General features: G+C 33.9%; 2 protein-coding genes and 2 long non-coding RNA genes across 13 annotated transcripts; 1 reads left to right on the top strand and 3 right to left on the bottom strand.

The window, feature by feature from the left end:
* Positions 1–13,446: 13,446 nt before the first annotated feature.
* Positions 13,447–58,043, bottom strand: LOC127844884 (transcription elongation regulator 1-like). Of its 6 annotated transcripts, none has more exons than XM_052375420.1 (22): positions 57,907–58,036; positions 57,060–57,091; positions 56,782–56,886; positions 54,945–55,100; positions 47,800–47,961; positions 47,001–47,162; positions 45,373–45,534; positions 38,717–38,875; positions 37,909–38,058; positions 37,065–37,226; positions 35,284–35,368; positions 29,296–29,378; positions 28,962–29,073; positions 24,564–24,681; positions 24,339–24,426; positions 23,966–24,065; positions 21,686–21,810; positions 17,333–17,449; positions 17,119–17,229; positions 16,307–16,429; positions 15,004–15,225; positions 13,447–14,239 (listed from the first exon to the last, which is right to left on the bottom strand). In XM_052375420.1, coding segments are annotated over exons 1-22 (2,688 nt in total). In that variant the 5' UTR covers positions 57,908–58,036; the 3' UTR covers positions 13,447–14,086. The 6 variants fall into 6 exon arrangements, with proteins under 6 accessions (XP_052231380.1, XP_052231381.1, XP_052231383.1 ...); XM_052375423.1 differs by having other exon boundaries at positions 14,014–14,239; positions 15,004–15,056; positions 17,119–17,177; positions 57,907–58,043; XM_052375422.1 differs by having other exon boundaries at positions 14,147–14,239; positions 15,004–15,056; positions 57,907–58,043.
* Positions 58,044–58,809: 766 nt separating this feature from the next.
* LOC127844891 (uncharacterized) lies at positions 58,810–61,112 on the top strand. Its single transcript, XR_008032937.1, has 2 exons — positions 58,810–59,474; positions 60,764–61,112. It is a non-coding gene; the product is annotated as an uncharacterized LOC127844891 (long non-coding RNA).
* Positions 61,113–69,544: 8,432 nt separating this feature from the next.
* Positions 69,545–101,590, bottom strand: LOC127844887 (mucolipin-3-like). Of its 5 annotated transcripts, none has more exons than XM_052375434.1 (20): positions 101,435–101,590; positions 100,427–100,464; positions 99,535–99,569; positions 97,441–97,590; positions 95,482–95,631; positions 94,701–94,865; positions 93,526–93,561; positions 91,984–92,145; positions 89,666–89,762; positions 82,794–82,888; positions 81,559–81,670; positions 81,204–81,321; positions 80,985–81,072; positions 80,625–80,724; positions 79,236–79,366; positions 72,985–73,101; positions 72,717–72,827; positions 72,064–72,186; positions 70,881–71,102; positions 69,545–70,502 (listed from the first exon to the last, which is right to left on the bottom strand). In XM_052375434.1, exons 2-20 carry the CDS (start codon positions 100,461–100,463, stop codon positions 70,338–70,340), a joined length of 2,214 nt encoding a protein of 737 aa, XP_052231394.1. In that variant the 5' UTR covers position 100,464; positions 101,435–101,590; the 3' UTR covers positions 69,545–70,337. The 5 variants fall into 5 exon arrangements, with proteins under 5 accessions (XP_052231394.1, XP_052231395.1, XP_052231396.1 ...); XM_052375435.1 differs by having other exon boundaries at positions 94,701–94,862; XM_052375436.1 differs by lacking the exon at positions 95,482–95,631.
* An 8,743-nt stretch (positions 101,591–110,333) lies between these two features.
* LOC127844894 (uncharacterized) lies at positions 110,334–114,119 on the bottom strand. The gene is made up of 2 exons (XR_008032944.1): positions 112,088–114,119; positions 110,334–111,945 (listed from the first exon to the last, which is right to left on the bottom strand). It is a non-coding gene; the product is annotated as an uncharacterized LOC127844894 (long non-coding RNA).
* Positions 114,120–115,324: the final 1,205 nt, after the last annotated feature.

The raw sequence follows: 115,324 nt of genomic DNA, 5'->3' as shown, positions 1-115,324 counted from the left end.
AGACGACTGAGGTCTTAAAGTGCCCGTTGTGAAGTTTATAGTACTCTGAAGTATGTCGCATGCAAAAAAAATATTCGTAGGCAAGAGCAGAGCGGACTGACAGAACTAGCGATACCAGTGTGTTAATACCTAAATAACGGATCCGCTCATGCATGCTCAGGTGAGCACACACCTAATGAAAAAATTCAGTCGAGACAACAAATGGTGGCCTTTGTACAATACTACCATTTAACCTGATCATATATATCAGCATATTTACGATTAACTTATTAGTAAACTGTTAACTAGATCATGTATATATCTTTGTGATATATACTATGGACGCCGGGCGAATATCTTGCGGTGTTCTATAAATTGTGCGCAGCCGGTACAATTAGTGATTTTTGTCATGTCATGTAAACTATTTACCTTTAGTATTAATACCTGACGATAATTGCGCATTCAACGTGTCACTATCCTCGAAAAGCTTGTTACGATTACCTCTTACAAGCACTTCAAGGTGTACATACAAGCTGAATACCAATATTTAATTTCATTTGCACATTTGAAATTATTAATGCATCGAGCTTGTTTCGCCCTTTGGCAGGACAAATGAACGTCTGGATTGGCAAGGTCGATGGACTTAGCAAACAATAAATCACTGCGGGTAGACTCGACCTGTCGCACACAAGTCTTACACCTTCAATTTAATCGCATGCTTATTTCAATACGGTGAACGATCACATGTGCACTTTGCTAATTTACTTGTACATGTGCTAGATTTGCTTTTCACGAAATGCACTTGGTTTGCTCAAAGCTTCCAATACCTAAAATCACATTTGAGTGCATTGAGTGCGTCAGCCAATGTCAACATTTTCACTAAAATATATTGACAGTAGCATTCTCAGTTTTATTGTTTGTGCCGTTTGCCTAAGTAGTTGATCAAGCCTGGGACTTCCTGAACGATTTGTACTTATTCTGGACCATTAGCTTTTTGAACAAATTCATTGTCGCTTGATTTAATTATATGCGTGTTTAAACTAGGTATCTGCTTAAACTAGATATCTGGGATCATCTTCATGCATTTTGGAATTAATTGCCATTTTGCGTATGGACAATAAAATACGGAACAAAAACGAACATTTCTTCAAGATAAATCATTTGGAAAATAATCAACGCAAAACCGTCATTAATCGCGCAAATGTGCAATTATCAAATGTAGACGTAAACTTATGAAGCCCGGAAAATACACATGTCAGCTTTATCTAGCTGACTGCAAGCGTGCTCGAATAAAGTTTCATTACGGGTTGAACTAGAAAGATATTTACCGTCGGGCATATGGCATTCTTTAGCCCAATGTGAATACTAAGTTTCATATTATCTTAAGTTACTAATTGATACTGTATTTTGTTTTGTTTTTTCTTGTTAAAGTGACCCCACACATCTTAATAAAATCTTGCAAAATTTCCACATTATACTTCATCATTATTTAAATTTTATCCAAGTATCTTTGACGTCTCCTGTGGTAAAACTGGTAGGGGAATACACATTGAATACCGTAGAAAAACAACTGTTTAATCTCTTTGGTCAAGTAACATGAAAGTCAAATTATAAAAAATGGTTTCACCGTTGTTCCTCGCACACGCGTTCCTGTAACATTCATGGATATAATTGTATGTTTCATTTCAATTTGTTTGCGGCGAATCGTGTATGAAAATACAAGCATTCTCGTTATGTTTACAACCATTATTTGTAATTATCAAAGTGTTAATTTTGCAAATTTATCACGAAATAATGTTTAGCGGAATATAAAGCGTAAATCTCTAATCTTCGTAGCTTCATGAAACATAACTTCTTTATAATTCATAATATGTTACCGAAGCGGTCATGAGGAGAACTTATTTGAACACAAATACTCTAATTGATGCGTTCGGACGTCGGAGATGAAGAAGATAGTAGAAATCGTTCAGTTGCTGTACTTCGCCTAGATCTGGTATCAGAACGGTATCGGTATGTTTTAAAGTTCGCTGTTGATTTGATAATTATAACGTGTGATATCGTCACATGCGTCTTCCGTATTAAATTATCTATATTTAACAATACGATATTGTGAGGATAACCACTATTTAAGGAAATCATTGTGTAAATACAGACCACGTGTTCAGAACGAACGACATGTTTATCATCGCTTACAGATTGCTAAAGGCCACCAAACGCTCGGTTAAATCTCGCATTAGCGTTTCAGTTTCCGATTTAAAAACATTCAACAGATTTTATTAATTTCTTAAGATAATTATGTAAACTCTTAAGCAATCAATCGACCTTAAGATGATTAAGGAACATATATGCGAAATATGGTACAGACATTATATGTTTTCAAAGGGCTGGTTATTTTCTACCTGACTCATCCTGACTTCTTTTGTTGTCGCCGATTCGATTGAAAGATACTATTAAGTCATTTAATTGTCGACTACTGAAGTCTACTCATTTGGTCGAAAGTAAGAAACAGAATAAACACAGCAACATTTTATTGGAATTTGAACTTCATCAACGTGAACAACATTATTATCGACATATTAACTCATTATCGTCATCATTGTATCATCATCGTCGTGATACTCAATCTCATTAATACTCATCCTCATTGGCCCTCTACTCATAATCATATTATCAACACCTTACTAAAGATTCTTTTTTTTATCCATATACATTTTACATTTATATGATGAAAAAGACTCGATTACCCAAGTGTTAGAAAACTATGCATTTTTTTAGAACAGAGAGATTGGACCTTAATGTTTCTCGAATTGTAGAAAAGAAATACAAAAAAAATGACCTACTCTACTTTGTGTGTTTTCAAATCAATAACGGAAATGCTCCAATAATATTTAACCCAGCTACTTGCTTGAGCAACACAGGAGTGTTTGGTATCCATTTGGGCAATGACACTTGGCTATATGAAGTATAAGAGTTCCAGTGTCAAATTTGACCGTAAATTTTGATATTGGTAATTTATTTAAAGTTATTAAAATTAATATTTGCATAATGATATGATCCATATTCCTAATCAAACAAAAACAAAACAATAATTTTGATAATATGTTACTAATATAATTTATTGATCCCGTGTGTAAGAGCGCAAAGTTGTGACCACTCTTGTGTCTGTCTTAGCTTAGTTTTTGTTCTTTTACTGCCAAAAGTCGTTTCGATCTGAAATACTTTTAAAATTTCGTTTGCATGTATGTGATAGCAATACTTTTAGCTGGACTAAGCACTGAATAGTTCCACCTATATTAATCACCCAAATGTTGGTATCTGGTAAACATGCACAATTTCTATTTATTTGTTTCCACGACAGGTATTCAATTGAATCTCCTTACATGTATTTTGGGTGAGGTCACTGATCAAGTTTCATCAATCTTACATGCAAGTCAGCAGAATTATGTTCCTTTGTACCAATAAACAAATAAAACGGAGTTGCATTTTTGGCTAGTTGGGTGAGGGTCAAATAACTCTTGCTAAAATAATATATGAAATTGGCAGTTTATAAATTTAAATAGGATGAAGCTCCTGTGCGGAAATTTCAAGTGTAGATTGTTAACATGCAGATCTAGCGAGGGATTACATTTTTGGCCAGCAGGGTTTAGGTTACTGTTAACAAACACGAAATAAATGTCCAGTCAATAACTTAAGTTTGAATTGTATGAGTAGGCAGCTTGTTTGCAAACTTTGATTGCATAATAAATTTAAGTCAGCTGATTTAATTGGTAAAAATGTTAAAATCTTAATTGTTGGCATTTTCAAATTTCTTGTTCATATATTTTTTCAACAATTAATTTACATATTCTTAATAGCAACTGAAGGTATTCAGTTTCAAATTTGTCATTTTGGTTATCATATTATTTGACTGAAAGTAAAAGTTCATCCTACGTGCATCATACTACCAAAATGTTTGTTCTTACATTCCTCCCATATGTTATTGTTAGCAAGATTTCTGCTTGTTTTTCTACCTGAAATGTTAATGTGCATGAATAATTAGCATTCTATGTAGTTAATATATCAAAATGCAAATAATTATTTGTTCATGTATCAAAAAAGTTCAAATTAATATGTTTTTACATACCAAGTATGTATTAAATTGTTAAAACAACAATACTGTGTTTGGTTTGGATTTTGAATATATGTAGGCCATATCTATAGTTAGTAACATGCCATTTGTACAAAAAAAAATATTTAATTATTAGCCAAAAATGGATTATTTTAATTAAAAGAAAACTTCTTGTTCCAAATATTTAACACCAATTGTATACATATACATGTGTTTGGTGCACTTCCTTTTTGATCGTCCGGAGTCTTCCGCTTTGGGGATGTACTTGCACATTTTGATGACGCTGAAGATTCTGTTTATGAAGAATGTCAGATATCTTTTAACAAAAATACATTATTATAAATACTGTGTAAATAGATTACTGTTCACGACATTATGTTACTCCTCTCGAAACATGCTTGTCCACAATTTGGATCGAACCAGGAACCACCCTGTAACAGTGCTTATACTCAACCTCATCGCTATAAAGGCTAGGTCATACATCGTGGCATTACATGAACGCATTATAGCTCACCCAAAGTACGCTCGAAAAATTCTTCTTTACTGAGAGAAACGTGTAGACAGATGCGTGTCTCCACACGAGAAATATGAGTTGGCGATTTAGCAGTATTACCATAGACATGTACCCTTTTAATAACTCCTGCAGGCTAGATTATATGTCTGACTTTTGAGTACCCAGTGGTAATACGCATCGAAACCAACAATGATTGTTTAAGGAAGACCCATGAATGGAAACGTTCGCGTATCGTCAAGTGAATTGATTATCGCGAAAACCCAATAGCTTTTGCGCACTTGCGCATGTTCAATATTTGCTTCAATAACCCGTATATCACCCAGATGGAGCTCGAAAACAACTTTTCCTGACATAATTATGTATATTTATATATATATATATATATATATATATATATATATATATATATATATATTATTTATTAATAGACGAATACAAGATTTCTGTGGATATTTACCGGGCTGATCAATGCCAAGCGTGGATTATTCGTTGCAGAATTGAAATTTGAACCCATGTATGGTTTGACAAATACAACGGTTCAAGGTTACCCAACATATTCTTATGACGTCATGAAAGACTTGGGGCACGAGAACGTCTCTGCTATCATGCACAAGTATGACTTTTAATAAAAGAATGTAACTTTGTAGTTTAATATTATTTCATACAAATACAAATACATAGCATTTATATAGCACAAAAATTATTTACATATTCTATTTCGCTTCACAATTACATATTCGGCATTAAGACCAAGACTTGTTAACAATATATATTTATGTTCAAGAACGTTAACCAATCAGAATTTACTATTTTAGTTAGTAAAAATGCAGACTTCATATTAATCCTACAAGTACACTTATTGTTTGTAAAATTGTCAAAAGATATGTGTTTTCAGCCTTGATCTAAAACTGGCTTCAGATTGACAAGCCTTAATATACTCATGTAGATTGTAAGCCATTTTGGACCGACGACGGCGAGAGATCTGTCAGCTAATTGTGTTCGTCGTCTAGGGATGTAGATGTTTTTTTGTCATTGTGTGACCTTAATTTGTAATGTCCTCGAGCAGGTACAAACAATTATCTTGTGTAAACTGGAGCTGTTCAATTGGTTACCCGAAATACAACAACTAAAACTTTAAACATCACCCTGGCCTCTGCTGGGAGTAAGTGTAACTTTTTGAGGAGATCAGTGATAGGTTCGTCAAAAGAAGCGTTCAAGACTACTTTTGCGGCATGATTTTGCACTCGCTGTAGCTTCTTGATTTGGTAAGTGGGAACTTCCGTAAAAAGACCATTGTAAAAGGTCATTCATGAACATTCATTTGATAATTGAAAAAATAATATTTTATTTGAATTCTTCCTACTATTAGTTTTTTAATTATCATAAAAAACAATTGTAAACAGTTATTATTTTCACCTAAACGAATCGATATCGATATATATATATATACATAAAGATATATATGTTCACAATATTGTTTAAAACTAGTTTACACATCATCAATATTGTATACTTTATGCAATAAAACCTGGTCTCTAGTTGTTACTGAACTGATATATGCATATGATATATATTTTATAGTTGTATTTTACATTTGATAATGTTTTACAAGTTATGTGATGTCTCCGAAATGGTGTTATTTTGTCATTTGAGTTCATATATTTACAACGTGATGAGCTTTTGTGATGGCCTTGTGTCCGTCATGCGTCGTCAACATTTGAACACTCCAGAGGTTTTTATATTACCAAAACTTGGTCAGAACATTTGTACAAATAATATCTCGACCGAGATAAAAACTGGGTGACGTAGGTTATAAACTTAGGTCACTGGGGTAAATTAAAAAGCAAACTTGTGAATGCTCTATTTGCAATAGTAATTGGCATATCTTACTTAATCGTAGAACACTTTACCCAACGACGTCCAGCCGAAGTTCGAAACTGCGTCCCGTTAGAACTAGATCACTCGTTAAAATTTTAAAAAGCGTTTGAAGGATCTATAGCCCACATGTTTATACAATTCTCATGAAACTTGGTCATAACAATAAGCCCAAATATATCTCGGCAAAGTTCGGAACTTGTTAACGTGGGTCAAACACTTGGTCACTAGATCAAAGTCCAGAAAAAAAGCTTGTGAATAATCTAGAAGCAACCTGTAGTGTCCATGTTCATGAATAGACACAGATTTTAATTAATTAAGAAAGAGAATAATTGAACAGATTTAAAAAGTCTTTACCTTAAAAAAACAACACAACACATTATTTCAGCAAGTAAATGCAAACATATAAAATTAAAACGGAACGGACAAAGAAATACACTTATTAATAATAACGCTGTAAGTGTTACGGCTTCAACAACATATGATTCATACAAATGAACATTAATTTGTTTATTTCCTAACCGTGCTTTTACGCAGGTTAATTTCATACAAAGTCTAACATACATTTGCAAATCAATTTAATTGAAGAGTCTGAAGCCAGGCAGCAGATTGGACTGAATGAAGTAATCATTCAAAGAATATGAAAGTAATCCTGAAATTGCTTATAAACTATTGTTGACCGGTCTATTTTTGTAATCGATCCTAGCCTAGATCTACATTTTTGTGTCGAAATTAATGTCCGCAACAACCAAACGACTTTCTCTACCAATGACGACATATCCGCCCATCCACACATAAGGCGTGATAGCCGACTCTGAGTAAGAATGCTCTGGGAGCGAAATATCTTTTATGAAATGAACCCGATTCCAAAATTGAACTCGCTCATAATGAAGTTGGAACTATTTTCCGTTTTATCAAAGTTAACCACTTCTAGTATAAAGGCAGACGCCTGTTGAGCAAAAAATTGGATCAACGGCTAAGTTTCCATTTACATTTAATGTCATTTTACTTTTGGTTCCATTCAAGGCTTTGGCTGATATATCTAATTTACAATTCAAGTCTCTCAGTATATGTTCTTTCAGGGGAAAGACCATTCTCCATCAATCTTTCACATACAATCTCTTCCACCAGATTTGGTAGGATTTGTTTTGTTTAAGTATTATATTGAGAAAAGTAGTTTAATTTTCTTTTATATTTTGAAAATGAAACGTGTATAAGTTTAGTTGCATGATAATGCTGTTTTACCTAAATAAAAAAAGTAAACATAACGGAAAACGTATTGTACCAAGTGGCTAGGCTATCATTACGTGGTTGGTAATGAAGGTAGGGATTTGATCCAGCTATGATGATTCAAGTCAAATCTCTGCGAGAAGGTGGGAGAAATACATGCTGCCTGTTTCCGTATCTCACAACACTCTCCAACATACTTCTATTGGAATGCACTTCAATGGGAAATTGTTCAACGTTATGTTTCTGGTTGCTTATAGTGGACTGTATTTCCAGTTTTTTTTTTACATTCGAGCTCTTCGAGAACGCTTGATTCAAGCTGTGAAAAAACGTTCTAAAAATGTTCTTTTTGAGTTACTGTGCTCTTATGTCATCTTGAATGTTGGTCAGCTTGTGCTCTTGGATTTCCTCATGTTTTAACAGTGTTTAGCACTCTTCTCAAAAGTAATTAGAGAATTATTGCAGTCGGACAGATCTCCATTTTCAAGTTCATTTGAAAAAAAGACGACGGCGCTTATACGTAAATTAGATGCATAGTTTTCCAGAAAAGTTCATACGCAAACGAAATTCAAAATACTTCAATAGTGCGGTGTAGTACCTTATCACAAACGTGCATCGGTCGATCAATATAACTGCACACACGCTCATTTTGGCACCAAAATCTCTGGTATTCCTCGACTTATGAATATCATTTGAATTCCTTTCTACGCGAGTAAAACATAGGATAGTATTACATGTTTCTATGGAACTTTTTAGAATTCTTTAGTTCAAGATTTATTCTTTTCTTGCATACGAACATTGTCTCAAATAGTTTCTTTTTATATTGCTGAAAATGATACTTACAATGGCAACCCTTAACCGTTTTAATGATATACACAATTTTTGTGAAGAAAATTTTGCGGTATGACGCAGCTTTTTAAAAGTGGTATAGACCATTTCTTTCTTGGTCGACATTTGAGGAGCTTTGAAACGACAAAGTACGAATTATATAATTAAAGTCTCGTATTTGGTGAAGGTAAATATCATCCGATACTTTGTTCTTTGTGTATACGGCGCGCATGAGTTCTGAAAGAAAAATGATACAGACATTACAAAGTGGCCTTCGGGCATAGGCCATTCGGCGACGAAACCGTATAGATTTCCCTAAAATGCGCAAAAGCATTAAGCCCATTTTCTTAGGTTAGTAGGGTGTTTTCATACACTTTGTATCGCACTCATCTCTGGTTTCACACAACCTGCACAAGGTGTGGTGGGAAACGCCGGGGATGGCTTCCTCTCCGTGTTGTAGGCTTCTGAGTCTCTCCAACTAAAAACACGTGAGAAAGCATCGCATACAGAGTTATTAACTTATAGATTATGCTGGCCGCAAACAGCTACCGTAATAACTCCAAGTTTTCCGATAGGTTCATTGTTTTATTGTTGTTTTTTTGTGTCCGAGCATTAAGATACTACAACATTTTTACAAACATGTCCAAAATGAAGAGATTTACTTAAAATATACCCAATGCACTGGATGTTCCTATATTACTGTGCATAACGTCATCTATGCATAATTGCATATGTACGTCTATACCGTTTAGAAAGAATTACTTAAGGATATGTTTGCAATATATTGAAAATAATTTTACAATGTTTAACTTTGTTTTATCGAAAGTTGTACTTTGACCATAGAGTACGATAATAAGCATAGACTCTTTTAAGTATTTTTAATTTGCACCCAACAATTTCGATTTTGTTTTATTTAAAACAAGTTTGGCGCAGTAAATTATTTGCTTCTTTGTAACACTTTAAGCATAAACAGATAGATGCAGATAATTTAATTGTGAATTTACTGTAATGCGCGAAACACTTGCCTTCACAAGCAATCGAAATTAACATGTTTGATACTAGTTTACACCAAACAATTTTCCTGAAGTGATACACATCAACAATCGCGAAAGCATGCAACATAAGTTGTTGTTTCAGTACTATAATCCCGGAATAAATTATCGAACGGGGTAATTGTCTATTACCTTTGTACATACTTTTTAACACAAATAACGCAAATATATATATAACGATCCAGTGCCTTCTCACTTTATGACCGTTATAAGGTTGAAAACCAAATATCATTCAACACAAATACATTAACATCTTATGAAATACCAACTGTCCGAAATTTTTAGTAATCTATTATTCGGTTTCAGAACAATTCGAGTAACATAAAACAATAAACATAGTTTTGCCTAAAACGAGGGTGTCTGAAAACTTAATTCGGCCACAAACTTAGATTAATGCGGTATTTTGTAATGTACAATTACAATATTAAGTAAACGGATTATAGACATGATACTCTCTGATTGAGATGTCATTGATTTTAAAATGTGATCCATTGGTGCATTATCACAGTCGATGAAACCGTTTCCAACTTAGGATGGTCCCAAAGTGGACTGTTAAATTGCGATAATAGTTATACACATTTCATTATCGGTAATGTCTTTCGTTATTTCCTGTTTATGCCAGTCGGACAAGCCACTCCGTCGCTAAAAGTTGTGCATCGAAGTTTGAAACACAAAGTCTATCATATAAAAACGGAAAAAACAATTGAACATTTAGAAAAAAAACAACAAAGCCATACTTTAATTCCGACTTACGTCCCGAAAGTTCCCACAAAATGTAGATTATTTGTGAAATAAGGTATAAGTGTTGGCAAAAAAGTCTTCCAATCCGTATCACCCGGCAACAAAAGCTTAACGAATCGTCAAAAGATTGAATGCTCTTTCATCCCATTTTGTTTTCCCTGATTATTATTTTGATATATTGATCTTTTCAATAACTTCGAAAAATATCGAAACAGGAATGCGCAAACCCATAGCCTGATGTAATATTTCAAGTCCAAGTAGATAAGGATAGTTTTTTTACACACTCTTTCAAGAATATCGCATAATGTTCGAAAAGTATGCAGCGAGTGGATGCTACAAAAGGATGTGTGTTGTTTACTGATGAAAATACCCGATTTTCCCTTTGTATCTCACATACTATGTGGAGCTTTTATCCGAAATAATTATTATGAAGCACATTGGGACTCGACTTTAACTTCTTACTTATATGTTTTATAGTAAATACAATACGACATACACTGAAACACATTTTATGAAGGTAATACATGCTTATTGGCGAAATTTCCCTACTTATGTTGGCTTGAAATTATTATATTAGCTCATTAAATAATATACAATAAATACAATATATATTTTTTTAATTGTATAGACATATTTTGCTTTTAAAAGTAATATTCAACGTACATTACACAAAAAATAATTACGTACATAAAATGAAGGGCTATGCAAAAAGTGTTAATGAAATGTGGTTATGACAATCACGCAATCACGGGAGGTAATTACTAAGGGAGATCTGCTCGTTTTGGAAAAATGAATATATTATATTAAAAAGAATTCAATATTATAAGTAGTTATTTAATGGTTGGTTAATACATCTTTCTCAATTTTATGAATGTACAGTAAAATATTCATTATTATAAATATAAAAGTTTTCATCGAAGACACTGTTAGTGGGCGCGGAAATCAGTAGTAGCAGTTAAGTCGTTATGAAGGTAGTAAACATGAAGTAGTGCAAGGTTAACAAAATGTCAAAGTCTGTACATGTACTTACTTGAATTCCACTTGACGAACATTGAACTTTTCTTGATATTGTGAAGATACAAATTATGACAAACTCTAAAACATCTGAGAACAAATTGTAATCTCAAAAGTTGTAAATCATTTTTTTCTGACTTGATTAATGACCAAGTTGTTTAAAAAACATGACCCAAATTTTTACTTGACCTATATTGTGTCAAGATAAAGAGTCTGAAAAAGTTTTATCCTGAATAAGTTATACATTTGACTTCTAAAAAGGTAACAAAGTTTTTTACTGAGATGAAGTGATTTATATGTTTTGTTGCACACTTAATCCAGATTAAAACTTCATAAAGATGTTGTCATGACAAACATAATAATTAAGTTTTATTAATATTGAGTCCTAAATGCGGCTCCTTGATTGGTAACAAGGTTTCTCTACGAACTGAACTGGATTGTTTTTGGACAACGGTGACCAAAATTCAAACCTGGCCTACTTATTGTCAAGATAAACAACCTGAACAGGTTTCATTAAGATTGGGTCATACATATGACCTTTAGAGAGGTAGAAAGATGTTTTCTTCTTGTATTTGACCAATTACCATAGGTTGTTTGACGCATGTTCACCAGATCCTGACTTGGCCTTGATATTGTCAACATTAATATTATTGATTAGTTATACAATTATATAAAGATTGAGTCGTGGTGGTGACACTCTTTTTAAGATTAGACCTGGTCACCTACGGTTTGGACGCACGTGACCCAGATTCGATCTTGACTTAATTTTTGTCAAAATAAAAGTTCTGATAAACTTTCAAGATTGAGGTATATAAAGGTCGCCCTGGCTTAGTGGATATGGCGTTCGCCATGCTTAACGGAACTTACGGATTTGATCTACTTCCTGAGAGCGTTCTTTGGATCCCCCCCCCCCCCCCCTAAAAATATCCAGTTCTGGTTCTACACAGAGCTGAGAGCGTCGCAGTTATACAAAGTCTTTTGATGCAATCGCGCACAAATGCGGTCCAGACTGGAAACAGGCTAAGGATTGACGATAACAAGTTTTTGTCTCAAATTTGAAGCGGTGACTTAGTATTTAGACGCATGGTGCCCATATTCCAACTTATCGAGATGAACATTTTACCAAGTTCCAGCAATATTAATCATTATTGTTGCTTCTAGAGTGATCAGAATGTGTTTCTAACAGTTGATCCGGAGATTTTAGACAATCATGATTCAGATTCAAACTAGGCTTAGTTATATTGAATATAAACATTGTAATCAAGTTGCATCAAATTAGATGAAAATTGGGGCCTGCTAGAGTAGCAATAAGTGAAACGTTGACGACGCACAACACACGACGCACGACGGCGGACATAGTTTGTTTTATACTTGACCAGTTACTACAGTTTCAACACAACTAACAGGGGTTTAAAACGTGGCTGCTAACAGAAACCGCGATACACTAACACTTAACACTATTATTATTAAAATGATAAATTTGCTTAGTTTACCATCTTTAAGAACAAAGTTGTTGTGCCTTGCTAGGACATGTCATCATTCACCAGGACCACAATGGAAATACGAGAATTCCCATTCCCTTTTTTGTGCTATCCTGGGTATGTGAGTACTTGCCCTGGTAAACTATGATAGTAATTAATATATGATTCACCAATTATACATTTTTAACAAATGATATAAAAAGAAGCAATAATTATGTATTTTTAACTAAATAATTGCTATCAAATTGCTTTTAAGCTCGAGTCTTTTAGCTGATCTGTGATATTTACATGTGTATTTCATGATATTTTTTTAATTATGTTGTGTACCATGCCATATGTATTTTATATACTGAAATAAATCTGTCCGTCTGTCTATCTGTCTGTCTGTCTGTCTGTCTTTCTGTCTGTCTGTCTGTCTGTCTGTCTGTCTGTCTGTCTGTCTGTCTGTCTGTCTGTCTGTCTGTCTGTCTGTCTGTCTGTCTGTCTGTCTGTCTGTCTGTCTGTCTGTCTGTCTGTCTGTCTGTCTGTCTGTCTGTCTGTCTGTCTGTCTGTCTGTCTGTCTGTCTGTCTGTCTAAATGTTGTCAACCTTCCTGAAGCAGTTCACACTACAAAGCAAACCACATCAATAACATGTTATTATTATTACGAAGTTAATGCAAATTTATCTTGAAATGGTTAAAATGTTTGCATTATAATACCTTTTATAAGTTAATGAATTTAAAACTTCATTAAGGACACACTCGATTACAAATGAATTGATTTGCAAAATCATAGTTTTTATGAAAGCGCAAAACATGCGCTTGATTACACTTAATTCCCCTTTCATCTCTACATAGAACAGATGCATTCGAAATGATTTTGCATACGATGTAATTGTTAAATAAACTGATAGATATGTTCATGAAGACTATCACATATCGGTATTAAGTTTTAATGTACTAGTATTTTAACTGTTGTTAGTATCACATACTGATAAAATTACGGGTACAAGTCAACCATTTGAAACGATGAGTATTATTTGGACGAATATGCAATCAAGAATAAAACAAATCAAACATTGGAATGACAACAATAAACAGAAAGGTAGCCAAGCATGTTTTGATATATGAAATTAATATTTTCGTATTATTTCTTATTACAGTAATCCATAATACGATGCGGAATTAGTTATGAATAAACTATGGATAAGGTCAGAGGATGTAAGCATTATTAGTTTATAAATCACAATACATTAATTCATTTCTCGTATATAACCACACATTGTCATTATGTCTCAAAACAACTATTGCAACAGCACGATTTATAACGCTCGCCATACCACCATATATGGAATCTTTCTGGACGTTTTTGAACCTCTTCTCCGTTCAAAAAGCAAAACATTGATACGGTTTCACCGTCTTCATCATCTTTTTGGTCAATCTGACAAAATAAGAAATCAATCAGTTTGAAATAAGATCTATACTACATTCATTGGTTTATTGATAATGAAAAACATTGGCTCAATGTTATAAAGAATGAACACGTGCACACGCCGATCGACACGACACACTAAGAAACTTGCTTCATAACTAAGTTATTAAGCAACACTAATGTTCATGTGTTATGCAAACACTTTATTAGAGAATGTGCATAAAATGACCATGCAAACATACTTTCAATTTAGTCATTTTATTTCTGGATCAAACAAACGTTTTCCAAGATTTGCACATCTTATTAATAATATTATAAGAATATGGAAAATCGGGAAAAGTTACAGGAGAGAAATTCTTATGTACACGTCCAGTATTTTATTACAGGCAAGTGGCCAATTTTATATACAATACAGGTCACTGCTTAAAATACGACATAAAACATAAAATCGAGTAGAGATGGATTCACCGCATTGGAATGTTCTACGCAAAGAATTGGGTGTTAAACCCGATTGAAAGACATACATAGCTCACACTTCACCAACAATCAATCATAAAACACACGGGTTTAAATACCAATTAACCTCATTGCAGCCTTTTTCAAATTAAAAAGCAATGACGGAGAAAACTAATTCGATTAAATTGCAATTTCATTACTCAACAAACCAACATAAATACGACTTTTTGAGAACACTCTACTGTTTTGGTCCGGTATTTCTCAGTTTTCATACCATATATTCTATTTATTAAAACGTTTTTTAGTCAATACTTAACCTCATTAACTGTTGTGTAGGATGTGTTGATCAGAGCAATGATGAGGTTCAGTGCTAAAAGAGTGAACAGGATAACGAAACTGTAGATGACGATAATAACGCTGAGCTTCAAATAGATTTCACTCCCAGCATTCTCGTAGTGTACAGACGTAACCGTGCCAAGTATGTCGTCCCCATACATCAGTGAAAATAACGATATGGCGGCAAGGCTTTTTGTTTCAAACTGTGTAATAATTACAGTATTAAAAGTATAACGAATAATAATTCTAGCTGTATAACATACTATTCACAGTTCTGCTACTACTTTATGTATATATTTTCAAGCGATACTACCTTTAAAGGTTCATTTAAATTACAATTTTAAGTGGCCGTATTAGGATTCTATAATAACTTCACTGGAAACATGTCAATGGCATGCAAATCAATTTCCATGATTCCTAATCAGTCAATGAAATGGTTAAGAAATATAAATAAATGCAAACATGCTGTGTAATATGAACTATAGTAAGAAACAGATTCGTGATCTGAAAAATGGTGTTGACCTGTTATAATGTTCGGACAAAATGCAATTACAAGGATTCTTTGTCAATCATAAAAAGCTTGATAAGTGTACACACTTGATGGCAAACATCATACAAATATCATATTATTGCAAATAAATTTAAAACTAGACTTATGTTTAATGTTCAATACTTTAAGAAAATATTTAAAATTAACCATGCTTCATGGTATAAAAAACGTCATCTTTTAACATGATAAGCCCTAATCATAGTCAAATTGGCCATAGTTAAGCAACAGTTTCAAAATCATTTTATTAGGGTCAACATTGATTCATTTTTTAAATGGCACATATGGGATGTTTAGAGCAACAATAACCATTGTGGGATCACCGTAACTTATGGTAAAAAAAAAGTCAATGTCGGATAAAACAAACACAGTTTATCGTGTTTGACTAAGACTTATAATGGTCAAACTTAAGGGTTTAATCTCAGCGGGTATACGAAGCGGGATAAAGTCAACCATACAACGCTATAATTCGGTAATCTGCACGATATTTTAATTAATTATAAATATGGTAAACGTGAACTAGTTCTGTTGTTTTGCAAATGTCAATATAAACATCATAATGTTCAAACACAACTGTGAATTAAATATGTTAATGCAGACACAAATAAAACAACAGAAATCCAGAATATAAGTTTAGCGACAATTCGTGTTGTTCAAAACAGCAATTGCAGGGTAAACCCTACATAAACATCTTATTATCGAAGTATCACCTACTGGGCTACTTATGAGTACAATACCTTTGGGTGATAAACTCCGAGCGTCGCAAAGGCACAGGCCCAGTAGCCAATAGATAGAGTCCCGGTGCATAAAACAAATGCCAGAATGCTTGACTTTGCGTAGTAAATGGTATGAAACAGAAGCTGTAAACATAACATACATAGAGAGAATTAGGTTGAACTAAACATGTAACAACTGCGACTTCTCCTAATATTGATTTGTTAACATAAGTATATCTTACACCTATTGCAGGTTAAACAGATACATGACATACATTCAATTTTTGAAAAGCTTGTTTTACAATATTACTGCATGGAAACGGCTTTCATTCCTTGGTAAACTTAGTACGTGTTCGCAATAATAAAATAATTATTTTAAACAATGCCAGAAACAGTGATGTCGTTCAGGCATTTCGTGATTTTATCATATGAATAGGATACCGATTTAATAAAATTAACCATTTCAACATTATCATATTCATGTTCAATGAAAATAAAGCGATTTACCTTTGTGTACAGCATATATATGAACTGTTATCTATTGAATACCACTGCATGATTATCAAAAAACATGTATTGACATGTAGAACTCTTAAATATTAAATAATTCAAACACATTAAATTTTGTATTTACACTAACAAAACGATAATACAAATTTTTAATATTCTTTTAACATCTATTTTATCGTCCTTTCTTTTAATTTTATATTTCTCGGAAATACTTCTATATTGATCGTATTATTACGACTATTCAGAGCTATGTTATGTCAGTGATTAAAACCGTGTTGTACATAAATATACTTATTGTACATTAACTTTACTCTTGATTTTACCGAGAATTTCCTGTTGATTTTCCAATACCGCATGGCGCCCATCCAACAAAGCAGACAACCTATGCCAGAGAAGAAAGCAATTTCATCAAATGACCGAAGTTTCATTTCGCCCTAAAAGCACAGAGAAAACATGATCTATAAAGTTGCAGAGCATAAATTCTTGTCGGTATTGAAACAACACCTAACTCCTTTACTATGGGGGATGTATTATTACCCGTTCGTTGTTTTCCTTATGAAGCGTTATCTGTCCATACAAAATGAAGATATCTCCAATAATCGACACCAAAGACCACCAACGCATAAGATGGGAGCCGAAGTTTTTTATATTCGCCTGAAAAAAAGAACAACAAAATCATAAATATTTACACTCAAAACATGTATATGATCACTGTTTAAGAATATTTTTCACAATAACAGAATAAAAATAAAAATAAATATTAATATATTCAAATGGAAAACAAATCTGTTCGATCTCTGTTGGTACATGTACACTTTAAACAACGAATCTATAATATAATTTATAAAAACAATACAAGTAAATTAAAATAAGAGCAGGCGCAAATTTTGTCCACTTAAAAACGTTTTGATGAATACATTCTTGGAGTCCAACTATGTACTGTATCTATCGTGGGATAAAGAAATTGAAAATTGAGTGTCTCGTATATGCGAAACCAACAGCGATATAGGGAGCGAATTACCAATTGAGCAATGTCTGACGCCACAAGAACGCCATTGATGAGTTATTTTCGTCCGGGGTATCTTTGCCTATCCATTTGCCGATGAATTGTTAATGGCATCGGTTTAAGTGCCATGGGCACCTTAAATACGTACTTTAATGTGTGTTTTGTTTTATTAATTTACAGTTAATGTACAAATCAGTTTTGATTTGATCAGACCTCAACTATATTTGTCTGCGCAGCCCATTATTCTAATGACGCCATATGGCATTTCTCGACAGTCAAGTGCTTCCTTTTAAGATGCTCAAGACGGGTTTAAACTCGCTCTTTTATTATAAGTTGCAAATAATGAAAACAAAGGGAAAAACTCGCATAATTATTCAACTGCTTATTTGAGTTGTACTGAGTTTTATTTAAAACAAGGTAATTCGACAATAAATTGTGCCACGTTGACCGATTAAAACGACTGTACTTTGATAAAGCCACGGCGGTGCAATAAGGTCAACATATTATAAGCTGAACCCACACAATGCAATCTATAAAGTATTCAATAATTAGCAAAATGTCAGTTTGGTGATATATAAACTCTGTATTTGTTCCGTTTGTTTTGAGTTTGGTCATACAAAATGATATGGTCAACACCTGTTATAACAATGTTACGAATTAATTATATTAGCCACTAATCATGGACGACACTTTATGCCTGTTTGTAATTGTTCGTTTAAACGAGGTCTCTTCTAAACGAAAATTCAGGGTAGACGTTCAACGTAATCAATGATAAGCCTGTACGGACATGAATTAATCACAGTTTGTTCCACAACGCGGCTCATTTTAAAGAATAGAAGATGACAGTTTGTTTAGTAATATATAATTTTATGTATATTATGGAATGAAAATATACAACACATACAATTATCACTAATGGTTTGGAATCGATTTTACCATATTAAAATCGAATCGAAAATGTGTGTACAGTCGAATTGCCAGCATGTATATCATGCATGTACGATGTGAATCTAAATTTAGTTTTACTGATCATTTTAATTTCCTGCAACGATATCTTTTCATACGACAGACGAACACTAACTCCGATCCTAATAAAAAGTCGAATAATTCGGTTATTGTAGAAAACATGTACGAAATATCTTCGGCACAATCGGCTCGGGGTGCATCATTTTTCTTTGCTGCATTTTATGACATTCGTCATGTATAATTTGTCTTGCCTATTTTGTGTTATTGTAACATATTTTATCAATATATTATAATTTAACACATATAACAACCGTATAATCTCGCTATAATGTATTGGCAAAATTCTTTCGAATGACGAATAGACCCATCGAAACCCTGACTATATCAACCCAGAGAGCATAATTTTACTTTCATTGAAATAATCTTCAATTACGCGACAATTGACAATCCCCGAAACATTTAACAGGTGCATGGTACCTAGCTAGTGGCTAAGTATCAAAGCTTGGGGTCTAAAACGAAATTTGCCTACATTATCATTAAATACGAATACGAATGCTTTTTAGTGACTATTATATAACTGTGTTGGTTCCTTTTTTTTTGGGACACTTTTCTATATTACAAAAAGGATTTCAATCAAGTTCTTACATGTAACGTTGTTTTAAAACTCTTTTGACAAGTTTACAGTCATCTGGATATATCTCTCTTTCTCTATCATATTATTTTTAGCAGATACTAAGTATTTGAGTTGTACTCCAGTATTTTACTATTCTATAATTATGAGTTACTGCTATTGTGTCATAAACTGTCTGAAAAGAAACCTCAACTTAGTTTCTCTCCCAGTCCAGTTACTTATAAGTTTATCTTATTGTAATAGCGGAGGTAATTTTGTTTACGTTAAAGGATTGGCATCGTTACGTGGTCAGTCTGGACGAGGAAATCATCTTCCAAACAATTCACGTGCACAAAATATTCCATTTCGTGCAGTCTCCAAAATGGCCATGTGGGAAGTCGAATAAACGGCAAAACATATTTTCTAAGAGTTCGGACATAACAAACCACTGAAAATGTTAGCCTACAGGAAAAAAAAACTGTAAGGACATGTGGATGCTCGACAGAAGACTACCATTTAATTCTTTCCATAGGATTCCAAGAGTCGTGGCAAGTAAATGATGGTCGTTCTAGTTTGAGACACCGAGGCAACATCGATTCCGATTCAACTCATGGGTACTATGGTACTATAATAATATTAATGTAATATTTATTTCCCATGTCCATATGTTCTAGAATGTGTCAGTAAAAGACAAATATATTGTATAACATAGGAGGGATGATCTTGGAACTGTCGCATAAATAGATTTCCTACTTCGATAAGGAGGGTTTTCTTGACCGGCATTGAGTAGCTGAACTAGGTGATACTGTCTCATAAATAGGCAAAAAAAGAAACGTATCAGTATTTGATATTTTATAACAAGAACGTGGCAATAAAAATAGACATGTAGTGTACACGGTGCCTATACCACGTGACTTTTTCGGATCTGTGTTGGGAGAATAAAGCGCGAGCCAGCTAACATTTTTAAGAATCTCTTTTTGAATATTTTACCATTTTCATTGGGATAAAATGGAGAGCCCGCTCATTCTATAGGTATCATGATCTTTTTAAACAAATAAGTATTTGTTTTAGTTAAGTGCAGCCGCGCGTTTGTACGGTTAGAAAATTGTCGGATCAGTGTGGGGATTTCAAATTACAAACGCGCGGTTGCACTTTACTGATAAAATAGTTATTTAAAAAAAAAGATAATGATACCTATAGAAAACTCTCACGAATGAGCGGGCTCTCCACTAAATCCCATTAAAAATGGTGAAATATTTAAAAAAGACATCATTAAAAAATTTAACTGGATCGCGCTTTATTCCCCCAACACAGATCTTAAAAAGTCACGTGGTATAGGCATCGTGGTGTATCAGATCTAAGATATTGGAAAGTGAAATATTTATTTGCATTAAGATTTATAAGATTTGCTTTTATTTTGCCCTTGTCTGGTTGCCTACACAAATCACGTTTCGTCAGCGCTGGAGTTGCTTTTCTTTGTGACGGATTAGGATACAAAAATATGTGTACTTCCTCCTCCATCTTCATTCTTTGGTACCTCTGCTTGTCAACATTTTATCTATCAATCTCAACATCACACCCTGGGCCCCCTTCCTGCTTACTATCTAAGCAAAACAGTTAGACACACAAATCGAGACAAGTTCTCCATGTGCACTAAAATGGACACATATACACCAAACAATCTATTAATGTGGCACCCATTAGTATGTTAGTTTTATAACCTGAGCTTAAGTTAAGTGGGCTGAAGTTATTAAAGAGGCCTTAGGATATTGTCTTGTTATTAGACTTATTAGAGCACTTCAGCATACAGTACAAAGTGTTTACAACAAGTCTAACTTTCATTTCTAATTGTCTAAAGGTACCAATCAAAAACCACCAATTTGGCAACGCCCGCCAGCACGTCCGCACGTCCGCCATACCCCATTATTTTAGCCAGATTTTCAACTTAATTTTGTTTAAAACCTGTTCAAAAATCCATATGTAAACAACAGAACAACAAGCGTGTCGTTAGCATCGTCGAGTGTTATTTTGTCTTTGAATATTATCAGAAAGTATGGAACCGTTGGTGCATCAATTCATTTACACCTTTAAATGGTTTTAGGTTTATAACATAAATAAATACCGCTGACTCGACGTTGTTCTGTCTTAAAAGCTGTGTTCGTTCGCACATCTGGTCATATGAGATTTTATTTTCATATTACGTCAATATAACAGTAGTTGTATGTGTTACAAATTTCATTTTAAAGATTAGTGAATAGACCCGACATGCATTCTGAATGGAATATAATACTTCAAAATAAATACATACCGTGCCACAATACTTGCAAAACATGATTAATCCAGTAAAAACACTCAGTCCGTCAAGAACACACGTGACGCCGACAACAACAAGAACAGGGAAGTACAGACTGTTATCGTCACACATCGCCGCATCTGAAAGGAAAACATGGACACTTTACGAGATTCCCCAACCATGAAAAGAAAACATCATAAGACACGAATTCAGTATTTGATAAAATACGCAAGTTTTAAACAAATAACAAGTGTGTGAAACTCCTTTTTTTCCTAATCCCTGCTAATGTCATCATTATCCCATGTTCTCAAGTGAAACTCGCCCACTTAATTTTCATAAAAACGATTTACTGCTTAATCCATTATTTTATTTTATTTTCTAACAATAATTAGTATTAAAATCGATTTTCTATATTGCCAATAGTATTGATAACACTTCTTATTGAAGCGGATTGAATAAATTAAATTAATTAGTTGGCCAATAACAAATAGATAAGATGTTCGGCAGATTTTTCGAACCTTAAATTCGTAAAAAAATCGTAACATGAAATAAAAGTATGTTTGATCAAGTCAACAGTTTTTTTAAATATTGATTCTAGTAAATGACACATGGTGCAAATTGGCTGCTGTCGGGTCTTTTCCTAAACGAAAATGTCATTTTATGTAGTTCTGAAACAACCAATTACTTTTTTGCAGATTTATTTTGCTCAGCGACCATTTCGTCTGACTATAAAATATTAGCCAAATGTTTCCTACGTGTTAAAGGGGCCGTCTAACAGATTTTGCCATGTATCGAAGCTTGTCATTAAATGCTTTATATGCCTAGACCTCTCGACCATCCATGCTCATGCTTAGAGCGGATGTATTTTTTACCTATATAAGGACAACAACAGAACTTTCCAAATTATTCAATCGTTTCGCGTTGCACGACGCTTTATACTTTTCAGGTTTTCAAATCGTCAAAAGATGCATATAAAAGATATTTAAGAGCATGGTAAATGGTCAGTATTACTATTTCCTCAAAAATATCATAACTAAAACGAAAATTTGCGAATCTGAAACAACTTCTTTTAATTTACCAAAACGTTAAACGGCCCTTTTAAATTAGGCAAGTGGTTTGTCTGTCTTAATCGAATAAAAATGCATAATGGACCAAACTATGAACTTTGAAAGTACACACAAATTATGAGATCGAACTACATATTAAATTATAAGATTTTCCTAAAATAAATAGTTAATGTAATAGATTAACACTGAGAAATAACCATCAATATTTGGAAACAAGAGTTAGAACTCTTGATCACTTCCGACAAAATCAAAGTTTAAAATAAAAACATAGCAAAACCTAATAAGATGTGCTCTTGTGAAATTCACTTCCTCCAAAGAAGATCTATCTATCAAGGTTTTAGTGTTCCATGTTTGCAACAAATGGCGGGCACAAATTAACTTAAAGTAAATAAATAAACAAAGGACACACCTCTGACAATAAGAAAGCAAGAGTTATAGCTCTCGCTCACTGGATATCCTCGTCATTACCTACCTTGTCGATAACTCTTACAGTTTACAAGATCTGCTCCGGATAAAATATCAAATTAATGAACGAAAGCTAATAACTAAAAGAACATAATGATGGCTATTATGCCTTTGCCCATGGCGCAAATGGGATTGTTGTATACCTTTAGGTGCCTCTTTTTTGTTTTTGAGGTATGCATCGGACACCAGATACAATTAAAATAAAACAGAAAAGAAAAATAAATCCTTCAACATATAAGTAAGAGTTATGGCGGCTCTTCTGCAGTATACATCCTCTCAATCACATCAGCCTACTTTTTTAAGTTTAAATTTTATCACTCTTATAGTTTTCAAATATTATCCGGAAAATGTAAGGGCGCAATATTACAACGGACAATAACTCTAAACATGATATAGAAAGTGTTGCGAGTGTTGAGCACTGCATCGCACACTCCCTAAATAAGACCCACCTATCTATTTAGTTTCAAAATGATACCTCATTCCGTTTTGTAAGATATGTTCTGGACCAAATTTTAGTACAACTATTACACATGGCTCTTACGCTGACGAAACGCGAAAAAAACAGACATGTGAATGAGTGTTATTTAATAAACGCACTTATACATTTAGGTTTACTTTGTTTAAGTCATTAGCGTACACGAACTACATGCCAATTTATGTTTGCCATTTCATGTAACTTCTATATCGACTTCTATATATTTATCGACGCTTTATTTTCGACGGAGTCATCTACTTTCTGCATCCATGACTATTTAATAATTACCAGTTGCGTTGATATTCATCCGTTGACAAGCAGCTGTTGTCGTGGTAGTTTGGAGTTCAATGTCCACTTCACCGTTGAAGTCTATATCGCTGTACTCAATCTAATAAGGAAGTCAGAATAATATGATAAGCGCATGGCCGATTTGAATTACTAGTATGCGAAAACAATATCACCGTTAATAATTGTAAATGCTTTTATCAGCGTTTGGTGATAGAACCCATCACATAAACATAATCTGCTGTTACTTAAAGACTTTCTGCATGGTTTGGTTAAATACAAGAGCGCAATGAGTTGTAAACTTCTTTATTCAGCATTATTCGAGATTAAATGATAATCAAATATTTATTTAGGATTTAGTACAACGTTAGCTTACATTTATCTGAATCCGTAGACATAGGAAGGCACCTTTTCTTAGAACACGAAACGAATGCAATGACGCAGTCAAAGTTACATCAAGGGTGCTGCAAATGTGAATTACGAGTTAAGATGTATAAACAGGGGACACTGAGCAAAATGCATGTATATGAAAAAACTTTTAAACAAAAAATGGCTCGTTTAAAATATATTTAAGCAGATTTTTTTTATTAAGTACACGTACTTGTCAAATACGTCCGTTAAGTTGTAATGTTCCAGCTCTCTCAAAACATCGTATTTGTACACTGCATGCCCGTTCTTAGTATCGTTTGTCAGACCGTATTTTGGTTCAAAGCCCAATGCTGTAAATATAGGTTTTATTTCAAAATGCACTAGACTTGAAGCCCATGAGTACACATACATATAACAATGTAGTCAACAGTGGTCAATTACATACAGGCATATACATATATGATTTTTTAGTAATATAAATTAAGATTTAACAATAAAAGGAATTTGCAACTCTAAAGACATGCATATTGAAATTAAACAGCTATTTTAAACAGATGTATATATTTATAACAGTGTTTACCGTTACAAACTAATTTAAGGTAAGTATATAATATGCATATTGTAGAGTCGTATCTTATTTAAATATAATGGAATGCTCTAAGAAAGTGTATACATAAAGCGTTTAATGCTATGACTACAAACAGACAGTAGTATATGGATAGAAACTATTGATAATATAATTCTGTTAAAGTTTAGCTGCTTTAAAAATAAATGTTGCAAGATTTTTAATATATAAACTGTTAATGAATTAGCTTTTGGTGAGAATGCTTTCAAATGCATTGGAACGTCGTTTCCAAGAATTTCACAGTTAGCACGATCCAGTTGATTACAGGTCCGAAGCACTATATGTTTTGTAATGTGCTGTCAGGAGTAGTTTGCGTACTGATGGTACTTCTAGGAATAAAAAAAGCATATATTAATAAGACTATTCGTGAGCCTCTGTCTTCTTTGCTTCTGATTACATTCGCAGCCTGGATCAAGGCTCTGACATCAGCTGTGTAGTTTGTACCAGTTGGAGTTGACTCTGCCTACCACTGTACATCTGGATATTACACGCACGCTCCAGTTCCAAATCTCTTAAGTTTATTTGTTGATGACCCGTCTGTGAAGGCCCTTATTGATGCTTCCTGGCGGAACCTTTCGTCGAGCATGGTCAATGTAAAGGCGTTCTTGCTCGCGTAAATGTTCAAGTCTTTTGGTTGATGATATGGGGTTTGCCGCTCATATGGTTATGTTTCTTTGTGTTATTTCCAAGGGGCGGATCGTCAGTACGGTTCAACGATTATATTTGTTGGCCGTTGATTCTGATGCTCATTCAGCATGCATTTATCTACTCCAACGCCGCTCACTGTTCTGTATTTTAGGTGATCCTCTATGACCATTGCGTACTTGATATGCTTCAAATTTTACATTTCCTACGTTGTTTAGTAGAGGAATGTCTTGTTTCATGTCTCTTATTTGCGTGGATATTACTGCACCGGAGTTGTTGCGTAAACGCTAGTTCTCGACTAAGCATTATCATGGAATTTGAGCCGTACAAAAAGTGAGGTCTTCCACTGCCTTAATACAAGTGATTGAGATCTTTGAATTGGCTCCTCACTGTTGCCCTCAGCTTATTTGGGATGTTACATTGTTTTCATTCTTGAATTTTCTCTACGTTCTGTTCCTTATGTATGCCTGTCATACTATTTTTTTTAGATATTGCCCTGAAGTAAGTCTGTCTTTTTTCATACTGGATCGAGGTGTTGTTTATGATCAGGTTATAAGACAGAAAAAGGTTTCTGAAAATTTCTTCTTTTTGATGATTGCACACCAGTTGGCAGCCCAAGCTGAGATCTTTTCGAGAGCCAACTGCTTTCTGTATGTGGCGGTTGGTGCTTATTGTTCTGTGCATAGGAGCAACGGGTTATCTGCATACTGGACTGCGTGTACTTGTAAAGTATTTCTGATACGATGTCTTTGATGAAGAGTATTAACAAGGAGTAGGCTAACCTTCTTCTTGTCGGATCCCTTAGCGCAGCTGTACAGTCTGCCCACAAACACCGTCTACCGTGGCACGAACTCTCCGAACGATACGGTACGACTTGGTTCATCGGTACACGTTGCACTTTATACCAGCGCAGCTATACAATCTGCCCACATACATCGTCTACCGTGGCACGAACTCTCCGTTTGTTACGGTACGACTTGGTCCATCGGTACACGTTGCACTTTATACCACTAAAGAGAAGCATCATAAGGGGCGCGTCCATCCACACTGTAATCGAAAACTCTCTATAGATCTATGAAAACATAAACGGTCCCATTTTGGACATGGGATGGATCCTCTATAACCTCGGCAATGTGTGTTGTCTTTTCTTTCTTATCTATTGTATCCTCTCAAATCGGCTGGCTCTGGCGCTCTTTTTCCAGTTGCAATAGCTTGCGCTATTTTGTAATACGTCCATGTTCTTGCAGATTTAGCTAGCAAGTTTGAGTGGTCTGTAGCTCACGAGTTTCAACTTGTTCCGTACGTTCTTTGTGACAGAAATGAATCTGGCTCCTTTCCAGCACTAGCGTACTTGGTCCTGCACCCAGCTGACATTGACGATGTTCAACAGCTTCTGGAGGGCTGTGATGCCGAAGTGTTGGATTATTTCATTGGTGATTTTGGATAGCGTGATGATTTCTTTTCTCCGTTTGTCAGCTGTCTTCATTTCTTCTGTGTGATGTGTTATCATGGCTTCATGTGCATTTTTATAATTGCTGGTAATATCTGTTCCTACCTGCTGGACCTCTTTCTCTACAGCAATTCGTCATGAAGTTTTACTTTTCTTTAAGTTTGCGAGAGCTAAAGCATGTTCGGCCGCTCTAGCAAACAAGGGTATTCTTTCTTCTTCTTCATGTTACGCGTGTATGGTTTTGTAAAGATTTAAAAGCTTTGTGTTGTTTCGTTCTATTTTAAATGTTGAAGTCTTTTCTCCCTAGCAGTTTTTGTCTTGGGAGTTTATGTTTTTTGATGCGATAAGTATCAGTCTCCTAGCTTCTTGAGTCGGTTGGCCGTGCGCATTCCATTTATTCGTGCGTCTAGTATGGATTGTATTTCTTTCTTAAATCTCAAGGTATTGTTTCCCTTGTGAATTGTGTTACTAGGTGTTTATTGCAGCCTCGCACTATGGTGTTGATTTTTTATTTTTTCTGTGAGTATGTGATATTATGTAAGTTCGTTGTTCAGGATGCTAAAGGCATACGAATATATCAAGCGTTTAATGTGTTTAGCATAAAAGTCAATAATTGTTGACACAATACATTTATTCTGCAAGTTTTGACCGCCTCTGACTTTCGAAATCGATATATAAATTGTTTTTATTTTCGTTCGCACAATATTTCTTGGAGCAAAAAGCCGTTGAAAAACTTACCAATTTGTTTAAACCAATTGAAATAGCTGTTTATAATTGTGTTACGTTTTACATTTATGTTTGCTATCAATACAAATTAAGTTAAGCGGCATATACCATGCGAACATAACATGGCTTTTTATAATACCACCGCGTTGGTATCGGCCTGATATAATATTGCATGATATATATTTGTATATTACTTCAACAGGAAGTTCGTATATTAGTCGATGATAGGAGGTAGGTCATATTACTCAGAATAAACTATAAAATAATTATTTAAGTCAAATCGAATAAGATTCAACAAAACAAACAATCTGATACCAAGATGTAATATATTTTAAACACAAAATGCAACACAAACAGCAAGAACATGTTTAAAATATAAAGAGCAAGTTCTCATGACGTCATTATAAAAAAGTCAAACTACAAAAATCATATTCTTTCCCGCTAAAAATGCAGCTTTTCAGCGATTTTTTTCATAATTTCTTTAAAATTGGGGACGTAGAGGTATGATAAAAGAATAGGCAGAAACATGTTATTCTCTATACATCATTTACCTTTATTTAAGCGTTTACGAAGTTTTATCACTTCTAAACAATTTAATGGACACCATCAACTGTAAAATCAAGTTTTGGCGCAATTGCGAACATTTGGAAACGGTATATGCATATGTTCAACCTTCTTTTATAATTTTAAGTGTCCAATGAAACAAGTTTCGTGCGTCTGATAAATTAATTAGATAAGAGTGCTTGGATCCACTCCGGCTCCACACATACCGCAACCTTAGGAGCGGAAAGACCTCATTACTTTCGAAATACAGACATATCCCTTCACTTTGTTTCAAGGTATGCCTTGCAAACGGAAATTTTAGTATAAATAGTTATTGTCAGCACAAAAACCCTTGATTAAAGTAATGTGGTTTATAGTTTAATTCCCCGAATATTTAACTTACCGTGTTACTCCCATCAACATAAAATAACAACTATTCTGCAAAACTAAGATAACTTAAGAATATAGAACTATATACAATAAATACGATAACTACTTTAGAGTGTTAATGTCCAATTAGGGCGTTACAAAGTTACATTTATTTTGTAAATTAATCAGAACGCAGAAAATTAGTCACTAGATAAATGATGAAGTTTAAAAGTCTTTGTAAACTCCAGTTTTGTTAAATGATAAAAACTTACATTTTATTTCTACAGTGGATTCCGAACTTGCGATGTATCTAAAGCTCATATCTATTTGGTCGATGGAAAGTATCTTGAAATTACCCGTAGCTTGATATTCCATATTGTAGTACTGCAATAAAATATGAATACTAAACATCACGTCAATTACTCAATTTTGACAAATGCATGCATGAGAGGCGTACACTGCAGATAATCATCAAATGTTTAATGACAAAACTTAACAAACACCGATTTATTTCTTAGGCGTATGTTTCAATCTGAAAATGAAATATAATCAATGTGGTATCACAGTACATGCCTTTTGCTCCTAATAAATTAAAAAAGTATTTACCCCTTCGACTGCGAAGTTTATTCTGTCAATGAAATCATCTACCTTATAAACCGCAAAGGGGCCGTTCGACGGTGTTTCGTACTCTAAAATAAAATATGTATTTAAACAGAAATTTCTTTTAACGACAATCGGTAATGAATTTAAAACGCATGTGGTATATTTAAGACTGAAATAAAAACGATCAAAATGATCGGATACATAGAAGACTTATTTATATGAAGTAATTTGCAGTGAAATCTTCACTATTACAAACAAATTTAATAACATCGTTTCGAGAATTTGACAGAAAAGTTCTATTGCAAATTATGCATTATAAAATTCAACCAAAATTCAATAAAAGTCAATAAGCTACGTACAGTTATATAATTTATCGTCCCTTTTTATTGAATAACTTGGGCGTATAATTGTTCGCCGATTAATGCTTGTGTAATAGCACAATGTTACATCGCGATTTTTATAATTATTAAAAAATTATTTTACGAGATACAAGCAGATCATGACGTTAAACACAAGTTGTAGCGATAAATAGAACTTAAAAAGTTACAATAAGCTTTATCCATTTGCAATGTTTATTCGCCTATGTATAACAAAACAATACTAAAACTTACAAATGTATAGTAAAAGGCAAAAAAAAAGAAACAAGTTTATACTACTAGCAAGCGATCGTGAGTCAGTCGTCATGCAACCAAAATCACATAAATTTGAGGGTTTGTAAATCGCATTGCAGTAAAAATCGTGTTTTCGGAATAATTCTCCTCATATATTCATACTGGAATTCTCTGAGTTTGGTATCTTTTGTAAGCAAAGGAGGTTTAACATAGATATTCTTCAAAATTATCTTTGTTAAATAGTGTTTCCCATTTGATAATGGACTTTACAGTGGCCGGACTATTTAATATGATCAATTTGGAGTAAATAAATGTGCAGATTTTGTTTGTTTATCAGTGAAATTAGGTATTCAGGTGTATGATAACTGATAATTTCTGTTTTCAGCTTTCAAATGTAATTGGTTGCTTTAAATTTGTGTATAATATTTGAGAAATTTGGTATATTCTAAATATGTTCTAAATAGGCTAGTCTAGAAATCTCGAGCTCTATAGTCATACATATGTTCAATAAGTTCAACCTCTGTCATGCCATTTGTTTGTAAAACAGTACACCAGTGTGTTTTTTTATATGTGAATCATTCCAAATTATTTCTGTTCCTATATTGTCTGTATTCCTTGTGATATTTAGTTTAGCGCAATAACTTTGAATTTGGTTTTCACAATGAAACAGTTTCCATAGTTGTCTTAAAAATAACTGTAAGGAGCCGTCAGTTTTGATTCAGGCTGGAATATAAAACATTCGATCCAACTTGCCGTTAAACCGTCCATAAAACTTTCTATGTCAATCATTTTGAGTCCAACTCGTCCGTAATCCTGTATTATTATTTGTTGTTTGATTTTATCCGGTTTCATATTCCTAAGACATTTGAATGTTTTTATTATAAGTTCGTTGATTATACTTTTGTTCGGGCCTTGTAGGGCTGTAAGGAGATATATGATGTTTGGTATAGCAAACAATTCAAGAACAGTAATTTTTCACGTTGAAGAAAGTTGCCGTTTATTCCATTTGTGCAAACAGTTGTTGAGATTTTGTTATTTATTTGAAATAGTGTATTCCGTAGTAGCAGTTGTTGTATTATACTGTTTGTTTTATTCCCCGCGATGTTGCTTGTTCGCAATTCCAATATTTTACATTCGTGTGAGTTCATGAATGTAACTGAGCATAACTGAGCATTTGCTGGTGTTCAGTTTAAAAGGGAGTATGCACGATTGCTATGTCAACAAGTGATTCTTGCAATCTTAAACCAGCATATGCATATGGCCTAGGAATGCTAAATAACATCAATTAACAATCTGTATATGGTACTAGAAATCAAGTATTGTTTACTTCAGTAAATTGGCTGGTTAAAGCCGATGCCGACACTTAAACTCGTATTTGTTAGGAAACAAAAATGTGTATTTGTGTCGTATGAACGAATCTGCACTAAAACTAAATTAAGATTCACATCAGACATGCATGAAAAACATGCTGGCGATTTTGACTGAACAGACATTTTCGATTTCAAAATTAAATATTAGGCTTATTTCGCTTCGCATTTTTCAACACATGTTCTTCTTAACTTTTATTTTAATTTATATTTAAATATATATATGTATATAATAAGTATTTTACACATTGAATATACATTCATAAATATTTGACAAAATCGTGCATATCCCCTTTAATCCTGATAGGGTGGACAAATTATTTAAGTTTCTGATGATATGTTCAAATAACTGTTGGCTTCTAAGTGAAAAACATGCATAATCTTCATATAGTGTTATTTCTTTCTTGTTTTCAGGTCATGTTGTCTCAAAACGAATAAACTGTAACACAAAGATATTGTAGGATGCCTAACAGAGTTTCAGTTCCCAATCTGCTCAGTTGGAATAGCAAGAGCATTTTAATCCGGGAATTTGTATGCAAATTGGATTTCAATCCCGAAATTAGATGATACATTTATTGGATACAGTTATGAATCTATTGTGATAGTTATTATGCCTATACCTCTTATTTAGGAAGGTCAACTGTAAGTACACTGGCCACTGACAGTTATTACCTATAGACCGTAACGCAAGGGTAAGATTGCCCATTAACACTGAGTAGTTTAAATGACCGTATTGAAGTAATTAATATACAGTAACTTTTTAAAATGGAGTAAAATCACAACCAAACCATGAACACAAAAAATAAATAAAATATGGACTTTCAAAAAGAATGTTAAGGCACACTCATGATTGCATAAGCAATAGCCTAAACGTAGATTGAACCATTCTCTTACGGCCTTGATAATAATTAGAAGACGAATTAATGGAAACACAAAAGAGGATTAACCAGTTAACAAAAACCCTGTATATTGTGATTTAAGTAAAGGTATCCTAAATGTAAAATTTGTAATGTGTATACAACATATACACATAGAATCGCTTTACTTCACTGAAAAAGTGTAAGTTAAGAATAATTGTAAAGGACTTGTTTGCACAGCTTTGAACCAATATCTACAACATTGGAACACTGTGCATTCCGAAACGAAATTAAAAAAACCCAGCTGTTTACAATTCAGTTTTTATTGACTTTTACTTTCACCAGGCACTGTCTTGATAATTTACTGGGTGTTTATGTTCAAGTTATTGTGTTTAAACTTTATTAATCACAGAATATTTTGACTTAACAAGAGCACCGCTCAAAGGGTGCTAACGCTCGGCTGCGAGTGCAGTTTTGAATAAATGAAAGCTTGTCATAATTTTTTTTAGATGTTACAGTGACCTTGATCTTTGACCTAGTGCCCCAAATATGGATGTGGCGTGTATAACTCATCAAAGTTCATAGTAAAGAATTGAATTCAAAGTTGTGGGTGTAAGCACTTTGATTTTAGAGCCAATGTAAAGGTTTTAGCACGGCGGACGGCGAACGCCGGACGCCAGACGGCGGACGACGAGCTGGCTATGACAAAACCTCGGATTTTTCCGAAAACAGGCGAGCTAAAAAATATCAAAGACGTGCATCAACATATAACTTTCTACGACAGGACGTTATCAATTGTGAAATCGGAAGTAAGCATCTGACAACTTTCAAGACGTTATTTTACCTAAGACCGCGGCTAATTTTTCTCATTGGACACACGTTTTTGCAGAAGACCTCAAAACGATGTCGCTTACTAAAAAGGAGTAGCCAATAAAATTAAGTATTTATTGCTAACAGGTAATTGAGTATTTTGTTTTATTGGCAAACGTACTCCTCTCGCCATGCCAATATCAATGCCAGAATCTCGCGAGCAGGTATCAAGAATGTAGTTTCATCTTATTTCGTCCAATTTTTATCTGGCCATAACAAATCATTGATTCCGAGTAAAAGCCCGTTTAGAATTTACAAAAAACTATTACAGTCATGTGAAATGCTGAATCATTATGAAGTATTCAATGTATGAAGTTAGATAATGCCGAACATGGGATATTAAATGACAGCAATTGATAGCGTGTGAGTGTTAGTCCGCATCTCATATGCTATTGCAAGCGAGACCGTAATATAAGGTAAGTATGTAAGAAGTTTCATTTCAAAAGCTGATTATTTGACTGAGTTCGAAAATAAAATGTTTTCATAAATATTTCTTCAACGACGATTTTGACACCATTTACTTTGTATGCAATCCCGAGCAAGGTTTTAAAATAAAGGGTAGATGTTTGAGGTTTTATTGAATAGCTAAGTATTCTTTATTTGGCTATTGTTATTGAGGTAAAGTCTTTGTTCTGTATTCAATATTGGTGTTGAAAACTTAATGTGTTCTTAAGTGATTTAACCGAAATATTTTTGCTTCTGTTAACATGATCTTGACATTGACTATCACCATTTTATTGAAATCCGTGGTGAGGTCTATGTATGAAGTGTTGTTACAGACGCTCAAACATTGTTAAGTAATTAACCTGTTACGATTTCTGTATATCTACTAATCATGACCATGAACCCATCCTCCATATAAACACGCAGTGTAGGTCTTGATATAGTGTTTTTATGTAAATACACACTGATATTAGGTTTCAAAGTTTTTGAGAGGATTGTTTATATGGTTATTAACAGTGAAATCGATATTGTCCACAAGTGTAGTCCCACATGAGTAATACAAGATTATTATTTAACTATTTTATGACAATATGTATTTGTTTGCCTGATTTATATAACACAAACGAGTGTTCTTTATCAGCATATATATTATAAGAAGTGACATTGATCTCATGTATGTCAAATACAATCCTATGAAGGTACGCATACTAATAACGTATATGTTAATGGCGTTTCATTAACATATCTAAATGAAAAAAAAACAAAAACATTTTCAATCATTTTCTACGGTGAACTTGATTAACCAACTCAATATGAGTTATGTTAATAGAGTGTATGTATATTAAACGATGTACATGCATTTTTTTAATCTGTGGTTTTACAGGAGTAGATGTTAAGTCGCTGAAATCATTTTGTCGAAACCACGCTTACCGATGGTAAGATTGTTATCCAAAGTTACCCATTTGAGAAATAATTTTAAATACCTATATAGCATTTTATATAATAACAGGCAACTTAGCCTTGAAATTGCATACACAATTGTTTTGTTAACCTTTTAGAAATATTTAAGATCTAGTTACCTACATATTTAGAGCAAATGGACGTACGAATATTTTTGATAGAGGGTCAATCAACGATTGCTTATTTATGATTGGTGAAAATATCTTTAGCGGTGTTTTGTTTGCATGAAAAGGTTGACGCACGACGGCCAATCCTCAACATGAGCACTTACTGCTAATATGAATAAAAATGCATCGCCATAGGTGAACCGAGCGAAACCATATTATGATTATTTTAGTAAATGGATTATCTATCCGATGAAGATAACAATAGGTCATCATTTTTCTAGATACAGCTCTTTAAAAAAAACAACTTCATATTCACATACAGTATATACATGTGACTTCCTAGTTTATTGCATGCGCGGGTTTCACAGAGTTTGTTTATGAATATTATCATGTTTGTGTTATTCATTAGCATCTTTTTTCAGCAAATAAAGAAGACTTTGTGTCAATAGCAGTTCACATCTTTCTGGTGTTTTTATTACGCCAACATTACATACCAAAAGTCATATTTTTAATACATATTGAACACATGCATTATAATTATGCGACCGAATAATACACAATCTGTATTTTACGGAGTCTTCCAGATCGTTGGTTAGAAAACCACAGTTCGATTTCGATTTCATTTTCTAAACATACGCAAATTTTAAAACACAATATATCTCTTATTTGTTATTTTTATTTAAGTATTTATTTTTTACTCAAAACGGCTTATGACATACAACCACAGATATGCATTAAGGCTGCAATAAGTTTGAAATCTTACTTAAATACCAACCTTTCAGCAAATTGTGCTTGAGGGCCAGCTGACCATGTGTTATGGCATCGCTTAATTGCTCACGACATCCCCCAAATGTAACTACCTGAAATAAAAATCCCTTACATTGACGTTTAGGAAAAGCAGTACTAAAGTATGACACGGATTGTTATGGAGACTGAAACATTGTTTAATTATATTTTTAGATATAACGTCTATCTTATTATATGTAAAGCAATCAAAATTTAAACATTCTTTGCAGCATCATTTGATAGTGTTACCGAGTAATTTAATATACTTTTTTTAAGTTAAGCACCAATAGAATGATACTTTTCTAAATATCTTGACCAATGTTATCAACAACTTTCAAAATTCTTAAGAAGATTGTTGGATAAATTAATGTTTGTCACTTTATATTTTCTAATCAATACAAAGGTACATGTAAGGGTACTCTTTCCTATGCATACTGTGTTGGGGATTATTAAATAACACATCGTTATTAAGATCAAAATTCAATGCGAAAACTGTTTTTTTCAGTTATTGGTAAAGTTTTGGAATACATTCAATGTATCTTTGCATACTGTCCGCGACAATTATCGCGTCAAACAAATGTGCAATCCATAGCAAAGCATTGATTTCAGTTTTTAAATACAAATTCAAACAACAATATCTCAATACATTATTTAGGGAAAAACGTATTCACTTTTTAGTAATAGCAACATAGACCTTGAATTTAAATAAAACACCTAAAAGTCTTAGTGAGGCATTTTACTAGTGAGCGAAACTTTATTTTCGCCTATCATAATAACGAACGACACGCAACGCACATGAACGTTCGGCTTTCTAAATTGCAATCCACATATCACAGAAACACCTTCGATCAAGAATTCCGAAAGAATTCATGTGTCAAGTATAATGAAAAACCTGGTGGGCAGAATTATTTTTATTATTAGACGGAATACTTATATAGCATGTTAATGGGTAGTATATGCTTACAACACAATAGCATATTATTTGAGAGACAGTACGTTGAGTGAATACTACCTCCACATAAACACAGATGTAGAATATTGTCATAAATGATAAGATATTGATATTGGAAGTTGCGATTCTTTTGGTTCCCGCGTAACATTCCGTCTAATTAACATTATCAGTTGTGCAAAGTTTAATAAAATTACAATAATTTTCAAGAAGAGGTTCGAAGGACAGCATTTCATCAACATCGTCGCAGCCATGTCGATGGTTCGCAAGAAAATAGTCCGCACTACTTCTCCTTTCGAAAAAGAAAATAAAGATCCGATCGACATACTCAAAACATTCTGAATATTTCCGTCAAGACACAAACTGCTGCAGCTAGGCAGTAAACGCACTCAAGAGCGCCCCAATATGATTTTGGCTTTGGAGCAACCGATCAAACAAATCAGTAGGAATTATTAAAATAACGACCGTCATTTAAATTGTATACATACAGTTACGTTGCTCGATTTATGCAATATGTACACCGTTTATGCATTGTAAATGTCAACAATTCAACAACACCAGTAAGCTATCCCAGCGTATTTATACGAATACCGTTTTCTTATATACAGTCTGTATGGGACTCGAACTATGATTCTCGGGATACTAGTTCTTCACTTTATCAACTGATCTTTGGTGTCCATTATAATAGGAGTGTATAACCCTTCAATGTTGCTATGCTTAAAACCGAAATTAAACGTTATTGAAATTATTTTTTCAAAGTACATATAATACTCACACACACAGGTTATTACGACCCGGTGTGAACACTGTGCAATCATTACCATATTCATTTTGAACTCGTTGAAGCATTCCTCCCGAAGTGCGTCTTCTTGCTCGTCAAGGAATTGTTTTTTCGACTTGAGAACTTCCTTTGCAATTTGCCACGATGAATTTCTTTCGATTCCCGGAGTATCATGGAGTAATTTCTTAAATGGTAGACTTTTCTGGAAAAAAGAGATTTTTTTTCATCAATTACAGATGAAGACAAATAATTAAATACATATATACCCTAATTCACCTAATTTGACTAAGAGTAATGTTATCTTGAAACTGTTTCTTTCATTGAGCTATATTTGATTGCGATAAATACCCCTTTGCCACAGATGAGGAGTTCTGATATCAGAGATGTATTTTTAAGTTTGGTAAATTTGTTTGTACACAAACACGAACAGTCAAATATGGGTTAAGTTTGTTGTTTTTTTCCGAAATACTGCATGGCAAAGTTGTAAAAGGGCCAATCTCTAATTTGTTTAAAAAGCTAATGTAGTTTTGAAGTTTACTTGAAAGTATGCTGTTTGAAGATGCAATTCTAACAGCGATCTTCCAACTCATATAGGTGTATTACTAACTTTTAACAATTCATGATAAGTTTTTTAAAGAAATATCTCCAGATTTGAATTTCAAGAGCGGACTTTTCCTATTTGAAAATAAAGCTGTATTTTCAACAGTGATGTGTACTATTAAATTACAATAAAAATTAATGTTAATTAATGACAGTTTTTATATTACTGAAGATAAACAGGACCGAAGATACAAATTAACACACTTGAGAGTGTCACAATACATACTTGGCTTTAAATAAATCTGAATCAGAATCAAAAGGATTTAGCGTTCGTACGCCCATACTTTGAACTCGTGAAACCACTTTTTCTCATCTGCGACGTCTCCCGAGGCCACGTATCGTTGGTCCCCCTCTATGGCTTTCTTTGCTTCTTCCCACGAAGAACTGCGAACACCTGGAGTGTCGCGGAGTAATTGCATAAAGTCATGACGTTTCTGAAATTTAGCATTCATAAACCACTTAAATAACATACTCAGAAAAGATCCAATACTCAAATACGCGCAAAACATTTTTTTACAATACATCATTATGTTTTTAAGATCTGCCAACTTAAAAACAATGAAAAAAGCACAATTTTATCTTGTAGAAACTGTTTATGTACCAGAGTTGTATTTGACGTGGATTAACAATCCCGAAAACCACTTTAAACACAGATGTCAAGGTATGACGGGTACAGTTAAACTTTGGTTTTCCAAGTTATATGATAAATTAGACAGCGATACGGGGTACCTGTACGCAGTGGCGAAATGTGTCACATAGTTGGCTTTTAATAAAGTATTTCTTTTAAAGAGTTTTACATAAGACAAACCGTTCCATATATTTGAATAATTGTGACCAGTAATGTAAAACGTCTTTTCATTTATAAAAATGGTAAGTGAACAAGTCTTTTCTGGACAATACAAGCTGCATTTTAAGCGAGGATAGGTACTATTTTTATTTATAATGCATTGAATTGTCATGTCTTTTTATTTGCTTGAAAACAATTGCTAAAAGAACAAATCAACAGACTCAGTATTTTTTCAATTAACATTTTTATTTTGATGCTATCGAGTTAACTAAGTGAGATTTAATTGTAGTTTTGTCTATACTTACAAGAGGCTTTTTGAACTCGATAAATAACTTCTCGAAAAGTGCGACATCTGCCGCAGCCTTAAATTGGTCTAACTGGAGAGCTTCCCGTGTGACATCCCAGGACGACTGGCTGTGAATCCAAGGGGTTTCACGAAGTAATTGCATAAAGTCCTGACGAATCTAAAATTGATCATTCGTAATATAACCAAGTGCTTATTAAGGACGTACGCGGCAGTTGAGTTTCGCGCAAATTTGTTTTTACTGTAAGACCGGTGGCGCAATATGTGTATGCTGTTTTGTATAGTCGTAAAAAACGGGACGTATCTCAAATGAGAGACTAATATCAAGAAATAAAGTATGATGTAGCAGTAAAAATTGATAAACAATGTGTAGCCCCTATACTACACAACACGAAACAACCATCATCCCTTAGACAACACAGACCTTTATTATCGAGGGATTGTAAAGGCAAGCATGAGTCTAGTATCGAAAAAAAGTCGATACACCCATACAATCGAACATCTTTGTGTCGCAAGTAATACTTGTTTAAAACAGATAGCTTTCCTTATAATTAAGTTAGTTGGTATTCAATCATCCTATGTTTGAAACATGTCATCAAAGTTTATTTCATTACATAACAATTATATTCAAAATCTTTACATACATTTAATGTTATGCTTAAAAAACAAATCGGAACACTTTTGTCATTTAAATTTCTCATACAACAGGTTAAGATATCAACTTCCACGAAGTGTTGTTTGAGATCATCTCCTACAAAGAATACCTAATGAATTAAAAGCATTTATCCACGACGTCTGGACAATGTGCGGGTGGGGTTTCATCTCGCCGCACGTGCTATTATTCACATATATGCGAATATTAATGATTTTTGTTCGCATTTTTTTTTCTCTCAGACCAAATTGATTAGAAAAAAGCATTTTGTTTATTTGTGGTTAGCAATTAATTAAAGGATACGTTAAATGTTTCTTTTTTTGTTTTAAAACGTTGAAGTTCTTAAGACTTGACATGCAACCACGTGTACATGTAGCATACGGGAACTTGATACGGCTCGTATTCTGGAATTGGAAACACCATTAAGTGCATTTTTAGTTGTGATTAACTGTATTAGAACTTAGGATGTATTATTTTCCTGCCACTTTTGTTTGAATTGTAATTGTGAACAAACGAACCTAGTGACCAAGATTTTTATCTCTGTTTTGTTTTTGTTGATAACCCATGAATTTGTTGGGATGTTTGGATGAAATCTATTTTCGGGAAGGTATTTAAAGGTGAAATTGAGAATTTTTATTTTTTTTATTTTTATCCCAAAATGTACCAGTTGTTGATATTCATTTGATGTTTGAAATCAATTATAAATGATAGTTATAGATATACACGGTGAATTATGTTATTTGCAACAATTTTCTCACTTGTGTGTGCAATTCAATCTTTTAAGGCATATTTGTGAGGGGTAACCGCACGTTAAAATAATCTTATTATTAAAGGCCCAATACAAAATAACAACACCCGTCACATCAGTCACACACAATTTTTATTTCATTTTTCTAACAAATAAAAAAACTATCAAACATATTCTATATGTCAAAAATATAATGTAAACTTCCGCCCACGTCTTGCAAATGCATTCAGTGCTTTAGAAAATGCGTGCCAATGTAGATTAAAAAAAATGTAAGTATTATTACATAATAGTTAAAGATTAATAGATAAAAAACTGTCATAGATAACGAAGTTCGTGTAGGTAGTGACTGAGTGTTTAACATGTACGTCACAATAGCCTTCTGTAATATCTCTTTTCACGTGCAAACATATTTGAAGTATCTAAACAAATATCATAAAAATGCTATATTTGTATTGGATTGTGTTTGTATCGTTCATGAACTGTAGACATAAAAATGTTGGCATGCATATGTTCATAGCAATTTCAATAATCTGTTACTGCTTATAAATATATTTATGGATACACATGGAATGCCGTGAATTAGTCACATCATGCCAAGAATTAAAACGAATTCCGTTGATATGTCCGTTAAAGTATATTTTGTAGGTCTTGTTTTAAGTTAGATACGTAATATACCTTAATATAATGATCTCGATACACATTATTAATAATGTGTGTGTTTCATTTAAATTTAAATCTACATTTGCATTAACAAACAGCAAAACATTGATCAAGTCATGCAAAGAATTACAACTAAATAACGTTGATAAGCCCCTTTACATGTATTCTATACATTTGTTTTTTTTCGATTTGCTTCCCCGGTGCTGTATAATTCTTATTTTACCGATTTTGCTACACATAATTTGTGTTTTCATTTAGATTTAAATCTACTTTTGCATTGGCATATCGAAAAAAATTGGCAAAGCCATGTTTAGAATTACTAGAAATATCGCCGATATGCCCCTTTAAATGAATGATATACATCTTGTTTTCAGTCTGATGCTCTATTAACCTTCGTTTACTGATCTTGCTACACATAATGTATGATTTCATTTACAGTTTAGTCTGCTTTTTCATTGGCAAACAGCAACACATGTTCTTGTTTGTGTTTTGACCTGATGTTTTTTTAATTGTCTTTTACTTCATGCAGTGAAACTGCAGCTGTGAACAAACGACCCTGGTGTCCTATGTTTTTCTTTTTATATTTTTATTAAGTTATAACTCATTAAACATTTGGGTAATTTTGGACAATATCTAGATTCAGAAAAACATTTTCAAATAAAAATGACTTTGATGTATTTGATTAATTTTCATGTGTGAAAATATGTGTTTTTTTGTGTTTTTTTTAAATTGATTAAACACATAAATCAATCGATTCATGTTTAAAATAATAATTTGAGTAAAATTAAATAAGTATTATGTATTTTGTGAAAAAACTGAGGCTGTTTTTAACAGTTTTCTCATTAATTTACTCAAGTTTTAATATAATTACCTTATTGGTGAATTGTTCTTATGCTGAACTATGCTTATTGTTCAAGTGCGAATAAAAATTAACAAGACTGGTGAACCCTCATTTTTATTTTATTTTTCTATTCACAACAGATGGTTGAACCTATATACAAAAAATTATCATATTCTAGATATAGCAAAAATTTCATTAAAAGTGCAGCATACGCCCTTAAAACCCTATTCTGAAATACTTGCAGAACTATATTTTCTTATTTACAATACATCATTATGTTTAAAAGATCTCCAACGTTAAAACAATACATAAAGTAAACATGACAATGATATCACGAGGAAACTTTTTCTATACCAGAGCACTCTTTTGCGTTGATTAATATTGTCAGGATAGAACCCATGTGTTTGTTATTTAATGTAAATTATGGGGCCTCATTTCACGGAGCTGTTCATTTGTCTAGTTATGTAAGTTTTTAGAGTTTCCCTTTTTTTTCTGTATAATACGGGTTTGAAGCAAGTTTTGTTAGGCGCATTATTCAGTGTGGTGGAAAATACATTCTTAGCCAAAACACGATTTAATACGTTTAGTTTTAATAAACTAAGATTTTCATATTTTTGTAAATTGTTATGTTTTTCTGCAAAGTAAGACTTACGGGCCTCACTAATTCACGCTTGTATTTGTACAATATCAGGTGATGTGTAAATGATCAATTCATGTCAATTTGATTGGTCAGTTTGAAAATCTGTTCAGTTCGAGTTCATGAAAAGCACGTTTCTCGCTTTGGCGGTAAACATACGGTATTTGGGTAAGTGATTTTTTTCCATTACATATTTGATACTCTTTTTTTTCTAGGCTTGACATTAATTGTTGATTTCATTTGAATGTTGCTATTTATGCTTATAGGAATAAAGTAAATTGTTGTTTGAACTTAGAAATTCAAGTTTGCATTTTTTACAATTAAACGCCGAAGTCGTGTTTCATTTTTAAAATATTTGCCAGAACGGAAACTTACATAAACCTGTGTAATTGTTTGCTTTTGTACATAATCCTAGGTATGCTAGGCATGTATAATAATGACTTCGTAAATGTCTCTAACATTATTTTGTGTAGACGCTTTATGTATCAGTTGATTTAACAAACCATTAAGAGTTTGATTTACTTGAATAATACACATAATGGGTGAGTATTACATATAAAATTCACATGTTAGTTGGTGAATAGTATTATATGTGCAACTCTTTGGCACACAGTGTTTTTTACTATATGCATTCAAGCGAGCAGCAATAATTTATCAGAAACTTGTGCATTTATGGAAGTAAACAAGTTTGTGATAGCCTTATAGGGCATTGTACCATATATATTTATATTGTATGACTGTAAGTCAGTCGTTAATTACAATGTCGTCAACGCACCGATAGCGTTACGCCGGTGCTACGTGAGCATCTGCAAGTCTATAGGGCTTCATACTCGTCGACATGACCTACGACACCTCGTTATTAGGCGGCGATACTGGGAACCGTTTGCACCGGTCACGGTGATACGTCACCAATACGGTCTTCTTCCGGGCACAATCTGCTCGGCGTTTGACAACGTTCTACTTCCGGGCATAGTCCGCACGGGGTTTGGCAACGTTCTACTTCCGGGCATAGTCTGCTCGGCGTTTTGCAACTTTTATTTCCGTGCATGGTCTGCTCCGCGTTTGATAGAACACTACTACCGGGCTTGATACAGCTCGGAGTTTGCTACTTCGCAGAACACTACTTCCGGCTCGGGTCATTGACGGCTGGACATAAGTTCGGGTCGTTACTCTCACTACTACTCTACCACTACATCTACCATTCGACTACTTCATTTACAGTTCGACTACCTCATCTACAGAAAAGATATTGCATAAATAGTGGACTTTAACTTTTAAATGGCAATTAACGCTCGAGTGGTCATTGTCGGCTCGGGTACTTCTTACATGTACCCCGGGAACTCATAAGTATACTTACATGTACCCCGGGTACGGTAAATATACTTAAACGTACCCGGGAATTTTAACGCTAAATTGATCGTTGTCGGCTATTTTTTGAAATTAATTTTGTTCACATTAATAACTATTTTCTGTTAAAAAGCCTCTTTATCATCGAAACTCATACTCAAAAAGCATGCAGTTTTTTAATGGAGAAGTTTGTTTAAGATAAACAATATCGCTTTACAGTAATCGGTAGCGCGTATTACGACATCGGATTTTGGGCGAGAATACAACCCGTGTACAGTCTAATATCGCACGGGTACGTTTAAGTATATTTACCGTACCCGGGGTACATGTAAGTAAACTTAAGAGTACCCGGGATACATGTAAGTAATACCCGAGTCGACAATGACAATGACAAATCGAGCGCCATTAACTTTGATACTTTGTTGTTTCTTTTCATTGGCAAATATTGTAAATAATTTTTATTTTATTTTATTTTGTTAATCAATTTATTTATTGGTCACGATTGTTTGTTTCTGGTTCTGGAGTGGTTATTATTAAACATTTAGAGTGGACAGGTCCTGTTCGGGCAAGGTTGTTTTTTTAAGCGGAAATGGGTTCCATTGCATTATAAAATGGATTACAATTTGTGTAAACATTGAAAATCATTACTTATATTACAACATAATACGGTGGCATAGAGATGACATTTACTCCTCTTTTTTTAAATTACACTCCTCTTTTTTCTATCTCGTGGCCACGACTTAGCAACTCGTGGCCACGAGTTAGCTATGTCGTGGCCACGAGATAGAAAAAAGAGGAGTGCGAAACTAAATAAAAGAGGAGTGCAATTAAAAAAAGAGCGGTGCAGTAAATAAAGGAAGGGTGCATTAAACAAAAGAGGAGAGAATTTCGAGATCCATAGATCCCGACTTAGCTAACTCGTGGCGACGAGTTAGTCATCCAATCAAATACTATCTTGTTCCCTCAAATTAATCAGCCAATGAAAACGTCTTGAAGGCAAGGCTCTGATATAACATAACATACTACTATTAGTACTACTATTACTACTACTTCGACTGCTGGTGTTGTTGTTGCTACTACTACTTCGACTGCTGCTGTTGTTGTTGCTTCTACTACTACTACTACTACTACTACTACTACTTCTACCACTACTAATACTACTATTACTACTATCGCTACTGCTGTTACTGCTCCTCCTCCTTCTCCTCCTCCTCCTCCTCCTACTACTAGTGCTACTGCTGCTGTTGCTAGAAGTAGTAGTAGTAGTAGTAGTAGTAGTAGTAGTAGTAGTAGTAGTAGTAGTAGTCGTCGTCGTCGTCGTAGTAGTCGTAGTCGTCGTCGTCGTCCGTCGGTCGTCCATCGGTCATCCATCGTCCGTCCTCCGGTCGTGGTCCGTCGGTCGTCCGTCGGTCGTCCGTCGGTCGTCCGTCGGTCGTCCGTCCTCCGGTCGTGGTCCGTCGGTCGTCCATGCGGCGTCGTCCGTCGGTCGTCAGTCGGTCGTCCCTCATCCAAACATTGGTCGTCCGTTGGTCGTCCATCAGTCGTCCCTCGGTCGGCCGTCGGTCTTCGTCCGTCCGTCTTCGTCCATTGTCCGTCGGTCGGTCGTCCGATAGAAAAGAGAGGATTGCAATTTAAAAAAAAGAGGAGTGAATGTCACCTCTATGCCACCGAAACATAACGCTAACGCATTGAAAGTGTCTAAATAAACATGTTTTCTCTTGTTGTTATAGTCAACATAATAGATACTAAATTGTAGTAAAGCCAATACTTACAAGATCCTGTCTGACCTCGATAAACCACTTCTCTGCAAGTTTGTCGTCCCCCACGGCTTGAAATCGTGGGTCTCGCTTTAGGGAGTCCTTTGTGTCTTGCCACGAATAGTGGTTGCTTACCCACGACGTTTCGCGAAGTAATTGCATAAAGTCCTCACGAATCTGAAATTTAGCATTCGGAATCAAATAATTTACTAATTAAGACCCTAAGCTGAAATACTTGCAGAACTGTTTTTATGTTTACAATACACAATTTTATTATATACCTGTTTAATGCTTTTAACAAAATACAGGTTGTATCAATCGTTGAAATAAAAAATCCCGTATTACGCTACTCGCTGTTTCCAATTGCGTATTACCATACAAGCCGGACTACTTCGACCCATTTATAACGTCACATTACACGCACCGAAAATAGAAATATTTGACATTACGAAATATATTACGTAGTACATCGTGTGACGTCATTTCTGTGACAAAACACAATAGTTTTGTCTAAACTCTGTAAGGACATGTAGGACGTGGTGTTTTTTAGCAGTAAACTATTTTGGAGTGTGTGTTTATCATGTATAAATGTATATTTCGATAGGGATACAATAAAATAGTGTGGTTTAAACTAAGTTTCGATAAAGACATGGGAGATGGAAGTTGAAATGCATATCGTTTAAACGTTTTTGTTATAAAAATCGGATTTAAGTTGTCAACTGAATTGTTATAAAAATTGGATTAACGATGGCATTAAGGTAAGCGTGTCGGAAACCTGTGTTTTCCCGGTTCGAATGTTTACACGTTAATTTACATAAACTGTATTCCTACGCGTCTTAAATAAACTATGGCGTACCGTTTTGGTCATTGTTTTGTCAGTTTTGTTAAAGTAAAAAATACATTTGTTGACTGTTTTCGTTAGTTAATGTATATAATAAAAGGAATATTACGCTAGTCAATTGTTCCAAGAGTTTGTATCACTCTCGTGGCTTGTGCTATTTCGCATCACACTCGAGGCTCCGCCTCTCGTGTGATACGTCATCACACAAGCCACTCGAGTGATACAAACTCTTGGAACAATTGACTAGCGTAATATTCCGTATATATTTTACAAGATTTGCCAAGTTAAAAAAATACAAAACATGACCATGTCAATGACATCACGAGGAAACTTTCTATACCAGAGCTATCTTTTTCGTTGATGAATACCTATAAAAACGACAATACACATCGATTTTGGAAGTGTGATAATCAGTAATGCATTTTGACATTTGTTTTCAATGCGATGTAGGTTCTTGTACGCAAGGACGAACAATCCCACATGGTGGGAGTTTGAGCAAGCTTATTATTAGTTCATGCTCAGATGATAATTTGAGACAAGTTAATGTCAAAATCCTTCAAAATTATTAAAACATTAAGAGTGGACAGGTCCTGTTTCGGCAATGCTGTATTTAAAGCGGAAATGGATACAATTACATTTTAAAATGCCATTCATTGAAGTGGATTACAGTTTGTGTTATCACTGAAATCATCACTTATATTACAAATTTACGCATTGGAAAGTGTCTAAATAAACATTTTTTTCTCTTGCTGTTATCGAGTCAACATAATAGATACTAAACAGTAGTAACGCAAATACTTACAAGGTTCTGTCTGAACTCGTTAAACCACTCCTCTGAAAGTTTGTCGTCCCCCACGGCTCGAAATCGTGGGTCCCACTTTAGGGAGTCCTTCGTGACTCGCCACGATACATGGCTGCTAACCCACGATGTTTCGCGAAGTAATTGCATAAAGTCCTCACGAATCTGAAATTGAGCATTCGGAATCAAATCTATTGCTAATAAAGACACTTAACTGAAATACGTGCAGAGCTATGTGTCCATATTTACAACACATCATTATATTTCAAAAGATCTGCCAAGTTAAATACAAAAAGTGACCATAACGATGACATCACGAGGAAACTTGTTTTATATCAGAGCTATCTTTTGCGTTGATAATTCCTACACAAACGGCTGTAAACCTTGATTTAGAAGTGTGATAATTCGGGATGCATTTTGACTTTTGTTTTCAAAGCCGTGTGGGTTCTTTAACGCTATGACAAACAATATCGCATAGTTGGAGTTTCAGTACCGTTAAGCCATATAATTAGTTCATGCTCAGATGATAACTTTGGACAAGTAATGTCAAAATCCTTCAAAACAATAAAAACTTTAAGAGTGGACAGGTTCTGTTTCGGCAATTTTGTATTGAAAGCGAAAATAGGTACCATAACATTATAAAATGTCATTCATTGAAATGGATTACAGTTTTTGTTAGCACTGAAAATGACCACTTATATTTCAAGTTAACGCATTTGAAAGTGTCTTAATAATTTTTCTTTCTCTTGATGTTACCTAGTAAACATAATATATACTAAACAGTTGTAATGCCAATACTTACAAGAACCTGTCTGAACTCGTTAAACCAATCCTCTGAAAGTGCGTCGTCTCCCACAGCCTGAAATCGTGGGTCCTCCTTGAAGGAATCCTTTGTGTCTTCCCACGATGAGTGGCTACTTACACATGAGGTTTCGCGAAGTAATTGCATAAAGTCCTGACGTTTCTGAATAATAACATTAGTAAACCGATTCAATAAATTACTAATAAATAAATATACTAAAATGCATACACACACTTGTTTGTTATTTATATGATATAAATGTATTTTTGAAGAAGTAAAGAAAAACTGATCAAGAAAATAATAGCTAATTAACATCATCTCAAATCGCGTTTGCACAGATGTAAAGCAATGATCAAGGATGCTTTTTTAATTGTGATGTTCATTCATATCGCAATATGGGTTCTTGTACGCAAAAAATGAACCTACCGTGTCATATAGATAAATGTTAACATCCAATTTATAGAGCAGATTCGTGCTATGTTCTAAAGTAAAAACAAATGCAGTTTGAACTTTTCCTTCTGGTATTAAGTTGGCCTTGGAGTAATCCTTGTGATTCTTTCATGCTAGACATCCACTGAACAGTTTACACAATATTAGGTTGTTAAAACGTTGTATTAACATCGTGGATTATTTTTAATAACCTATTTTTTTAAAGGTGTATACAACGTAAAAGAGTATGTTTCAAATAGCATTGTTGAAAATGTCCATACTATGTAACATATTTTATTCTTTCTGGCCACAAGAACGTAAACAAGCCCGCGCTTTAAATAAAGTCAGAAGGTTTCTATTAGTATTGAACCAATTTTCAAACCACCATGTAAAGTTACTGCATGAACAATATCGTATTTTGTTCACAAACTGCAAACTCAAATTTGTCAATCATAAATTGACGTACTATGTGTTGAATAAATGTCTTTAAATCGCACATAACGTTATAAATGTTGCTGCTAACGATGGCGAACGTAGGCTTGACACTTTTATTATTCAGAGAAAAAACTGCACACAAAGTGCGCCCTGATCACACAAATATATATGTGTCTATTTGTCAAATATAAAATATTGCGATGTGTGGGTTATAAATAAAGTCTGTCGTGTGTTAAATACAAGCGGCGCATACGAAAAACAACTATGTGCAGGTACATTAGTATGCATATTTCAACTATTTTTATTGTTACTGACAAATCGTTTTTGTTAGTTTATGTCAATTTTCATATATCATGTATGACAAAATGTGTTTGAATGTTTTGCACATATCTTGCAATTTGACTTTGATTTTTCCAAATTGATTTGTAACATCGGATTTTCAATGAGTACCTTTGCTGCGCGAAAATTCAACGCGATAATGAGTGCGCTATTTGAGCTATACATGAATGCATTCTCTCGCGGCAAGTTTTAATCATAATTTGGTTTTTACTCATTTGATATAAGAATCATTTCAACATTATTCCTTGACATATTATTCACAGCGTATGTTAAATTTCGAATGAACGAAGTTCAGGAAATAAAGTCTGGGACATAAATTGTGTGACAGTGCTTTTTGTTCGGTTAATATTAATGATTTCTCGCTAAGGTCAAATTTGTTTTATACATTAAGTGTTTCGCAATCGAAAAACTAAAGTGACACTAATGAAAACATGTATAAGTCTTGTCGACCTTTGATTATGTTATTTATTTACAGTCCTTTATTAAATGAAAGTATATGATCGTTGTGTACATGTTTATTTACTGATGAAATAATAGACAATTTTCTTATTAATTAATAAACATCGATAATAATTAATAATGTATTTGATTACAAAACAATACTAATCGACAGTTAAGTCAATAGAAAATAATCTTTCATTAATCAAACATAAATACATAGTCATATTTGTTTAAGAACGTGTACCTGACGTTATATGCTAGCAAGATATATATGTATATTTTTTACAATAAAAAATGTCGAGATGTTGCTCTTTGTATTGTTTTGACAGATGTATTTTAGTAATGAATATTATCGAACTTAAACAAGCAATTTAAGACATATCTATTTTTCTCATACTGAATCGCCTTATTTTGATTGTAATAATGTCAAACATATTCATGTAGAGTTTATGTAAAATGTTTTTCGGAAGTTTGACCCGGTGATCAAGTTAATTAGCTTACTCGAATAAAATTTGAACAAGTCCTAGTTATTGTCTTTCGACCCAGTTTTATTAACATTGAATACAATAAATTGAGATTTTAGAGCGCTAACAAGGTTTCACATATAGTTTGACCCTCTAAGTCCAGATTTTAATAACTTTGAATATTTAGACCAAGTGTTACCAACATGAGTCATGCATGTAGATTCTACAGTGGAAATAAGATGTTCTTATGAATTGGCCTGTGGCCAAGTAAATGATTTCAATTGACTCTTATTTAAATTTGACCACGAAATTAAAAATCAATGTTTAGTCAAAAATGCGCATTTAAATAATCTTTTCGCAAAAGGTTTACTTCTTGACTTTTTAACACACCCGATCAAGATTTGAACTTAAAGTAGATAATCGCAAAATTAAAATGCTGGCCACGTTTCATCGGCGTGGCTTCAAGCATTTTTTCGTCGATTATACCAGGTTCCTTGATTTTTATATAAACTGACCCTGATGCGAATTGGATACCTAAAAATAAACAGTGTGACCAAATTATTTGCATTATTTCTGTTATTCTGAAATAATAATGGGCGAAGCTCATACATGCCAAGCAAGCGCTACAAAATAACAGTTGCGCAGATACATTTAGCCCGATAGTGATAAATACTATGTAAACAAATACAGCTCCTTCTCATGCCTCATTAATTTCTAACAAACTCAATATAAACACAAAATTAATAAATACATAATACGAACTTACAGAACAAATCTCGGCGTACATCGTATTGTGATTCATTCTTTGTAGAAGTACACAAGATGTATCTAGTACAAAATTGAAAAAGTTCGTGTTCCTCGTTGTCTTTACCGATGCATTGAAAAAATACACAGTTTACTTTAAACAATTGTTTTTTCTGTTGCGTTTGTTATAGCGTCTAAAAGTAGTATTTCTGTTCTATTTATGTATGCGTTGTTTTTTTATGTGCATCTTTATCTGTTAGTTAACACTGTGAGTGCGCATTGAAATCAAAGTACTGACAGTACTTGTGTGACGATGCTTTTTGAAGAGGATGGATATAAAAGCATCAATTTAAGTGTATCTACATCACCACAATTGTGAATGTGGGTACGAAAATTTTGGTACGAAAAAAAATTTGGGTACGAAAATTTTGAGTACGAAAAGATGAACAAAATAATAAATTGGGTACGAACACAAAATTTGGGTACAAAAAAAATGGGTAAGAAACAAAAATTGGGTACGAAACAAAATTTAGGTACGAACAAAATTTGGTTTAAACAAATTGGGTACGAAAAAAAAATTTGGGTACGAAAAAAAATTGGGTACGAAAAAAATGGGTACGAAAATTTTTGGGTGCGAACAAAAATTTGGGGGTACGGGGAAGTAGTACCCGTGGGGAACTTGACCCATTCAGCGAAACTGGGAGGCGGGTTACATTTTCGATCAAATCTAAAATTTACTACATTTAGGGTTTTCCCAGCGTCACAGCGTTTGAAGTGCCACCAGGCAGTTTCGTGTCTGGTTCCTGTCCTGAACCTCTCGATAAATTTGTAAGAGGACGGGAACAATGCTGCCTTTACCGTTATCAATGATAATCAGCGACGTATGCCGATTGAGAAAATTTAGCTAACTCAATAGGACTAGGTCGGTCTTTTACATAGGTCACCATTGTGAAAAATGTTTTCATGGTATGATAACTTCGACGAGCTGCTTCGCTGAAGCAGCATCGTCAGAAATGAACATTACTTAATTGATCAGACGCGGCCGAAGATTGTGGGCGGAGCTTCGTAAGAAACTCTACGTGCAATTTAAGAGATATATTTGGATAACAAATCAGTGAAAAGCCGTGTTTGAATCTCAGCAATACTTATATGTAATAGTTAGTTATCAAATAACCCACTATCTGAATTCTATCTGCGTATCTGCGCTCTCGTGCTTTGACCTCTAAAGCATCTTAAAATCCAGCCGAGTGTTATTTGACAACAAACTGTAATCCGCAATTATTAGTTATTGCTTATTTTTAAATTTGAACATCTTTGTCTATATTAAGGTAGCGCACCCCTTATGATTTCCCGCGATTTCTTCGAAGGTTGAAGAGACTAATATTAGGTGCCGTAGCATAGTGGTTAAGGCGATAGACTAGAAATCTTTTGAGATATTCCCGCGCAGGTTCGAATCCTGCCGACGACGTATACTTGTTTTGCGACGCGTTTTATTTCTTTTCTAACGTAATTTGATTTAATATGGCATATAAGCTATGTTTATTGTTAAATATGTTGCAATTTTTATGCACATTCTTCAATTTTTAAAATTGAAACAACGTTATGGCAAAATTTAAGGTTGATTTACTGCTGAAAATACGAACCATGCATGTTGCTTTTTTTTCAAAAAGTAAACGGTAAATCTGTGTATTTCTTGGTATTTTTGCTGTATATAGTGTATCTATAAAAACTAAGTTCAAAATATTACTTAAGTGATACTTTTTTGAATTTTATGACACTTCGTTTTTAACCAACCCAAATTCTACTTGCCTGAAACCACTATCATTTCATGGCGCTCTTCCATAGATAACAAGTTATAAAAAATAAATGTCTGTAAAAGAAAACTTTTTTCATCTTGTTTAAACTTTAAACACCTTTACTGCATCTGCACACACCAACTGCATGCCTATATTTGGAAATCTGAATGAATTATGGAACTTCCATATACCCCAGGGGTGCACATAAACTGGATAAAGGCCGAGTGTGGGGGTGGTTTTGAAAAAAATCAGTATATTGTTTAAAAAGCATGGAAAGACTACCTTAAAATGTGCATGTAGTTCAGTGAAATGATGCTGATTGAGAAAATAATAGATTAGATCATATTTGGATAGGTGCCCATTACGGGTACGCTACCTTAAAGATTGATAAAATGTTTTTAAATGTATTTGATAAAGATGTTTTCACGACAGACGTTTAGTCGGTAATGTGCGGTTTAAGTAAAGTAATACATTGTCGGACAGATAAAAAATGACACTCGACAAACCTCTGCAGTATACACGCGGAGCAAAACATTTGTTTGTAAATTAACACTTTAAAACGATTGCGCTCTAGTACATGTTAACAGTCTATATACTTGTACACGATATTTAATCAATCAAGTTATGCAACACTATTGAGATTATACCAATGTCATTATGCGTGACTTAAGTACACATTGCTTTGTCATAGAGGTGATTCAATTTGTTTAATTGAAAACATATATGAACGATACGTTATACTGAAAACATGTACACAAAGATTAATAACTCATTGTACTCGTTTGATATTGAAAGCTAAACAATCATATACTTATTAACGTATATAAATTACTGAATCAGCACTGTCTCAATGTCATTATAAAACATGAATTGCTTCATTTGGCACCTTACTTTGGTGTCAACCAAAATTGTGGTAAACTCCAAAGAGTACTTATGGAAGATCTTTGCAGTAAAACAGCTTTTGGTATATGACAATGTGCTTTGTGTTCGTTACTTGTGTTAATTATAAAATGTAATCCTTCTCCTCAATATCTTAGTATTTTATAATTATCCAATCAATAACAACAACAACACCACACTACCATAACCTCAATTTTATTGTCATTATCATTTTTACCATCATACTATTTTTATTATGTTATCACCATTATCAACATATTACACAAGATATATGCAGCATCAGTAAATTACGTATCTCAGAGATATAATTCAGTAATCAAATATCAATACTTCTGATAATTCCATATCAAACCGAATTGGTTGGTACTGACAGGTCATGGCAATATTGGTATTGTGGTGATAGCAAACATGCTGCAGATTATGCTGATGTTCATTATAAAGTTGATGGTGAGGACGCTGAATATTGGATATGAAGATGGTGCATTCCATGCTTATAATAACAAAAATATGAGGAAACGTTTCTCTTTCTTTACGCATAATATTGTAAAAACTATATTTTAAACAGTCTGTAGAACGATACCATTAGATTGCAAATAACAGTTCGTTCATGCAAATTGATCACACTTGAGAACACACTTAGATTGAAGCAATCGCCGAAGTCCATATAACTTTGTGATAAACTGTGTAAAATACAACAATCCTATAACGTTTCAATCAGTTATAATAAAAACAATTAGAGACTTATTTGCGACAGATTAAAAATATAGAATGATGCTGATATTAAACATTAAATAAGGAATTGATGAACGATTTGAACGGTTTTAAATCCTGTTTAGAGTGTGTAAACAGTAAGAGGAAATCCTACATTAGAAAATAAACACAACTGACCATGTTTGGGTCAGGTCTCCGTTTAATCCTATGCATGTTAGTTATGACGCATTTTGGAACAACAATTTATTGCGGTGTGGTGTAAATAATATCGTTTTCTTTTAGTCTATGTTTACATTCAACAGGTATGCTTTTTACAATTTGATGGTATTTTATAAAGTCTGCTTTATCTATTTCATAAAGGTTTATTATATCTTGAAAACTGTAGAAAGATCTTTTCCTGAAATCATGTATATGTTCAATAAATTGAATACCTCTGTCGAACCATGTTTTTATAAAGAAAGTTTTATTTTCGTTTTTTATAAATGAATTATTCCAGATAAGTTGTTTTGTACAGATATTTCATCTTTTTCTAACGCAATGCTGAGCCAACCACTCAGAATGTTTTTAACGAATACGGATTTTATGTTAAGGTCTTTAACTTCCTGTTCATGATAGTTCGAGACATGTTATGTCAAAATCCTTCAAAATTATAAAACAGCAAGAGTGGACAGGCCCTGTTTCGGCAAAGTTTGCTGTTAAAGCGGAAATGGGTACGATTTTGTTATAAAATACCATTCATTAAAATGGATTACAGTTGTGTTATCATTCAAAATATTACACTTCAACACTAATGCATTGAACGTGTCTAAATAAACATTTTTACTCTTGCTGTATTAGTCAACATATTAGATACTAAGCAGTAGTAACGCCAATACTTAAAAGTTACCTTTCTGAACTCGTTAAACCACTTTTCTAAAAGTGTGTCGTCCCTCACGGCCTGATATCGTGGGTCCTGCTTGAGGGAGTCCTTTGTATCTGGCCATGATAAGTTGCTGCTCACCGAAGACGTTTCGCGAAGTAATTGCATAAAGTCCTGACGAATCTGAAATTTAGCATTCGTTATCAAATCAATTGCAAATCAAGACCCTAAACTGAAATACGTGAATAGCTATGTTTTCATATTTACAATACATCATTACATTTTAAAAGGTCTGCAAATTCAACAAAAAAATATCAACAGTGACCATAACAATGATATCACGAGGAAACTATCTATACCAGAGCTATCTTTTGCGTTGATAAATACCTACACAACAAGAATTAGCACAGATTTGGAAGCGTGATAATCAAGGATGCATGTTATGCAGTTTCTGCAGCGCTTTGATTTTGCACGACGTCTGTGTATGTTTTGTTAAATGGTGTGTGATATACGTAATGTATAATAATAAATAAGAAAAGGTTTTAAATACAGAGTATATTAAGTTTTGTAAGGTTTTATCAGTTTCCTGAATATTATAATTGTAACAATAAAAAGGAAATAATTCATTTGCTTTCACTCCTGATAATAGTGGTGCTATCCGGGTAAGCGGAATCGGTATAATAACGTTTAAATATTCTTTAAAGTTGGTATTGTGTGAATGTTTACACGTAAATGCCCAAAAAATTGTTTATGCTTTGTCTCGATTTAATCCCCATTCAAATGTTCAAATAAGTCTCCAAATATGCATATCATGAACTGTATTTTGAAAATCAACGGATTAAAACGGGATAGTCATAAGGGTCAGGTGGAATCGTAAGAACCAAATTTTAAGGACAGTTCTTATATTTTAAAATGCTGTTGTAAATCAAACATTTTTTTCTTGCAGGAGGCACCAATCCGTTTAACCACACTATTTCAGTCTCACTACACGTGCATATATATAGTTCTGTTTTAATTGTTTATTCTACCGTATACAATGATAATATGTTTATCAAAATGAAATTATGTAAACCCAAGCAACCTTTGTTTGACTGTATTACTTATTTTATCGTAATGCCCTTAACCGGATCTACTTGACATTTATACTAAATGCATTTTCTCAACAACCGAATTTAGCGCATACTTTGTTAATCCATCAGGAAACCTAACATCCAATGTGTCTCCAATGCCAAAGAGGCACTTAGTCTATCTTTGAACTCGTCCAGAAAATTAGTTTAACTTGTTTTAAGGTCAGAATCATTATGTTGTCTGTCCTGTTATTGGCCTTTTACACGCGCTGCTCACCTTGGCGACCACGTTCAATCCCCGATCCGGACTCAAATAATATTAATGTTGCCACCTTATCGGACAGGCAGGATTCTAATAAAACAAATAGCCAGAAATCTCAGCTATTATTCGGAATAAGTCCCAACGTTTATCAATGTAGTGATCATGTAGAAGTGCCAAGACGCGTCAAAAAATAACGAACCTCCAGGCGCGGAAAGACCTCATATACTTTTAAATATACCCACGCTGAAGAAGTATTTTTACACGGCTTCGACTCCGAGAATGTTGAAACTTTATTCCCTATTCTCCTTTTCAATATGTGATGCACTTAATATTTCCTTTTAAAAGTTCTCACCGGTCTTTGGGGAACATGTGTCGGAGATATTTGCTAGTATACATTAATATATTTCCAGCATTGGCAATACTATTCAAAACGAAGTATTAAATGAAAGCCATCTTAAAATAGCTCTTTGGTTTTTTGCCTTGAATAATCTATGAAAATATTAACGATCCAATAGTATGTGACTGTACTTGTTACCTGATGAACGTCTTTTGGTGATTCATTCCGGGTGTTGATGCTGCTGTCGTTCGCGTTGACAGTATTATCGTTGTTACCCGTGCCATATCCAGGTGAACCGGAACTCTTAAATGATTGATAAACAGAGTTCAAAAACCAACAGACCGTGTTCTTATTAAACAGTAAACTTTGAATTGATGAAGATACGTGTTTAATTCGCGATCTTAGCAAATACAGAAAAATACCTTTACGAAACTGATATAGATAACATATAGTTCAAAATTATTGTGAACGATTACCATAACTAGTAATGGGATCGTAGGACTTGTCACTGAAGGTAAAAAACAAATAATGTGTTAAGTTCTGCTGTCATTTCTAGTTATCATAGTTATCGATCATTAACAGCGATATGCTTACATTCACGTGAGGCAAACACAACGTGTGATTTAAATAGCTGACTGTCACAGTAAATAATGTCCATGATAAGTTGATCACTGGTTGTCGACTTTACATTATTATGTATACACTTCTTTTGCATTATGCAATCTGCATTCATTATCTACAGATTTACTACATGTTAATCAAAAACAAAAATATTGAAAGTCCGTTCCATTCGTTTATACAAGAGCTCTCTTTGTACACAAGTAGCGTTATGATTTTCATTACTGAAATGATTGTAATACTAACGGAAACTCAACATTTAAATGGAACACAAATGTTTACATTTTCATCTGAGACGCACTTCCATATTTGCAAAGTATTTTAATCTAATTGAATTAATAAAAAACAACTGATACCACAAACAATGCTAAGTTGTCAATTACAGAGCAAATCAGAGAGCTAAAGAGTACATTGTTACCAAGCATTGTCTCATGAGAACGATAAAAACATAACAATGATCAAAACGTTAATCCATATACCGGTCTCTAATAAACACTTCCAAACACGAAAAGAAATCCATAATTACGTATAGAAAAAGACACTGCAGCGTAATCCGAGTTCACCTTCGACCAAATCTATTCAGATAACACATGACAACAAGAGTTACGTTTTAGAAATAAGTATTTAATACTACAAATAAATGGTATCCTGAAATGTTAATTAAATCTATTGTAAATACATTTTTAAACATTGTTATACACTTACTTGTTCATAAAAAGATTAACGACATCTGTCAGTCTTTGGCGTTGGTATAAAATAATAATGACACCAAACCAAGACAGCTGTTAGATAAAATGAAAACGATGGGCAACACAATATCATCGGGAAGCTTTTCATTGTTATCTAATTATCATATCTGAAATACAAGAGGGCAAGAATTGCAATAAGTGCTCATCTGATCACTCGCATCTGAATATAATAGTCTTTGACCCGCTTCAGATATTTTTCCGTTACACTCTTTAAGAGTTTGACACGAAATCGGTATAGAAGATGTCCGATTATTTCTGCGTTGTTGCGTTTCTGTGTTAATGAGGACTTTTTTCAAAGTAAGTTAATTATTTACAGTTAATATTAATTCTGTCACGAACATTCAAAGTTACCAGACACGCATGTAGTCTATTAACCGCTGTAAAGTATACGGTCTTTAACTCGCAACAACAACAGCTCGAAACAGTATCAAGAACGTGTATTGATATACTGGTTTCTCGAGTACGGTCATCGCCCCGATAATTATTGTTCATGTGTTAACGAGACATAGTGCAATATACAGGATACGTATTGTTTAAGAGACTATCATAGGTTTTTAAGTGCCAAGTGTGTAGCTCATAATACACTGCAACTCAGTACGTCTCATTTAAAATAAGAGGTAGCATATAACAGAAGAGCGGACCGATGGAACCTGCGACTCCTGTGTTATGACGGCAGTGTGTTTATATACACTTAACACCACATATTCACTCAGCCATGCTCAGGTGAGAACGAACATTTATGAAAAGTTCAGTAGAGATAATAACCGAGGGACTTTGTACACTACTATCGCGTAACTTGATGGCCCGTATCAGCACATTTACCGTATACTTAGTACAATCCTATAAATTAAAACTTTTATAGCTCTGTGGGATTTATCAAGTTGTTGTCATCAAGATCAGATCTAGTATTAAACTTTGCTCATAAATCTCAAACATTTAAGGATTTGTCACTCTAATGTACAATATTTATCTGCCGAATGTATCGCTCAATCAATAATTAAGCATTTAACATGTCTCCATCAGCAAAAGCTCGATAAGATTACCTGTTACATTTACTCAAAAGTTTTAAACGAAAACAATCTAATCTCAAATTTTAAATACATATGAACATATTAAGATGTTGTTGAATGAAACTTAAAAAACAACAACATTTAACCGATAATAATTGCGTTAAAACTTGACGTGTGGAACAAAGAATCATCACTTTAATGTTATTGCTTGCTATGTTCTTTATTATGTGTAGCTTAACATGTAGTTGATATAGCTAAGACAAATCAGCTGAATCGAAACACGTCGAATACGGATGTCAAACTGGCGGATTGCTAGTGTATACTTGCTAGCTTTGTTATCGCCGAAATTCACTTGAAGTATTTTAAACTAGCAACAACTGATATGATATCTTAAACGCATTGAAAGCCTCAGCCCATGTGGAATTTTACCTCAAGTATTCTGACGGCAGCCTCGGCGAGTATGCTTTTCGTACCGTGTATTATGGCTTACTGCAATCATCGTCCATTTTCCAGGGTAGGCTATGACTTTCTGAACCATTATTTAAGAATGCTCGACCAATTGCTCTTCAAACACATGCACTTTTGAATGATCAATTATAGTGCATAGCAAGGTCTCTGAGACGTTTCAATGCATTTTGTTTTTATTTCACTTCTGCCTGTTCGCAATAATGTATAGACTCAGGAGCATTAAGTAACATTGTTTCGGAATAAAATGGCATTTGTCATTTGTCCGGTCGTTTAATGCCGAGTGTCGTATCGTGTGTCGCTTAGAAAGTTTGTGTAACTTTCTCGGGTCGGGGCGACACAAGATAGGGAACGCAACTCAAGAAACGACACAAAATTGCGAAAATTAACAACGAAACACGATATTATATCGCGCAAACATAGTTAATTGTTGATTGTTGACCTAAACCTATGGACTCAGATAACTGTTACAATGAAGCTATATCGAAGTGACAGGAAAAGCTCAAAAACTAGTTTCACGACGCATTGACACAGAAAGGAATTGACAGCCTGACATATGAAAAGCAAAATGTGTATACCAAGTTTTATCATATTGTCTTATACATTTTTTTGGGCACTGCCGTATAATGTTTTGTTTTATTTCTATAAAGAGTTACCTCACCGTTGACCTTTTATACATTTTCTTTCCGTTCAATATATTTTATTTCCTCGTCAATAGGTGTGTGTGGGTCGAGGACATCCCACTCCACACCGTACATAGTTTAGAAACAATATATGCATATCATAATACATTGCAAACGTAATACAATTAACAAAAGCTTTTACATTACAATATAAACAAATCATTTTATTAATAAAGCATTTGATTAGATTCACTTAACAAAACTACTGGAAAAGGGGTAACAACAGTTCCCATTCTTTACTTTTACGCAAATCGTTAAAATAATTTGTAGTACTTAGTGCTTAACAATGCTAGGACAGGTACGATTTTGCCGCTGTAAGAGTGGGTCTAGTTTTGTTCATTTTACAATTATTAATGAACATTTTTATGAAAAGAAATAATAAATTAAAAGATCCACTTGTATTTGCATGTCCCAATATAAAGGAATGCATATTAAGAAAGTTCGAAAAATGATTGTATCCAGAAAATAATTCTTTGATTAACTGACTGCGTTAGTAATACCAAGGAAAAGAAGGTAATTTGGATGGAAGTCATTTACTTTACAAAACTCATCGTTACTGTAAAGGGTACTGATACAAATTGGTCCTGCAAAGTCCTCATTTTGTATTTTGTTAAGTATACACAATTTTATCCCATTATCTCTAATTCTGTTTTAGGAACTGCAGTATCCAGTATTTTACAAATACACATAAACATGCCGGACAAACAGATATGACGGACGGATGGTAGAATAATAGTCTCCTCTGGTGAACCGGAAGGAGGATAAACATAAAATACGGCAACTTAACTTTGTGACACTAAATTTATTTCAAATACCGTTGGTCCAGTTACCAGAAATTAAGATGTTTGTATAATCGCTTCACCATTCTACCTCTAACACGTGTTCTAACAATATTAATGGATATACATTTTTCTGTATTTCAATAGCTTGCGATAAAAAATTTATGAAAACACAAACATTCACGTCATGTTTGCAATCATGCTCAATTAAATTCGAAAAGTCCATCAGTTCTACGTTTACGTATTCACACAAGATTATAATGGTCAGAAATTGTATTGTTCATAATATGTTACTCAAGCAGTCAGGATGTGAGCGTAATCAAACTCAAACGATATATGAATGTTTGCGGCTTTTGGAAATGGAGAAGTTAGTAATATTCGTCCAGTTTGCGGTAATTGATTATTTCGGCTAACACTTCAGAACATTCATATGTATCCAAGTTCGCCTTTGATTTGATAGCTAATGATATCATCACGTTTGTCAAATTCATTTAACATTCTAATGGTTTACATAATGATAAAGTAATGATATCCACTTTTCAACGAAATCATTGTGTAAGCACAAGACACGTGTTCTGCACGCATGGCATGTGCGTGTTCGCTCACAGCTGGCTATAGGCGATATAACGCTCAGTAAAATCTCATATAAGCGTTTCCGTTTTCGAAATGGCAAGATACAACAGCTTTTATTCATTTCCCTAAGACATTTCATGAAAACTCTGAAACAGTCGATAGTCGTTAAGATGATTCATGAACATATATGCAAAGTAAGGTCCAGAAATGCTATGTTTTGAAAAGGCTACATACGATTTCTTGTGATCTACACAAAACTTAATGCTCATAAATATATTTTTCGATGTTTGAAATTTGTTGAATGAGTCGACAATTACTTTCCCTTCAGTATGCATTTGCCGCTAGAGGCGCCCTGAAAGGTTTGTCATTCTGCTTTGGGAATTCACACGGTATACATGTTATTTTTATGCTAGAGTTGTTTAAACAATGGACCGAGCCACGTATTCGGAAGACATAAATAACAATTTGAAGTAAATTTTGTTCGAATAAAAGAAACTGCAAGTAGATGTAACTTCTTTGAAACAGCAAGTTAGTTTACCAGTGTCGTCTTAACAAGAACATAAAGACATTAAATGGAAATTTGAAGGAAACAAAAAGCAATATGAATTCAATTGTGATGTACATGAAGGAATCAAGCAATGCATGTGGGCAATTGAAAACCAGAAAAGCGAATACGCAAAGGAAGTTTTATTGGAAGTTGCCAATAAAATTCACACGAGAAATAAACACATAAAGATAGCTGATACGTCAGAACACGGTTGGGAAACTGTAAGACAGTACGAACAGAACCCCTTCGCGAGTGACAAAAAAGGCTATGCAGGCGAAGTTGAAGAAAAAGCCAGCCGTCATGTATGGACACTCGGACGCAGTCCGCCAGTTGCTTGAGGGACAGGAAGGAACACATCCGGCGCCGTCCCCTTTTCCACAGAGGCCCACACCACCGTCGATTGGCTCTTTTTGTGGCTACTCTGGATGGGGTCCCCAGCCCGGGCCATGCTTCACGTGTGGACAATTCGGTCACTTCCGGCGGACGTGCCCCACCACCAGAGGTCAGCAAGAGAGCGCTCAGGCCAGGAGTAGTGATGCCACTGTGGCGAGCCCACCCGCGATCGAAAGTGCTGTATTTAAAGATGAGTATTACATTTATGAACAATATGACAGATTGACCAATGTTTGTTTTATTTACGAGCAAGGTCAAAAAGACATTATTGTTAAAAATAGATTGAGGGAACATAGCCAATTTTGGAAAAACATCGGCGCCAATCAATTTATTATTGATTTTATAGAACATGGTTACAAGATTCCATTTAATTCTTTAGCTGAAAGCGTATTGCTTACAAACAATAAATCAGCATGTGATAATAGGGAATTTGTTGGGAAAGCAATTACAGATATGTTAGATCGGGATTTGGTAGAAAAAAACCTATGTCCCACCTCGTGTTGTTAATCCACTATCTGTCTCCATTCAAAGTAATGGTAAAAAGCGTCTCATTCTTGATTTGAGATGGGTTAATAAACACGTGTTGAAACAATCTGTTAAATATGAGGATTTGAGATTAGGTTTGATGTTTTTTTAAAGAAGGGGGATTTATTATAAAGTTTGATTTTCATTCAGCTTACCATTTTGTGGATATATATCCGGAACATACAACTTACCTTGGGTTTTCGTTTGAAGATGATCATGGTGTAGTTAGTTACTTTAGGTTCAAGGTTCTTGCATTCGGGTTGGGTGTAGCACCTTATTTTTTCACTAAGCTTACAAGGCCACTTATAGCAAAGTGGGGGGGGGGGGGGCGAAGGTAAACGAGTTATTATGTTTTTGGATGATGGTTTTGGTACACACGATAATTATGAGGAGACGAAAAGGCTTGCGTCTGACATAAAGCATGATTCGCTTCTCTCTGGGTTTATCCCTAACGTAGATAAATGTATCTGGGAACCAGCACAGGAAATGGAGTGGCTGGGTGTTAATATTAATATGAGAAAGTTTTCAATAAGAATTCCTGAAAGAAGAATTAGCAAGACTATGAATACCATCAATGTTTTATTGGGCTCTGAATATATGCCAGTAAGAAAGGTAGCTAGTTTTATTGGTCAAATTATTTGTATGAGTATTGTAATTGGCCCTGTAGCTCAAATAATGATATTTGAGTATCGATGTTGCGAAAGAGTGCACGTGGAATGCGTACGTTAAAGTGTCTATCGATAGTGTAGAGCAATAAGCATTTTGGAGAGAAACGCTAAGTTTGCTTAACAAAAGATTGGTGTTACTACTAGCGCTTGCTCAAAAGTAGTATACAGTGATGCATCTGCTGTGTCTTATGCCGGATATGAGGTAGGGACGGTCAATGGTGTGGCGCATGGGTCATGGTCGTCAGAGGAGACTAAAATGTCTTCTACTAGGCGGGAACTTTGTGGAGTTTATAGAGCTTTAAAGTCATTAATTGACGTGCTTGCATGTCATCGCGTTTAATGGTTTACAGACAATCAGGGAGTTTGTAGTGTCATTAAAAAATGTTCTATGAAAAAGGATTTACAAGATTTAGCTATCAAAATATTCCATTTAACAGCAAAAAATTCAATTCATTTAGACGTTGAATGGATTCCAAGAGAAAAAAAACGGATTGGCAGATTATTTATCTAAGATTGTAGAGAGGGATGACTGGGGAATTAGTTTGAATGTATTTGAAATGTTGCAAAGCAAATAGGGCCATTTAGATTCAGATGTTTTTGCGTCAGAGCATAATGCACAACTTTTAACATTGTTTAGTAGATTTTGGTGCCCAACATCTGCAGGTATCGATGCTTTTTACATTTTACCGGAGCATGTGTTTTGGGCTGTACGTTCCTCCTGTTACTCTAATTCCCAGAGTTTTGAGTAAAATGGCGTATTGTAAAGCGAAATGCGTTTTGGTCGCGCCCGAATGGAAATCGTCTAGTTTTTGGCCACTTATAAGCGATAATTCAGGCGACTTTAGTGCATTTGTTAAAGTGCATTTTATCTTTCTGCCTACAAATAAAGATTCATATACACTATGCAGAAATGGTGTTGGCATATTTGGTACTGAAAACCTGCGGTTCAGAATGATTGCTTTTTTCGTTGAGTTTTAAAGGTTAAATCGTCATGTGTTATTTACCGAGGGAGATAATTTAGGGTATCAAAACAACCATATCATGAAATCGGTGTTTCCCTATATAACTAATTCTGATTTAGCCCTAAATTCATAGAAGGGAAATTACTCGTAAATGAGTATGCACTGAGTAGTACATCGGTTATGGCGCTTGCCTTTTTTTACAGTGACCTGTTACATACCAGGTGTGGGAACGTGCGTGTAAGCACAATACGACGTGTCGGTATAGGCTGTCGTGGTTGTTATATAAATTGGAATGGATTTGTCTGTTTTTTAAATGTGTGTTTTTATGTTGAATTTTTTATTAACACGAATTTGTGTGTTTTAATACATGTATCTTGTTAATTTTACTAGTGAAGGAGTATGCGCTGATGGTTCAACGGGTAAGGCGCATTAATAGAAGCCACAGTTGCTTGTTACACACCAGGTGTGGGAACGTGCGTATAAGCACGGTACGACGTGCCGGCATCGGCTATCGTGTTAGTATACATCGGAATGTATTAGTTTGTGCTGAGTTTTTTATTAACATAAATTTGTGTGTTTTCATCTGTTTTTTCAGAGACATGCAGATGATATAAACGCGCTGCCTGAGGTCTCGGTGGGGGGGGGGAGTTTCCTTGCTGCCGGAGTTGCTCAAAGTACATCAAAGGCATACAAAAGGGTGTTTAAAAGGTGGTGCTATTGGGTTTTCAGTAATATCTTAAACAGTGAGGATACTCAAGGCGTTTCATGTGGATTTATATATGACAACTCTAATTTATACTGCTAACTCACCAAGTCCTACTGTGAATGTTTTTATAGTATAAAGTGGTAGTATGACTTGTTGGACTTGCAACCGAGTCTAATTTAGTTAAAAAATGTGTTAGAGGCTGCTAAGAGGAGACTAAGCAAACCTTCAAAAAGAAAAGAACCGATTTCTGTATCTGTACTTGAACAAGTTTTTCACTGTTTGTATACAGAAAATAATGTGTTTAATCAAAGGACAATTTGTGCACTGTTTCTTTGTTATGCTGACTTTTTAAGAAGTAATAAGTTGTTGAACTTAAAGAGATGTGATATATTTATTTACACAATGTATATGAGTATTTTTATTCAGTTATCCAAGACCGAAAAGTATCGGGGTGAAGCATGGGTGCCTTTAGCTAGAACCGGTAATGTTTATGCCCAGAAGATAATCTTGAAAGATATTTTGTGTGGGCTAAGATACCAAGTGATTCAGAATGTTTTGTCTTCTCTTAAATGTCAAAAACAAAAGACGGTTTTAAAATAAGGCAATGTGACAAACATTTATCATACAGCAATTTAATAAAACTTCTAATTGATGCTATCAAACCTTTTGTAAGTGATACAAAAAAAGTTATGGTTTGCATTCATTGAGATCGGGTGGAGCCACGGCGGAAGCTAATATGGGTATTCCTAATCGTTTGTTTAAGCGTCACAGACGATGGTCCAGTGAGTCCGCGAAGGATGGTTATGTTAAAGATTCGATAGATGACAGGCTAAGGGTGTCTAAGTGTTTATGTTTGTAATTGTATATGTAAATATTAAGAACAATTGTTATAATATTGTATTGTTTTACAATTATGTTACGTCTAGAAGCCCGTTATTTTAATTCAGCCGGTATGCGAGTCCGAACGGCTAGTACCAAAAAATAGAGTTTTTGTTTGTTTGCTATATAGGCAAATGAGGGATATATAGGAACTCTCAGTTTTAAGTAATTAATTTCATATAGATAAAACATAATCGAACATGACTAGCGATACGAATGAGCGATAATAAATAAATAAAACTTATTCATTGTTGGCTTGTTTGTATTTATCTTCTGGTTTCCTCCACGTTTTTCTATACAAATACTTTTCGTGGATACAAGTGCATTGTCTTGGCGAAATCAGCCATTAATTTATCACTTTGGTTTTATACATTGCATGACCCAAGTTGAAATTTTATGTTATTATATATTGCTAATCAAACAGTGTAGGGCATTCTTGGAGATATATGTAGGAACGCAGCTGATAATACGTAGATTCATGTGTGCGAAGTTAATGTTATGTATCTCATGTAAAATATTCCTGTATCATACGTTCATTAAGAAATGTACTGTATTTATTACTTTTAGGTTTTCCATTCTTAATTTAAAACAATTTAATTCAATTTGAGTTGGAACACACTGCATTTCGTGCATTCACGTAACGTATTATAAAACATGGTTTTTAGGCAATCAGATTTTGTAAGGCGCTAACAATGCTTTGAATCGGATACGTTTATACATTGTAATTTAGCAATGTTTGTATCAGTTTCCTACAGCATGTTTAACATGGAAACATTTTGGATGTATAACATAAAATAAACAGTACTAAAACAAGCAGCGATTGATGGCGCAATCTAAATGTAAAGAGGGAAAACAGCTTACAAGTGACAACATCGTGAAGCCAGTAGTGCTGAAACTTTTTTTACAAATACCCTTTACTGTTTATTGAAACGTATGTTCCAGCAATTTTAACACATACGATAGTTTAAAGTTGTTTGCTTGCGATGGTTGGATTTCACTAAAGTATCTTTCCGTTGTACTAATTAGTGCCTGTTTTAATGAGCATGTGTTTTCTTCATGTTAAAGAGCCATTTTACGATCTCATTAATGCCATTTGATATTAATTGATGTCACTTACGTTGAAGGTGAGCTTTTGTGTGCGTTTTTTTAAAGTACTGTTCTTGTGGCGTAATCTCATCGCTGAAACTCTGTTTTCTGAGGGTGTATACGTGTAATTTTACGGTTTTTGAATGTGCTAATTTTGGGGATTATAGTCCACAACAAAGAATCCACCGATTGTTGCAGTGACTACTTTGCATTTTGCAACATGAACATTATGTTACATGTTAAATGATCTCTCCTGCCGAGCGGCTAAAATAGGAAGCAAATAGACTTTTAAGCGAATTGTATTGAAAATAGGAATCGTAGTTTAATTGTTACTTTGGTTCTTTTGAAAATGGTGAATAGTAAACCTATAGAAAACACATGACATAAATATCCATATACACAAAAATCGCAATCGAACCTGCAACAGGTATTTTAATGTGATAAGCATTATACACTAGACTAGTAGCCTGTACGCAGGTAGAAAATACTGAAATACTTATATATTGAGGACCATTTACGACTTTCAATATGATAACTTACATTGTTCTTTTTTGAATTGAAACAAGAAGTGCAAAGACAGCAATCACTTAAGGTTGATAAATCTTGTCCAGGATTAAACACTTCCTCAACCACTGTGAAATTATTCACCCTTTCACAATCGAGAAAAAACGGACTTTACAGTTATATATACTGGCTACAACAATCGAAACTGGGATTAGTTTTTGTATTACATATGCACATAACAAACAATATATTGAATATTTAAATAGGTCGGTAGATATTTATGAACGTAGATTTACCGGCTTTTGCACTGTTTGATATGGTAAATAATTAAACGGACACAGAATAAACGGTCAATTATATATTTGACCTTGGACTTTTGGTCTAGATACACTGATAAACATGTACGGTAATTGAATGTTATTCATAGATACATTATAACCAGACCAGGCTTGAGTTCACGTATTATTGATGAATGAAGATCACTGTTACATTCACTAGACGGTTATTTCATTAAATTCTGTTCGAAAATTTAAAACAAATTCAGAAAATATAACGATCGTTTATTGGAATTTTAAAGTTTATTGTATAAAGTTAAAAGCAGTTGTATATCACGAATGAAGTCATATAGTAATTGATTCTTTTTTATTCATCCCGTCCTTAAATCCTTCCAATCTTCCGTCCATCAGTCTGGCACGATTCGTGTGCGAAGTATTACTAAGGAAGTATTGAACGGATTTCTATAAAACTTCGTAAAATGGTACAGGGCTTTATAAGGGTATGCATATGACTATACCTATTTCTTTAGAGTTAAAAGAGTTATTGATCTTAACAGTATTGTATAGCCCCTTTGTATTGAATTTATGAGGAAAAAAACAACAAACTTTATGCAACTACGTTGATAGAGTACATCAAGAAGAAGTCCGGAGTTTAGAACTTAAACTTTTATTGTCAGTAGTTCTTTTTCCATTTTGCAAATTTTTTATTTCTATAAAGGCGTATCTTGTGTGTAGCATAACTCTGCAGGTATTATAGGTATTCGGATGAAACTTCATATCATGATAGATAATGTATAGCGAAAATTACGAGCTCAGTGAATATAGCTCTTTTATCACGTTAAACAAAGTTATTGCGTTTTTTCGCGAGTTATGCATATTTTGATGAGTATTAAATGGATTAAAATATACCTGAATATATGTTGATTAATTCTTTAATAAAATGATAAATATATATTACCATGTGTTTATCTTTTTGTACACTCTATACTTCTATTAGATTGAAAATAGAAAGTTTTGACTTCATACATCTCCAGACAACGTTTTGGGGAAAGAGAAGGGTTAAAGAACAATGACACTTCAGTGTTAATGTGGTTGTTGCCCTTTGTTTGTTTCTTATGTACTGAGCACAGTTATCAAATAGTATGTAGTGTAATATAAATGTGCAGATCAAAATTGTTGGGTTGATTTTTTTAAATTTATTGTAGAACAAAGCTCGGCTTCATATAACAAAGTCATTTTCGACTCGCGTTGGTTGCGCGTTGCAAAACCTCTGATTTCATTCATGAATTCCCATAGCTTTTTATATCTAATTTATTACAAATTGCATAAAAGGGCAAAAAATCTGCAATTTTTAAGATAGAGTATTACGTTCGTCATAAACAAAAAATGAATATTTTTAATATGTTTTGAAATCTCGTCTAATTTTTGTCTGTGGTCCAATATGAGACATAGACCGTCGAACAAAATTCTTAAGGCGTCGTTATGCTGTTTTACATTTTTAAAGCATGAGGGATACTAAAAAATAAATATCGATACATGAAAAGTGTAGTAACGTATTTGGTATTTCAAATCACGTAGCTGTTTAATATGTAAATTTCTCTGTGTGCGGAGTCAGTATTATTAAAACATTTATTACAAATTACAGACATGCATTTCTCGCATAAAAATGTACAGTGCTTACATACAATATGCAAAAATACACACACATGAAAATGAAATCCTATGTATCAAAGCATACGAATTTATATGCCTACTATGAAAATAAAAAGTTGTTTTTTTACATGTATTCACAAAAATGATTGACATAATTTATCCTCGCAATCTCACACATACGACTCTTAAGCAACGATAGGAATATTCAGTACAAAAAGTAATTTAACGCGCTAATAACACAATAACAAAGCATAATATCTTATAGACAAAATGTTATACATGAGATTTAACGCAGAGATTTTAAGTAGCGTGCGCATATCATTAATAATGGACAAGATCTCATTAGGTATAAGATGCTTTCATAAATTTAATTCAGCTAAGCAATCATATGGAAGGTTAATATCAAACGGGTTTCATCTCCCGAATATGAGGAAAATATATTGGTATCATGAAATAGGCAGAGCTGTAATCAAAACAACCGAGGAGGTTCCATAAAGTTAATGCTCCATTATAAAGACGATCAACCATAGTGTTATTCATTTTACAAACAATTAAAGAAAAAGGTCAACTTACGTATTCATCTAAAATGTTTAAACAAAGACACGTGTAAATTTCTATATTCGTTTAATTAATTGCGTCTTTTGATTTGCTCCGGATCCTATATGCCGTTTATCGATTTTCAACATTTGCAGCATGTCAAATTTTTGTATTTATGCGGATAAAATAGCCATATAAATATTCCGCTTCTTTTCTCTCCGTTTGCAGTCGCCTCTCTGTTCAAATAATCAAACATCAATACCGTTGTCCTGTTCTGTTGTAGATCTAAGTTGTCTTTATCGTCAATCTACAAAATGCAGCGATCGTTATTAAATTATACTTATTAATTATTTATTCAATTGAGAATGCGGCTGTCTAAAGCAAAAAGAACGAACACCTTAACATCAACATAAACAAAATAAAAATTAGTTTTAAAGTTATCAAGCAATAATAATGTACTGGTAAGGGTTATTTAAACTTATATTTAAAAATGTGCATGCATTAACATTAAAGCATATTTAAGATTTCGGCATTTAATTTCTGAGCGGACTCAAATACGACAGACTTAAGATTTCTGACACATAAATGGATTAGGGGACGACGCTATTAGTTACTTTTGCCAATGAGTGTCGTTTTTTCTAAGACTCTTAATTTTGTTATAAAGGATATTTATGCAATACGTTACCTCTTTAATGGTTAAATAGGAGGTGTTGATCAGAGCAATAATGAGGTTAAGCGCCAGAAGAGTGAACAGGATAACGAAACTGTAGATGACAATGATAACACTGGCCTTCAAAAACATTTCACTTCCAGCCAGCTCGTAGTGTACAGACGACACCGTTTCGAATATGTCGTCTGAATATATCAGTCCAAACAGCGTTTCGGCGTCCAGGGCTTTTGTTTCAAACTGTTTCATAAACACATTGTTTTACATGACAACACACTATTATTTTACCAGTAATGTTTTATGTCAATATTATATTCTCTATTCTACCACATAAAGTCAAATCTAAGAGACACATTTGCGTTAATAGTTGATAAATCTTTGTATTTATGTGTAAGTGCGTTTAATCTGTGTTTATGCGTCATTTTGTTTGAATTATATGTGTATGCTACAAATATTGATAATCGAAATATAGACACTTTACAAGCACAACAGTTTTTACTTTCTTGTCATATCATTGCAACACCATACACCGTGTGTAATCGGTTACCTGTAAGATATTTATATAAAATGAGAAACGTCGGCTCGTCTCGCAATTTTCAAAATGTTCAAACAACATTTTAGAAAAATATGCATACAGTCATACTGACCGCAAAAGTCGATGTGCCAATTTATAATACAAATTTATAATACAAATTGCATACACATTAATGTTCGCATGAATGAAAGTAATATGGAAAGCCGTTAAATGACATACAAATCGTGCCGTGTAGAACCTTATAGTAAGTGTGCATTTGTTGAAACACGAGCTCCATTTCAATAAGTTATGTCGTTGATAATAAACGTTGAAGCATAATGTTTTAGCATTGAACATCATTATATGTTTTGGCATTAGACAGGTTCCATAAACGTTGCGATGTATGCATTTGATGTTATAAAATGCAATTGAAATAATGTTGAATTAACGTGCGTTAATGCCTTTTTAAAACGCTTAATTTATTGAACATTTGCCCTTGTTGTTTGTATATGATTTAACTTTTCATTATCAAAATAGACTCAGATATAAATATTATTGAACATATATTCTAAAGACAAAAAAAAATAATGTTCACAAAAAAATATTTGCATTTAAATATTCATGCCAAATTATATAACTATTACGCACATTCTCGTCACATTGTCTTCTACTTGTGTAATACAATACCTTTGGATGATAAACTCCAAACGTCACAAATGCACAGGCCCAGTATCCGACAAACAGAGTCCCGGTGCATAATACGAATGCCAGTATGCTTGATTTTGCATAGTAAATCGTATGAAACAGAAGCTGTAAAAATATAAATATAAATTTAATATCAACGAACAAATGTACCAACTGCGAGTATCATTTACAAAATCATTTTAACATGCTGTAGTTTATTTAAACAGAAGGCTTCATCATTTTTAAATTTTGTGAATGACGGGTTCTGACAATATAACAGCAAATAGTACTGTTTTTTAATAGCTCGTATTTTAATTTCTCGAATCGGTGTTATTGTATTTACCGTTTTGCTTTGAACATTTGCACGTAATGAATTGAACTCAGTGTTACTTAAAAGAAAACAATTTCAGAGCGTTCACCGCGTTTGGTACGGAATTTTTGTTTATGCTGGGGAAATTTACACTGAAGAAATGACATCTAACAACTGACATTCGTTCAATCACTACATACGTACCCTTTCATGTCATTTGCTCCATCCCGAAAGAAACCTTTGCTAACTGTCTAGACTCTGTAGATCTTTGTTCGGATAGTCATAATAGCCGTATTATTCAAATGGTTAACGCATTATTATTCATATTTTATAATATAAATCTTACCGAGAAATTCTTGTTTATTTTTAAATACCGCATCGCGCCGAGCCAACAAAGTAAACACCCTATGCCGTAGAAGAACGCAATTTCGTCAAATATTCCTAGCTCCTTTTCAACCTTCAAGCACAAAGATGTTTATTTGAATAATTGCATAAAATTACAAATAGTTAATCGTAAGTGTTTTAAAAACAATACATGAAGCAAAACGCTTTAGGAATTAATAACATAATGTTGACTTTAAATCGGCATCTAAGGTTTTATATATTATTATTACCTGGTCTTTGTTTTCACTGTAGAACAAACTCTGTCCAGTGAAAATGAAGCTATCTCCGATAACAGACACTAAGGACCACCAACGCAGAAGATAAGAACCGAAATTCTTAATGTTCGTCTGAAAAACAAACATATTCGTTTTTCAATTTCAAACTTAAGTATCATAAGTATACAATATTTACATCCCTGAAGAAACTATATGAATGACAGCACTAAACATAAGATGAATGTAAAGAAAATATTTATCGAGTACATGGGCATAACGTTCATGCACTGGGTTGTTTAACTGTTGGACATCAGAAATCAAATTAAAACATAAAAGTAACGTAACACTTGATTTTAACCGCTGGAATGTTCCACAGTAGGTTTTTAATAAAATGTCCATGCAAGAAATAAATAATAAGAAACCATGGATGTCCTTATGTCTTTTTGACTTAATTTTATTGTCCTAATTCACACACATATACATGTCTAAAATTATGTTAGGTTGTTAAACCATTTGAAAAATTGTTTCAAAGGTTATCTGTATAAAATAAACGTTAAATATATATCACTTTTCAGACTTGAAACTCAGTTATTAGTTAAGAATTTGATTTTAAATTGTACATATGATCCGTTGACTACATTGCGTGCATGCTCACGATGATGTAATTTCATCCGTGACCGAACGCTTTAGCACGAGGGTTAGGTACGGTTTAATATTTTGCGAGTGCAAATGATGAAACGCGATATAATTCTAATATAATTTCACAATCATCATTCAATGTGGATTTTTAAACCAGGAAAACTTAAAATTTATTCCCAAAAGATCTTTGTTTGTGAAACGCAATGCCAATATCTGCGCTTTTTGACGATGCTGCTTCAGCGAAGCAGCTAGTCTAAGTTTTCATAGCATGAAAAAAATATTCAAAATGGCAACCTATGTAAAAGACCGAGCCAGTCCGATTGAGATAGCTCAATCTTTCTAATCGGCATACCTCACATATTATCATTGCTAACATTCTCCTAGCAGAGTTGTCGTTCGTGCCTCAACATACAACAATGGCCGCGACCATGAGAGAATGTTGACACTCGTGTCAAAACTTTCTTACAGCAATAATCGGCTAGTTTGGCTATTTAGAAACTGTCATTTAGGATATTAGAGATATGTATTCACTAAATCTCCGCTTATGACAACAATGGATGGAATTCGAAGGATATATTCGATGTGAATGAAGGACTTTCTGGATCTTGACAGCTTGACACGGCAAAATTGGCATACTGGTATTTTTAGTTATCAATTTAAATCACATTTTGCTTTATAAATTGTATGCGAGCATTTTGCGACTTATTGAATGATTATGATACCCGATATCAACATATCACATGGGATTTGCAGATCACCAAGCTGTCCTGTAATACAACATTCATTACAAACTCTTTACTGGTTTGTACTCTACTTGTTTCTATGTTAGTACCTTAAATCATTTTAAAGTTAAATGAACTGTGTCACAGTCAAAGAGACATTAAGGCAATTGTGGCCAGTTTGGATCCAGATCAGCCTGCGGTCGCTTGACAGCTGTTTGCTTAAAAGCGGTTTTCTGACAATAACAAATAGTTTAATTGGATACTGATTGGACTGCGCTTTAACTGTGACCTGGCTCAAATAATAGAATTGTCATTAATCAAACGATTTTATTTCGAACATTAATCAAGTTGTTTTTGTCTGGTCCCTTGGGATCAATGACTCCAGCACTTTCCTGTTGAGAATTGAATACTGCTTAAGGCGATGCTAGGAGGCGTTAGCTGTGTTGCACCTTCCATTATCGCTCGGTTGGTCATTGTCGGCTCTGGTACTACTAACATGTACCCCGGGCACTCTTAAGTATACTTACATGTACCCCGGGTAAGGTAAACATACTAAAACGTACCCGAATAATTTAAAGCTAAATGGGTCGTTGTCGGCTATTTTTTCATTACTTATTTATTCACATTTATGTCAATTTTCTGTAAAATGGCCTGTATATTATCGGAACACATACTCAAACAGTAAGTTGATGCAGTACTTTTTTTTAAGATAAGTTTGTTTAAGATAATCAGTTGCGCGTTTTACGACATCGGAATTTGGGCGGGAATACAACTCGGGTACAGTCTTATATCGACTGAGTACGATAACGTATATTTACCGTACCCGGGGTACCTGTAAGTATACTTAAGAATACCCGGGGTACATGTAAGTAGTACCCGAGCCGAAAATGACCAATCGAGCTCCATTATCTCTCATGAACCGACTCAATAAAACTGAGTCTGCAATATTTAATTTTTGGTTTGGTTGCTCTCGAAGGATCGAACATTTTCAGAACCTTCCTAAAAGCCTTGGGGTAGAGTGTCGACTTTGATTGCAGGAGTTTGCGCTGTGGGTTTCATCCCCAGAAGCGACATTGAAAACTAGCCAACTTTGTTATCTAAAAGGTTGCTAAACCTGATATACTAAGATCATGTGAATTTTCTCTCACATGATGGTTATCAGTGATATTATATAAATACTCACAGCAGGAGTAAACAATTGGAGAATAATTAATGAACGCATCTTTCATTTTATCTTTGACACTTTGATTTTGACATGGCCTAGATTTAAATATGTGACTTGACTTTACCAGCACTCTTGTAACAGAGCTAAATTTAAATGTACCATTGAAGATAAAATAAATCCTAATTTGCTATTATAGAAGTGTGGAAAGTTTTAAGGGTGTGACAAGTAAGCAAAAATGGGTCATTATCGAGAGGCCACAACTGATCTATGACTGTTTTAAAGCAAGGAAAATCAGTACCTGATAAAATAAATAAAAACTAATTTCAGAAGCCTGGTAACAGTTTAACGTTAATGTTACCAATGTGTCAGACCAGAGCCTTGATTTTGAAATCTAGGACATGCATGGTCAAGTCTTCATGAAATCAGGGCAAAAAATTGTATTTTAAGTACTTAATGGCCCGTGGTATAATTCTCAGATAATTTTGAGCTAAAAGCAGTATATTTATATAATTAAATATGCTTTGTATTTTGTACACATATACACAATCATGCAGTTGCATGATAACAATAAATAGTAACAAAGCCACCTATACTATAAAGGTCATTTACAAAGCCTATGGTAAACATGTGAACACATTGAGTGTAATCGCCCTCTCGTGCCAGAAAAAAACAACTCGTTGACAGTTTGTCATTTTTGACAGTTCTACTTTCACTTTCATTTTGTGATATCAAACTATTAACAATTATGTGGCTGAGAAAAATATCGCAATTGCTTATTCAATATATTCTCTGCACATTTCTTCAAAAAAACTTACATCAATACACGATTTTCTACGTTAATTCAAACATTCCTGACAGACTACCGCTTTGTTTACATGTTTCGCTTACATTTTGACGCGCATAGGTAGGACCGCATTACCGCTTGCGAAAGTTGTATTCATACTATTGCCTTCGAGGTACTTATCCGATGACGGAAAGGGCCGAAATTGTGCGATTGTGGCTCAAGTTCCCCACAGGTACTACTTCCCCGTTCCCCCAATTTTTTTTCCGTACTCAAAATTTTTCTTACCCAATTTTTTTTCGTACCCAATTTTTTTTCTTACCCAAATTTCTTTTCGTACCCAAATTGTTTTTCGTACCCAAATTTTGTTCGTTCCCAAATTGTTTTCGTACCCATTTTTTTTCTCTGCTTAATTTGTTCGTACCCAATATTTGTGTACCCAATTTCTTTTATCGTACCCGCATACACAATTGTGGTGATGTAGATAAACTCAAATTGATGCTTTTATATCCATCCTCTTCAAAAGCATCGTCACACCAGTGCTGTCAGTACTTTGATTTAAGTAAAGGGTCCATACTTCGTAAAAAAAATCAATGACCGGTTCGAAACTCGAACTTGATCTGGAAGTAATTTGGGAAATCCGGAAAGGGTTATTTTGGTTAACCAGTGACTTCGTCAAATATTTTTGGACCGGATAAAACTCAAACTTGTTCTGGTAGTCATGTAGTTAGACTCACATACCAAAAATGAGGTCAGTATTTTAAAGCGTTTAGGAAAACATTCTAACAAAGTGTAAGGAAATGTTTAAGTCCAAGGCCCGTAACTTCGTAAAAATCAAAGGACCATTAAGTGGCCTCTGGCCTCCGCAATCGTTTCCTTTTTTTTTACTAAGTGACCAAGTGGTTTGCCCAATACTTCCATGTTTCGAACTCGGTCAAGATATAATTGGTACAAACTTCTGACCGCATTTCATGAATATTGGGCATATAAAGGTCGTAATAATTAGCATGTTTGACAATGATACTAGGATTGCAATTCATCACGCGGTCTATATAAATGTTTTAGAATGATAATACCCTGAAACATGATTAACCATGGTCTTTAAAAAGACCATAATCCACCATGGTAACAAAAGTGGCAATAAATCACGGCATGAAAAAGGGTTGACCATGAATTAAGTGTGATCATTTCAAGCTCAACCATGTTTTTTTATGGTCTATCATGTTTCGAATATGAAGAACCATGTTTTAACAATGTTCCTTTTACAGGTGAGGGGTCAAAAGAAATTGTCTGACCAAGTTTCTTACGAATTTGGCACTAAATTTTGCTTCCATTTGTTTCGCTTTTTTCTGTAAAGTGACCTCGGTGTCGACCCCACATAACCTAGTTTCCAATGGGGCAAACATATAATAAGGACAAATGTTGTCACTAAGTTCCATGGAGATTGAGTACATTGTTTGACCTGGTCGATGTAGTGTTCACAGGCTTTCATTTTATTTTGTTTACTCAGTGACCCGAATATGAGTCCCATATGACCCAGTTTTTAAAACTAGTGAAGAAAGAATTATGGTTCTTGTGCACTGCATACAACCTACTTCCGATTAATCTGTCAAGTAAAACGTTCATACCCCTTTTGGTTTTCAAGATTTACTCCAAACAAAATTGAAGTGCACGAATTGTACAATGGTCAATTTATCTAAAATAGGGGAGCAAGCTGCTTCTGCATTACGCATCCCCTTAATGAGATATAACAACCTTTCAATTTTTTAGTCGATACCCTTTTACTTTTTGAAATATGCTCTGCACAAAATGCTCGTATACAAAAGCGATATTTTGAGAAAATCGAAGGCCTTTAACTAAAAAGTGGTTTCTTTGATTGGGCTTGCTATTGGACTTGGCCTCCATTTTATGATAACATTTTATTATAATCGGACCGTCTGGTGACGATCAGATAAAAACCTTTTATGTTAGAGAGTCGAAACGAAACGTCGCGGATCGACTGACGGAATGTAAATACAAAAGGTGAAACATTTTGAGAAATTTCAAATTCCATTAATCTAAAGGACAAAGTTTGGTGACGATCAGATGAAAACTAGTCGAGTGATTGACGGATTGACAGACGTTTTGTTTATTCATTGTTGAATACGCATGTATATCCAAAATAAATTCAACCTGGTTATTTGCAATATATTTACTTTACACTACCTTAAAATTTAACAAATCCGAAACATTGTTTTCATTGATTAATATTGACGGGTCCTTCTTGATGTGAACTTGATCATTAGCTAGTAATTCATAACGGGTATTCTGCAATGTTGGCTGCAAGGATCCCTTGTACTTGGGTTCAACAATGCGGTATTGTCGACATGTTATTCGAGGAACTGACACTAAGGTAATATGTAAGATTCTTTAACACATGGAAAGTGTCCAATATGCCAAAGGTTGAGCCAGTTTTTGTGCTTTTTCGTGTGCTCTGAATCTGTCGGGCTTCTGAGCTATTATCATATTTTGCAAAGGTACGTGGTATTTGCCTATGGTATTGAAGCTTCAAGTAGAGCTTTTAGTCATATAAAATGTAAAGTTGTCCAACTTACAGCTTAAACTGAAGCGATACGTGTACATATTTTGCAGTGTAAAATTGTGTAACATTAGTCCATTTTGTCATTTTGTTTGTAGGGACGTAGTATAAGCAATCAAATGTTATTATGCGAAGGATAAATAATCAAGTTTATATATGAACATGTTGTTGTTGTTTTTTTCTCGAAGAAATTAGGGACTTATTTATAAAATGACATCAAGAATTTGCAACAATGTTATACATTTGATAACATGTGAAGAATTGTATTTTGAAACGTTTGGACGTATACACGCGTAACGCGTGTTGTACATAATTTATATTTTAGATTAACCTGCTCTCCACTATCAATAATATCTACATCCGATGGCAAAAATAACGTACCTTATTATGATACACACCCAACAGCAACAGTCCAGTTAAAAAACTGAACACATCAAAAGCAATCGTTAGGGAAGTCAATACAAAGACACAGATGGCCTGCCAGCCAGTGTTCTTTTCACACAACGCTAAATCTGAAAGTATTTAAACACAGTTACATAAAATCAGTTAAATAGATGTGAATACAGCACAGGGAATTCGACTGTAGCAGTATTGGCAGCAATACGAACATCTCCTTCTAGTGAAAACCCCTACCAATAGAAATAAGTTAAGCCCATATTAAAGCGCGACGTGCACGAGTGTTTTCGGCGAAGTTAAAGGTGATCATTTTAAACCTACATGATATCTCGCGATGATTTATGAACAATATCAGATATATAGTTTTTTCATTATTAACACCATAAACTGTCGAATATATTCTGTATAATTAAAGGCATATTGTATAACTATTCACGATTATTACTACAAACAAAACAAAAAATATTCAAACACCCGTCGTAAGGGCACTGTGCTCAAAACAATCATTGAACCCTAAGTCAAAACGAAAGTTGTTCATCTCTTATTTTGTTATCTGAGAATTCGAGATACAACAAGCGTCTTTGCGCATGACGTAATGACTGCGTTTTTTCGCAAGTTAGTCTCACGTCTGAATCAGGAACCTTACGGTCAACCCACGGCGCACTTTCGTATTGCACAAAGTTTACTAAACGACGGTTCAATGCAATGTATACATGTTTATAGTTTGATGACAATCTCTACATTCGTTTCATAGTTAAGAAGAAAAATCTGTCTTTCAACGTTTATTAATATCTTTTTTCGTGTCTGTGAAATTTAGCGAAAATCTCAGATTTATTAAGTTTTAACATGTCAATATACCTTATGTAATAAACTTAACATCTACTTATTTTGACAACTTTGAAACCAAACTTGTAGCATGTGTAGTTCATTGGTTGTTAAGTCATATAAATGTTTTAGTGTTATACCTTATACCATACGTGAGAAGTAAGCTTATCGAAAAAAATCCATCGGAATGTTCATATTATCAAAAATCGTGTTTCATCACGGTATTTGTGTATTGATCTATAGTTCTGTTGTTTACCAGTTTTTACGGAAATACTGACAAGCAGGAAACATACGGCAAACCATAAGAATTATTCAATTAAACACATATTGATAAGCGACTTAGAGGTGCTTAAAACCCACGATACGTCGAGTTTTGTCTAGTTGCATAAGCGGATTTAGCCTTGTATGACAATTTAATGTATATGTTGCCATTTTTAAAGTTATTCATTACAACTATAATTTGTGAATTTTTAACACCATTTCAGTCTAATGAGACGCTTTTATCGCTTTTTTAATATATGTTTTGTGAATCAATAGCTTATATTTTACCAATTGTTGTGATATTCAGGCGTTGACATGAGACTGTTTTCGTGGTAGTCTTCAGTTCAATGTCAACTTCACCGTTGAGGTCATTATCGTTATACTCTATCTAATAAAATTCAAGCAAGAACAGCTGTTAATTGTAGATACGTATTCTAACGCGGAACATATATAACCAATATTAAATAGCTATTATTACTGGAACTTGTTGCATATATTTTACTTAAATAAATAATAAATACATTAACGAAAATTTGAACGTTTATACTGCAATGTGTGTTTTAAAAACGTTCCATTGTGAAATATCTGTTGTTTGAAGCGCTTACAAGTAGCGATATTTAATAAACTTTAGATACAACGTCTACTTACATGTATCTGTGTCTGTAGACAAAGGAATTTCCCGTTTCTTAGAACACGTAATGAATGCAACGCTGCAGTCAAAGTAACATCGAGGATGCTGTAAATGCGAATTTAAAGTAATGTTGATTATACAAAGGAAAACATGTAAAGAAAACAAAACATTTAAGCAAAAGGTACATCGTTTGAAATATATTCAAGTAAACTCATCTGTAAAATAAGGATTTGTACCTGTAAAATACGTCCGTCAAGTTGTTATGTTCCAACTCCTTTAGCAAATCGTATTCGTAGACTGCATGTCCTTTCATGGTAACGTTTTTCAGACCGTAAAATGGCACTAAGCTTGTTGCTGTAATAAAGGAACTCCGCAGTTGATCTTTAGCCTTAATAGTATATTGCTTACTTGATAAAACAAAAACAATAAAATGTTCGTTCTGAAAAAAGTTGGAGTGTCTTTATTAAAATGTATTGTTATAATATGTTTTATATTGTCTGTTGATTACGTTGAAAGAAAACGTTTACAGTTCTGCCTTTAATGATAATTTAATTTGATTTTTTTTAACGCAATTGCATTCAAATCTCTTACATTTGATCTCTATTATGGAGTCAGAAATAACGATGTATCTAAAGTGCATATGCATTTGGTCGTTCGGAAGTATCTGGAAGTGTCCCGTAGCTTGGTATTCAATATTATAGAACTGCAAATATAATATAAATGCCAAACATAACTCCAAACACACTCGCCATGACCTACACGTACGTGTATGAGATGCAACAAGGCGAGCAATCTCCATATGTTAAATGATATATTTATAGCCACCGATTACGCACATAGGATGTGATTTTACATATTGAAATGGGTTATCATATACATAAGTACTGTAATTGTAATTGTCGATGACCCAACATTTTTATCTCTCACTTTCTTTCAAAGCCTTCTATCAGAATGTTAAGTTTTGTTTGCACCCCATCACATTTTTTTCAGTAATGATCTGCACAATAAATAATACACACTTTTATTAGGATCTACACTCTGCAAAAAATAGACAACACGATTTGATTAATATATTCTGATTTCTGTGTAGGTTAAGGTACGTGTTTTGTGCCATGTGAAACCTGAATCTATCGTTAGCAATAAACGTTTCTAAATTGCAAAATTGTGCTGTTTTGTTCAAGGTGATTGAGGCCATTATTACAGATCTATGTCATCGTTTATACGTTTACAGTGACGTCCTTAACAACGGTGACTGATTTTTGTCTTTCTGGCGTTTGTGTGGGTTTAAGGTCGTGTGACCTTGACTTTAAACGTACAGATTAACAAAATAATAGGTGAAAGTATGTATTGAATGACAATGCCATTGTGAAATGAGAAAACTGTACGGACAAAAGATGAATGTTTCTGAAGTAAATAGAAAGCTATTATTTCAACGCTCACACAATAGACATTGATACATTGATGACTATCCTACTATACCAGAACTAAAAAACGCTGACTTTTCTAAAAGAAAGCAATCACAATTTTAAAAATGAATTCTTTTTAATGAAAAGTTCGTAATATAACTTTGCATGGTTTCCATCAGGCCGTTGCAGTAACTGTTGACGACACACGTTCACATGGATAACAACGGACAACGGACAACGGGCAACTGCTTATGACAAATCTCACCTTTGGGCTCTACCGCGCATGCGAGCTAATAGCTTTCAGGAAACAGGTTTCACTCAAAGCAATTACACTTTGTCAACAATTAGCGTTTGCATCACTATTTAACTTTATTTCAAAAACAAATAAATACTCGGCACACATGTAGTTACTGTATTTACCCCTTCGACTGCAAAGTTTATTCTATCAATGAAATCCTCTATGGTATAGACGGCAAAAGGGCCAATCGAAGGCGGGTAAGGAAGTGTTTCGTATTCTGAAAATAAAAGATGCCATTTAAAATTGATTAATTTTATAATAAATGTTTCAGACATGATGGCTCAATGGCTTTATATTTTTTAATCGTTATAAGTAACGCAGTTGTAGTTTTGTTTATAAGTGGGCACTATGATATTACTTATACGAATACCTTTATCAAAAGTATGTAGAAATCCGACGACAACTTCAATAAAAACGAATCAACAGACAATTCATATCACCTTATTGTGAAGTGATAAATTGTGACTTCTACATTGTATTTGTCAATGCGTTTGTATTAGATTTACCTGCATCCGAATTAGGTTAATCCCCCAAAGCTACAAACTAAGTCAACACCGAATTTCGCATTCCATAACATTTCTTTGAACAAATAAATCCCAATGAATACATCGTTTTGAATATTACTTCTGAATGAAGAATTCATAGCACCAAATTTCGTTAATTTTGTTAATGCATGTTGTATATTGATATAGTATTAGATGTTCAAGCTTTACATTATACTTTATAATATCTTGTTATAACGGTTTTCAATTAATTTGTTTACAATTTGAAAGTGTCTAGATACCTAAGACATCAAATGGGTGTTAGCTTATAGAGACTTTATCTAAGACAATGGTCAAGTATTAAAGAAAAACAAGAAGAAAGATGGCTGAAGCGCACCATGAGAACGAGTGCATTCATTACCCCCAGTGACCTAGTTTAAGAACACGTATATAGATTTGGCATTCACATTGGCAATGTGTTTATTGTGTTTTATTTTATGCTTTCCGGTGGTTTATAGAGACATATCAGTGAATTAAAACTGATAATTTCACGATTTCAAACAGTGAAAATTAACAGTGAAAATTATCGATGAATTTCACTGTTTACTGTGAAATGACGTCATTTTTGGGACGAAATTACGTTATTATCACAGCGAAATTCTTTTGTTCACTTCTTTAACAATGTATAATTATAAACGTTGAAAAAAGCATAAAATAAAAAGAAAAAATTTGTTGGAGTCGGTGGAATATCGATTTTAATTCACCCGTGATCATAGAAAATATATATTTTATTATTTTATATGATCACTCGTGAATTAGAATCGATAATCCACCGAATCCAATAATATCCTCTATTATATTATCAAGATCGATTTACAAAAGTTGGCGTCTATAGTGCTTAGAACGTGTTCCTAGGGCAAAACCAGGTGGTCGACTCTATTCAAGATTGAATAATAAAAGTGACTTTTGACATAAAATTCACATTCGAAATTGGCCCAGAAAATACGATGAGTAACATTCCATCCAAGTGTCTTCAAGATTTAGCAATAACTATTGCTTACGCTTTTTCGACGATTTTAGCTGGTGATAAAAAAAATTGACAAACGAAGCACAGGTTCGGCCTAGATATTGTCAAGGTAAACAATTTCACCAGGTTTCGTTTAGATTGTGTCACACGTGTTGTTTCTAGAGTGGTAATGCAATTGTTTCTAAATATGACTTGGTGATTGAGTGTTTTTATATTTTTTAGATAAATATTCTGATCATCTTTCTTTATACTTGAGTACATTGTGTTACCTCTCGAGTTAAATCAAGCGTTTTCAAAGATTTGTCTTTGAGACTTTGTTTTTTAACAAACGTTAACTAGTTTCTCATTTGGCGTAGATATTATTGTTGTTACATTTTAAGTAAGTTTCAATAAAATTGAGTCACACGTATAACTGCTAAACGGGAATCACGATTTGAAATTGTGACCTTGCTTTTGGAAATTCGCAACCCTGATTAGAATGTGGCCAATGTATTGTGAAGATAAATGCATATTGTGAAGACCAAGTTTAAACAAAACAATGTAGGCTATAGAGTGTTAACAAGCTGTATATTGAGCTGTTTTTTCAGATTTCCAAATGTTATATAGATTTTAAACACAAATGACCCGGATTCAAATTTGCCTAAATAATGTCACGATAAATATTTTATCCAGGATTTATCAAGATTCGGACATTCATGTGGCTTCTAAAGTTGTTACAATGTTTTACTAAACGTAGACCTGGTTACCTAGATGTGACACACATGACAAGGAATAAAACTTGTTCAAGTTATTGCCAATCAAAATAATCTGACCAAGTTTTATTAAGATTCTATCAGTGGTGACGAGCTCATAGTTGGCACCGCTAAATGCCGGACAAATAGCTGACATATAGCTGTGCGTGCTTCTTACATTTTATGACATTAATATTCATAGAGATCAACCATATTTGTATAATTGCGCACTGATCGCTTACACACCAAAGTATGTATTGCATATTTGTATTGACAATATTGACCAACCACAGTAAGCGAACAGGTCGTGATGTATGGTTTACGGGCCAACAAATTTTTTTAACAGCAGTGGACTGTTAATATGTTGGCGTTTCGTTTGCATTGTATCACGGCAACATACTGTGCATTTAATGTAGGGATCGGTAAGACATTATTTTGATTTTTTTCCTTTAATTAACCTCTGGTTTGAGTTGATAAACTGTTATTGTACGTGTTCATATGTGCAATTATGACATATAGATCGCATAGAACAATACATTATAATATGCTCACCAATAAATTGCATGCATCGGTTAAAAGACCGCATTGATATTTCTTTAAAACTTATAAAACGGCGAACATACAAACCAACAAACTATCGCAAAAATGTAATTATAGTTTTTTAATAGCAGCTACATATATGTTTATGCTCATGGTTGACACATCGATTGATTATTTGACCGACTACTTACCCCAACTAGATGGCCAACGTGTGTTTAAATATGCCCTATTTAAAGCCCAGTGATTTATTTATCTGCGAACGACGTATTTTAAAGTAATGCAAATAAATGTTATCAATTCAGAAGTGCCACAAACAATTTGTCTGGTTATCAAAATTGGGGGAGATATAGTGCCCACAAACGTAGCCGCCAAGTTTCATGACGATCCAATGTCAGCAATCGGCATGAGAGAGCGGAAAAGGTAAATTGTGCTCTTATTCTATATAACTTAAAGGTCATAATTCACAAGAGCTTTATGCGATCTGGCTGGTTATGGACTTGTGTTGAGATAATTATTATTCCCATTAACATAATACCATAATACGTGTAATGATGATCCGATAAAAACTGTCTGTGTTATATAGCGGACATCGTTCTCATAAAATTCGCCCGATTCGCTTGCTCGTAGAATAGTTTAAAGCGAGGCTATTCGATTTTGTCAAATATTTATGAATTTATATAAAACGTGTAAAAACTTATTATACATATATTTCAATATAAATTAAAATATAAGTTAAAAAGAACATGTGTCGAAAATGCGAAATAAGCCAGATTTTTAATTCTGAAATCGAAAATGTCGAATTCGCCAGCATGTATATCAAGCATGTACGATGTGAATCTAAATTTAGTGTTACGGATCATTAATTTACTGAAACGATATCTATTCATACGAAACACGAATACTAACTCCGATACTAGTAAAAAGACGAATGCTTCGGTTATTGTAGGAAAATATGTACAAAATATATTCGTCACAATCGGCTCGGGGCGCTAATTTGTCTTTGCTGCATTTTATGAAATTCGTCTTCCATGTTTAATTTTTCTTGCCAATTTTGTGTTATTGTAACATATTTTATGAATATATTACAATTAACCACATATAAAAATCGTATTTAACACATATAAACATCGTATAGTATCGCTTTAATTAATAGATGTACGATTAAGTTTCAAACAGTTCACAATTTGTCATTTCATTGCCAGGGGGGCATGCGTATACGGCAGCTTACCGCGTTTAAGTGAGAAAGTTGGAACAAAACTTCAAAGATGGCGTCGTTGGTTGGGTTTTCTTGAAGGAAGAGAGGATATTTTCACCCGGTAAGCCAATTTGTATTTATAATTATTTTAAATAAATACGCCCTTTCGGCTCTCCGGTGTTTGTGCTTCCATCGGTTTTTTGTTTCAAGATCGTAGACGTCGGGATAAAAAAAATTTGTGGTTTGTGGTGAACATTATTCCGGTCTTAATTTTGAAAATATTGAGGCGTTCATTAATTATGGATCTAAAACGGAGCATTAATCCGCATATTAAAAAAAACACCGGGCGTATTGCATATAAGTTCGAAGACATGAAATTATATTGAAAGAAAGCAATAAGAGGTTCAATTCTATATGAGCAAGTCTCGCTGCGCACGATTACGCTCTTACTTCTCGTATATATTTGACTCTTATGAATCTTGGCAAATACCTAGTGTTTTATTTTGCTTAATCTAAATTAAGTTATGCAAATATATCTACTTTAAGCAGCATAACATGACTTCCAAATGACCAACAGCTCTTTCATATGTGAAAGAGATTGACACGAAATACCTACCCATCTCTGATAAAGTTTATATGTGTACTTCAATGTTATAGTTTTATAGCATTTTATGTGGTGCAATATAAGTGATTTTTTTAATCATTTTACTGTAGAATTATAAAAATGCTGTACACAAAACCTGCCGACCAACTGAATCAATTCATCGATTTTAAAGAAGATGGGATGTGGGGTGGCTGATTTACGAGATAATTAAATGTTTATCAGCCCTTTTAGTAATATTTTAATAAATTAAATGTATTTTATGACGTGTCGATCTTATTCTTATATGAAATTTTCTGTAACCATTCTTTTACTGTCTTTTCAGATGATGAAGGTTAAAGGGCGATAATAAGTGCATCTTTCGTTGCAGTATAAAATTATGTAATTAGGAATTTAAAATTAGCGGAGGACTGGGATATCATTCCCCATTTATGGACCACATGAGTTTAAATGAATAATATGCAAAAGAGAGTCCTTCAACAGAGCCGGACTAAAACAGCAAATAAAACAAACGAACCAAACAAAAAATGTACAGCTGATGTATTATGTGCTTTTTTGTTTGTTTTATTTTATTATTTCTACATAGACAAGTCTGACATATAATTGCTATGAGTGCTACCTAATTACACGTTTTGTTCCGTATATGTCATGATGCTAGTTTCTCACTTTTTTATGAAAATAAACCATTATCTGTGTTACGTTATTTCTTCCAACGATGTCTCTGCATACATTTTCAATTGTATTCAGCACTTACATACATGATAAAAAAATTATTTTGGTCGGAATGAATTCGTTATGCATTTGACATATTAACATAACTTACGATTAGAAGGCAAGGTTAGGAACAAACGAAATAATCTTTCTAAGTGAGCCAATACTTTATTCCCTCAATACAACAGTCTTAAATAATATGTATTCACATATGTATAAAAGAGAAAAAAAAATGTATATATTGATCACTTCTACTGAAATCATATCGTGTAATGCATTTGCACAAATCTTTCTATCCACTACAAATTCACTTTTTGCGATTATAATATAGTGACCAACTCAGAACAGGTTTAAAAGAAGGTCGTCCAAAATGTGTCACATTAAAGTCACATGCATGTATCAGTATCGTTATGGTAAAACGTGTCAAAGGTCATTGTATTAAATAAACAATTAATATTTAAGTTTTCATTAAAAAACATTCACCGATATGCATCTTCTAAGCAGGTGTCAGGTGTTATAAATTGTTTAATGTATTCCGAATCGCAACAATGGCAGTATTTGGTTACATCAACCTTATACTAGCACCGACACGGCTTTACTCTTTTCTGTTTTTCATCACACTTACATTGCACGCACATGTGATTGTTTGGCGTGGTACTTCGACGTAATCTTTTTTGTTTGATTGGTGGGTTTTCATGTACCTTTCGCTTTCTAGAGCGGTACACACTTCGTTACGCCGTCTTTTTTTAATCTTGGCATCCTCGACATATATAACTGGTGTCTTGATATCTGGAAATAGTAAGCAAAGTATTCCGTTTAGAAGGCATAATAGTCCGTTTGATGCATATTCAAACATAAGTATGTCCATATGTGTTAAAATAAACAGGTAAGAATTACACTGTTTTAATAATACCGTCGAATGTCTTATATTACACACACACAAAATGTTAGCGTTAAGTACGCGATAAAACATATAATAATAAAAATTAATAATATAACAATTATTAAAAAAAGATAACTCTTGATTTCCTCAAGTGAAAATGTGTTCCAAAACATTCACACCAATGTGGAATTCATTCACGAAAGTTATTTGGCATAAAACCTTCTAACATAGGAAAGAGCTGTTTATCATTTGAAAGTCAGGCCCCAAAATGTGCTTAAAAGGAAGTGTAGTTCCAAAAAGGGGGTTAAACCGTTATAAATCGGCATTAAATGAGTTAATAGACATACACACGCGTCGAGATAATAAAATAATCGTGATTTATGTTATATTTTACTGTAAACATGTACAAATACTGTTTATTGTGAGAGAAAATGATATTCGAACATCCAACATCTCGAAGGTCAAGAAATTAATCAACAAATTTGTCGACGGTTTTGCTTCAATAACTTTTTTATTCCGACGTCTACGGTATTGTTAACAAAAAACCGAGGGGAGCACAAACACCGTAGAGCCGAAAGGGCTTATTCATTTAAAAGAAACATAAATATAAACTGTCTTACCGGGTGAAAATATCCGCTGCTCCTTCACGAAAAACACTAAAACGACGCCATCTTGGAAGTTTTGTTCCAACCATCTCACTTAGAGGCGGTAAGCTTCCGTATTCGCATGCCCCCCTGATTGCGGTTTAAAAAAAATCACTTGAAAGTCACTTGACTTTCAAAGTTAAAGGTGCACGTTAAGCCATGATATTTTTGCAAACTCACCTGCAGACCAAGCTTTCAGCATATTGTTCTTGAGAACCCCCTGACCGTGTGTTATGGCGTCGCTTAGTTGATCACGGCATACTCCAAACGTGAATACCTATAGAAAAATGTAGGTATTGAATTGTCATTAAATCTCTAAAGTATGATGATGAAATTTTTATTTAATTGTTTGGTAATCAATTGCAGAAAAAGTAATTATATTTATATTTCAAACGTTACAAACATTACATATTAAATTCATTCGTTTAAAAAGATATTAAAATAATTTTTAAAAAGTGTTACAGCAAAATAAGATTTTGTTACTTTGTAATAAAATAGAAAAGACTTGAGTCTTTCAAAATATCCTGAGTGAATAAGCCAACACCGTTTTACTTCATTTCTTTAAATGATGCATGGGAATAATCATTTGTGTCTAAAATATGCATTTTATAATAATACAAAAATGAAAAGCATGGGTATCGACGTTACTGCAAAATATGCACAAACGTACATTAAGTTACGAAAAAAACACAACATACTAATACGATTTAATGAGAAAAAAATAAAAATAAAATGTGATGATTATTTTTTATTAGTATTAATACATTTGAGAATATATAAGTATATAGAATTTTAAATTGATATACAGTTAACACAGTGATTTTGGAATGTCCGAAAGTCACGAGTTTTTTTTAAATGTTCAATTGCTGTTCAATCCTTACATATGGTGCCGAAATATTGGGGTCATCTTTTTTCTGCCCGAAGAGAAATCGTTGAAATGAAATTTTGCTTATATTTTAATAGTCTATTTAAAGGGGCCTTTTCACAGATTTTGGCATTTTTTAATTCATTCATTAAATGCTTTATATTGATAAATGTAAACATTGGATCGTAAAGGCTTCAGTAAAAAATCAAGAATAAAATTGAAAAAAAGGAAAAGAACATTGCCCGGAGCAGGTTTCGAACCAGTGACCCCTGGAGTCCTGCCAGAGTCCTGAAGTAAAAACGCTTTAGCCTACTGAGCTATTCCGCCGAGTACACACAATTGACGTATTTTCTACCTTATATAAGCAATCTTCGTAGTTTCACAAAATTTAACGACAAAAACAGAACTCTCCAAATTATTCAATCGTTTCGCGTTGCAACGCTTTATAATTTTTAGGTTTTAAAATCGTCAAAAGATGCATATAATGGCCATATTAGACCATGGTAAATGTTCAGTATTACTGTTTCCTCACAAATATCATAACAAAAACGAAAATTTGCGAATCTGAAACAACTTTTTTCAATTTTGTCAATTTACCAAAGCGTGAAAAGATCCCTTTAAGTCAGCTTTTAACTTCAAAGCTTTAGGGAGACTTCGAGACTAGCAATAGTATAAATATGTCAAAAAGTCAAAATGTTAAACATTGTATCTGTTCTTCTTATTTGCTTATATCTGTGTCAATCATGCTTGAAGCGGAAAAAGTATCGTTCACTTTCAATGCCCATTAATATGAATGCTTTTGCAAAGTTCAGGCGTTCAAATCGTACTTTCCTTCATAGGAAGACAGTTTGGTAGAGGTAAAGAGCACGACTTTAGATATTGTATCCGTTTCCTAAAATTTATCTTTTTTAGTTAGATGTCTCATGAAGTTCGTGAGTGCTGCGAATTCGGAAGTTTCAGCGTTTACGTTATTCATTGTAAAAGGCAGTCGAAACGCTCGCAAAATAGCCTCGTCGTTTGCCGTGTACAGCGGGGCACTGACCTCCACCCACACATATCCAACACATATTGAGCTCGCTGGCAATTAAGTATCACAATATCTCACTGCGTTTATGTGTAAGCAGAAAACGTTTTAATGCGAGGGAATTATCATATTTGAAGCATATGCGTGTATTAAGTTTTGCGGAATCATGGTGCGACTGAGACAGATGTACACCAAAGGTAAAATGACTACGCATGATGCCGTGTGCGCAAATAAGTTCTCAAATGATGGCTCAGCAAGTAAAATAATATCCCAAAATATTTGCCAGGTAATGTGCTTGTTATGGTCAACGTTAAAATTGAAAATACGTAAATAAACAAACGCTTGCTTGATTAAAATGACATTCATCAGAAACCAATTCAATTAAAATGCGGCCACTATAACCCGCGGTTAACGAAAGCACGATGGGTTACAAAATAAAATTCAATAAATATACCCGTTAACTATACAGATAGTTAAACCGTAGATACAAACTGTATATTTAGATTGTAAATTCCCCAAATGTTTACATACTTAATTCAATTGTAAAACAAACACTTACCAATTTAAGGACAATATCATTACAAATTCCAAATATCAAAAGTACATTACCGCATATGTAGAAAATCCTAGTTTGGCAGCATAAATGAAGAATACAATAAGATGTGGAACGCTGATCCAACAAGAGCCACGATACCACTTGAACGGACTGAATACCAAGGTACGAAGCAGTCCCTTTAGCCAGGGTTGGTTACCGCCGTTTGCATGCCACATCTTGATTAACATAAAAATTAACATAAGTTATTGAAATTACAGTTTACTATTGGAATTACAGCTCTACTAAAACTAAATATAAATATCTCAGTATCTCACGGAACGGAACTGCACATTTTGAGTGGTGAAAGGTCAATGTCATTCTTCAAGGTCAAAGGTAAAAAAACATGTATCAAAGCGGCGCAGTAGGGGGGCATTGTGTTTCTGACAAACACATCTCTTGTTGTTATTATGCCCCCAAATGAGGGCATATAGTGATCGGACCGTCCGGCCGTCTGTCCTTCCGTCACACTTTGAATTTAGGTTTCGCATTAAGGTTTCAAAAAATGCTCGTAACTTCTATGTCCCTTCACATAGCAACTTGATATTTGGCAACCATGTGTATTCCATGAAGCTGCACATTTTGAGTGGTGAAAGGTCAAGGTCAAGGTCACCCTCCAAGGTCAAAGGTAAAAAAATATGTATCAAAGCGGCGCAGTAGGGGGCATCGTGTTTCTGACAAACGCATCTCTTGTTGTTATTAACTTCAAAACAACGGGCGATGATTATTTTTACAAGTGAGCTGTATAGATAGGAAGATTGTGTAAAGCTTATACATGTTAACAAAACGGCACACATCACGAACGTGTATCAATGCCGTATTGTTTAAGAATATTAATAATAGTTTCCACACAAAATGTCAGATTATGTCATTAAAGATGAAACGCGGTTCTTGATTTCTGAATCTTGGTAAATATAAGGCGAATAATGTAATATATGTACTTAAATCGATTAAATCAATCGGAGCGTATCACGACAAATATACCACAAGCAAAATCAAACCCAAAACAAATAGGAATATTAATTTAGCGTATGTGTCTACCTTACTAATAGTTGACACGGCGAGGTTATTGCTTGTTTCTAGAACTAAAATGCAGTATCGATTACCAATGCTTATGAATTGATATTCTTGCTTGCAGTAAATTTTAGAACAATCCATCACTTAAATTTAACTTTGACTTCGTGATATCCTTAATCGGAATAGATAGGAATATCTCATATAGAGTGAGGAACGATACTATTAGGCTTTATTTAAAGTTGCTACTTTATGGATTGGGAAAACAAGAAACTTGAATATATTGTCTTAAATCCATACAAAAACATGATTTTTATTAAAAAGAACTGTCCCACATAACATTAGTGAGAATGATTAAAAATACCAAACTCGACCCTGATTGTATAATTGAACGTGTTATGTTAATAAGTCAATTTTCATCGATTTTTATATAAATCGAACATATTGTTTGATATGGTGAAAATGCAAGTGTGTAAAACCAACGAAACAATTGCTATGGTCACACGAATTGTAAAATGCGTTTAATAAATAAATACATTTAATACCTGGTATCCTGTGGAACAACCCGATGGTTTACTCCCCTAGAAAAATAGGAAAACTTCAAAAACACAATTGTTAATAATTAAGTTTAACGTTTTCTTTTTTCGATCATTTCATATTAAACATCAAGCAATTAATGAAAAAGAAGAGACGATTTTGTTCCAGTATTTCCATTAAATCACTGATGGACAATACCTATGACTGAGGTTTGCCTGAAACTGTCGATCAGTCAGTTTTACTTTAATTGTCTTCATAACATTTGCCTGTCTGTCTGCTTCATACAATTATAATTATTTGTAAATATTACACATTTGAGACAAGCAACAAAACGCGTGTTATATCCGGAAGCAATAAACAGGTCTTAAATGGTTTTACTTGTATCAACTGTGAAGTTGCTGTTTATATATAGCCATTACGATAGAATCCAATACATGCACGTTAAAACCTGTTGATCATTTGTTTAAACGTGACAAAAATAATTTAAAATGTCTGGAGTTTATTTGACAATACATCATTATATTAAAAAGACATATTTCAAGTCGGTGTTATCTCTGGCATTCACCTTATTTGTCTTTAAAAATAATATTTTAGTGGATGTGCTTGTTCCTTATAGCTAATAAGGACGGTGATTGACACAGAGATGGAGAAATAATGAGCAGGAATGTCTTGGACTTTTGAGGTGAAAGCATGATTTCTGAATTAGAACTTTGGGTTCTTGTACGAAACGACGACGCGTCGGATAAAGTACACATTTATTATGTGATATTTCTAAATACTAGTAAAATTAGAGGGAGCACAATCACTATTCTGAAATACAGATCCTCTCTAGTGTTATCCGTTACATGTAAGTATGAAACTTGCATATAAGGCAGACCTTATATAATTAAACGCGCCACTTCGACTCAAAGAGGGTCATATGTAAAAAAAAAAAGATTATTTCGAAAAACCTTCTAAGTAAAAGAGCAGACAAGCCATTTTTCGACAACAAATACTGTATTTTTTTTAGCAAAGAAGGGTATTGTTTATTTGTATTCTAATGTATTGAAGTTCATTACTGTTCTTTTCATTCTAGTGATCACTTGATGTATAAGCTTTGCATACAAAAGTGTCTCGATAACAATTTTGCCATTGATTTTTTCGAGTCATTATACAAAGGGCGAAACTGTAATAACGCTCATACAAGATCCGCTATGAACTTGTTAAACCACTTCTCCGCCGGAAGCTTGTCGTTTTCCACGGCCATGTATCGTTTTTCCTCTTTGATGGCGTTTTTTATGACTTCCCACGATGACCCGCTGTGAATCCATGGGATGTCGCGGAGTAATTGAAAAAAGTCCTCACGCATCTGTAATAGAACACTCGCAAACAACATACATGCACAATGGCGACCATGAAACGTGTGAGCCACATACCATGTTTGACTATGGTAGTTTTTAAAACTATGAAGCATGATGAAAAAATAATAATCGTGGTCAAGCCATGTTTAATCATTGTACTCCGGTCGCGATACCACACGCGGCCTATGAAATAGGTTCGACTCACGTTATTTTCTATGAAAATAGAAACTTTATATTAAAACGACCATGGTCGATCAGAATCACGAAAAGGAGAATAAACAACGACATGAAACAATGTTGGCCATTGATACTTCATGGTAATTTAATGAGGCATGGTCTCTAGCACGTTCATTCCACAGGGATAGTCATGTGATTCGTACATGGGACACAGAGTTTCATATCTTTAATATTGTTTAGAAGTTAATGTGTAAGCCTTCAACATTTAACAAGGGTGTACACAACATTGCTATTTTAAATTCAACGATTTTATAATAGAATTTCACTTTTCTTAATAATTGAAAAAATAACGGAATAAACAACATCGAGTGTGTCTCAAAAACCTTTGCTCTATATGCGTTAAATTCCAAATAATTAGATTTTAAATGGAGTAAAGTCCATACTTACAAGCTCCTCTTTGAACACTTTAAACCACTTTTCTGCGTTGTCTCCCGCGGCCGTGAATCGTGGGTCAGACTTAAGGGCGTCCTTTATGACTTCCCACGATATCGTGCTGTTTAACCACGGGATGTCGCGAAGAAATGTCATAAACATTTGCTTATAAATAAAATCAAATACTAATACATTCATATCGTGAAATATCTACATAAATGTGTGTATTATTTACGACATTAATCTATGATAAAGCATTTTTCAAGTCAGAGTTAACTCTTATATTCACATTCTTTGCAAAAGAAAACACAATGAAAAGAGACAGAACAAAAATTATTACTTGATGAAATATGTTCATAAATAGATTTATCAATGGCGGGTATTTTTAACTCAAACAATAAGTGTACATTAATGTTAACTAAAATAATCATGGCGTGTATTTTGACCTTTGATCTTTGACCTTTTAGGTAGCGATGTTTGTTCTTGTACAAAGCCACGAACTGTGTAATATAATGGGTAAAGTTTGTGATGCGCTGTTTTGAGATACTACAAGGTACTACAAAAAATATGAGGAAACGTTTCTCTTACTTTACGCATAATATTGTGAAAACTATATTTTAAACAGTCTGTAGAACGATACCATTAGACTGCAAATAACAATGTATTATAAATTAATAAACAAAATGATTAAACGTGTACACAATTATCATACAAACCCGACACTTACTAGAACGGTCATTAAAGGTGACATATATAACATTATTGCTCATTTCTTGCAGGTGCAAAACTTGAGTATCAGTTAATTTCATCTCACAATTTTGACGTTCGTTCATGCAAATTGATCACACATGAGAATACACTTAGATTGAAGCAATCGCCGAAGTCCATATAACTTTGTGATAAACTGTGTAAAATACAACAATCCTATAACGTTTCAATCAGTTATAATAAAAACAATTAGAGACTTATTTGCGACAGATTAAAAATGTAGAATGATGCTGATATTAAACATTAAATAAGGAATTGATGAACGATTTGAACGGTTTAAATCCTGTTTAGAGTGTGTAAACAGTAAGAGGAAATCTTACATTATAAAATAAACACAACTGACCATGTTTGGGTCAGGTCTCCGTTTAATCCTATGCATGTTAGTTATGACGCATTTTGGAACAACAAGGTCATAAAAGATAAGTTTGAATTGTTTCAGTTGATTGAGACTGGTTTCATTTATCAGTACTTTAAAACAATAATCCTAACAAAAAAGAAGATCTTACCAATTGATCAACTTTCTATTTCTTTTCATTCTATTGTTTGTTACAACTATATCTGTCTCCACTGTTTTTGTTCATCCTTATTCTTTTTGGTAACAAACTATAAATTATGTACACATTTATGTAAAATTTACAAAAGTTGTTTGTCTTTTAATATTTATTTTCATTACAACTAAAGCGAACGCAATGTGTATTGTAATCCATTGGGGTCTAATTAAAATTCCAGTTAAACTGTAGGTGACGAGATCCATATTGGTATCCAAGGCAAGGTCAAATATATTTTTTATCATCGCTCAGTGATAATAACTTTATATTAAAAAGACCATGGTCGATCAGAATCACGAAAAGAAGAATAAGCAACGCCATGAAACAATGTTGGCCATGGATACTTCATGGTAATTTAGTGAGGCATTGCCTCTAGCACGTTCAATCCACAGGGGTAGTCATGTGATTCGTACACGGGACACAGAGTTTCATATCTTTAATATTGTTGAGAAGTTAATGTGTAAGCCTTCAACATTTAAAAAGGGTGTACACAAAATTGCTATTTTGAATTCAAAGATTTTATAATAGAATTTCACTTATCGTAATAATTGAAACAAATGACGGAATAAACAAACTCGAGTGTGTCTCAAAAACCTTTGCTGTTGTTGCGTTATATTCCAAATAATTAGGATTTAAATGGAGTAAAGTCCATACTTACAAGCTCCTCTTTGAACTTTTTAAACCACTTTTCTGCGTTGTCTCCCGCGGCCGTGAATCGTGGGTCAGACTTAAGGGCGTCCTGTGTGTCTTCCCACGATATCGTGCTGTTTAACAACGGGATGTCGCGAAGAGATGTCAAAAACATTTGCTAATAAATAAAATAAAATCCTAATAAATTCATATCGTGAAATATCTACATAAATGTGTGTATTATTTACGATATTAATCTATCATAAAGCATTTTTCAAGTCAGAGTTAACTCTTATATTCACATTCTTTGCAAAAAAAACACAATGAAAAGAGACAGAACAAAAATTATTACTTGATGAAATATGTTCATAAATAGATTTATCAATGGCGGGTATTTTTAACTCAAACAATAATTGTACATTAATGTTAACTAAAATGATCATGGCGTGTATTTTGACCTTTGATCTTTGACCTTTTAGGTAGCGATGTTTGTTCTTGTACAAAGCCACGAACTGTGTAATATAATGGGTAAAGTTTGTGATGCGCTGTTTTGAGATACTACAAGGTACTACAAAAAATACGAGGAAACGTTTCACTTAATTGTAAAAACTATATTTTAAACAGTCTGTAGAACGATACCATTAGACTGCAAATAACAGTGTATTATAAATTAATAAACAAAATGATCAAACGTGTACACAATTATCATACAAACCCGACACTTACTAGAACGGTCTTTAAAGGTGACATATATAACATTATTGCCTATTTCATGCAGGTGCAAAACCTGAGTATCAGTTAATTTCATCTCACAATTTTGACGTTCGTTCATGCAAATTGATCACACATGAGAACACACTTAGATTGAAGCAATCGCCGAAGTCCATATAATTTTGTCATAAACTGTGTAAAATACAACAATCCTATAACGTTTTAATCAGTTATAATAAAAACAATTAGAGACTTATTTGCGACAGATTAAAAATGTAGAATGATGCTGATATTAAACATTAAATAAGGAATTGATGAACGATTTGAACGGTTTAAATCCTGTTTAGAGTGTGTAAACAGTAAGAGGAAATCTTACATTATAAAATAAACACAACTGACCATGTTTGGGTCAGGTCTCCGTTTAATCCTATGCATGTTAGTTATGACGCATTTTGGAACAACAAGGTCATAAAAGATAAGTTTGAATTGTTTCAGTTGATTGAGACTGGTTTCTTTTATCAGTACTTTAAAACAATAATCCTAACAAAAAAGAAGATCTTACCAATGGATCAACTTTCTATTTCTTTTCGTTCTATATAGTTTTAAGAGAGCGGACACCATGCTAAATCCTTGAAATGCACTAAGTGACCCCGTGACCTAGTTTTTGACCCGACCTGACCCATATTCGAACTTGACCTAGATATTTACTTGATACAACTTCTGACCAAGTTTGGTAAAGATGAGATGAAAAATACTTCAATTAGAGAGCGGACACCATGCTCAATCCTTGAAATGCACTAAGTGACCCCGTAACCTAGTTTTTGACCCGGTATGACCCATATTCGAACTTGATCTAGATATTGTCTTGATATAACTTTTGACCAAGTTTGGTAAAGAGCAGATGAAAACTTCTTCAATAAGAGAGCGGACACCATGCTTAATCCTTGAAATGCACTAAGTGACCCCGTGACCTAGTTTTTGATCCGGCATGACCCATATTCGAACTTGACTTAGATATTGTCTAGATACAACTTCTAACCAAGTTTGGTAAAGATCGGATGAAAACTATTTGAATTAGAGAGCGGACACGAAAAGTGTGACAGACTGACAGACAGACAGACAGACTGACAGACAGACTGACAGACGGACAATGCGAAAACTATATACCCCCTTTTCTTCGAAAGGGGGCATAAAAAAAGATTTCACCTATGGATCAACTTTCTATTTCTTGTCGTTCTATTGTTTGTTACAACTGTATTTGTCTCCACTGTTTTGTTCATCCTTATTCTTTTTGGTAACAAACTAAAAATTATGTACACATTTATGTTAAATTTACAAAAGTTGTTTGTCTTTTAAAGACACAAAAATGACACGAAAACGCATGTGTTTCTAAACACTTGTGAAATATTACCTCAGAATGCAAAGGGTCTTGCTCGTCGTCGTTCTCTGTAGAATATAAAACAATAATTTAATACATACGTTCAATAGTGTGATTTATATTATCGGAACCATGTGACCTACTTTAAACGCAGGTTGCTGCGAAACAATACAAATCAATCCGTGTTATCCTATTCAGTAATACTGGTAGTCGACACGTTTATATTTCTATCCATATTAAGAGGTTTGAACTAGTTTTTTTTCGTTAGCGTATACACATTTACCAAATATAAAATATACTTTTATCAGTTTCGTTCATTTAGTCGCAAAAATACTTCAACGTCACTGATCATCGTTTATATTTTTTTAACTTACAGTACTCTATATTTCTCCAAACTTCATCTGAAAACGAGTTTATCACCTGATCATTTTTTTAATTGAACCAAAAATATAAGAACTGAATATGTAACATCTGACTGCATGCAATATCGGATAATCTTTACTACAGACAGTTAAATCTTACTGAAATTAAACAATGACATTGAAATAAAAATATTAATACTTTCTTTGAGCATATTTCAATAATATTTTGGAAAATATACATGACTGTGTTTTTCCTTAGGGGTTGTCTTGCATGAATTGATAGTGATATGTTGCATTTCCTTGCCAGGAAGGCGATGTAAGCATAGCATTTAGTTGTGTTTTAATAACACAATTACATTAAATAATTCATGTATAAGCATGCAAGTAACTCGGAAAGAAATTTTACAAAAAAACTTTGTGTTCATAAATAAATTAAAAAAAGGATCTTTTTGACGAACGTTCTTGTTCTATCAATAATTGCTATTATTAACCCATTGAAGGCGGTGCTATATGATACAAACTGAGAAAGGTTTATTTTGGCGCAATTTAGAACTGAACGTTACCTTGCAGTCTCTGCATTTCCGTTAGAGGCCGCTTCATCCTGAAAAAGCAATATATTGCAAATTGGTCGTTATTTAATTTAAAGCTTTAATCTATCATCGTCGAATTAACATATCAGTAATGGGTACATTCATGTATGAAATCAAATCATAACCGATATGACATAGTTGGGTTAATATCATAACCTAAAGTAACTAGATTGAGAAAAAGACATTAATTGGCTGACGACTGTTTATTTAAACGGGTTTTGAAAAGCTAATCGGCATGACTTTCAAATATTTTAAGGAATTCAGTGTACTCATCATAATAATTACTTATAAAAGTGAGTGACATCCTATGAAAAAAAAAATAACTGATCAAATTGTTTTTGTGTACGAGACGAGTTTGGGGAACGAAATAAATCATTAATTAAATATTCACAGAAGGGCACCTTGTTAATATAGTCATGTTATCTTAAAGTTTTCAAATTAAAACCAAAACAATAATTTAGTGAAATTTAAGAAGGAACATGAATTTTGAAAATTTAATTGTTTGTATGCGCGCATTGACTTCTATTTAACATTTGTCAAACTATTTTAAGAGACAGCATAAAGCATCATCCTTATTTGCTTATTAGCTATACACGGTTAACATAGAAATCAACTAAGGCGCTCACTTTTCTTTGAGTGCATTAATTTACCCGTTTGTACCCATATCGTTACTAGACATATGAAACACTGAAAATCGGCACATCTTCATAAGGATGCAAATTACGACAGTGCTGTAATTTTCGGAAATGCATATAGAAGATGTATTTATAATATACCTTTAATTCAATATTGATAAATGGTTTCTAAGAAAAATCAATAAAAGTAATCACACTCATGTGAAGTAAGCTGTACGGTGTAATGATATATCAGCGAAACAAAACGTTTACAAATCATCAAAGTAATTTTTAAAACGATAGTTATCAGGTTTATTTCAATAATCTATGGATTGCACACAATTGACTTAAATAATATAAAATTTACCGTGTTGTTATAGTTATTAAACTTAAGCGGCTGATTTTCAAAAACCATGTAGTCCATATGTTTGAGAACTTTCAATATATTAAACAATATGTGTTACATTATTTGCGCAAAACTTGGTAGTTTTAATTAATAGTCATATCTTTAATACAGACAAGATGTCTGCTAAGTTGTCAAGCTGCCCACCTGAGTGAATGCGATGAAAAATAGCAATTTTGACATCTAAATAGAATCGCCTTCAAAGAATAAAACGTTTGAAAATGTCCTAGCACTGTTGTTGATTTTAACACGAAATATAAATGGAACATGTTTGATTATTTAGGTGGTGTAGCCTCGTGATGACTCGAAAATCAGATGGTACCATTTTTACATAAAAATACAACTATAGATAAACTTTTCTGATTGTTTAACAAACAATTATTCGCTTACTCGAAAAAGTGTATTTAAACTTTGGTACTTTTTGAATGTGTTATCAATAAAGCATGTAAATTATCTTGAAATAAAGAACAACGACAGCTTAAGGTACCAATCATCAAATTTTATTCTTTTTTGGAGCAACTTTGAATTTTGAAACTTCTATTATATTTTCACTTGTTTCAGTCAAAGTTGTTTAATAACCAAACACAGTTCTATTTATTACAAACACCACATAATTCGATCAATGTTGATTACGCATTAATGTATTTGAAGGATTTTGAAAGATGGCAATCCAAGAAATATGTCGCTGAAATATTTTTTGAAAGCGAGTAAATGTTTCTAATGGGAATATTATACAGGTTTTTGACAAAAGCCATTTATTAATCAGATATCTTTCTCCATTATGAACGTGCACATGCTTCTGCGTGAATTATCAACATTTTACGGGATAATTATTTCCAGACAGTGTTTTCCGACAAGAAGAATATCGCATGGATACACTGTGTTGGCCCTAAATTCGACGAAAAAAAATTATTACTTGAGTTGAAACTCTTTTGAGAAACACCTCTGATAATGATTATAAACATTATAAATCGCTTTCACTCAGAAGGATTGATAAAATTGCCTATGTAAATGGTGTATAAAAACTAATATTTAAACCACCTGGAAGCCGTGTTTGAAGAAACAAAAATTGTCAAGAGAAAATTTAACCAAAGAAATATTAATTACGAAACATATTGAAACCAACGGCGTGCTGTTCGTGAATAATATGTCAAAAGTGTTCGAGTTTTTTGTTGTCGTGACAATTATATATATTTTTTAAAGTTATCAAATTAAATGCATTTGGTTTACGGTCATTCCAGGAATATTTCAACAAAATTTCCGTTCTTTATTTTCTTGAGCTGTTTTGAGAAATTATTTGAAGAAGTTTGTCTGTAAACTTGCTGTGGACGACGGACAAACAACGAGCTGTTACTGACCACAGCATCTCAACAGTTTTTCATATATGCTCAGGTGAACACGAACTCGTGTGGTTGGATTTTGTATGTATATCTGCGGACGATAGCGTATCTGATAAAATGTGATCAAACGTTGTAAGCAAGTGTTCTCAAATGTCAATTAAAATATTTATCTTCCGTATTTATCGCTTAAGCGACATGTCCTGGATAAGGCGACCAGTTACAATCAGCGGTACAGAAAATATTTAGATACCGATACACATGTAAAGCTCTTTTTGAAGGGTTCTTCTTATTGCCTTTGTACATTTGTGATATCGACGGACAATATCATTCGGTATGATGATTGAGTTCAGACTGGTTGTCCCGACTTACAGATTCAAGGTTATCACTAGCTATATCATGTCTGATGCAACTTAGACAGCAGTTGTATAATGGTCGAATGATAATGTCAAATGCAATATCATTTTTATCGACTAAACTTCACTGGGAGTACCTCTTAGCTGTCAAAAACTTTATTAAATATGATCACTTGAACACATAGAAATATATCAGCCATGGCAAGACCGCAGTCAATAATTTTATTCATTTTGTAATTGTAAAAGTCAATGTAACCTTGACCTATGAGCTGACAACACAGGCATTTTGTTTAATAAGTATTTTAACAAGGTTTACATGTGATAAATGTTATTTTAATATTGAATTATTAAGTTACAATCAGTACATGCTGAATGATGCCCAATTATATGTATTGATCACTTAGTTTTACGTATTACCATAACCTCTTCGCTTGGGATACAAGCCTTGTATGTTACATCGTGAATAAAATATTGGACATTAATGGTATGGTTGTCTTAATTTTCACACAAATGATGTAAAAACAGTCTGTGAAACGTACATTACCTTTGATGTTTAATAAAGATATGGACCTTTGAGCAATATTACATGTATCCCATGCAAATACTAATTAATGGCGACCTTCAAAATATGCCACAATATGTTAACATTTCCATTTAAGCAATCGTTGGTGATATAGAGAAGTTAATAAAGCTCAAAAAACAGTAATAATCTCCATCTAATCTGTACAATTCGGCAATTAGTTATCATCTTATCTTTATCATGACGTTCATAGGTTGCAGTTGATTTGATACACTGGGCCACCAACAGTCCATCACATTCGTTATCACTGGGACGTTTGTATTAAATGTTATCACGTCGAAGATAGTTAATTTCATTGAGATCATTGATTACACATGGGTCACGTGGTTTAAACGACTGCCACGTGATGGTTATATAAAAGCTGGCTGTGACAGGGACTTAACTTCGTTTCTTTTAAACGTGAGTGTGTCATTATCTCACGCATTTTATCACGGCAGTCATTTAAAGGGACCGTCCAACAGATTTTGACATGTATTGAAGCTTGTCATTAAATGCTTTAAATGCTTTATATTGATAAATTTAATCATTTGAACTAAAAAAATATCCAGTAAATAAACAAGAATACAATTAAAAAAAGGAAAAAAAGTAACCCTCAACAGGGCTCGAACCACTGACCCCTGCAGTCCTGGAGTAAAAGGTCTCCCGCCTAGACCACTCGACCATCCACGCTCATGCTAAGAGCGGGTGTATTTTTTTAGCTTTATAAGCAATCCTCGTAGTTTCTCACAATATCGTTTCGCGTCGCAAGACGCTTTATCTGTTGGACGGCACCTTTAACCTAATACCACATCTTGCGCAAGCTTAGCCATTTCAAGCGTGTTGGAGGCTGCTTATAGTCGGAGCCGCGGATTTTTTGTAACATAAACTTGGTTAATTGACATGAATTATTATTCAATTTGTTTCTAAAATATATAGCGTATAACTCGTCGAAAACACAATGTGAAACAATTTAAATAATAAGTTGCTTTTGTGTAGTGGATAAGGTATTCGTCTCTCATGATCGAATCCCAATTTTCTTGATCGTCTCAAAGACACCAAATACTTGTTCAAAAAACAGGAAATAGACTTGACAGTGTATTGACAATAACTTTGTATTGCAAACGAGTTTAAGCCAAACAAATACACTTAAGTGTAAACTATGTACATTATTTTCTCACTGGTGAAAAAAAAGGAACAAACCTCAATGATGTCAAAATAGCGTAGGAAACAAAATCCGGGATTTAAACGTTAATGAGAAACCAATTTCCTCCTGTGTCAAAAAGAACACAGAAGCCATAGTCCGTCTCAGTTAAAACTTAATAACTAGTGTCTGTATACCCAATATAGTGATAGTGAACATGTGGAAATAACAGACAAATTAATTTCGGCGTGTGTTAAATTATCTTTGGAACCAATGTCCGTCAGAGTCAACAAGAAGGAATATGTGTGAAGATACCAACTGAAGTGTGTGCACATATGTCGATAAATGTTTTCAGCCCTTATAAAACAACCAACCAACCCATTTTAAAGCAGCGTATTACTTGTAGACTTGATGCCTGTTTATATTCGTGGCGAACCGTTATGTACGAATACACACAGTTAAGAGCCTAGCTCTATACGTTTTGATTCTCTTGGTACTTGACTTACTTCTTAGCTAGATTTTGGATAAACGCACTACAAAATAAAATATAAACAAAGCTGGCACGTTTAAAATTATTTCATTGGTGGCTTACACGGGTCAACATTATTTGAACCAATATATTAGATGGGTTTCTTAAACAGAAATTAGGGCCGCCTCTACGGTTCCAACGGATATGTCTTAAAAGTCTTTCATTTATTTTGAACATATGCGCCAGTGAACAGACAGCTGACTTACTTTAATAAGAGGTAAATGCACAATAAAATAGTGAAAATAAAGATCCCCACACATACAACGTATGTTTCCGGGAACTCCTATCCTATATAAGCGAGTATCTGTAACTAAACGTGCATACTTAATTATTCCATTAGCTGACAACTTGAATAAGAGGTAGGGGGAGAGTGGCCGTGTTTTCATGACCGATGACCACACGCGTTATGTGAAAATGCTGTGTTATCATAACCAATGTTTTCTTTTAATGTAGATTGTTTAAATATATAATTTTAAGACCTGAACATACACAATGATTTAAATGACGCTAAATGAAAATTAATTTCAATTGTGAGCTGACAAGAAAAAAAGTTCACATCAATTGTACATTTCACGATGGATTGTACAGGAATACATAATAATTACGTATTATATACATATGTAACTTAACAAATGACTGGACGTTTCACCCGTGAAGGGTCATTTCTTGCGACGTTCAAATACTTATGGTAAAAGCAAGCATCAATTGATACTTCTATCGAAGAGCAATATAATTGTTCTTTGAAGGACTGACATTTCAGGCACATTTGTTTCTAGAAATGCAGTCACATTGAGAGTTTTGGGGTCTGTTGATAATGTCAGTTATCCGCTTTATGAAATATGACATCCATGTTCCGTGGACCATAAATTAACAGTTTGTGCCCTTCCATTTTAGTTATATAAACACCTAAATTTTTCTCTTCGTAAAGGGACATTGTTCGTGCTATACTTCGCAAATTGTAAATAAAAATGGTTCTCGGTTTCAGGTATTCGGTTAGACTGGAGTGTTGTCTGTCACCATTTTAGTCAACACACGTCAATTAACGCGAAATTCCACAGCTAGCATAAATCTAACGCAACATTAGACATCGACTTCAATCTAAGTTGACGTTACATTTTGCAAACCTCCGCGCAGGTATATGACTTATTTCGAGCATATTTCGATATCAAATCCCGGCCATTATAACCAACCACTTGATGATAAAAGCAACGTGGTACAACAATGGCGTCTCACAGTAAAAGAATTGTCGCTATTGTTTGAACATCAACCGTAAATTGCGCACAACTTCCCCGAGCATTAATCATGAACAATCTAACTTGGGTTACTCGACTCGACTTGAGCAGTATTGTAATATTTCTATAATATTCGCAGATGAGTGATTACTCTACTGAAGCCGCTAAATTTTATAATGAGGGAAGAATGAAAATTATATGTAAATATATTATATCAAGTATTATATATGAGCCGCGCTCTTGGAAACCGGGCTTAATTCAAGTGCGTAAAGTATAGTCCTAGATTTACCAGTGCAGTCCGAACTAGTTAACTAAAAATTCCGTAAAATCGGAAATTGCCGTCCTTGATTAACTTGTGCATGTTGCACATCTTTATCTTAGACGTCACTTTTCGCATATACAACAAGTTTTTAAACATCGAGGCTGATATATATTGCTTGCACTCTGGTATTTAACCTATAAATAAACTTAATGCGTTGCACACGTTTTGTCGGCAAATGCAGGAGAGTCGCCTTTGAAAGACAAAAATCATGGGAAAGTGTATTCGTTGTTTAAATAATTCAATTGGAATCATGTGTTGTGAGCACCTTAACGTGTTCGTTGTGAGTGAAAAACACTCGTAAATGCAATTTAACATGCTCCTATTCCTTAATGATTATGAAATGTTTACCTGATTTAGTTTAAGATTCTATAACTGAAGCAGTACACAGTTTTGCTGTGTGGTTATAATTTAATTCGTTTAAGTTTTTGCAAACTTGGTTGATCGTCAGATTCGTAGTATTAAATTCCTTTTCTTTTAATATAAGAGCGCGCGTTTGTAAAATAGTTTAGGAAAGCAGAGTGGTAGTGTTCATCGTTATATAAGATAGTCAAATATTTGAACCCATCTCGTTTATAAAGCCGCTGTAGCAAAAACATAAAAGACCTCTGATATAGCAGCAATAACCAAAACGATTTAAGTAATCGAGTAATGTTTAGATAACATGCTTTATCAGTTATAATTATTGTTCCAATCTCAAACAACGCAATACGAACTTTCATTTTTACTGACCATATCGATGAACAGAAAACATTTTTCATAATCATTTTCTTTTGTGTATCAAGCAAGTCTTGCGAAATGTGGATTCAGTCAAATGCTTTTTATTCAAAGCTGAATTCCGATGTAAATGCGGGCCAAGTCTGCATTCGATTTGATGTAGTTTTCCTGTACATTGTTGTTATTATTGTTATTACCCTCGGTCGGCGGACCTCCGAAATATGTCGTGGAGAGCGCCGAAACATCTAAGGAAGGAGGACTCTATCTGAGGAAGAAACTGATACATGGACATTATTCATCGTTTATAGGTTATTGGAATCGCATGACACGGGAATATGATAGGTGTGTTACCATTTTATTAAGAACTGAGCACAGACATGTACACAAAGCTAGATGTGATGTATGGTTGCTTTTTGTTCAAAATGGTGTCGCAATATTTCCAGTCTATCAATATAAAATGCAGAGTTGAATTCATAGCCGAAATCAAAGCTAGGTTTTATACTTTTTGATTCAATGCAAAGCTAAATTCGAAGCTAGAGATAGAAATGTTTTAGACATATCGCGGGAATAAGGTGCCGTTTATGTTTTTCTGCATTGCAGAGCTCAACTGAGAGTTGAATACGGGACAAGGGCTGCACTGATTATGAGGTACTGAAGAGTTGTCTTGTTCTTAATGTATCGAGCGGGTGTTAGGAAACATGTGATGATTTTAATATGGTTTCACTGAAGATTTTACATAAAATCTAAAAACCTAGCATTTTCTATATTTGGTTTTTAGTTTCTTTTTCTTTTCACCGATAATATAGAAAGCGGATATCGGTGGGAGGAGGTGTATACGATAGTGTTACAATTCACTGCTGAATCCAGAGCTAACTATAAAGCTACGTTTGTATTTGACTTTGAGGTTCTGTTGTTTCTAATTCTTTGAATGCACACATTCAGAGTGTCGTGAAATGAAAACTGTATAATAGTATTAAATGCATGGCTGAATTCAGAGCTGAAAAAAGATGCAAGTTTGTATTCTTATTGTAACACGCAAAGATCGCGGGATAAATTTGTATGTGACAGTTTTCAATGAAGATCATAAGATTTAAGAACTATAATAAACTAACTGTGTGTAATATCACCTCATTACTTACATTTCCGTTAACCTGAACGGTCGCCGGTTATGAGCGAAAAACGATGATAATTTTGTCAAAAGCAAAACAAGATGTGTGTTCTAATAGTCACTTCATAATTATAAATGACTCGAATTTGCATCGAAATATCCCGTGTTCGATACCCACGGGAGGCAAACGATTTTTATTCACGTTTATTTTTCTTAGTATGTTTATTTAAAAATATACATTCAGTATAGTGTTGTAGATGAAGTGACATGAACAAATAAAGTGTCATAAACATGATAGAACACGTCGTTTACCTCCTATATTAAGGTGAATAACTCTATCCTGATCTCTGTAAGTAGCATCATGTTTGTAATTTTATGAGTGCATTATTAACTATCCATCATTTTCACATATTTAAACATTCGTTTGCACATACGACTATTCTATATGGACAATGTGTTATCCTGAATGCGTAGGTGAGCAATATGAACTAATAAATTTGAACTTTTTCGGACCCGATTGATTTCGTCTTAAAATGTTTTACTGCATGTTCTTCATACTTCTAAGCAGTTTATCATAGTTTCATATAAAAAACGATATGTTATAAACGTATGCAGCATCTTTAATTTTCAGTTGCAGCATCGTTATGACATATTAATTTAATTGAATGTGGGAACCGTTGCAATTTAATCTTGAACTACACATGTGTGCGATAAAACTATTTTTAAATAGTTTTTATCAATCATACATCAACAACAATTCACGTGGCGAAACTTTGTGTTTCTCTTGCCGTCGTTGTTTTTGAGAATTTTCTTTTCAAATGACTTACGTCTAGAGACTGGTATTTTTTGGTTTTCTGGGTGGAGGTAATAACAATTGTGTGCGTATATTATCTTATTTTCACTTGTTATATCCCATTGGTTATCATGAATTCGTATATAGGGCATGAATGGGTAAGTATATATACCAAGTAAGTCAGGCTGTATTAATATTTAGGTTCATAAGAGTTATTATTTAATTCAAATGGCTTTGAAAAAAGGATGAAAACTATTGAGGCTTTTCAACTACGAATGTTCGAGGATCTTAAATTATGCGGTAAACTTTTCTTAGACTTGTATTTTGGCTGCAGAAAACCATTGTTATAGAAACTATGCAAATGAAAAAAATTCAAAATGTCATAACATAATACTTAACAAATAACAAAGAGCAAAACACGGAGCTGGGGATTTATAAGATATGGGGAACTTTTGCCATTTTGTTAAAATTAATGCCCGAAATGGTCGTGAAAAGTGGTGTCTGTCGTAGGTTTTTAATGCAGAGCTGAATATGCAGCTGATGAGGAAGCACACTCCTACACAAGCTGACCATGTTTTAATACACAAGATGTTACCGCCCTTAACAAGCAACCATCGGTTCACTTTATACAAATCAATAGTAATACTAAAAAGCGTTGTCACTTACCGAATATGTTTTTACAAGAAGACAATGCAAGTAAAAACTTGAATCTGACGTACAAAACCAGTCTTTGCTACACTTCTGTTTCTCCTTAATAAACAACAAACTCATGTTTGCAATACCAGACGAGACGTTTATTTGCGGGACACTGTGCAGCCAAGTTCAACATTGAATACATACATGGCAAGATTTATGACTACAAAATGTGAACCGACCGGCCAGGAAAAACCAGAGACGGTTAACGCTGGAAACCTGTGCTCGTTTGCCAATTGTCGCAACACAATACGAATGTCGAGCCTCATTCATGTGTCTGGTTTCATATACAAATCAAAACATATACCAACGCAGCAAAAAACAACAACTTTTCTTAGCACATGAAATTAAAATAAAACCGGTCCGCACTGTCTGAAGACGCCTGGTAGAATGAACTCTACACGACATAATTGTATGTTTGAGATCCTCGTGCAACTGACCAATCATTTTATTACTGTAAAACAGTCACGTTTCGCGTAAGACAAATATTTCACGCTATACTATCGAAACGCGTAAAAATAAAAAGTATTTGCTACACTTCTGTTTCTCCTTTAAAAACAACACACTCATGTTTGAAATACCAGACGAGACGTTTAGAAAACGAAAAGAGCGGGCTGGTGGGGAAAAAAAAATAAAATATTTAACATCACAATGCTATTTGAGAATGAAACTGCCTATATTTATAACGCCAGAGCCTTAGACACACTCAGTCTCCTCTCCAAGGAGTCACAGGCATATCTATCCTTACTATTTTCGCTCTTCCAGCGACCATGCCGTTTCCAACAACGGTCATCTACTCCTGCGTTCGCCGCGCATGTTGCGCCTTCGGCGCGCAATGAATGCAAGCCAATATTTGAATTACCTACCACTTCTCTTAATAAAGCCGTTATACACTCGCGACTTCGGATTTAACTCAGCGGTTTGTCTTTCTGAATCAATATTGAATTGCCTTTTGACTTATTAATAGGTCCAAACAAGAAACAATTGCTACTCGTCGATAATCCAGCAATTTCTAAATATCTATTTAAAATAAAATACGGACAAGCCGCAGTTTCGCCCTTAGCGATATGGATTTTTTCGCCGTTACGATATTGGTCATTCTTACTTTTTCTTATGGTTATTGTAAAATATTCGATAAAAAATTGAATATCATCACATCTCAAATTAACTAGCTCGTTAAATAGTAAAAAGCCATTAAATGCTAAAGAGAACATGCATAAATCCCTCAATACAAGCAAATCTGTATTGCTAGAATACTTTTCGCAAAGCACTTGCTACGATTCTAAAGAAATCAGTTCCTTGCAAGAAAACGGTTTTGATAATGTTCTTTTTTGCAGATTCCAGCAAATTCACCACAAATGCATTAGCCGTAGGATCAGGGAGATTTCTGAGAGAATTAGCCCACTTAATGCTATATAAAGAAGCACTTATAACATAACTCGATACTTGCTTGTCAATAAGATCAGTCAAATACAAAGCCACATGAATAGGAGAAGCTGGAACCGCTAAGCCGCCCTTAGAAGATATAAAAGATTTCCACTTATTATAATGACTAAAATACTTTATGTATGTATTGTCACTTCTTGAATACACAAGTTGTCTCGACATCTTTCCCGCCAAATCTCCAAACTCGCTTAAGCTAATCCCGCTGTCCTGAATCTCCGTCTCAATAGCCGTCTTGAGATTTAAACCTGCAGAAATAAACAATACGTCACTCAAAGCATCGTAATGTAATAAATCCAAACTTTAATGGTCCCTCATCAAATATGCCGTTTCTTCCTCTACCTCGTTTGGTAATATGACCCGCTGAAAATAAAGTAAGAAAACACTCACATGCCAATCGAGGCGGAGGTACAATCCAGATATTCTCGCCTTTTCACTCCACTCTAAATGCGTCTACAGCTGGAAGTACCAGGGCACCAATATCTAGAATTAAATTTGGCGCATTTAGTATTGTAATTACATGCAAAACAATCACATGTATGTGGACCCCAAGTTGTTTCTAAATTTTCGAAAATATAATTTTCAATAGACCAATCGTCACTCTCAGTGGACCTACTCAAAAAATCGGCTTAATCGTTGCTTTTTCGTGGAACCCAATTTCGTACCAATATTATACCATTACTTCTACAGACATCATCAACATGTACTGCAACATCTTGCAGATATGGCTTTCTACTACCTGTTTTTAAAATACTTGTTACATTCCTGTTATCGGAGTTTAATTTAACTACAGATCCTTTTACTTGTTCCAAAGAACTATTAAGCACTCTGCGTACAGATTCTAACTCACTCCAGGTAGAACTGAGTCTTGTTTCAGACTCGGACCAACAACCCACAACATCGCCATTGTTGTGATTCTCTACAAAACCTTCAAATCCAGCTCCACTGGCGTCACAATAGACGACGGTTTGCTCATTTTCGCAAAACAAATCAAATTCCTCTAATTTCCCACAACTCAGCGAATGTATGTTCCATTTCAAAAATAATATCTCATCAAAAGCCTTGCTTGTCACCAAGACAGGAGCGTCCCAACTCGCTCTGGACAATACGCACTGATAAAGAGACCTTGACCTTAAACGTACAATCGGCCCCATAGCACTTTGCATCGAAATCAGCTGACCGATCAGTCGTGCAATTACACGTACATGCAACATATTTTCAACGTAAACAATTTTAGATGAAATCTCATTTAATATACAGACGGCGCTTTCTATACGTGCATCATTTACTCGCACAGTACCATCATGCATATGCCAAGTATACCCTTACCAATCTATACACTGCCGAGGTTCCCAATGACAACTTTCATCAGCGATTAAGAACCAAAAATTCCGCAAATCTTCGAGTATGAACCTTGAAACTCGGGAAGCGTTTTCAAATGAATTTGAACCACCGAGACCGTCATCCAGAAATACAACTATTTTGTGACCCATCGACCTCCATTTTGTTACAAGAACTCTCAAAATTTTAGTAAATTTAAAATGAAACCCGCTGTAGAGATCCCGAATGGTAACACGTTGTAAACATAATACCCTTTTCCGTTTTCGGTTTCCCAACAAAAACCAAGAAATTGTCTATGTTCTGGAAAAATCATTATATGATGATAAGCGGATCTAATATCAAATGAAAATAAATAGTCTCCTTTACAAAATATTTGTTTAGCAACTGACTGATCCTCGAAACAGACCTTGTATTTAAATAATTCTGGATTTATATAACGACAATCTAATACAAGTCTCGGTTTTCTGCTTTTTCCATAAGCCACAGTCAAAGGATTAACAACGACTGGAGGTTTATTTTACTTGAGAAATACAGCCCTTAGCCAATTGACGTTCAATTTCGACACAAATGAACAATTATCATTAGCAGATTTGTTATTGGGTAAAATAACAGACCGTGGTACATCTCTAAAAGGCATTTTGTATTCATTATTAAATACGTCTAATATGTAATCACTTGCATTTGCGTTTTTCCAATACTCGTAACAAGAGTTAAGCCTACCTACAGGCGTTTTTACTGATATTTTGCAATCGATTTCTCATTTTCCTCAACCACACTACAATCAACATGGTTACTTATCTTGTTATCTTTCGAAACAATGGCTCCATTGCTGGGTATACAGCCATGCGCTCTGCTCGCCAATGTCCTGTACGCCCACACCGGAAACACGTCCCGGGCCGTCTAGTCTGCGAAGCTGCCGTTGACTGATTCGATGCCGATGCTGCATTGCCATTGCCTTTGACCAGAAGAACGTATTGAGAGAAACGTCCTGCGCGGTTCCGCTGCTCTTGGCGCAACTTCCGGTCTGCCTTCTGCTGGGCTCTGTAGATTTTATTTTCGTCATCGGAGTCCTCTGCTTATGGATGTGCTTCATACTCATGCACTACTCTCCATCCGCTATCTGATGAGTCTGCTAATCTTATGAGCTTCTGTCTATGCAATAGAATGTCCCTACCTTCTGCAATCTTCTTATTCGCGGCTACCACAGACTCGATGGGCTGCAACCTGACGGATTCTTGCAGATATCCATCTGCCCCTCTTAATTTGTTCAAAACTTGATTGTTGATCTTGTACTGCTCCTCGTTACCCTTCTTACGAAACGTGTAATTCTCGTTCCTGGACAAATTTTCTTGAATAGAATTTAACTGGGCTTGCGACAACTGTTGATTTTCGCTCATTCGTCTTTCTAAGCTCTCACATTTCCTTGGAATAATGTCCTCCAAATGAGAAAGAATGTCATTCTCTTGACTCGCCATGGCTGCTCGACCACGTGTAAAACGAAATGTGTATTATGCGAAGGAAATATAACCGGTCCGCACTGTCTGAAGAACTCAACACAACATAACTGTATGTTTGAGATCCTCGTGCAAGACTGACGAATCATTTCAATACTGTAAAACAGTCACGTTTCGCGTGAGACAAATATTTCACGCTATACTATCGAAACGAGTGAAATAAAAATGATGTTGACTAATGACCAGCGAATTTTCTGGGTATTAAAGGGGCCTTTTCACAGATTTTGGCATTTTTTAACTTATTCATTAAATGCTTTATATCGATAAATGTAAACATTGGATCGTAAAAACTCCAGTAAAAAATCAAGAATAAAATTTAAAAAAGGAAAAGAACATTGCCCGGACCAGGTTTCGAACCAGTGACCCCTGGAGTCCTGCCAGAGTCCTGAAGTAAAAACGCTTCAACCTACTGAGCTATTCCGCCGAGTACATATACGTGAAGTATTTTATACCTTATAAAAGCAATCTTCGTAGTTTCACTAAATTTAACGACAAAAACAGAACTCTCCAAATTATTCAATCGTTTCGCGTTGCAACGCTTTATAATTTTTAGGTTTTAAAATCGTCAAAAGATGAATATATTGGCTATATTAGACCATGGTAAATGTTCAGTATTACTGTTTCCTCACAAATATCATAACTAAAACGAAAATTTGCGAATCTGAAACAACTTTTTTCAATTTTGTCAATTTACCAAAGCGTGAAAAGATCCCTTTAATATATAACTCTTGATTATCGGTACCATTAAGGTGTTTACCTTGTTTTATGTCCA

Source organism: Dreissena polymorpha, chromosome 9, assembly GCF_020536995.1.
Source record: "Dreissena polymorpha isolate Duluth1 chromosome 9, UMN_Dpol_1.0, whole genome shotgun sequence".
In the NCBI taxonomy this organism is placed as follows: Eukaryota; Metazoa; Mollusca; class Bivalvia; order Myida; family Dreissenidae; genus Dreissena; species Dreissena polymorpha.
Note: the sequence above shows the minus strand (reverse complement) of the source record. Positions and strands in the feature narration are given on the sequence as shown.

What these genes read in the sequence shown, in the direction of transcription:
- LOC127844884 (XM_052375420.1), bottom strand. An exon ending in GATGAATATCAACGCAACTG is followed by an intron (nt 21,811 to 23,965) that starts GTAATTATTAAA and finishes TTTTCCTTTCAG; the next exon opens with ATGCGGCGATGTGTGACGAT. An exon ending in TCGGAGTTTATCACCCAAAG is followed by an intron (nt 15,226 to 16,306) that starts GTATTGTACTCA and finishes ATTATTACACAG; the next exon opens with TTTGAAACAAAAAGCCTTGC.
- LOC127844887 (XM_052375434.1), bottom strand. Translation starts at nt 100,463, where the DNA reads ATGAAGCGGCCTCTAACGGAAATGCAGAGACTGCAAG. An exon ending in GGAAATGCAGAGACTGCAAG is followed by an intron (nt 99,570 to 100,426) that starts GTAACGTTCAGT and finishes TATATTCTACAG; the next exon opens with AGAACGACGACGAGCAAGAC. An exon ending in AAGACCCTTTGCATTCTGAG is followed by an intron (nt 97,591 to 99,534) that starts GTAATATTTCAC and finishes TTTATTTATTAG; the next exon opens with CAAATGTTTTTGACATCTCT.